This window comes from Theropithecus gelada, chromosome 10, assembly GCF_003255815.1.
Source record: "Theropithecus gelada isolate Dixy chromosome 10, Tgel_1.0, whole genome shotgun sequence".
Taxonomy (NCBI): Eukaryota; Metazoa; Chordata; class Mammalia; order Primates; family Cercopithecidae; genus Theropithecus; species Theropithecus gelada.
In genome coordinates this window covers 39,681,978-39,814,127 of record NC_037678.1, presented here as the reverse complement: position 1 = coordinate 39,814,127, position 132,150 = coordinate 39,681,978, and the positions used below count along the sequence as shown (strand labels likewise).

Here is a 132,150-nt window from a genome sequence, read left to right as displayed (position 1 = left end):
TTTTTTTTTTTTTTTTTTTTTTTTTTTTGAGACGGAGTCTCGCTGTGTCTCCCAGGCTGGAGTGCAGTGGCGTGATCTCGGCTCACTGCAAGCTCCACCTCCCGGGTTCACGCCATTCTCCCGCCTCAGCCTCTCAAGTAGCTGAGACTACAGGCGCCCGCCACCACGCCCAGCTAGTTTTTTGTATTTTTAGTAGAGACGGGGTTTCACCATGTTAGCCAGGATAGTCTCGATCTCCTGACCTCGTGATCCACCCGCCTCGGCCTCCCAAAGTGCTGGGATTACAGGCTTGAGCCACCGCGCCCGGCCGAGATGGGGTTTTAACATGTTGGCCAGGCTCGTCTCGAACTCCTGGCCTCGGGTGATCCACCCACCTCGGCCTCCCAAAGTGCTGGGATTACAGGTGTAAGCTACCATACCTGGCTTCTTCCCAAATTTTAAAAGGTTTTAGGATGCAATTTAAGATGACCCCACATTTTGATAATTTCCTACATTCTGATACCTAAAGCCTACATACGAAAAACATTGGCAGGGTGCGGTGGCTCACACCTGTAATCCCAGCACTTTGGGAGGCCGAGGCAGGTGGATCACGAGGTCAAGAGATCGAGACCATCCCGGCTAACACGGTGAAACCCCGTCTCTACTAAAAATGCAAAAAACTAGCTGGGCGAGGTGGCGGGCGCCTGTAGTCCCAGCTACTCGGGAGGCTGAGGCAGGAGAATGGCGTGAACCCGGGAGGTGGAGCTGGCAGTGAGCCGAGATCGCGCCACTGCACTCTAACCTGGGTGACAGAACAAGACTCCATCTCAAAAAAAAAAAAAAAAAAAAAAAACTTGCCTATATTTGGTAAGATAGAATGCACCTTTTAGGATAATTAAATGAAAGTCAGAGCCCAGGCCAGCTCCACCAAACTTGGACCCTCGGAGATGGTCTCAGACTGCCAGGGCGTCATCCCTTCAGCGACCCCCGCTGACCGTGGCAGTGTTTCACGACGAGGTGGAAATCGAGGACTTCCAATATGACGAGGACTCGGAGACGTATTTCTGTCCCTGCCCATGTGGAGATAACTTCGCCATCACCAAAGAAGATCTGGAGAATGGGGAAGGCGTGGCAATGTGTCCTAGCTGCTCTCTCCTTACAAAAGTGACTTATGACAAAGATCAGTCTGCGTGTGGAGAAACGGTCCCAGCCCCTTCAGTCAACAAAGAATTAAGTGCTAAAGAAGCCTTCAGGAATCCGAATCCTGAACAGCTGGCAATGAGCCCAGATAGAAATTTCAAACGCAAAGCTTCTGGCTTCGTGGAGACAACCATTTGTGATCTGCTGTTCTGTAGGAGTGTCGTGGATTCTTTCCATCAACTCTGCTGATTTCATCTGCAGGAAGCAAGTCCATAACATGACGTATCTGGATTTTGTGCTTAGAACCTTAAATTGGAATCATTCTTAATTATCCATCTAAATTTAAAAGAAGATAATTTCAAAAAAAAAGAAAGGAAGAAGAAAATAATCATTCTCAGACATAACCAGGCACTGGCGAGATCTTCTCAGCTATTTTCACACAGTGATGAGGCTAGCCCCAGCGTCTGCCTTCACTGTGGACAGTCGGGCAGAGGCAGGGTTAAGCTGTGGTTCCATCTGGACCCTTGCAGGGCCCGCCCACAACCCGTCTCCTGGGAGTTGGGGCAGCTGTGAAAGAGAGGAACCGATCCCTTTAGTCCCCCTCAACCGAGCCCAGGCCAAAGACATGGTACTGATGTCATTGCACTCTCAGTCAGCATCTATTTGCAACAGAACATATGTGAAATAGTCAAGTTTTAAAGGAATTTTTATAGCATCAAAACATATTGAGATGATAACGTAACAAAGTAGATACTCATATTAGATTTGTGAATATGAGAAGAATAACAATAAGACAGGCGTGGTGGTGATGGGTGCCTATAGTCCTAGCTACTCGGGAGGTTGAGGCAGGAGGATCACCTGAGCCTGAGGACAAGGCTGCAATAAGCTGTGGTTGCACCGCACTCCAGCCTGGGTGACAGAATGAGAGCCCCTTGCTAAAAAAAAAAAAAAAGAGAGAGAAAGAGAAAAAAAAAAAAAAAAGAAAAAGAATAATACCAACAATAAAAAAAAATTCTTGGTAGGAAAAAAGAAATAGTTCTAACTACATGTCAGGAAAATATACCAGGAAGTTATTAACAGGAAGAAAGCGGCCGGGCCTTTGGGAGGCCGAGGCGGGCGGATCACCTGAGGTCAGGAGTTTGAGAACAGCCTCACCAACATGGAGAAACCCCGTCTCTAATAAAAATACAAAATTAGCTGGGCGTGGTGGCATACGCCTGTAATCCCCGCTACTCGGGAGGCTGAAGCAGGAGAGTTGCTTGAATCCGGGAGGCAGAGGCTGCAGTGAGCCAAGATCGCGCCATTGCACGACAGCCTGGGCAACAAGAGCAAAACTCTGTCTCAAAAAAAAAAAAGAAAAATTACAAGCTACTTAGAACTGAGAAACAATGAAAGCATTGTGTCCTAACCTGTGAAATGTTTCAAAAGCACACCAGGACAAATTTACTATAATGCATTGATTAGAAAACAAGATAGACGAAATAAACTTTCAACCCAAGATGCCAGAATAAAATTAAACTTAAAGAAGGAAATAAGAGAAATAAGGTTTTTGGATAATAAAGATAAAAGCAAATTATGACGGAGAAAGCACTACCACTGACCCCACACGAAAAACCAAAAAAGTGAATGACTGAGCCCCAGAAAGACTCCAGCACAGCCCGGGCCAGAGGGTTACAGTGGACCAAGGAGCTCAGGTGGCCAGAGGTAAGGAGGCATAAACTCATTAGGTCAAAGACAATGGCTATTCTTTTTCAACATGCTTTATTTTTAAAACAGGTCACAACACAGCGTTCGGCTCATTCTGCCACAAACAAGCGACAAAGGCTTGCTCTGCAGCTGAGAGGCCCTCCAGTGGCATGTTCAAAAACAGAATGAAAATCTGAATGTGGGCTGGGTGTGGTGGCTCACGCTGGCGATCCCAGCACTGTGGGAGGCCAAGACGGGCGGATCACCTGAGGTCAGGAGTTCGAGACCAGCCTGGTCAATATGGCAAAACCCTGTCTATACTAAAAATACAAAAATTAGCTGGGCATGGTAGCGTGACTAAACAGCACGGGAGGCTACGGTCACAGGCTGCTGGGAATGGATCCAAGCGAGGATGCAGTAGCTCAAGAGGTACAGACAAGCGCCGGGCAGCCAAGGAGAGCAGAGAAATGGGCGGTTGCCAGTACAGGACACGAGGTCCAGGGAGTTCTCACAGGAGGATCATGAGAGAAGTCACAGCGTGTCCACAGGAAAGGAGGACAGAAGGGACAGGCCAGTCCGAGTCTGCAGCAGGGCCTGACGCCAGACAGCATGTGAGGGACAGCGACACCAGGGCCTGATGCAGACGGCAGGGAGACACGAAGTGGGATTCAGCCACCTGCTGGTGTGAAGAAGGGAGGGACAGACACCACAAGGGAGGCCCCAGGTGTGGTCGGCGCCTTCAGGGCCCCCAGTGTGCAGGGGCGTCTCACAACTACACACAACCAGCGTCCCAGATGCCATCCCGACTGCGGAAAAAGCTGTAGTGGGCACTATCGCGACAGCAGGCAAAATGTGAGTAACAGTCTTGCACCAAGGTTAAATGTCCTCATTTTTATCGTTATGGATATTAAAAAGTAAACACGGGGGCCGGGCGTGGTGGCTTAAGCCTGTAATCCCAGCACTTTGGGAGGCCGAGGCGGGCAGATCACCTGAAGTCAGGAGTTCGAGACCAGCCTGGTCAACATGGCGAAACCCTGTCTCTAATAAAAATACAAAAATCAGCAGGGCATGGTGGCACGTGTTTGTAATCCCAGTTACTCGGGAGGCTGAGGCAGGAGGATTGCTTGAACCCAAGAAGCAGAGGTTGCAGTGAGCCAGGATCACACCATTGCACTCCAGACTGGGTGGCAAGAGCGAGACGCCATCTCAAACAAAAAAAATTAAAAACTCGGCCAGGTGTGGTGGCTCACGCCTGTAATCCCAGCACTTTGGGAGGCTGAGATAGGTGGATCACCCGAGGTCAGGAGTTCGAGATCAGCCTGCCAACATGGCAAAACCCTGTCTCTACTAAAAATACAAAAATTAACTGGGCGTGGTAGCGCATGTTTGTAATCCCAGCTACTCGGGAGGCTGAGGCAGGAGAATCACTTGAACCCAGGAGGCGGAGGTTGCAGTGAGCCGACATCACGCCATTGCACTCCAGAGTGGGTGACAAGAGCGAGACTCCATCTCAAACAAACAAAAAAAGTAAACACTGGCCGAGTGTGGTGGTTCATGCCTGTAATCCCAGCACTTTGGGAGGCTGAGACAGGTAGATCACCTGAGGTCAGGAGTTCGAGACCAGCCTGGCCAACATGATGAAAACCCGTCTCTACTAAATACAAAAATTAGCTGGGCATGGTGACTCAACTGCAATCCCAGCACTTTGGGAGGCTAAGGTGGGTGGGATCACTTGAGGTCAGGAGTTTGAGACCAGCCTGGCCAACATGGTGAAACCCCATCTCTACTAAAAATACAAAAATTAGCCGGGGGTGGTGGCGCACGCCTATAGTCCTAGCTACTCGAGAGGCTGAGGCAGAATTGCTTGAACCCAGGAGGCAGAGGTTGCAGTGAGCTGAGATCGCACCACTACACTCCAGCCTGGGCAACAGAGCAAGACTCTTGTCTCAAAAAAAAACACAAAAAAACATGGACGTACTTAGGTATAAAGAAGCATGGTGTCTGCAACTTACTATCAAATGGATCCCAAAGATACTGGAGAGAAACTGGGACTGGCAGGGAGAATGGAGCAAACCTGGACAGGCCTACAAAGAGCTCTTTGTACCGTTCTTGCAATTTTTCTGTAAGTTTGAAATTACACCAAAATTTAAAACTACCAAAAGTAAATAGAGCCATCTAAACCCAGAATGTGGGGCACTCTCTAGATAACTGGCCTGATCTCTTCAAAACCTCAATGCCATAGTTAATAACTGTGGGTGGGATTCTTACAGCTCAAAGAGCTTGAAAACCATCATCAAATGCAGTGTATAATCCATGGGTGGGTGGCTGGACTGTGGGAAAAAAACAGCTAAGAAAGTCATTTTTAGAACATTTTGGCTGGGTGTGGTGGCTCATGCCTATAATCCCAGCACTTTGGGAGGCCAGCCTGGGCAACATAGCAAGACCCTATTGCTACAAAAATTTTAAAAATTGGTCAGGCATGGTGGCTCATGCTTGTAATCCCAGCACTTTGGGAGGCTGAGGCAGGAGAATCACTTGGGCCCAGAAGTATGAGACCAGCCTGTGAAACATGTCAAAACCCCATCCCTACAAAAATAAAATTAGCTGGGCATGATGGCACACACCTGTAGTCCTAGCTACTTAGGAGGCTGAGGCAGAAGGATTGCTTGAATCTAGGAGGCAGAGGCTGCAGTGAGCCATAATCATGCTACTGCACTCCAGTCTGGGAGACAGCAAGACTCTGTCTCAAAAAAATAAAATAAACATTAAAATGAAAAAAATTGGGCAGGTATGGTAGCAATAAAAGAACATTTTGGACAGATCTGAACACAGTCTGTGCATGAGAGGATATGAAAACGACTTGCCATCATCTTGATGAGGCATGATAGTGGTGTTGGGGTTCCGTGGAAGGCCTGTCTTTCAAAGATTTATGTAGAAATATTTAGAGATGAAGGTTCGTGTCTATAATTGTCTTTGAAATTGTGCGTGTGTACAAAGTAAATACGGTAAATGTTCATTGCAGAGATTGAAGGATAGGTGTACAGATGATCACTGTACTTCCTATGTTCACTAGAAAACTAACAGGAAGTGAATCATTGATGGTTGACGCCGCCCTGCCCTCACCCCATACTTGTCTATCCCCTGCCTCCCGATGTCCCCACCTGATGCCAAGATCCTGCTTCTCCGAGTCTTCCCTCCCAGTAAACAGCCCCGTCCACCCAGTCACTGCAGCCAAATCCTGACGCCTTTTTCCCATCACACCCCCCAACTGGTACCGCCACAAACACAAGAAGCCTCGTGCTTTTCCTCCTCCCCAGCGCCGCCCCCTGGCAGCCACTGCCGGGCCAGCCACATCTCCCAGCTGCTGCAGACTCCTGGTTTCCACTCTCACCCCAGTCCAACTCCTAGTTCCCAGCATCCGGTGCCCCCAGCAGCGGGGTGACGTGGGTCAGGTCATGTCACTCGCTGCCAAAAGACTGCCAAGGCCCCCAACCCTCAGGACTTGCGGTCCACCAGGCCCCAGCCTGCCCCAGGGCCCTGCCCAGCAACGCTGGCTGGCAGACAGGCACTCCTCAGACCCTGCAGCTCCCAGGTCCCGGCTGCCAGCTCCCTGTCATCATTGGGCCTTGGTTGGGCGCCTCCCTCAACCACCCAATCCAAAGCAGCCCCCCAGTCAGGCTGGCTCACAGCAGCATCCTCCATCCACAAGGCCCTGCTCCCACTGTCTTCACGTTTACTCGTCCCCCGCCTCCCTCCATGCCAGACATGCCTCTGTCTTGCCCGGGGTACCCCAGCATCGTCAGCAGTGCCTGGTCACACTGCAAAAGACCTGCTGAGTGAAATGTATACCAAATAATATAGATAAATCACTTAAAACTCTCATGTGTTATGTCTTTAAGGACAAAAATACGCACGCAAGTAAAAGGGGGAAGTCACTAAGGAAATAATTAAGAACCCATGTGTTTTGGCTTTTTAGGTTCTAATTCCCCAAAAAAATTGTGAATTGACTTGACCTCAGCCTATTTCTTGGTGGGTCTAATAATGTGACCCAGAAATAATCAGGTTCAATGTAATTACATTTCAGAAATATTCAGCAAACAGAATGTATGTAAAATATATCCATAAACATCTGGTCTACTTAATCTGACTGTACATACAATTAACATTTTTTAATTTCAAAAATTATAAATGCCTTTGTCTTATTTGAGTAAATTAGATCAATAATGATTTGCTAATAGATACACAAAACCAAAACATTAAAGCATTTTTAAAACACAAAAGCTTTATTTTATCAAATCAACAGTCTACCTCTAACAATAATCTTCAAGAGTAACTGCATTGTAAATAACCAAAAATGATCCAATTAGAACACATTTAACATAGTATCGCTATAGAATGCAATTAAATGCATAATGAAAATAAAGAACCTAAATTATGCAGCTCACAAGATGTAAATGTCATGTGGACATAGAAAAGGGACAGAGACAAGACAAACTTCTGCCTGGTGCTGAAGGGAAGAGCCCTCACTCACCACAGCCCAGCTGCGGGGACCTCTCTCCAGCCCCACCACGACAACACACAGAAGCCCTTCTTTTGAGATGGAGTTCGCTCTGTCACCCAGGCTGGAGTGCAGTGGCGCTATCTTGGCTCACTGCGACCTCCACCTCCCGGGTTCAATTCTCCTGCCTCAGCCTCCTGAATAGCTGGGACTACAGGCACGTGCCACCACGCCCAGCTAAATTTTTGTATTTTTAGTAGAGATGGGGTCTCATCACGTTGGCCAAGCTGGTCTCGAACTCCTGGCCTCAAATGATCCACCCGCCTCAGCCTCCCGGAGTGCTGGGATCACAGCATGAGTCACTGCGCCAGGTCTGGGAGCCCTTCTTGAAAGGGGTCCTTGTTTGTTGCAGCAACCTTAGCTCGTTCTCTAGTCAGACTCCTGCCTGGGTCAACAGCAGCAATTCCCCCACAGCCTGGACCAGGTACAAAGTCAGGACCCTGTGGATCTATTTCACTAAGGTCTGCTCACTCCTGGAGGGCCAAACAGCCACTCACCCTGGCCACTGCAACGCTCAGGCCGGGACCTGGAACTCGGGTCCCCCCAAGGCAGGGCCCAGAACCCTGGAACTCGGGTCCCCCCAAGGCAGGGCCCAGAACCAGCCCTGTGACTGACACCGTCTTCCTTTTGGGCCACTGAGGGGCTGACCGAACTCCCACATTCAAACCACACGTCCAGTTCCAGCCAACCACAATGGCTTCCTGCAGGCCACTGCCATGACCATGCAGACAGGATCATGGCAGGGTGGCTGTCCTGAGAGACTGGATATGCTGGCGCTAACACGCCGGTTCCTCCCTAGTCACCCAGTCCACAGAAGTATAGTCACTCAGTCTACAGAAATATAGTCAACCAGTCCACAGAAGTATAGTCACTCAGTCCACAGAAATATAGCCACCCAGTCCACAGAAATATAGCCACTCAGTCCACAGAAATATAGTCACCCAGTCCACAGAAGTATAATCACCCTGTCCACAGAAGTATAGTTAACTGGTCCAGAGAACTACACTCACCCAGTCCACAGAGGCAGTCACCCGGTCCACAGAAGTATATTCACCCAGCCCACAGAAGCATAGTCACCCAGTCGGCAGAAGTATAGTCACCTGTCCACAGAAGTACATTCACCCAGTCCACAGAGGTTTAGTCACCCGATCCACAGAAGTATATTTCTTATTAACCTGCTGGGCATATTTGAAGTTCATATCAGACTATTTGTCACGTACCTGCATTTTTGTTTCTCTTTCTTTTTTAGGGTGGGTAGGGGTGGGGCAGGGTCTTGCCCTGTTGCCCAGGCTGGAGTGCAGTGGTATGATCTCAGCTCACTGCAGCCTCCACCTCCCTGGCTCAATCGATCCTCCCTCCTCAGCCCCCCACCGAGTAGCAGGGACTACAGGCGTATGCCACCACACCAGGCTAATTTTTGTATTTTTAGTAGAGATGGGGTCTTGCCATGTTGCCCAGGCTGGTCTCAAACTCCTGGGTTCAAGAGATCCTCCCACTTCGGCCTCCCAAAGTGCTGGGATTACAGACGTGAACCACTGTGCCTGGCCGGTTTTTGTTTTTCTATTCTTGCTTTTATCCCTTTCACAAGTTTTTCCGAGGGCAAAAATCATGTCCTACACACCCGTTAGCCCCAGTACAGTATACCGTACACAGCAGGGGCCCAATCCGCTATCTGACAATTGACTCTTCACAGTCATTTATACACTGCGGTGTAACACATGTAGGCTGTGACTAACACTTCAGTAAATGACAAGTTATATCATTAATGAGCAGAGCTTTGTTCATAATGGACTTAGTATCTGACGTTAGATTCCAGGAAGCAAAGGATAGTCTGAGTTATCCTTAGGAAAAAAGAGGGACATTGATAAGAAAAATTTATAAAATTCTGGAAATCTACCTGGCCTACCACTAACCTTTTTAAGAGAATCTCCGTGTCTTTCCTGGATATATTTCAGGAATGCTGTGGTCCACTGCAGAGTTGTGGCCTTGTCAGTCTCGGCATTGCAGAACGGTACTAAGAGATTCAACTCATCACAGCAAATGCGGATTCTGCGCCTACAGTCAAAACCCAAAGTCATCACCGAGAGACGCCGGAGCAAAACAAACACGTAAAAGGAAGCATCTCGCTGTAGTACTTGAGGGAATCAGAGCCCGTGAAGCCTGGCCACTGAGTGCCACGGAAATGCCCATCACCACAGGAAGTCCCACAGCTTTGCCACGGCCTCGTCTACAGAGGCAGCTACTGCCTTTGGGAGGCCAGAGCATCCTTGGGTGCCCTTGGCAGCCCCATGACCCACACGCTCCCTGGAGCTTTCCTTATTTACTTCTCATGGGCCAGGTTCAAGTCTCTGGATTAGGGGTGGTTCCAAAGCCCCTGAAATTGGAAGCAACATTTTTTGTCTGACACCTTCTTCCGTCTGGACCACTGAGGGGTCCAAATTGGGCAGATTCCTCTTTCATTCAAGACTGATATTACTTGCCCTTTATGGGCTAAAAACCCTACCAGGAATTCACGCACAGCTTTCAGATTCTCCAAGGGGCCCTGATTCTGAAAGGATCACGGCCCAATACTCTGTTAATATTCTGAAACTCAGTCTTTGTAGAGATAAACAATTGGAGTCTTGTTATTAGACTATTTTTTAAACTTTTACATATTACATTCAGTACCATGCAAAGTCCTAAACAAGCAGATACTCAGCAACTTATTCAATATGGCCTTTGTTACTCGTCTTCACACCGTGTATTTAGAATTTTAATTAGAGACTCTGCTGGTAAAACAGCAGCTGGCATTTACTAGGTGCTTTTGGACTTCTAGGCATTGAGCCAAACACTCTTTACGCATCAGCTCATTCAACTCTAACCACAAGTCTATGCAGTAGAGCTAGAGTCAAATTTCCAAACTGTCAACATACGGTGTAAGGCTTTCTACATAGCAGCTACTCAATGAATGTCTATTAAATAAATGTCAGAGCAAGCAAAACGCCCTTCATAATTCACAGTAGGCTGAGGAAGGCCCTCAGTCTATGTGTATGTAAGTATCATAAAAAGATATATAGCTAGCTTTTTTATTTTCTTTCTTTGGGACATGGGTCTCACTTTGTGGCCCAGGCTGGAGTGCAGTGGCAGGATCACAGCTGACTATAGCGTTGACTCCTGGGCTCAAGCGATCCTCCCACACCTCAGCCTCCCAAGTAGCTGGGACGACAGGTGTGCACCACCACTAGTATTGCTGGTTTTTCTTTAGAGACAGGGACTTGCTATGTTGCCCAGGCTGGTTTCAAACCCTGGGCTCAAGCAATCCTCCCACCACAGTCTCCCAAAGTACTGAGATTACAGCCATAAGCCACCATACCCTGCCCTAGCTAGTTTGAATAGATCCCTTTAAAAGAAATTGCCATGCTGGGCGTGGGGGCTCACGCCTGTAATCCCAGCACTTTGGGAGGCCGAGGCGGGCAGACCATCTGAGGTCAGGAGTTCGAGACCAACCTGACCAACATGGAGAAACTCTGTCTCTACTAAAAATACAAAATTAGCCAGGCGTGGTGATGCATGCCTGTAATCCCAGCTACTAGGGAGGCTGAGGCAGGAGAATCACTTGAACCTGGGAGGTGGAGGTTGCAGTGAGCCAAGATCGTACCATTGCACTCTAGCCTGGGCAACAAGAGTAAATTTCCATCTCACCAAAAAAAAAAAAAAAAAAGGAAACCCAATTATAATAGAAAAAAACTAACCACCTCTTAATTCTACAAAGGATACCACAAATAAAATCTACAGACAAAACCACTTAAATAACAATTTTAACCTCCTCCTTCCCAGCAATCTTAAAAGAACCAGGAAAACTTGCAGAATTCAGTTGGCTGGTTAAGCAGCAGTTACCATAACAGCCTGATCACTCTCCTCAGAAAGGCCTGCAGTCAGCGCTAGCCCTTAGTGGAATCTGTGAACCTAGATTTGTAGAGTTAGGAGTGGCTCCCAGGACCTACACTGTGCAAACAATATGGTTGACACTGATCACCTGTTTTCCTTCTGGGAGACTGGACTGCGGCTGCATGCAGGGAGGGCGTGCCTACGTGACGCGCCCCTGGTCTCTAGCAAGCTTTCCTGGTTGGCAACACCTCACCCACGTTTTCAGACCACATGACTGGGGCATGAGGGGCATCCTGCCTGACTCCACAGGGCACGCTCTTAGAAGCTTGCACCTCATCTCCTGCCTTCTTCCCATGCACCTTTGCTGACCTCACCTGGCATCCTTTCTCCATAGTAAGTCACAGCCTGAGAGTGACTACATGCTGAGTCCCGGGAGTCCTCCTAATGAGCCAGCGAGCCTGGGCGCAGTCTGGGGGATCCCTGATCCATCTGGGAAAGTTAACGATGCTCCTACCTCCTTTCTTCCCTCTGAACGCAGAAATGGCTAAGGATCATTTTATCTGTGATAACCATGTAGTATGACTAAGGTAATCATTTATGAGCCAGCTTGACAAGCAGTCGCACGTATTACCTTCTATCTCTTTCCATTCGGTTATGCCTCTCCCTACGCTGAGACCTTCCTCCCTGGGGCCCACTCTGGGCCTGCTCCCCCAGGTTTGACTGTGAGGACTCCGAGGACTGCCAAGCGCCCTGTGTGGCAGTGGCACCTTCGCCCACATTCTGAATCTCTCCAAGGGCTCTTCGCTCTACATTTGTGTCCAACTGACGCATTCTACTCCGATTCCTCTTCAGTGCTTGTTTGCATAGCGCTTCTTCTTTGCAAAAGAAGAAAAAAGTGGTTTTTAATTTTTTATTCTTATCTCAATTAATGCTGAACACAGTTTTGGCCTTTTCAATCCAAGATATAAACATTATTGGGTAAGCAGCACAGAGAACCGAACCACAAAGAGATGTATTAATGCAGTTACTCAGTGTCAGCAGGGAATAGAAGTCCAAGCCTATTTTATATAATGAAACTGAACAGCCAGGCGCGGTGGCTCATGTCTGTAATCCCAGCACTTTGGGAGGCTGAGACGGGCAGATCACAAGGTCAGGAGATCGAGACCATCCTGGCTAACATGGTGAAACCCCATCTCTACTAAAATACAAAAAAAAAAAAAATTAGCTGGGCATGGTGGTGGGCGCCTTTAGTCCCAGATACTCGGGAGGCTGAGGCAGGAGAATGGCATGAACCCGGGAGGTGGAGCTTGCAGTGAGCTGAGATCCGGCCACTGCACTCCAGCCTGGGCAACAGAGCGAGACTCCGTCTCAAAAAAAAAAAAAACAAAAACAATGAAACTGAACAAGAATCAATCATCAAATTAAATACGTCTTCCAAGTGCTATGCAATCAATATGACCTCATCCAAAGTCCCTCTTTTTTTTCTATTTTCAGATGGAGTCTCGCTCTGTTGCCCAGGCTGGAGTGCAGTGGCGTGGTCTCCACTCACTGCAAGCTCCGCCTTCTGGGTTCACACCATTCTCCTGCCTCAGCTTCCCAAGTAACTGGGACTACAGGCATGCGCCACCACGCCCGGCTAATTTTTTTGTATTTTTAGCAGGGACGGGGTTTCACCGTGTTAGGCAGGATGGTCTCGAGCTCCTGATCTTGTAATCCACCCGCCTCGGCCTCCCAAAGTACTGGGATTACAGGCTTGAGCCACCATGCCCGGCCCAAAGTCCCTCTCTTTAATCAACAGGTGTTACCTATGAATATAGAAAACAAGAAGTTGTTTACTTTTTCTCAAGGTCAGAATGGGAAAAAAAAAAAAAACCACTTGGACATATTTCCTCCCAAAAATATTTTCTTTATATACAATTATTCTAAGAACAAGAAAAAAACCCAATTATTTTAATATGACAGTATTTTTACTGCAATGCTCAGAACAAAACTGAAGCAGCATTAAGTGTATGCCCTCGCCTCAGAAGTGGCTCTCCTCCCCAAAGCATTATGTAAGAAGTAGCGTCCGAGCTCTTCTGCTGCATAACAGGCTGTGCCACGTGTGCATATGTGGAACTGTATCCATCAAAGAACCGCAGGCACGTGACTGGCAGGCGTGCTCATGTGCACGTGTATGCCACACAGAGCACATATTACAGAAGGATGACGAAGCTTTCAGCAGGAGAGAGGAATTCAGTTGTTTTGGTGACATTTTATTCCTTAACCTGGGTAGTCAGCACAGAGGCTACTTTAATACTCATCTTTGTATCTTACAAATGTGAACATACACTTTGGCATAAAACTTTGCAGGGAGGAAAAGGAGTGACTGACACAGGAGAAGGCAGTAGCTCTCCATCCCCGTCCTGTCTTCATCAACTCTTGGAAAGCTGAGTGTAAGGAGTGTTCTTTTCATCGGGTCACTTGACAAATCAGTTTCCCAGGGAGGAAGGGACTATGCAGGTGTTTCCCAGGGAGGAAGGGGCTAGGCAGGTGAGCACAGCAGTGCCTTCAGCAGTGACTTTATTTCCAAACTTTCTGAATCACCTTACGGCCTCTCGTGGCAGCCCAGGGTCCTCCTATTAGCATCCACCTATCCAAAGGCTTTCAGCAGATGTTAGATGCCTGCCTCACTCATGGAGTACAAAATAAGGAAAATAAAAAACTACAAAGTACTTTCAGTAACTTGAAGATAACGGAAAATTTATGTAAGTCTATCACTTTAATGTTATGAAAAAGCCCTCAAACTCAATGTTCCCACATCAAGGTTAATTATATTTGTGAATCAGAATAATGTTTAAAGTGAGAAGACGGGGAAGTGGGTGGACGGATCCGGAGATACATGGACACCTCCAAGACTGTTTCCCATGTGTACAAACCATCTGTCTCCCCTACCCCCCTCCCCAAGGCCAAAATACCATCAGCCACAGGGCTCGGTCACAAGAAAGCTCCCACTACCTGCTGCTTCATCGCTTACCTCCCACTTTAATCCAAACTTGCTCAGGCAAAGCTTTGTTTCTACTACCTAATGTCTGTTTAGTGGATTCAATTTCTTGCTGATAACAGAAAGAAAATGCTCTAGGCAATCCAATATCCTGGTGCTTGGCAGCTTCAAGGACAGAACATGAGTTACTAGAACTCTGGAAAAAAATGAACCAACAGGAATTTTATCAATATGTGACTTAATGTCCTCTTTACTGCACAAATAAAATGCACTTAACAAACATCAAAGCTACTAATACACAATTTGGAGAACTTTAGTTGCACTGAAGATTTTAAAACATTCCCATACCACATAAATACTCAACTTGCACAGGTGTTTTTTTGTTTTTTTTGGTTTTTTTTGAGACAGGGTCTCACTCTGTCGCCCAGACTGGAGTGCAGTGTCGGGATGTCAGCTCACCACAACCTCCACCTTCCAGGCTCAAGCGATTCTCCTGCCTCAGCCTCCTGAGTAGCTGGGATTACAGGTGTCTGCCACTACCCCCCAGTTAATTTTCGCACAGGGTTTCACCATGCTGGCCAGGCTGTTCTTGAACTCCTGACCTCAAATGACCCACTCACCTCGGCCTCCCAAAGTGCTGGGATTACAGGTGTGAGCCTCGGCGCCCCGCTTAAAAGGTTATTAAGCTCACTCAAGGGAAAAAAAAGTACTTGGGACCTAATCAAAATAAGTTAAAATTTACCCATTTAATCCAAAAGAGCAAAGCTTCACAAATCATGTTCCCTACCTGTGTCTGTGAAAGATTAGAATTTCCACTAGTAGAGCAAGCATTTGTAGTAAACAGTGGGTATGTAAACTGCAAAGCAGTAGTTGTAGCAGCAGTTTTATTTTTCACTAATGTTGTACATTTGTTTTGTTGTTGATGAAGAGGAACATTCATTAATTCAGATGGATGTCGAATGAGAGTTACCAAACTGCCAAGACAAAAGAAAGCCCAGAAGTGTCAGGAATACGTGGCAGACAAGCATCCACCATCCCACTCTCACGGCTCTGGCCACTTTTTCCAGAGAGCAACTCAACTCTCATCCTGGAAATCTCTACACAACAGTTATCAACTCGCGCTGTTGGGGAAGTCCCAAATTTGCGCCACCTCCCTGCTCTCGTCACATCCTGACACCAATCTTACTTCTGCCATCCTCCAGTCTGACCATGATGGGCAACTACAGGTTGGGATGAGCAAAAAACTGCGGACTCAGCCCCTTCCACAGCCATTCCTGAGGGTCACCAAGGGGGCGGCTGCAGGCTGGAGCCTCATTTTAGAGCTCAAAGCCTGCAAACCCGCGTCGGGCCTTCCCAGGCTTCCCTGACATCTAAGAGTGCCACCCGGAGCACATGGTTCCCAGGAATTCTGCGCGCTCGGTCCCACTCTACAGGCGGGGCCACTGCGGGGGTGGGGGGTGTTTAGTTCCAGGAAGTACCTGCTCCCCGGGGCCCGCACAGCGCACACAGCCTTTCGGGGAGGCCCCACACCCGGTGGGGTCCGCGCCCTGTGCCGCCGGGAGGGCAGGCTGGGGGCGTGCACAGCGAGGGCCCCCTTTGCCTCTGCCCCGGCCCTGGCCTCCACCCGGGCCCTGCCAGCCCCCGGCCGCCGGGCACGCACTTGTTGAGCGCCACGCCCGGCTCGGGGGGCTCGGGGCCGCGCGGCGCGGGCGGCGGCTCGGCGGGGATGCTGTTGAAGCGGTCCTCCAGGCGGACGCGCACGGCCGGCTTGGCCCGGGCCTCGGGCGCGCCCTCGGGTCCAGCCGCAGCCGCGCCCGCGCCCTCCTTGGCGGCGCCGTCGGCCCGGGCCCTCGCCCCATCCCCGCCGCCCGGCGTCTTCTCCGCCGCGCCCGCCTCGCTCAGCAGCATCATGCGCAGCTCCTGGAAGTCGATGTGGCCCAGGCAGGGCGCGTCGGCCGCCAGCGCGGACGGGCACAGCACGGGGTACACGGGCGCCGCGCCCCCAAGACCGCCCGCCGCGAAGCCGCCCGCGCCCGCGCCCGGGCCCGCCGCCGCCAGCAGCGCCGAGTTGAGGCGCGTCTCGAGCTCGCCGTCAGCCGCCGCCTCCATGTGCGAGTAGAGGATGTGCTGCAGCTGCGTGTACTCCACCTCCGTCATCTCCACCAGGCTCAGGTCGGTGGTCGTGAAGCTCAGTCCCTGCTCGCCCAGCGCCGCGTCCCCGCCGCCCGCGCCCTCGACGCCCGCCTCGCCGCCTGCCGCGCCTGCCTCCGGCGGCGGCTCCCGCGGCCCGGGGCCCGACATGGCGGCGCGGCGCGGCCCAACGGCGGCGAGGGCGACGCGGGCGGCGGGAGGCGGGAGGCGGGAGGCGGGAGGCGGGAGGCGGGAGGCGGGAGGCAGGAGGCGACCCCCGGCCCGAGCACTACGCTGCGCCGGCCACAGCTGGCGCGCCGTTGGGGGAGGGAAAACCGCTGAGTGCCTCGCACTGCGCCTGCGCCGCCCCGCCCCGCAACGGCAACCCCACCCCTGCGCTAGCCCCGCCCCCTCCGCTACCCGCCGCCGCCGGCCCCGCCCTCGCCCAACCGCCCGCACGCCCGGCCCCGCCCCCGCCCCACGTCGGCGGCTGCTTGCACGAAGGGCCCGCCCCCACGGCCCAGCCACGCCCCCAGTTCCCAGCCACGCCCCTGCTGCCCGGCCACGCCCCACTGAGGCCCGGCGAGGGCAGCTGCGCTGGAGTCAGCGTGGTACCTACGCGGTGACACCCTGGGGAGAAGCCACATCCGTGTGTGTGCACGTGCGCCCCATTACGGCCGCAGGAATGAAGACGTTGTCAAAACAGCTACCTGGACCCACAGTGCCCAGGCCATCCGCTTTATCCGCGTAAACTGCGCAGCGCATGGCCGGGCGCCGTGGCTCATACCTGTAATCCCAGTACTTTGGGAGGCTGAGGCGGGTGGATCAGGAGGTCAGGAGATCGAGACCAGCCTGGCCAACATGGTGAAACCCTGTCTTTACTAAAAATACAAAAATTAGCTGGGCGTCGTGGTGTGCGCCTGTAATCCCAGCTACTCAGGAGGCTGAGGCAGCAGAATCGCTTGAACCCAGGAGGCGGAGGTTGCAGTGACTCAAGATCGCGCCACTGCACTCCAACCTGGGCGACAGAGCGAGACTCCATCTCAAAAAAAAAAAAAGCACAGCGCGACGATAGTGGTGCATTCCCAGCGCTGGGCCCACCTCCACTGCCCCTGTCACCACGGGTCCCCTGTAGCAGTCAGCACACTGCCCTTCCCCCACCTGCAGCCACTAATCTCCTTCCTGTGTCCAGGAGTTTGCCTAGGCTGGGCCTTCCCTGTTAATGGAACCATGCAATATGTGGTCTTTAAGAGATTTATTTTTGCAATCTTGAAATAATTCCTGTGCTTAACCTCTCACCCACATTCCCATCTCACACAGTAGTTAGTTGTCTGTTCTCTGTCTAGACATTAGGACACTTAAAGGCCTGTGACTTGCACATCGTCTTCTTTTTTTTTTTTTTGAGATGGAGTTTGGCTCTGTCGCCCAGGCTGGAGTGCAGTGGCCGGATCTCAGCTCACTGCAAGCTCCGCCTCCCGGGTTTGCCCCATTCTCCTGCCTCAGCCTCCGGAGTAGCTGGGACTACAGGCGCCCGCCACCTCGCCTGGCTAGTTTTTTTGTATTTTTTAGTAGAGACAGGGTTTCACCATGTTTGCCAGGATGGTCTCGATCTCCTGACCTTGTGATCTGCCCGTCTCGGCCTCTGTCTTCTAAGCCAGGTCTTAATCTTTCGCTCATTTCATCACAGTTTAGACACAGGTCAATATATTACAATGATTCAGCGATGGGCTATGAAAGTTCAACCATGCAAAGCTAAACTCACACATGTATACATGAAAATAATACATCAGTTTTGGGCAAAACATCAGGTTTCAGAAAACAATATCAAGGAGGAAAGCATGGACTTAAAACTCTCAGGGACATGGCAACAGAAGTCGTCTAAAGTAAAAGAGAGGGAAGGCTAAGAGAGTGAGCAGAGCATCAGTGAGCTATGGGGCCGTTTCAAGCAGTGTGATTTGAAGTCCCCTGGGGGTGGAAGGATGTGGAGAAAGACATTTTAAGAAGTAATGATTGCCAGGTGAGCTGGCTCACGCCTGTAATCCCAGCACTTTGGGAGGCCGAGGCGGGCAGATCCCTTGAGGTCAGGAGTTCGAGATCAGCTTGGCCAACATGGTGAAACCCCATCTCTACTAAAAATATAAAAAATTAGCCGGTTGTGGTGGCATGTGCCTGTAATCCCAGCTACTCAGGAGGCTGAGGCAGAAGAATTGCTGGAACCCGGGAGGTGGAGGTTTCAGTGAGTAGAGATTGCACCGCTGCACTCCAGCCTAGGAGACAGAGCAAGACTCTGTCTCAAAAAAAAAAAAAAAAAAAAAAAAAAAGTAATGATTGAAAAGTTTTTTAAAACTACAAACCTACAGACCCAAGAAGTTTAACATATCTCAAACACAAGAAACACGAAGGAACTACACCAAGACGAAAAGCAAATTGCTTTATTTATTTATTTATTTATTTATTTTTTGAGATGGAGTCTTGCTCTGTCTCCCGGGCTGGAGTACAATGGCATGATCTCAACTCAGCACAACCTCTGCCTCCTGGGTTCAGGTGATTCTTCTGCCTCAGCCTCCCAGGCAGCTGGGATTACAGGCATGTGCCACCACGCCTGGACAATTTTTTGTATTTTTAGTAGAGACGGGATTTTGCCATGTTGGTCAGACTGGTCTCGAACTCCTGACTTCAGGTGATCTGCCCACCTTGGTCTCCCAAATGCTGGGATTACAGGCATAAGCCACCGTGTCTGGCCTCAAATTGCTTTAAATCAGTGAAAAACCTTAAAAGCAGCTACACACACACACACACACACACATACACACACACACGACATTGTGTACAAAGGAACAAAGATGAGAATGATTGCAGGCCGGGCGCAGTGACTCACGCCTGTAATCCCAGCACTTTGGGAGGCTGAGGCCAGTGGATCATGAGGTCAGGAGATGGAGACCATCCTGACAAACATGGTGAAACCACGTCTCTACTAAAAATAAAAAAAAAAATTAGCTGGGTGTGGTGGCACATGCCTGTAATCCCAGCTAACTCGGGAGGCTGAGGCACGAGAATCGCTTGAACCTGGGAGGTGGAGGTTGCCATGAGCCAAGATCACGCCACTGCACTCCAGCCTTGCAACAGAATAAGACTCCTTCTAAAAAAAAAAAGAATGATTGCAGACATTTTTTCAGGAATAATGCGAGTCCAAACACGGTGGAATCACAGCTTTGAAGTGCTGAGGGAAAGGGAAAGTTCACTGACGCTGTCAGGCATCTATATTCACAAGCTCTGTGTCTGTGAATCCAACCAAGGGTCGAAATCCTCAGAACAGAAAATTCCTTCTGTACTGAAAAGCGCAGACTGCTCCTCCCTGTCACTGTTCCTGAAACAATATGGTATAACGAGTATTTATTTAGCACCTACGTTGCATCAGGTATTATAAGTAATCTCGGTATGTATATATTTTAGAAACAGGGTCTCACTCTGTCTCCCAGATTGGAGCGCAGTAGTGCAGTTACAGCTCACTGCAGCCTCGACCTCCTGAGCTCAACCAATCCTCCTGCATGACTCTCCTGAGTAGCTGGGAGCACAGGCACACACAGCCACACCCTGCTAATTTTTATTTTATTTTATTTTTTGTAGACATGGGATCTTACTATGTTGCCCAGACTGGTCTTGAACTCCTGGCCTCAAGTGATCCTCCCACCTCAGCCTACCAAAATTACGGAGATTACAGGTGTGAGTCATCACGCTCGCCCCTACAGATGATTTAAAGTGTATGGAAGAATGTGCATAGGTTATATGGAAACACGATGACATTTTATATAAGGGGCTTGAACATTCATGGATTTTGGTATCCATGGGGGGTACTGGAACCCATCCCCCAGGGCTACTGAGGGATAACTGTAATTCTGTAGCCAGCAAAGATATTTTTCAAAAACAAAGGCAAAATAAAGACTCTTTTGAACTTACAAAAGCCAAAATAATCCATCACTAGCAGACTTGCACTACAGGACATGTTCAGGAAGTCCTTCAGACAAAAGAAAGGTGAGACTGGATAGAAGTCGCGGTCTCCACAAAAGAATGAAGAGACTGGACGAGTTAAAGCTATTTATTATGAGCCTTAGCACAACCACTGCAATACAACAACAAAGAGTGATGGCTAATAAGTCGGTAAAGGAGAGAAAATGGAATCAGACTCTCAAAGGGGCAGAAAGTGAGAGATGATTGTGCCACTGCGCACCAGCCTGAACGACAGAGACTTCACCTCTAAAGTAAATAAATCAATGATACAAAATTTTAAAATGCAAGAGACAGGAAAAAGAAAAATAGAACAAAGAGCACATGGGACAAATAGAGAATAAATAGCAAGATAGCAGATTTAAATCCAATTTAAAAATCACATAAGATGTAAAAGGTTTAAACACGTTAATGAGAAAGCAGAGACCAGAATGGATAAAAAGTCAGACCTTGGAGGCCGGGCGCGGTGGCTCACGCCTGTAATCTCAGCAGTCTGAGAGGCTGAGGCGGGCGGATCACGAGGTCAGGAGGTCGAGACCATCCTGGTTAACATGGTGAAACCCTGTCTCTACTGAAAAATATAAAAAATTAGCCAGGCATGGTGGTGGGTGCCTGTAGTCCTAGCTACTTGGGAGGCTGAGGCAGGAGAATGGTGTGAACCCAGGAGGCAGAGCTTGCAGTGAGCGGAGATCATACCACTGCACTCCAGCCTGGGTGACAGAGCAAGACTCCATCTCAAAAAAAAAAAAAAAACAGCCAGACCTTGAACTGCCCGTAAGAAACTCATTTTAAAGAGACAAATAGTGAAAGGATGGAAAATGCATACCTCCCTAGCACTGTCGAAAGGCAGCTGGAATAGGCATATAAATACTAAAGTCAATTTCAAGGAGGCAGGTCTGAAAAAAAAAGAAAAAAAAAATACTGAAGTAGATTTCAGAGCCAAGAATTTTGCCTGAGATACTGGTCATTTCACAGTGAAATAGGGGGCAGAACATTTTCCTAATTAAATGCATCTAATTAGAAAGCTTAAAAATACATGGAGCAGGGCCGGGCGCGGTGGCTCACTCCTGTAATCCCAGCACTTTGGGAGGCCGAGGCGGGTGGATCACTTGATGTCAGGAGTTCGAGACCAGCCTGGCCAACACGGTGAAACCCTGTCTCTACTAAAAATACAAAAATTGGCCAGGCGTGGTGGTGGGTCTCTGTAATCCCAACTATTCGGGAGGCTGAGGCAGGAGAATCGCTTGAACCTGGGAGGCAGAGGTTGCAGTGAGCGGAGATCGCACTACTGTACTCCAGCCTGGGCGACAGAACGAGACTCCATCTCAAAGAAAAAAAAAGAAAAAAAAGAAGCCGAAGGCTGGTTCTTTGAGAGAATCAATAAGATCTATCAACCTCTGGCCAGACTGAGAGCAGGAAAAAAGAGAAAAACAAATGACCAGAACCAGGAATAGGCAGTGACAGCACTAAAGATTCTAAATATATTGGACGCGTGGTGGCTCATGCCTATACTCCCAGCACTTTGGGAGGCCAGGGTGCACAGGTCACTTAAGCTCAGAAGTTTAAAACCAGCCTGGGCAACATGGCAAAACTCCATCTCCACAAAAAATACCAACAATTAGCCAGGAGTGGTGGTGCATGTCTGTGGTTCCAGCTACTTGGGAGGCTGAGGTGGGAAGATCACCTGAGCCCGGGAGGCAGAAGCTGCAGTGAGCTGTGATCGTGCCACTGCACTCCAGCCGAGGTGACACAGTGAGACCCTGTCTCACAAATAAAATGAAGAAAAAAGGCTTCTGTAAATATTGAAAATATATTAAGAGGCTGTTATGAACAACTTTATGGCAATAAAATCAACAACTTAGACAAAATGGGCAAATTCCTTAAAATACATAAATTACAAGAGCTCACTCAAGAATAAATAGATAACTTTGATTTCTCTCTATCTGTTGATAAAATTGAATTGGTAATTAAGGATCTTCTCACAGAGAAAACTCCCCTAACAGATGTCTTCATGAGTGAATCCTGCTAAACATTTCAGGAAGCAGTAACACCAATTCTACCCAAACTCTTCCCAGAAACTGAACAGGAGGGGTACTTTCTAGTGCATTCTATGAAACAAACATAACTCATATCAAAACCAGACAAAACAAAACTACAGAGCAATATCTGACAGTAACAAAGATGCAAAAGTTATTTTTATTTTTATTTATTACTTAAAAAAAAAATGTTTCAAGAGACAGGGTCTTGCTCTGTCACCCAGACTAGAGTGCAGTGGTGTGATCGTGGCTCACCTCAGCCTCAATCTCATGGGCTCAGGCGATCCTCCCACCTCAGCCTCCTCAGTAGCTGGGACCACAGGCATGTCAGAATACCTGGCAATTAAACAAATTTTTCTGTAGAGACAAGAGCCTTGCTATGTTGCCCAGTCTGATCTCAAATTCCTGGGCTCAAGCGATCCTTCCACCTCAGCCTCCCAAAGTGTTGGGATTACAGTTGTGAGCTACCATGCTCAAGCTGGAGTTCAGTGGCATGATCTTGGCACACTGCAACCTCCTTTTCCTGGTTCCAGCGATTCTCCTGCCTCAGCCTCCCGAGTAGCTGCGACTACAGGCACCCGCCACCACACCCAGCTAATTTTTGTATTTTTAGTAGAGGCAGGGTTTCAGCATACTGACCAGGGTGGTCTTGAACTCCTGACCTTGTGATCCGCCTGCCTTGGCCTCCCAAAGTGCTGGGATTACAGGCATGAGCCACCACACCCAGCCCAAAATTCTTTTAAAATAATGTTAGCCCTGTAATCCCTGCACTTTGGGAGGCTGAGATGGATGGATCATTGGAGGCCAGGAGTTCGAGACCAGCCTGGCCAACGTGGTGAAATCTTGTCTCTACAAAAAAATACAAAAATTAGCCGGACATGGTGGCAGGCACCTGTAATCCCAGCTACTGGGGAGGCTGAGGCAAAGAAATGCTTGAACCCAGGAGGCAGAAGTTGCAGTGAGCCAAGATCACACGACTGCACTCCAGCCTGGGCAACAGAGCGAGACTCTGTCTCAAATAAATAAACAAGTTTGCCAAGTGTGCCAGCAGGCACCTGTCATACCGACTGCTCAGGAGACTGAGATGAAAAGATCTCCTGAGTCAGGGAGTTCAAGGCTGCAGCGTGCTGCGATAGCATCTGTGAATAGACACTGCACTTCGGCTCGGACAGCATAGTGAGACCTCACATCTAAAACCTTTTTTTAAGTTTCAAAGATTTTAGCATTACTTTTTTTTTTTTTTTTTTTTGAGACAGAGTCTTGCACTGTTGTCCAAGCTGGAGTGCAATGGCACGATCTCGTCTCACTGCAACCTCCGCCTCCTGGGTTCAAGCAATTCTCCTGCCTCAGCCTCCCGAGTAGCTGGGAGTGTGGGCACCCGCCACCATGCCCAGCTAATTTTTTGTATTTTTAGTAGAGACGGGGTTTCACTATGTTGGCCAGGCTGGTCTTGAACTCCTGACCTTGTAATCCACTGGCCTCAGGCTCCCAAAGTGCTGAGATTACAGGTGTGAGCCACAGCATCCGGCCAGCATTAAAATATTTTATGTTATGACTGTCATTGTCTGTTTTCTGTAGCTCAAACTGAATGACTGAGCCTGGGTAACTTATAAAGAAAAAGAAAGTGTTTCTTTTCAGTTCTGGAGGCTGGGAAGCTCAAGGTCGAGGGGGCCCACGAGGAATCTGTCAGCGGTGGCCCAGGTGTCCCACGGCGAGCGGGCCCACGAGGAATCTGTCAGCGGTGGCCCAGGTGTCCCACGGCGAGCGGGCCCACGAAGAATCTGTCAGCCTACACTTGGCACATGGCCCAGCAATGGCGGGCACTCATCCCAGAGAAAGAAAATTTACATCTCCTCACACACTTACCCACAGATGTTCATAGCAGCTTTATTTGTAATAGCCAAGAACTCGAAACAACCAATAGGTGAACAGTCAAACGAACGAACTCATCCTTACCACAGAGCTGTACTCGGCAATAGGAAGGACTGGGCACTGACACGCACAGCTCGGATGGGTCTTAAGGGCACGGAGCTGTGTGAAAAAACACAGTCTCAGAAGACCACATACAGTAGACGCCATGGGCTGAACGGTGAGGCCCCCCAGGTCATATATTCACGCCCTAGTCCCCAGTTCCCCAGCTCCCCAGAATGTGGCTGTTTGTTTTTTGTTTTGTTTGTTTGTTTTTGAGATGGAGTCTCGCTCTGCCGCCCAGGCTGGAGTACAGTGGCGCGGTTCTCGGCTCACTGCAACCTCTACCTCCCAGGTTCAAGCGATTCTCCTGCCTCAGCCTCCCGAGTAGCTGGGATTACGGGCACCCACCACCACACTCAGCTAATTTTTGTACTTTTAGTAGAGACGGGGTTTCACCACGTTGATCAGGCTGGTCTCGATCTCTTGACCTCGTGATCCACCCGCCTTGGCCTCCCAAAGTGCTGGGAGTTCAGGCGTGAGCCACGGTGCCCGGCCTGTGGCAGTATTTGGAGACAGGGCCTTCAAAGAGGTGATTAAGTTAAAACGAGGATGTGAGGGTGAGACCTAATCTGATATGACTGGGGTCCTTATTAAAAAGAGGCAGGAGGGATTCATTAAAAAGCCACGTGAGGATACAGTGGAAAGGCAGCCATCTGCGACCAGAAAGGGAGGCCTCGAGGAAGCCAGAGCTGCCACACTTAGAGCTTGCACTTCCAGCCGTCAGAACTGTGGGAAAATAAATTTCTCGTTTTTATTTTTTTTAATTAAAAACCTTTTTTATTTTTTAAAATATTTTTGAGGTGGAGTCTCCCTCTGTCACCCCGGCTGGAGGGCATTAGTGCGATCTTGGCTCACTGCAACTTCTGCCTCCCAGATTCATGCAGTTCTCTTGCCTCAGCCTCCTGAGTAGCTGGGATTACAGGCGCCCGCCACCACGCCCAGCTAATTTCTGTATTTTTAGTAGAGATGGGTTTTCACTATGTTGGCCAGGCTGCTCTCAAACTCCTGACCTCAAGTCATCCACCCACCTTGGCCTCCCAAAGTGCTGGAATTACAGGCGTGAGCCACTGCGCCCGGCCACATTTCTTTTTAAAGCCACCCAGTGTGTGGTGGTTTGTTATGGCAGCCCCAGGAAACTTACACAGTATAATTCCATGTATATAATGGTATTGAAATAACAAAATTATAGAAATTGATAACAAATTTATGGTTGCCAAGGGGAAGGAATGGGGGATAGAAACATGGGTTGACCCTAAGGAGTAGCATGAAGGACTCTGTGGTGAGGGAGAGCTGGGTCTTGGCTGTGGCTGCGTGAATCTGCACATGTGGAAATGCCACAGAACTGGACACATGCAGTGGGCCCATATCTGTTTCCAGGTGGTTTTTTTTTTTCTGGAGATGGCGTCTTGCTCTGTCGCCCAGCCTGGAATTCAGTGGCGCAACCTCGGTTCACTGCAATCTCCGTCTCCCCGGTTCAAGCGATCCTCCTGCTTCAGCCTCCGGAGTAGCTGGGATTACAAGCGTCTGCTACCACACTCGGCTAATTTTTGTATTTTTAGTAGAGATGGGGTTTTGCCATGTTGACAAGGCTGGTCTCTAACCCCTGACGTCAGGTGATCCACCCGCCTCGGCCTCCCAAAGTGCTGGGATTACAGGTGTGAGCCACCGCGCTCACCCTCCAGTTTTGATATTGGGCTATAGTTATGTAAACTGTAACCACTGAGGGACACTGAGTGAGAGCTTCATGGGACCTCTCTGTACTATTTTTGCAACTTCCTGTGAATCTACAATTATTTCAAATTTAAAAATTTTTAATTCAGTTGTATTTCTATACAATAGCAACAATCAGAAACTGAATTTTTAAGAGATGGCATTTACCATGGTATTAAAAAAATATGAAAAAAGTTAGAAATAGGGCCAGGCACGGTGGTTCACGTCTGTAATCCCAGCACTTTGGGAGGCCAAGGTGGGTGGGTCACCAGAGGTCAGGAGTCGGAGACCAGCCTGACCAACATGGTGAAACCCCATCTATACTAAAAATACAAAAATTAGCCGAGGCTGGTGGCAGGCACCTGTAATTCCAGCTACTCAGGAGGCTGAAGCAGGAGAATTGCTTGAACCTGGGAGGCGGAGGTTACAGTAAGCCAAGATTGTGCCACTGCAGTCCAGCCTCAGTGACAAAGTGAGACTCAGTCTCAGAAAAAAAAAAAAAAAAGCTTAGAAATAAATTTGACAAAAGATGTAAAAGACCTGTACACTGATAACTACAAAATACTGTTGAAATAAATTAAAAAGATGGACAAATATAGAGTATACTATGTTCATGGATTAGAAGGTTTGATAGTGTTAAGATGTATGTTATTCCCAAAATTGATGTATGCAGTTCCAATAAAAATCCAGCACTGTCTTAGTCCATTTGTGCTGTCATAACAAGACACCTTAGACTAGGTCACTTATAAACAACAGAAATGTATTGCTCCTAGTTCTGGAAGCTGGAAAGTTCCAGATCAAGGCACCAGCATATATGATGACTGGTGAGGGCCTGTTCCACTCAGATGGTGCCTTCCTGTTGCATCCTCACGTACCAGAGAGAGAAAATCAGCTCCCTCAGGCCTGTTGTCAAAGGGCACTAATCCCATTCATGATGGCTCTCCCATCATGACCTAGTCACCTCCTAAAGATCCCTCTTCTTATTTTTTATTTTTGTTTTTGAGATGGAGTCTCAATTTATTGCCGAGGCTGGAGTGCAATGGTGTGATCTTGGTTCACTGCAACCTCCGCCTCCCAGGTTCAAGCAATTCTCCTGCCTCAGCCTCCTGAGTAGCTGGGATTACAGGCGCGTGCCACCACACCCAGCTAATTTTTTTGTACTTTTAGTAGAGACAGAGTTTCTCCATGCTGGTCAGGCTGGTCTCAAACTCCTGACCTCAGGTGATCCTCCCACCTCGGCTTCCCAAAGGGCTGGGATTACAGGCATGAGCCACCGCGTCCAGCCATTGTTTTAAAGACCCCTTTTCTTTTTTTTTTTTTTTTTTGAGATGGAGTCTCGCTCTGTCGCCCAGGCTGGAGTGCAGTGGCGCGATCTTGGCTCACGGCAACCTCCGCCTCCAGGGTTCGCGCCATTCTTCTGCCTCAGCCTCCTGAGTAGCTGGGACTACAGGCGCTGCCACCACGCCCGGCTAACTTTTTGTATTTTTAATAGAGACGGGGTTTCACCGTGTCAGCCAGGATGGTCTCAATCTCCTGAGCTTGTGATCTGCCTGCCTCGACCTCCCAAAGTGCTGGGATTACAGGCGTGAGCTACCGCGCCCGGCCAAGACCCCGCTTCTTAATGCCACCACAGTGGAGATTAGGTTTCAGTATGAATCTTGGAGGGATACAAACTCAGACCATAGCAAGCAGGGTGTTTTTTTGTTTTATTTTTTTCTTTTTTTAATTCTTGGAAGGTTGGGCAGGGCAGGGTCACCAGGCCGGCTGGCAACTGCTCCCCCTTCCTCCCATCCTCTTGTAGCTTCTTGGACTCTGGGGCCAGTTGATATTTCTGTTCTGTGACGTGGAGTGATCAAAGCTGGTTCTGGGTTTTCTGGAGCTGGATCTTTGATTGCCTTTGATTTAGAAGCATTCATGACCCCTTTTCCCTCGGGAAAGAGGCGCTGATAATTCATGCAAATGGCCACCGATGGGCAGAATTCACCAAGTGCCTCTGGAACCAAGGCTGCCATTGAACATTCTAGTAAAAGTGGGTGATGCTTTCGCCCAAGTGCCCTGGATAACCTGGGAAAAGAAAATGGTGAGTCAGTGCTTTATTTATTTTTAATTAATTAATTTATTTTTTTGAGGCAGAGTCTTGCTCTGTCACCCAGGCTGGAGTGCAGTGGTGTGATCTTGGCTCACTGCCACCTCCGCCTCCTGGGTTCACGCGATTCTCCTACCTCAGCCACCCGAGTAGCTGGGATTATAGGCACATGCCATGATGCCTGCCTATGTTTTGTATTTTTCTGGTAGAGACAGGGTTTCGCCATGTTGGCCAGGCTGGTCTCGAGCTCCTGACCTCAAGTGATCTGCCCTCCTCGGCCTCCCAAAGTTCTGGGATTACAGATATAAGTCACCGTGCCCAGCCTGAATTCTTTTTTCTTTCTTTTTTTTTTTTTAGATGGAGTCTCTGTCACCCAGGCTGGAGTACGGTGGCACGATCTTGGTTCACCAACATCCGCCTCCTAGGTTCAAGCGATTCTTCCGCCTCAGCCTCCCGAGTAGCTGGGATTACAGGCACGTGCCACCACGCTGGCTAATTTTTTTAGTAGAGACGGGGTTTGGGGTTTCATCATGTTAGCCAGGATGGTCTCGATCTCCTGACCTCGTGATCCACCCACCTCAGCCTCCCAAAGTGCTGGGATTACAGGCGCGAGCCACCGCACCCGGCCTTTTAAAATATATTTATTTTTTTAAAATAGAGACAAGGTCCATCGATCGTGTTGCCCAGGCTGGTCTCCAGCAAGCTCAGGGGATTCACCTCCTCCCCAACAGGGCTCCCTCAGGCGTGAGCCACCGCGCCCGCCTTATTTATTTACTTGTCTGTATTTTAATCTCCAAGGTGGATTTATTTAAAGGTTTCACAACTATGTCCAGGTTTTAAGCTTATGGGAAGTAAATGGGGACACTTTTTTCCTAAGAAGAATTTCTTTAAAACCAAGCACATTGCTAAAGAACAACATTATATCTGGCAAACAATAATTGGCAACAAAATAAGTTTATTATTCTGCCCAAGCCAGCCCCGGATGCTGTTTCTTAACCAAGATACAAACTAATTTTGCTGTAGCAAGTCTGGACCAATTTTATCAAAACATGTCTTTGGTTAGATGTCTAGTTTCCATTTAATGTTTTGAAAACTCATTTGACAGCCAGTCAAGTCCCTCATCCACACCAGCTCTGTGTTGCACAAGTGGCTTGAACATACCATGTCCTATTAGGAAGAGACTGAAGAGCTGGCTCATCTGTCGTCGCACTGATGGCCCAAGCGCTGGGCAAACCCTGTTTGTTTGCGGAGAGCAGTGGCGCTGCGTCTCCACACTCACCTGCCCGAAGCCTTTTCTGCAGCACATCTGCCACTTCCCTAATTCTTTCATGATCATTGCTGTCTACCAGCAAAAGAAGACCCTGGGTATTCTGGAAGTAATGCTTCCCGAGAGGCCTCATTATATCTTGACCACCAACATCCCACACTGTGAAACAAGTGTTCTCTTTTTGAGTCAGAGTCTCGCTCTGTCAACCAGCCTGGAGCGCAACGGTGTGATCTCAGCTCACTGCAACCTCCACCTCCTGGGTTCAAGCAATTCTGCTGCCTCGGCCTCCCAAGTAGCTGGGATTACAGGAGCCCACCACCACGCCTGGCTAATTTTTATATATTTAATAGAGATGGGGTTCCACCGTATTGGCCAGGCTGGTCTTGAATTCCTGACCTCGTGATCTGCCTGCCTTGGCCTCCCAAAGTGCTGGGATTATAGGCTGAGCCACCGCGCCTGGCCCAAAACAAGTGTTCTTATATTTTACTGCTTCCATGTTAAAACCAATGGCAAGAACTGTGGTGAGTACCTGCTCTAACTTCAGTTTATACACAATGTGAAGGCAGCATCCAATCAAACCATCCAAATGTGCACCTGCTTCTTGCTGAAGAGGTGGGAGAAGTGAGAGGAGATGGTGGGGACCATAGGTTCGTGGCACTTGTGATGGGCAGAAGCAGAGGGGTTGGGGGCGGCCCTGTACTTTCTTCTTGCATGCTTCCAGGCAAATTGAACAAGGGGGAAGAGAAAGAGCTGAGGAAGAAAGAGGGAGGCAGGGATGTCTCACTGGCCCATGTGCTGGTGAAGCTGTAGACAGGAATTAGCAGGACAAGGACCTGCTGGTGATGGACACAGCAGCTCCAGCTCTCGGTGCTTTAAATTCCTGGCTTGGAGTCTGAAAAGGAACCTGAAAGCCTCTATGACTGTCTTAAAATAAGTCCTTATCTCCTGTAGCCACGCGGCTGAGATTTCTGCAAAACAAACCTGAAGCCTAGTCTCCTGGACAATTTAATTACAGCATAATCTACAGTTTCGACTTTGCAGTGCCTCTTTTGTTAAATTTAAGGGAAGTTGGGAAAGAACTGGAACCTGATGTTGGAATGGGGGCATGTGGGAAGATCCCAGTGAAGCTGAGGACCACAAGCCCCGCAAGTCTGTTGGGATCTGCCTGTAAACTCCACAAGTCTTCTCTGAAGGCCCATGCGGCTCTTCCACCACTGCCTGGGGAGCTGAGACCCCTTTGCCTGAAGACCCTCAAGTGTCTTCCCTAGGGAGCTGCCCTGTAAGGCGCCACCATCCTGCCCAGGACCCACCACCACCTCTGTTTTCCTTCTAGACCTAGATCCAGACTGGAGTTCCAGCAGGCCCCAAAAGAGAAGGTGTGAAGTGTGGCCCACAAATGCTTCCGTACCAAAACCTGGGGAAAATATGTGGAAATGGATGTTGAGAGTGTGGGATCTGGGTGGAAGGAATATAAGCTTGCATAAGTGAGACAGGGACTCAGATACGAGATTCTCGATTTGATGTGTTGGAGTGAACGGCTGGGAGTGACCACCCCTCCTGCCCCCACTTTCTTGATCAATCACCGAAACTGTTGCCCCACAGGTAGCCTACCCTAAACTAAGTGAAATCCAGAACTTTCCTCGTATACTGGAGAGGACAGTGGAACGCTAGGATGGATTTGTCACGCAAGACCAGCTTGATGTCCTTGGGGCTTGGAGGTCACCCCTTCACCAGGATTCTGAGGAGTGAATTCACAGGGTAGCCCCACACCCTCACCCGGACCCTCACCCGCACCCTCACCCAGAACTTCACCCGCACCTGCACCCTCACCCTCACCCGCACCCTCACCCACACTCACACCCGATCTGTCACCTGCACCCACACCCGATCCCTCACCCACACCATCACCCGCACCCGCACCTCACCCTCACCCTCACCCGCACCCGCACCCACACTCGCACCCGATCTGTCACCTGTACCCGCACCCTCACCCTCACCCTCACCCGCACCCTCACCCACACTCGCACCCGATCTGTTACCTGCACCCTCACCCTCACCCTCACCCTCACCTGCACCCTCACCCACACTCGCACCCGATCTGTCACCCACACCCGCACCCTCACCCTCACCCGCACCCTCACCCACACTCGCACCCGATCTGTCACCCGCACCCTCACCCACACTCGCACCCGATCTGTCACCTGCACCCACACCCGATCCCTCACCCACACCATCACCCACACCCGCACCTCACCCTCACCCTCACCCACACCCTCACCCGCACCCTCACCCACACTCGCACCCGATCTGTCACCCGCACCCGCACCCTCACCCTCACCCTCACCTGCACCCTCACTCGCCCCCGGGAAGAGCTCCATGATCATTCTTTTCTGCAGGCCAAAAACTGCGGTGGGAACTGCTGCGGTGCAGCTGGACTCCCAATGCAGTGGGGATGGTGGAGCTCCGGGCTGGCGGGAGCCATGCCACCGACATGATTCCCAGCACAGCGGTGAGGGGCAGCAGAGGCGCAGTCATCTGACCCACATAGTTCCCGCGTTGCCTGATGGGTGCGGCTTCCCTACAACTGAAAAAAATGGACATCCTGCCAAAGGCGTCCCCGTTTTGTGCTGGCAGAAAGGCTGTAGGTTCGAGAGCAGGAGTCCTTCGCTCTGACTGGAAGCCCCAACACAGAGTTCCGGGCCCTCGGCCAAGTTCCAGACTCTGGACAGACCCAGGCCCCTGGAATGGAGGAGAGACTGCCGTCTCCCAGAGGAAGGGGCCCTGCTAAATGCCAAAAATACGCAGCTAATTTTCCCACCACCCCTTCCCAAATGGATCTTCCTCTGTTTATCAGGAGTCTGTGCAACGGGGATGGGAAATAATCAGGCCTTCTAGGAATTTCTAGACCCTGGATCTGAAAGGAGGCCCAGATGCCAGGCAGAGCTGTGGTTTACGGAGGCGGGTGATGGAGTTCGTTCAGGTTTTCCTCTGAGTAAGCCCACTGAGCCTCCCAGCCTCCTGTGGAACAGATGTACTCAGCCAATGGCAGGGTCCCCACATGGGTACCCTGAGCCCATGAGTGAGGTCGGCTGGAAGCAGCAGAGCAGCCGGAGGAGGAGCAAACCCCAGGCCACAGCGTGCTCCTGGAGGGACCCTGATTTTATCAAAATTTAGATGCAGAGAGAGAAAAAGATTAAGGAAAATACCAAAATAACGACAGCGGTGACTGCTGGGTCTGACGTTTTGGGCAGGCTTGGTTCTCTCTTTTGCTGTGTCCCACAGGAAGACAGACCCAGCGTGTGGGGACCCGCACCCAGCCAGTCTCGCTCTGGCTCAGCCTGTTTACTGGCCCTGCCCTGCCACCGAGGGCTGAGGTCACTGTCCGTCTGGGCATGTCTGTTGTGGTCTTGTCTTTTCTGCCCTTCTGGTTAGGCCCCCCAAGCTCAGCCACAGCCACGGCCCCCACTGCTGCCTCCTCCCTGGGACTCACTGACGCCTGATGTGAGGGCTGGGCAGGGAAGGTGCTTGCTGCTTTGGGTGTTACCGCCTGTTGGAGGCCCCCGTGCCGAGTTCTCGAGTGAGATGGCTCTTTCCATTTTCCCCGACGGCTGCCTCGGCCTCCCTGCTGGAACAGGGAGCCACAGTTCAGTGACCCTGTGGTGCCTTGTGGGCCTGTGGGTGCCAGGGCTCCGGGGCCTGGACCTTTCCCTGCTTCGTGTGACCGACCGGGCCGCAGATGAGCCCAGAGGCAGACTGGAGCTGAGTCTTCCTCGCCACTTTTCCGCACAGTGAGCCCTTTGGCTGCACGGGTCACGGTCTGGAGCTGTTGGAGGCGGCTGGTCAGAGCTGTTGCTGTCCCACCAGACACTTGGCCAAGGGGGCTGCACTGGTCTGCACGGGAACGTCCCACCAGCGTCTGCTCATGGCTGGGCTGTGGACCCATAGGCTTGTTCAGAAGCCAAGCGCAGGCCAGGCGCCAGCTCACGGAGCCTGTCCCTGCAGCCACGCTGTGTGCAGGCACGTGGGGCACCATGTCTCCTCTATTGGCACTGCTGGGTCTGGGCCGCCAACCCCGCCTGCCCACCTGTGTCCTCAGCAGCAGCCCACGCCTGGCAGAGCCACCAGGCGCACTCTGTGCTGCAGCCCACGCCCGGCAGAGTCCGGGGGCGCGCTCTGTGCTGCAGCCTGGATGGGCTGGGGCTTCGGGGCTCACTCCTCAACCATGAGACCCCTTCACCACAGCTGAGGCTGTCGCGGTGGTCTCGGGCTCCCACTCTGAAAGCCCCAGGAGAGGGTCTGAAGGGGGTGAGTCCCTCCTCCCGACCTTCCTGCCCATCATCTCCAGAGCTGCATGGCACTGAGTCCCCACAGGCAGCGAGAGAGTTGCCCCGTGACGGAAGGATGTGGGGACCCGCACCCAGCCAGTCTCACCCTGGGCTCAGCATGAGTTCAGGGAGGGGTCCAAAGGGCACTCCTGCCCACGCCCAGGCAAACCAGCAACAAGAAACGGGGTGGCCAGGGCGTCCGTGCATGACCCCAAACTTCTCGGCGTTAGAAAAAGGCTGATGAAGACCCGAGACAGAAACTTCCTGTGGCTGTTTATTCTACTGCGAGTAACAAAACCTATGTCGTTCCATGTTCTCATGTACAGTGATATAAGCCTCCGCAATAGAAAATACAATTTACAGGAATCTCTATCAAGTAAACTAAAGAAACACACTTGATTTTTACATTTGTGTATTTAAATTAGAAAAATTTGCTTTATATGTTAAACAAACAAACAAAAAAAACCTTCACATCGTACTAGATGTTGGAAAGTGACACCTACTTTAATGTAATTTAACCTATGGACACTTGGCTTTCAACACCAAACATCTCAAACTGATACGTTCTCAATGTTTTCTTAACTTAAGAAATCTGTGCTATAAAGTGAAAAATCTGTAGTGACGTACAATGGAATAACAGACTCCAAAGGACAAGTGAAGTTCTTTAATTTTATATCTGTAAAAGTAACTTTATGAAAATATAAAAAATTATCAAAGTGTATTTGTACAAATAAATTAGCCAGATGTTTTTTACTTCACACTTCAGAAGTACTCAAAAAATACACAAGCAAGAGACTGTTTCACAGTGAACAGCTTCCTATCTCATTTGCAGTTCTTGAGCTAATAATCACTATTTCTCATCTCAGACTTTATACGAGTATTGTTCCACTTTCAAGGACAAACTTTTAAATGTATCATCTGACAAATACCAGTTTGAGGCTGACTGCACTTTTCTCGGGACACAGAACTGCTCAGAAGGTGAAACTGGACGAACAAAACCTTCCGATTATTCAGATCAAGGACTGCTCCCCGCCCCCGAAGTACACTTAATTGGTTTGTTACTTTTTTCTAGGCTGGTCAAACTTAACGTTTTTCAATAAATTGTTATTTAAAATGCAACAATTATACTAGGACAGATGTTGCTTTAAATCATGTTTTTGAAAAAATTGATAAGGTGACATATAAAAGCTGAGCTCGCTAAGAAATGTGTGTTTGTTTCCCAGTTGAAAATTGCAATTCAAATTTTATGACAAAAGAAAGATGCATTTGTAAGTTTTGTGTTTCTCAAGACTCCAGATACAAGCTACTAACACTTCTCCCCAGCCGCAGGGTGGACGCCTGCGGGTCACACCCACACCGGCCTCCGGGACAGCGGCTAAGACCTATAAGAGCAGCTTCTGGAAACACAAACAGATGAGATGTCAGTGAAGGTATGGCTCTAGGGTCCAATGAAATTCCCTTAAAATTTACAATAGTCAAGTTATTGAAAAAGGTAACTTTATGATCTGAAAAAGCAATATGCTCTGTAGGCAATTTCCCATTTCTTTAACTTTAAATGGAAATATTAAAGTTTAGTTTTTTTAAAAAAAGCATCAGAATTGTAAAGATGTGAAATCTAGTAAGAAACCATTTACACAAAATTACAGTAATTTTTAAGTCCAGAATATTCTATCCTGAATCTAAGATCGTGGCTATTTCAAAAGCTATTTGTTCAACGCATTTTACGAACGTGGCTTTAAAAAGGGTCTCTGCCCGGCCGGGGCGTCTAGGCCTGCGAGGCGGCACCGGCGTCGGAGGCCCTCGAGGCCTCGGGCTTCGGGTCCCGAGCGCTCTCTTTGCTCTTGCTCCGGTCTTTGCGGTCGCGGCCCCGCTCCCTGTCCCTGGCCTTGTCTCGGTCCCGCTCTCTGCTCCGGGACCGGTCCCGGTCGCGCCTCCGGTCTCGCTCGCGCTCTCGGTTCCTGCTCCGCTCCCGGCTGCGGTCCCACTCCTTGCCCCGGTCGGCCTCGCGCTCTCGGTCACGGTTGGCGCTCCTCTCCCGGTTTCTGTCCCAGTCCCGGCTGCAGTCCTTGTCCCGGTGTCGGTCCCACTCCCGGGCCCGGTCCCAGTCCCGCTCTCGGCTCCAGTTTCGGCCGCGCTCGCGCTCTCTCCTCCTGTCCTCGGACGCCCGGCCCTGGGCGTCGGGCTCCTCCAGCGGCTTCTCTTTGGGGCCCGCGTCGAAGCGCTCCCTCTGCCTCCCTTCGAAAGTCTGGTTTCTGTATTCGTGGCCTTTGCCCTCTCGGAAGTCGGGCGATGCCCACTGTCCGTCGGCCTCGGGGCCCTGTCCGGGCGCACTGGAGGAGAGCGCGGAGGGCGGCCCGGCCTCCTCCCAGCGGTCCTTCCGGTGCTGCGGGGGGTGGCTGGGGAGCTCCAGCAGGGGCCTGGGGCCCGGCTTCATCACCTGCGGGGCCTGGCCCTGGAAGTGAAATCGCGACGGGGTCTGCTCGTTTTTTTCAGAAAAGGGCGCAGACCCCCGTAGTCCACCAAACTGCAGCGGTGCTGGCGCCCTTTGGTTTGTGAATCTTGGTGGTGAATGGACCCTCTGGTCTTCGAACTGCTGAGGCTGAATGCCCCTGGGACCTGGCATAAAGTTAGGGACCTGGCCTCTGGGTCCTTCGAACTGGTTGGGATGAGGGCCCCGGGTAGCTTCAAACTGACTAGGATGGGGCCCTCTTGGGCCCACGAAATGGCCAGGGGGTGGGCCTCTCTGACCTCCAAACTGAGAGGGAGGGGGGCCGCCTCGGGGGCCTTTCAGCTGGGACAGCAGCGGCCTTCTCTGGCCTCCGAACTGGAAAGGCGCGCCGCCTCTGCCTCCCAGAAACGGGGCTTGCTCTGTCCCTTCAAACTGGGCGGGGGTGCCCGAGACCTCGTTATACGGGGCGTCCTGGAACTCCCTCTTCTCCCCATGGGGATCCTTGCGTTCTTCAAATTGGGATGGTGCCACTCCTCGTGGTCCACCAAGGTAAGAGGGTGAGGGGCCTCTGCTGTCCCCATAAGGAGGTGGCCCATGTTGCCCCGAGAATAAGGAAGGGATGGGCCCCTTCTGGGCTCCAAATCTGGCTGGCTGAGGCCCTCGTGGCCCATCGTTAGAGGCGATACTCTCTTCTGGAAACGGAGGGGCTGGCCCCCTTGGTCCCGGGAAATTGGGGCCATGAAGCCCTGACATCCCCAAAGCATGAGGTCCAGGTTCACGCTGACCTTGAAACTGGGGCTGAGCGCCCCCCACTTTCTGTCCTGGTGTGGGGAGCGGGGTGGTGCCCTCGCCGGGTCTGGCCTGTGGCTCTCTGTCCCCCTCTGTTTCAACTGCAGGGCTGCTGCTCCTTCCAGCAGAAAGAAGGTTTCTTGGGTCCTCATACTGAGCTGAGCCAAGAGCCTTGTCCTGCGACGCGAACCCCGGGCTGGTGAAAGGGTCCCTCTCACCGTCGTGCTGCAGCGGGAAGCTGGGCTGCAGGGCACCACAGGGTGGTGTGGGCAGCAGCACCCTCCGGGCAGGCCTGGCCGAGCTGTCTCCAGCCGTGGCAGGGCGGGTGCCCTCCCCAGGCTCTGCCTTCCAGCCGTCCTGCTCGGACCCCGCTGGGGGCTTTTCACCTGAAGCCCAGGGGGAAGAGGCTGGCTCCTTTTCCTCCAGGACTGGCACCGGTGCCTGGCCCACAAGGCCGCCCCTGCAAGCATCTCTCTCAGGCAGGGCACCCTGGGCACCACGTGCCGAAAGCCTGGAGGGAGGCTCCCCCTCCCCGTCACCGGCCTCGGCGACCAGGCGCCTTGCCTGCCGTGGGTCTCTGTGGTTTGATGCCTGGCTGGCGGGGGGCAGGGAAGTGGGCTTGTCTGCGGGCTGCTGCTCTTGCTGGAACAGCTCCGCCTTGGGCAAGGATGACTTTGGTGGTGGAGACATCAAGGCGTCTGACACTGAGAAGTGGGCCATGGAGACCCCGACTGCGGCCCTCTGCTGCCTGAGAGCTTCTTCCTGCTCCTCCAGCTGTCTCTTCTGCTCCTCGATCTGTTTGTTCAGCTCTTCTAGCATCTTCTGTTGTTCCACCAAGGAGGGTGTGGCGGCCCCAGCCACCGGCTCAGCAGGCCTGTCCACGGAGTTCCTTCTCACGTCGGCACACATCCTGTTGGGCAAGTCATCAACGGTCACTTTCGCTTCTTCTAAGATGGTCTCATCCTCGGGGTCGTAGGCCACCTCTTCCCGCTCCGCTGCAGCTGCTTCAGGAGCCCTTTCCACCTCGTGGCGCCGGCCTCGCTCCACAAGCTGAGTGTCGAAAGCCCTCTCGGGGTCATATTCCTCCTCGGGGTCGTATGGCCTGTCATCCTCCTCTTCCTCTAGGGCCTTATCTTTTGAGAACTGACCGAACTGCTGGACGATCGGATCTAACAGCGGAGGCGCCGGCACCCCGTCCTCTGCTGTGGTTTTGGGCTCCTGGGGGAGACCTGCGGTGGACCCAGGTGGCTCCCGGACAGAGGGGTCGAATGATTTCTTCTTTCCAAAGAGAGTCTGCAGGATGTGCTCCAGTGGTGACGCTGTTTTGGAAGCAGAGGAAGCGGCGGAGGAAGCTGCCGTGGAGGCTGCTGCTGCTGTTGTGGCTGCTGTGGCTGGGCTGGTGGCTGCAGGTTTGAGGGATGACAACACTTTTAGCACCGGCGGTTCTGGAAGAGGGGGCGGAGGGGGAGGCGACCCAGGGGGTGTGCTGCTGACAGCCGTGTCTGCAGAGTAGAGCTGATACTTGGAGGGCTTCTTTTCGGACTGCGGGGCTGTGGTTACTTTTGGATAGGCCGGAACGTCCACTTCTTCTTGTTGAAGTCGGGTTCGCTTTTCATCCATCTTGTCTAACTCTCCAGTGTTTGCGGGACGTTTTATTTTTTGGCAGATTACTAATCCAAGAATTATATTCGGACGTGGTGACTCAAGACCTGAAAAACAAAATATTTGCAAATTTTAGAATCTAAATCCAACTTTCACCCTTCAGAGGCGAATTTTATTAAGGGCTTTCATGGGGAACGTTTAACAGACAGAAATAAGCCATTCTGTGGCAAAATAAAATCAAGTGTCAAGATAGTTGCAAAAGCCTGGATGATTCTGCCCCAGGAACGCATCGTCCCAGGAACGCACCATCCCGAGAACGCACCAAGCCAGTCCTCCCGGAGCCATGTGAAGGGGGCGACTAACCCCTCGTCACCAACCACGGAACTGAAGGCCCAATTCACGAGGGAATTCATCCCAATCGTCGGAATTTGTTACATATTTTAAAGAAATTATCTGTAATGCTAGAGCAGAAGTGTGGAGGGGAGGGAGGCTGTGGTGGGAACCTACAGGGGTGGAAAGGGCATTGTCCCAGGTGCCCTTAACACAACAGCTCAGCTATGCTCTTCTTCCCCTCGTGCCACTGCCAGGAAGGTAACAGCCCTTTTTTTTTTTTTTTTGAGATGGAGTCTCGCTCTGTTGCCGCAACCTCGGCTCACTATAACCTCTGCCTCCCGGGTTCAAGCGAATTCTCCTGTCTCAGCCTCCTGAGTAGCTGGGATTACAGGCACACACCACCATGCCTTGCTAATTTTTGTGTGTTTAGTAGATAAGGGGTTTCACCATGTTGGCCAAGCTGGTCTTGAACTCCTGACCTCAGGTGATCCACCCGCCTCGGCCTCCCAAAGTGCTGGGCTTACAGGCATGAACCACCACACCTGGCCCCCTTTTTGTCTTTAACTTAGGAGTTGCAACACATAATTACTCTAAATATACTAATATTAAATGTTTGATTAGGTGCCAATTCAACTCAATTCAGAATTATCAATAAAGCACAAGCATGAGGTCATCCATTAGTCTCTGGTGTCAGAATTACAACTACACAGGAAAAACGGCATTAAATGAAATGGCTAAAATAAATGCTTTGGACTGGGCATGGTGGCTCATGCCTGTAATTCCAGTACTTTGGGAGGCCAAGGCAGGTGGATCAAGAGTTCAAGACCAGCCTGGTCAAGAGTTCAAGACCAGCCTGGCCAACATGGTGAAACCCTGTCTCTACTAAGAATACAAAACTTGGGCCAGATGCGGTGGCTTACACCTGTAATCCCAGCACTTTGGGAGGCCAAGGTGGGCAGATCATGCGGTCAAGAGATCAAGACCATCCTGGCCAACATGGTGAAACCCTGTCTCTACTAAAAATACAAAAATTAGCTGGGTATGGTGGTGCACACCTGTAGTCCCAGCTACTCAGGAGGCTGAGGCAGGAGAATCGCTTGAACCTGGGAGGCGGAGGCTGCAGTGAGCCAAGATCACGCCATTGCACTCCAGCCCGGGCAACAGAGTGAGACTCGGTCTCAAAAAAACAAAACAAAAAACAAAAATTAGCCAGGCGTGGTGGCGTGTGCGTGTAGTCCCAGCTACTCAGGACATTGAGGCAGGTGAATTGCTTGAACCTTGGAGGCGGAGATTGCAGTGAGCCGTGATCGTGCCACTGAACTCCAGCCTGGGCGACAGAGTGAGACTCCGTCTTGGAAAAAAAATTAATGTTTTAGGTTTAGAAAGAAATTCAGTGAGCATTCACATATCAAAGACTGCCTAAGGCTTGCGTCCTTGTAAACACAGGACACGGTGCTCACGTAAAGCCCAGAGGTGCTCAGCAAATGGGTGGCAAAGAGCAGAGCAGGTGAACGACGCGCACTGGGGGTTTTAGGGCACAGTATTAGTTAAAAAAAAATTCTCCAAAGAGAACTATTCCCAACGTTGTAAGTTGTGGTAACTTAGATCAGGAGTACTAATATTCCAGTAACAACCCTCCCCACACTCATAATCAATCAAGAATGCCAAAGGGGAACAGAAAAACCCACATCCCAAAACAGTAGCTGAGGGAAAAATGATACACATGGGCAGAGCGTTTCGGCAGCATAACAATATATGAAACTAAACCGTAAAAACTCAATGTACAGATAATTTAACATTACTGTGGTATACAAAAGGTGCTCACGTTACAGCTTTTTTTCCCTTACAATGAAAACCAGTACGATTTCCCGTGCCTCTGGTGATGTTAAAGATCTTCACAGATCGCTTCAGGTTGTTTGGACAGGCACCACCCTGTAGTTCTAAACACATTTGTTGTTAATCTCCCTAAATTCCACTAAGGAATTGATGGACAGGCTGAGCACAGAGGGTGGTGGGTGTCCATCTCACCCTTAAGGGAGGAATACCAGGCCTGCCAGACTGAGTTGGGACCAGCCTGCTCATGGGATGCTCCCTCCCTCCTGGCGAGAGGGCCAAAGGCCTCTTCCTTCACAGGCTGCCTGGCAGAGCTGAGACTCGAGCGCAGCGAGAGGGGTGAGGTATCCCAGCACCTCACCTCCACCTCCTCTTCATTCTGTTCCCCGGATGGTAGCACGGTGCCAGTGAAAGGGCTGGGTGGGCACAGAAGGAGGGAAGCAGGAAAGCCAGCCAGGCCACACCGAAGGGCACAGCTGAGCTCTGCTGCTCAGCAAATACGAAGGGCACCCTGTCAAGTTCACATTCTGATTAACATGAGTTAAACATATTTTAAAATACTTCTCTCGCCACAATAGCTATCTTTTGACTGAATAAGCTATTACATAGCTTACTCACATCCACTTTTCGGGTATGGTCAGTTGTGAAATTGGCTATTATGGCCTTCCCGGACCATACATCTGCAGAGCCCACCACGCCCTGGTGGGAAGGGCACTGAGGCTCAGGCTGAGTTCCTGTAAGCCAGGCCCTCTCCCTGCGAACCTGACACGGGGAACAGACACAGGCCTGGGCTAGGCTTCGGGAGGGACCCCAGGCAGTAGGGCTTGTGGGGCCTCGTGTGGGGAAGTCACCTGGGGGAGCCTAGTGCTGACTCATTGACACAGAGGGGACATGCCGCCCAAGGGAGACTCTCAGCTTCTAAAGGGCTGTCAGGGTGGCGGAATGATGTACAAAATCACTGTTACGTGGTCCCGTCTTGTGGTGTGTCACTCCAACTCAAACTTTTAATGGCTAACTTGCTTGTTAATGAAAAAAATAATTAGTATATCCCAGCTCTGGCAAGATTCTTTAGTCTTGAAAACAGCAACCATCTGGAGATTGGCATCAAACACGTAGCTGGCACGTGTAAATGCTCCCAGCTCTTGGTGCTCTCATCTGCAGACACTGGTGACTGAATAAAGCTGCAGTCAGATGGGTGTTCATTCTGAATTTCCCCGCCATTTAAAATTTAAATTGGGCTGTCCAAAAAGGCACACCCGTTGTGAAACAAACTTGTCACCCACTCCTGTTTGTTACTATGGTTGCATGAACATGTAAAACGTGGCCGGCACCCGCTCCTGTTTGTTACTACGGTCGCGTGAATATGTGAAAAGTGGCCAGCACCTTGGAAATCACTCTTCACGGAAGCAGCAGTGCCGTTCAGCTGACCGGACCTTGGGAGCCATCTTCCCTGGAGGAGAGGGTGCCTGGCAGTGCCTGGCATGTCCAGCAGACCAGTAAGGTCAAAAGGTCACAGAGCCCCCACCTCAGGAGGGGCAATCAAGGTTGCCCAGGGGCTGTTCCCAGGCTCACCCCTCCCCTTGGCAACTGCCCCGTGGTGTGTGTCAACCCTGGGAGGGAGTGTACCCCGGGAAGGTGCAGAGACTGAGGCCTGCGTGAAGCAGGCACCAGCCAGGCCGCAGGCAGCACAGGGCACGGCGGGCTTACTTACCCACCTCCCTCCTGAGGGCTACTGAGGCCCTCAGTTCATAAAGCAGGCAGCCAGGAGCAACCAGGGCTCGGGGCCCGGAGATGCAAGCTGTGGCTAAACGTGCCCCTGCACTTCCACTGAAGGGTACTGATCAGGCCTGGAACAAGGGTGTGGACATTCCCCCAACACCCTCTGAAAGGCCAGAGGGCGAAATGGTTTTCTTCTGGGCGTATCATGTGCAAGCAAACAGGCCTTTTTAGCACCACGTCTGTGTCCTTTGCGTATTCACGAAGGAGGCGTCTGGACTCAGTGGTCAGAATCAGACCACACGCACAGGAAAAGAACGCAAGACACTGAAGACAAAGGGTGTATTCAAAAAGCTGTGTGGGCCAAGACCAAAACCAGGATCTGTGTCCAGGTGTGTCGGCAATAGGGACTGGGGGACAAGGCAGCTGACAAGGGAACCACCTGCTTCGGAGGGTGCAGGAAGCGCCCTTGGTACTGAACCTGAGGCTGCAGGATGACACTCCCTCTTACTAATGAACCACCTGAAACCTGACTCCTCCCAACCCCAAACTATCACAATGAGGCCTTTACCCCTAAACTCACCCACCGAGCACATCCTACTATCAGTTCTTAAAATGAAAACTCTCTCAATGGTCTGCTTCTGTCAAAACAAAATGTTCACACCTGCTGGAACAGAAACTGTGTGGAAGTTAATCAACAAGGGTTCTGAGTATGACTTGGATAGAAAGACTTGGCAATTAAGGTGGGAAGAAGTGACTTCCCCCAGCCCACCAAACACACCCACTCACACACACACAGACCCTCCCTCGTTCCAACTGGGAATCCCTACGACCTGCACAAAGCCGCTGGGTCCAGCACGCCTCAGGTGAGAGAGCGATGTCCATCTTCTTCTGGGTGCCGGGGTGCCGAGAAGGGCCCCAGGGCAGCACCAGCCTGCACTGCGTCAGCTCCAGCCCCTGCCAGGCGGGCTGCAGGGCTGGGGGCACCACCAGGGTGTGCTGCGCTGGCTTATGGAAAGCAAAGGGGGGCCTAGGAGAGGTGACCAGGAGCCACCAAATGGTTCCAATTCAAACAAACAAGGACCAGTTTCCATGAAATATGTTTATTGATTTAGGAGGAGAAGGCAGTACATTCCATTCAATACTGATTACAATTTCCATGCAAAGCTACTGTTACATACACACATGAAAACTGAAGAAATGCTTACCTGACAATATTTCAAGTCAGAATTTCTCAGCTAATTTAGAAAGCAGTTAAAAGTGAATACAGAAGGACACTATGGATTCATTCTTCCCAGAAGAGCTTTCTAATGTATAAAGACCTCAGAGAAAAGAGCCCTTTCCATTGGAGCAGCTACAGAGGGCGGTGTTCCTCCTGCCCTGTACTTGGGGGGAACAGACTGTGCACCCATGTTTATGGACCGAGGTCACTCGACAGGCATTTCAGACCAAGGCTCCGAGGCCTGCGGCTTCACGTGGAAATGACGGGGGCTGGGCATGGTTTACAGGCAGGCATCTTGGCTGTGGTCCAGTCCTGTAAGGGCCCCACACAGAACCCTCCACGATGAGCTTTCAACCCGACTCATCTCCCTTCCATGAACAAGGCCCTGAGATAGGCCCAGACTCTGCCACTCCAAGTCCCTGCGGGGGGCCCTGTTGGTAGAGCTGGAACTGAGTGGGGTAAATATCTAGGTGGAGAAGGTCACCCGGACCCAGGCCTCCCAGTTGCCCCCCAGTGATGCTGAGTTACGGAGAGTGCCCCCACTGCAGGGCAGAGGGGCAGAGGAAGAAAACCTGGTGTTTTTGTGGACAAATCATTAAGACATGCAAGGACAAATGTCCTCGGGGAGATCCAGCTACTGCTGTGAACTGCACGGCTCCCGAGGGTGCTGCGGGGGCAGCTCCACTCTCACTGCCCAAGAAGGGCCAAGTGTTGACGGGGCGGGTGACTTGGTTTCCCCTGAGGGCACAGCTGGGCACTTTCAGTCCTTCACTTGCTTAGATGTGAACAGCAAGCACCAACGGGGCTGGGACTAGACACCACGCTGTCAGAACCCATTAGGCCCCATGTGTGGGAGGCAGGACACCTGCAATTGTGTGGTATAAACTGAGGCACATGGATGAGTCGGTCACTCTTTTCTGCGTGAATCTCTACCCCCAACAGGACCTTCTCCTTAACACCCCCAGGGGAAGATGCTCCCACATCAGTGCCCTGATGCAGATGGGCAGCTCAAGGCTGGGGCGCCAGGTCTCCTTCAGGCCTGTGCTGCATGTGCTGCAGAGAACTGAGGCTCTGGAATGGCACTGGGCCCTGCAGACCCTCGCCCAGCACTTCCAGGGGCATGACTCTAGGCCACGCAGCACACACTCACCCCTGACCACAGCTCTGTGGAGTCACCACCATCAGTGCCCTCAGGTGTGGCCTGTGCTGTCCAAGGGCTTCTGGGCAGAGACTAACTCCATGAGGACAGGGTCCGCTGAGACAGGAAACGTGCCAAGACCTAGCCTTACACACACACACACACACACACACATGCACACACACGCGCACTACACATTTACACCACAAAGCCAGGACACACACGTACATGTTTATATCTAGAAAACGCCAAGTCAAGTAATCAGTACGTGAAGTGGGCCAAGTACCCAATGGCCTGGCCCGGGGAAAAGGCTGTTTAGTGACCATGGAAGTGTGTGAAATTTCACACACACATATTCATGTCAACAAGGACATCAAGAGAATTCAACATTATACTGAAGCCTTAAGTTAAAACATTTCTGAAGTGTATGGAAAAGTTTCACTCGCTGTTACTTCTCTAAAGTCCCTTGCCCTGTGTTACTTTACCCAAACGCCTCTGCTCTTTATGGTGCATCAAAGTCCCCGGAGCGATTGTGTGTCCCCGTCAGGCGGCATTGTGGCCTCAGCGAGTGCCTCGGTGGGCGAGTGTGACGTTTCCCCAGCTGGTCGCGGAGCTGACAGTGTGGGTGGTTGGCACCATCGCACTCAACAGACAAGGTGAGTGACCCCAGCCCAGCCCTCCTTGTCCCGGTGCCATCCGGGAGGTGCCAGGAGACCTGTCCTCTCCCTCTGCCCCAGGGCTGCACCTGCCCAGCCAGCCCTTGCTGTGGGGAGAACGGGGGTGCCGCTCCTCTGGTGGCCTCCCTGGGCCCCATCACTGCCCAGTGTGGGGAACCCCGTCCGAGGCCCTACCTGGGCCCTGTCACTGCCCAGTGTGGGGAACCCTGTGCCCGGCATGTGCCAGGGCTCGCTCAACACCCTACAACCTGTGCTCACCTGACAGCTCCAAGTTTGGAGATGGAGTAGGGAGAGGAGCTCAAAAAAGGATGAAATATCGCTTCAATTTTTTTAAAAAGGGGAGGCTCGCTATCTATGAATTCACGTTTCTGTAAATAAGAAGTGCTCTTTTCACCCCAGCAGTGAGGCGCTGAGGCGCTGCAGTGTCTGCACTGACTCTGCACACACACTGCTGCTGCACTTGCAACTGACCAGGGGGTATTCACAGGTGCCGGAGAGGTCAGCTTCTCGGTCTTCACCTCCAGGAGGGCCGGGCTTTTCCTCTCCCTGGTCACGTGGAGCTGGCCAGAGCTCTTCACAAGCATCACCTAGAACCTCTACCAGGGTCCTTTCTGCCACCCATTAGGTGGCATCTCTTTATCCCAAGTAGGATTTGAGGGGACACACTAAAGCACTTTGCTTTTAAAAATGTATCTGGCACTAAAATAACTTAATGCATCATGCCAGCAAATATTTAACCCTGAAATTACTGATACCAACCAATCCCTTTATGGACATACAATTCCACAACAGAGGCACAGGCTGAGCCCACTCCAGCTGTGAAATGGGCTCCAGTAGGAACATAGGCTGTGCCTGGGGTGACAGAAGCCTCGCGCAAGATGTGGAGTGGCCCCTACAGGACCCCAGCTAGCTAGGGTGCGGCGTGAGGAGTGTGGGTGGGAGCACCCTGCACAGCTGTGGCAGGAACACCCGCCGAGGCCTGGTGACAGGGACAGAGGGCACTGAGGCACAGGGTCTAGACAGCACCTGCCTTTATGATGAAACACTTAAGAGGACACTGTGTGATTCACGCACCCACTTTTAGAGAACACTGATCCTCTGAGGACTGCATGGCCAAGGAGACACTGCAGTTGGGCAGCGGATACTCATCCCTAACTGAAGTCACATCAGCTTTTGCTAAGGGGCTATGAAAGAGCTGGTCACTGACAAGAGCATGTGGCCCCTGGAACCACCCTCAACCCTTGACAAAGAAGATATATTTTAGGCTATTTGTAAATAATTGTTTAAGTACAGTACTTCCCAAGGAATGTGCAAACACAAAGTAGCTGGCCAAAGATGAATGAAGCTATTACAATTTGAGCCACAGATTTGAAAGTAATTCTTTCTAGAAATAGTTTTCTATGTCATTATTTTTAAATCTCCTGGAAATCCATCCCTGTTAGAGAAGTTACCCCTGATGGAGCCACTTCCTGGTGTGTGTGCTGGCTCCTGAGTCTATCTGGAGGAAAGAACAAGGCAGCTGGGAGTGTCACCTCCCTTTCTGGCTGAGCCTCGGGCTCCTGGGCACTGCGTCTTCTCTGACCTGAGGCCAGGATGAGCTGGTTGCAAGCTGTGGGTTTTTCCCTCTCTAAAAAACTCTTCTGAGACAATTTATGCTGTGAATAGGGGGCACTTCTAGTGCCACAGTCCTACGCCCTCAAAGATCAATCCTATTGCTAACCGCTGAGTCTGTGCTCCTAACTCCTGCTCCCAAAGAGCCCTGGGCTGGTCAGGACCCAGCGGGGCACGTCAGTGGGAGGAGGGGTGCAGCTGCAGGTGGGCCTCACCTCCACCCAGAAAGCCAGCGCTTACCTGGTCCCTCAAAGGGCAAGAGTTTGGATGGAACAGGGTCCTGGGCGCTCAGTGGGATCAGGTAGAGGTCCTTGACGTGCCTGTTGTTATTAGCTACAACACCAAAGCGGCCACGGCTGCTAAAATAGGAGTAGAGAGAGATATAGGCGACCTCCTCTTCCTCTGTGGCGGGGTGGAAGCGGATCAGACAGAGCTCCTGCAATGGAAGAGTGGGAAGCACTCATAAAGAAAATGCGGCTCAAGCATCACACGCCCGATTCACATCCTGCTTTCAACAGGAAACCTTGTAAGATCTCTCCTACTCACAGCCATGATCTCACAGAGCTCCTGTCTCAGTGAGGCAAGTCACGTGACATGTGAGGCCAGCAGTGTCTGGAGCAGAGCTGGCTTTTCCTACATGCACGATGGCCCCGGCCATGAGGAACCAGCTGCATGATCTGCAATGGCTGGCTGGGCACCTCCCCAGAGGAGGGTTCAACTAGACGACAGGATCTAGCCCTTTTGTGAACCTGACGAAGACTACAGAGCTTCCCCAGAGAAAACCACAGACACACACAGCTGTAGCTAAATCTCAGGGGGTCGCAGAAAACCAAGACCGTTTAAGAGCCCAGGTTGAGTGCCCTGAGCCTGATCACCCCCGCAAAAGACACCACCTGCTCCTTCAATCATTAAAAAAACAAGAAAATAAAGCTTATATATTTCTTACTAAAATTTAACTGCACATACGTTATAATAAATTAGAAACAACTTCCTACCGCTGTATACTCAAACACCTTCACATAGTAATACAACTGTATACACTTTTTTTTTTTTGACAGTCTTGCTCTCCCAGGCTGGAGTGCAGTGGTGTGATCTCAGCTCACTGCAAAACTTAATTTTTAATATTCACCTGGAAATAGGCTAACACTTTAAGTGTTAACCCATCAAAATAAGAGGTTAAAAAAAGATGTGTTTAAATAAACACGATTTTCCATCGTTGCCGAATTTATACTATAAGCAGATACCTTAGACACAGAAGACTTGAGTTTGCCAACATAATCCCAAACTGTCTTCGGTGCAATCCTCCCACCAATGTGGATCGTGTCAGGCAAATCCTAAACAGAAAGCACTGGAGTAAATCACTTTGAACTGCAGTAGTCACAAAAAGATGAATGCAGTCATTTGAAGGCACATACTATCCAAGATTCAAGAAGGCCACAACTATTCCAAGGAAAATAGTCATTCTTGTATTAAATGTTGTATTAAATCCAGGATTACAAGTTACCAAATCCGAGGGGGGTATGATGCCAACCTTCTGCCAAACAAGATTATGTTTAGAAATCACTGCCCAACACTTCTATGCTGTCTTTATGTACATACAGAGAGTAACGATTCACGTATGAGCCAGGGTGACTCCTTGCATTAAAGTCGTAAATGCCAGTGCTGTTTTCTGGTTAATTCTAGAACTAAAAGGCCTGCCATGGGGTCATATGCGCCACCCCACAAGTGGCCAGGTGTGTGTAGAGCTGGCTCCGAACACCTGACTGTGCTGGTGGCTGTGCGCACAGCCATCTGGTCAGTGCCCCAGCGAAACCGGTCACTGACAGGCCAGACTACAGGCTCACATTTCTGACCCTTTCCAAACTGCTGAACCTGTGGACTCATCATAGCCATCACCACTTTGCATTTAGAGGCATTTCTGTAACCAGTCAGTCAGTTGCAAGGGTGTCAGGCATTTCTGTTTCTCTCCTACTTCCTGAAAGTCATGTGTTTGACTCTAGTTTAGAAACTCCTATGAAAGACACACGTACACGCACACACACTTTCTTGGTTCTAACCTCACTGAGGTAATCAAAACACCCAGAGACAGGATACGCCTTAGTGACAAATTTTGCCACACTCTGCATGTTAATAAATCCTTTCCAAATGGTGCTGAGTCGAGACAAAAAGAGGGTCGTGTCTCCCTCTGGAGGGGACCGTGATTCTGAGGTGCTGTAAAACAAAACCATGAAAAAAAAGTCAATGTCCCTCTGTGTAATGAGAATTTCAAAAGTAGATTTTTTTTTTTTGAGACAGGATCTCATTCTGTCGTGCAGGCTGGAGTGCAGTGGGGCAACACGGCTGGCTGCAGTCTCCACCTCCCAGGCTCAGGTGATCCTCCCACCTCAGCCTTTCAAATAGCTGGGACTACAGGCGTGCATTATCTCGCCTGGCTAATTTTTGTCCTTTTTGTAGAGATGGGGTTTTGCCATGTTGCTCAGGCTGGTTTCAAACTCCTGGGCTCAGGCACACCTCCCACCTCTGCCCTGCAACATGCTGGGGTGACAGGTGTGAGCCACTGTGCCTGGCTTCAAGAGTACAAAGACTTTATATGTAAAAGCAAAAGTGAACTCTTGTAAGTTTTACGTTTTTGGTAGCTTACTTTTGCCAATTACTTACTTTAATTATAATGATACAGACATTTTGGTTAACAAAACTGGATGAGCACAAATCTAAATGTAAATTTCCAAGATCTCTACTTCCAAAAGGACAATAAGGCACCCTACAACTGGGACGTTCTAAAAGATGAGAGTGAAGTTGTATTCCAGCTTAAATTTCCGAGTTCAACTATTTAGTCACCAGTTATCTTTCCTTTTGTTAATCTAAAAAAAAGTTTGGCTTGTTCAGACCACACCTGAAATACCCACCTGATATTTGGTGACGGAGGAACTGACAAGTATCTTGGGTCAGGAGATGAGGACGGCTTAGCTAGTATGGACTTGGGCACCATCACAGAGGTCAGGACAGGCTTCGGCACGTCCTGTCTGGCTTCCACCACGTGGGTGCTGTCTGGGCGGGCTGCTGCGGAGGCCACGGCTGTGCATGAACTGCTTGGAGCGGTCCTGGGGTCCCGGCCGGACACTGTGACGGTGGTGACCAACCCACTCCCACAGGAGGCTGGGCAGGGGGACAGGTCTTCCAGGGGGGAGGGCTCGGGATGACCATCTCCTAGAGGCCCAGGGAAGTATGTTCTGTCCGCGTTTGGATGAGAAACACTTTCCAGGCCTGGCTCAGAGGCAACTTCAGGCAGAGCCTCCGGCATCACCTCATCAGCTGGATCAGGAGCTGGGTCAGGGGCAGAGCTGTCAGGTTTCGATTTTAAGTCTTCTTTCTTAACAGAAGCTGACAATTTTTGTTTTTTTGGAGCTGGCTCATCTTCTGCAGAGGGAACCTGGCCTGAAGAAGGCAAGGAAAGGCTCTGTGAGAAACCCAGCCGGCACACGACTGTTTCTCACACCAAGCCGAAAGCAACACTCTAAAGGCAGGGCAGGAAATCATTCTGGCCTTTCTGCATGTTTAAGCTTGGCTTAAGTGTAGTTGCTTTTAGAAGGATTCAGTGATATTTAACAAAATCAAGTTTAGTCTTAGCTTCAAGGCTCCATCCCCCAAACTGTGCTCACCTGTGCAAATTTTACAGTTGAGATCGAAGAGGTGTGCGCGGTGCTGACTGGTGGTGTCTTTCAACATGCAGCTGAAGACATCGAGGAGCGGTGCTGTGCTCTTCTCAGGGACAGCACGTGCTGACTCCTGCTGTTCCTAAAAGAAAAAGAAAAAAGGTGAGGTCATTTCTTCTCCAAACTCAGCTCCAAATTAACAACACCCAAGAAAAGTGGTCTCATGGGATTGAGACCCACGGGGGAGAAAAAAGGACCACCGAGTACAAGGACTGAGGAATGCCACAATGACATACACCTGCTGTAAGCTCAGTGTCCTGCCCAATAATTTAAGATAACCTCAAAACATGTGGGATGGATTAATCTATCTTGGTGAACACAAAAGCTCCCAAATGCTTACCTCGGAATCTGACACTGGCGGAGAGTCCTCCAGATCGGGGATGGCCTCCTGCCTGGGGGCCGTCTTCTTGCTTTCATTGTGCAGTTTAGTTCTGGACTCCATCACCTGAAATGAAAAAGACACAACAGAGCTTAAGCCTTGTTTTCTAGGAGGAAAGCATTGCTCATGCAGCCATCTATGAATCTGTTTCTGTTAAACTCGAGTCCCGGGTGCCTCCGCAGGTGCCCTCTGCACTCACAGATCTCGTCGGCCTCTCTTTCCACGTGGAAAGCTCTTTAGATACAAGTTCTTCTGGCTTCAGTCTCACAAGTTTTGCCAAAGAGATTTCCTCACGCAGAACACGGTGGAAGAGTCCCTATAAACAAATATTTTTCATTTACTCAAATACTATTCCTGTATCTGTCAATACAGAGAGCTTATGGAAAACAGAGCTGCCCAGAAGTTTAGCGGGCACAGGACAAACGCCCTCAGGGCCCACCTGCGTGTGGCACTGGGCAGACCTCTCTAACTCCCCAAATGGCCTTGTGAGAGTGCGCCCTGGGTCATCCCTGCTGTGAGCAAATGGGGGCCCAGAGAGCACAAGTCATAAGGTTAAACAGTGGGTCTCACGGCCTATGCTGCACTGGCTCTGCTAAAAAAACAACACACAACACCTCACGAAAAACAATTATGTACACAAGGTGGACACAAGTCAAAAAGGTAGTGTCAGGGACAAAGGAAGGAAGAAATCATTTCTGTTTGTGGCTGTTCAATGGTGAGATGCAAAGTCAGGGTCTTTCAATATTCTAAAATTCTAAACAGGGAGGGGTTTGGAGGCCGATGGAGAGAGAACACCAGAAGGCTGTAAGCCTGGTGGCGAGAGGCCACCAGGCAGGCAGCCTATCCCTCCCAGCTGGAGTTTCTGTCCCTGTTGCATGGGCCGAGCACCGCCCACCCCACACTGCAGTGAGGAAGGACTGATTCCACAACCTGGGCATAAGCAGCCCCTGCTCCAAGTGGTGAGAACTCACTAAAGCAGCCCAAACCGTCAGGCTCACTCAGCTGGTGAGCAATATGAGAAAATAAGGTGGAAAAGGCTGTCTGAGGCCGTAATATGGACACCCTCATACACTGGGACAAAGAATTGGGACTTCGGCTGGGCGCGGTGGCTCAAGCCTGTAATCCCAGCACTTTGGGAGGCTGAGACAGGTGGATCACGAGGTCAGGAGATCAAGACCATCCTGGCTAACACGGTGAAACCCCGTCTCTACTAAAAATATAAAAAACTAGCCAGGCAAGGTGGTGGGCGCCTGTAGTCCCAGCTACTCGGGAGGCTGAGGCAGGAGAATGGTGGGAACCTGGGAGGCGGAGCTTGCAGTGAGCTGAGATCCGGCCACTGCACTCCAGCCTGGGTGATAGAGCGAGACTCTGTCTCAAAAAAAAAAAAAAAGAATTGGACTTTATTTTGGAGCCAGTGAAGTGACTGGCTTGTAATTTTACAGCAATGTTTAGAGGAGGCTAATCTGGTGATAAAACGTGGACTTCAGGGAAGCCAATAAGCAGACAGGACCCCAATTAAGGCAGGGAAGGGAAGGACATTCCAGGACCCTCAACACCAATACGGCAATACAGGGGCTGGCGGAAGGGTCACAAAGGAGAAGGAGATGTCTCAGCTTTCCTGGAAAGGACACAAACAGCTCAAAATACTGTTTGGTTTATCCCTTTAGCATCCAGTGAACAGAACAGGAATACTCCAATGCACCGACACCAGGCACACACCTGATTTTTAGGGTCCTTCAGGTTGAACATGATGCTGCGGTATTTACTCTTGTAGCGATTATCTGTAACTTGAAACAAGTTAAACATCTCCTTCTCAATATGGAGGGCGATTTTTCCTACTTCGTTTTCTGTCATGATCAAGTCATCGCTGTCATTGACTCTGAACAGAATAAAAAAAGGAACTACATAAGACACCTGCGTATATTAAACTTTTTGAACAGTGAGGCAATCCTGCAGCCACACTGTAATGAAAGCCCTTCCATTTTAATGGGTAAGAAATCAAGCAGAACAGCCCACCTTTTCCACAAAATCTCTTTTAAGGAGCGTCTGATATTTTGCCGAATTTGTGAATTTGGCTGCGATGGGGCAGCACTCATAGCCCCGAGGCGTCCTGGGGCTGGCGAGGCCGTTGGAACAGAAGGTACCACTGGCTTCCTTACGGCTCCCACCAAGGCAGCAGAGCCGGGGAACTTCTTGGAGGCAGCTGCAGGTGCCGGTCCTGCCTGCCTGGCAACTGAAGCACCACTCGATGGGGTAGCGGAGAGCCATGGCCTCTTGGGGATGGTGCCCTTGAAACCTGAGGGTGGCTTTTTAACGGCTGGTGTGGCTGCTGCCACATTAGCAAAAGAAGATTTCTTTGGCACGAGGTTTCTAGGTGCAGGCTGCTTGCCCACCGCAGAGCCCGGAGGGGCTGTTTTCTTTGAGGCTGCCGTGGCTGCCGCTTTCTCCTCGGACCTCCTGTCTTCCTTCGTGGCTACAAAGGAGAACACAGGCGCTGAGTGAGGGAGGACACCGCGGGGTGCTGTCACCTGACTCTAAACCTGTAAGTGCCCACCTGGCATTACTGAATAGGATACACATAGAGAAAAGGATTTGTAAAATCTTAACATTCAGAGGAGTGTAAGGGAAGACCGCCAGCAGCATTTATGACGGTGACTACATTTTATTTCAGAAAGAAAAATGCTTTATTACATCTTTTACCTTCAACCAGCAAACTCTAGTTATTAAAGGCTTGACTTGAGCACTAGCTAAGCTTCAAAACTGAAGGACAATCTCACATTATCAATTTTAAAAAGGCAGATTTAGAACAGCACATCATTAATTCAACTGCAAGCTTTTTTGTAAACTTCAGTGAAAAAGATTGTTTAGAAGGGTAAAACAGGTTCTCTTAGCCTGGTGGGTGGGGTTGACACATCTCACTTCATTGTCCTTCCAGACTGGAGTCCATTGGAGGTGATGCCATTAATAAAAATAAGGAAAGCTGGCATACACCTGCACCACGGGAAGAGCAGCCACACCTTTACACGAAGAGTGAGAAGCTGAGAACGCAGCAGTGCTGTTACAGGAGTGTTTCCATTCACAACCCTCACGCTGTAATTCCATTAAGTATTAATCCAAACAAGGATTATAATTAAAAGCTCAAAGACGTCAAACCCCCTCAACTTGCTCAAAAAGCCTTCTATGCCAGTGGAGAATCAATCACTTTATAACCCCGTGTGAGACTGTCAGAGTGCAAAGGCCCTCGAGCAGGGAACAGACGGCGTGCCAGTGGACAGAGCTCACTGGGGTGCACCGCAAGACAGGGCAGGGATCCAGCTAGTGGGGACAAAGGAGTGAAGTGCCTGGGGAATAGGGGGCCCCCGTGAGGGCCCCAGGACAGCAGAGGCCGTCTCAGCTCCACGGCAAGTGCCTGGGAGCGACCTTGGGTGATCAAGTAAACAAGGTCCCTCCTAGGGAAAGGCTTTTCCAACGATCTGTGCAGCAGCAAGCCTCCCAAACTCCCAAAGGCCTAATGGGAGAACGTGACAGATGCTCTCAAGAGCGCTTCGGTTTTACCCAGGGATTGAAAACAAAACCGCGCTCCTCCACCGTCGTCTTCCTGACTGCTTTCAATAAATGAGGGAAGTCTGAAAGCTCAGGAAAGAGCCAAGACTCTACAAATAGGGCCTGATTCAACAGCCTGCCCCAGCTTGGTCCTGCAGGACGCCCTGCATGTGCTACCAGGCTTGGCCATGTTGGCAGCGGGTGCCAGTCCTCCCCAGCAGCCAATCCATCAAGCAGCAGCCTCAGGGCTGTGAATCTTCCCAACTTCCCAGATAAGTACAATTCCTTCCATGTTAAAAAACTTGCAACAGTACGACATGGATCCAAAATATGGTGTCACTGTTAACAGATACCCCGACTTCCAAACAATGGTGTCACTGTTAACATATGTTCACCCCGACTTTCAAGAGTTCCATGTGTTCTTTCCTAACCATCATTTTAATGGTAACTAAGTAAAGGCAAATCCTGTATTTTCATCTTAGAGCCCGTCGAACCTCATGGCCCCTGCCTACCCCTTGCTAGCTGTGGTCCAGCCACAGGACGCCCTGCTTGGCAACGCTGCCAGGCCCTGCCTCGCTCACCCACAAGTGCACCCCAAAACACTCATTCCTGTTGGAGCTGGATCTTCAAAGTGCACTATAAAGCAATGGTAATGTCTAACAAAACAGGAACAAAGGTGACAGCTAGTTTTTACCTGTCCTGGAAACTTTGCTTTTAATTCTACATGTACTATTTCATCAGATCAGGTCTATACACCAAAGTAGTCACTACCTTAGTGTTTGCAAATCTGTCTGTAACAACTCAGTTTAACTCAGACTTAGCTCACAGGTCTGCAGCATCTTGCCTGCAGGGTTCCAATAGGTCAGTCAGGCTAAATAAAAATCGGTGGAGGCCCTTTTTCTTGGGGGAAGCAGCGAGGGGGTGGGGTGGGGATGGAATGAAAAGGCACAGCAGGCCTAGGGCGCTGGAGGCACACAGGCAGGAAGCTGACACCAGGCAGGCACCCAGAACCAAGCCCTGGTCTCCAGAGGCGGCAAACACCTGCCAGGAAGCCAGCCATCATGATTCAAACTGAAACCTCAAACCAATTCAGTGCCTGCACTAGAAAACTGTGGAGTGTTTCAATATCACGTTTAAAGAACTCTAAAAAGCTGGCTTAAGGCATTTCCAGAAACCTCAACAAAATGCCTTGGCTGTCACACAGAACGCCTGTGTGCTGTGACCTGAACGATATCTTTAGTGATGTTTAACGTTCACCTTGTTTCAAGTTAGGGTTATATGCTAACTTTAAAAACATTAACTCCATTTCTCCAGATCCTAAGTGTTGGAATGAGATGTCCATGGCCACGCTCAGTATCTCTGCTCGTGTAACCAGAGTACTGTCTCCCTCACTTAGGGAAAACCCAAGTTGAGACACGAATTTTAGGGCATTCCCAATACACGGGATTAAAACCACCCATTACTCAAGAGTGGGGACAGCAGATGAACGTAATTTATTTGAAAAGCAGGAGATACCTTTCCTTAACCATTGCTATTTTAGAAAATTAACTGCTCCCTTTGTCATCCCTCACCTGTGCTTTAAAGAGCATGGAAATGGGCAGTCAGGTGACTGAACGGCAGAATGTTCCAAGCTGGGCCTCCGGGAGCAGTGTCCTGCAACACACAAAGCCCCATTCCTGCTCGGAAGGGACATGTTCCATCCAGCGACTGCTCCAGGGACCCGAGCACACAGCCACTCCACACCAGGTGGGACAGCACGGCTGGTGCGCAACTTGAGTCAGCTGCTGACGAAATGGGGAAACTCACTTTTTAGTAGAGCTAAAATTCGATTTGCAAGTTCATCCAAATTCACTTTTAACTATTATGGTGTATAGCATTAGAGAGGGGCAAGCAGCAACTCCAAGCAACCTGGGAAAAAACCCACTGCAGAGAAACAGGGCCCTGTCAGGGCATGAGCCTCCCCTACACGCTGCCGGGTTCCCTGAGGGCAGCAGTGGTGGTGACCTGGTCACACCACACAGCACTGATGCCTGAGAGCTACCGGTTCCCTGCCCCTCCCCACACCTCTCTGCCCCTTGGTTGCAGCGCTGTCTCCTTTAGCTCCCATATTCTGGGGGCCTGTCTAGGCCACTGGCCCAGATGAAACTGTTGCTGCCGGGTCTGGGTTTCAGCCAACTGCAGAATGAAGCAGGTCGTCGTCGTGCACATGGATCGGCAGCACACTCTAATTGGCCAATTTCCCCCAAAGCAGAAGGCTGGCTGGTTTGGGTGCTACTGTGCCGCTGGCCACTGGGTGGCACCAGGGCCTGAGCAGAGACGGGGAGGAGAAAACCAGGCCCCCACCGGAGGATGGTGCTATTTGGCTCCTCTCTGTAGAACCCATCCAATTGCCCCAGTGGAAGTTTTAGCAGGACAGGGATTAAAATATGGGGCAAGAGACCCAAGTCTGCTCAGTTCTGGCCTGTGCAGAGGCCCACGTGTAGCGACCTTATGTGCTGGATGGCTCCTCACAGGGAAAGGAACTGGTTATAAAAATCACTAAAAGCCACCACTCGCCCTCGCATAGGTGTTAACGACAAAGTGGCCAGCCCTGTCGCAGTACTGCTGGCTGGTTTAGGGAAGCTGGGGCACTCAGACCTCCAACCGGCCTCCCGCGGTGTTCTGATGCTGCCTATCACCGTCCGCTACGGCTCTAAGGGCTGTTCCTATGCTACACACCTGAAAATACACTCAAGAGACACAGGGAAGGACCTGTGGAAGTAAATTCTGTAAACTGTGACGTCAGGCCTATTTCCAGCCCTCAGTGAGGCGTGTGTACAACGTTTTACACATTTTCCCGCTTTACCTGTTTCTTCACTACCAAGATTGCCCCCAGTGGGAACAATCAAGGTGACAGTGGCAAGAGAAAATGTTCTGCTTTTGCTCTTCTCAACGTGCTAAAATGTGTTCAAATGAATTAGCCTCTTACAAGTAGTTACTAGCTTGCTTTCATGTTGGGGGAAATGGTTAATTCCCAAATAAAGCAGGCAGACTACATCCCAGATGCTCCTCAGAGGAGACCATCACTACAGCCAGGACACCCTTGCAGGGTCCACAGCTAGACTGCCATGCTTTGGAATACTCAACGCTTTCCTTGGTCAGTTTTCTTACTAATACCCACTATTTGAGTGCCTTCCAACTTAATGGAGAGGTCATTCTCCTTAAGAAACTCGTGTGAGGGCCACGCAGACAGATGGACGTTCCACTCAACTGCAATTTCAGTTGTGCCCAGCTGCACATGGTGTGTGCCTGGCTGCCAAACCCATTTGGGAGCAGAGCTGCTGCTCTTCCCAAGGTCTCCCACACCAGTAATTTAATCTTTATCTAAATTGTTTACTACTTAAACCAACATGTTAGGGGCAGGTTAAATTAGTCCACAACCCTCCCCCGTAATCCCTGCAGTCCCAAAGGGCCATACTCAGTATAAAGCCCCTAGCTGACAGCACCAAGCAGGTCAGTTGAGGATAAAGTCAGTTACCTTACGCTCTTCTTGCCGAACTCTTCCAGGTTTGCGGCAAATGAAAGTTGCCACAACCTTCATTTAAATAAGTGCAAAAATTCTTGTCAATCTTCTAAGTTACTTCTCTAACTTTTAGAAGCTAAGAATATAACGTGTATGCTGATGTGTTAGCAGACAAAAAAGGAAAAAGAAACCCAGTATTATTCCACAACTTCATAGAAATCGACCTGAAACTTGGGTACCACATTGGAGGAATTGTAGCAGGTGTCTTCAGAGCTGACCTCTGCACTCTGTGACACCAATAATGCCAAGGAGGCTTTCCTGAGCATTCATCTTTAGACTATTAGAGTAGATCCATAGCTCCAAAAGGTCCTATGAAGGTCACTGAAGAGGTGGTGAATTCAGGGGGACTGATGCTGCTGGAAACTTCCATCCCTGCACCCCACCTGCCCAAGGTGGGTGAAGCATAAGCACAAAGGGGGCAGCTGAGGGACCGACAGGGGCGCTACAGGGCGGTGACGATGTGGGGCTTCACCGTGCAGGCTCACGGTTACGGAGGTGTGAAACCTTTCCCTGGTGTAATTTTCTCAACAGCAGGCTGCTTTTTAAGTTTATAAAAAGTAAAACACTTAAAAATACCAAAAGAATGTTACTGACAGCCCAAGAAACTTCCAGTTATATGGATAACAGAAAAAACAAGTCTCAAGCTATAGCCTTTCTCAGTACAGATTCTGATTTTTCTAATTGGGAGGAAGAGATTGGTGGACACGCAGAGTCTGATGACTCTCTCAGCCTCATTTTATTGCCGCTGACAACTCTGGAGGAGACAGACAAAAAAGAGCTCACGGGACCAGTGAACAAGCCACCCTCCTCTCCCAGCTTTAAATTCCTGCAAAACACTCTTAGATTCTAGAATCCCCCATGTATTGTTTTATTATTGAAAACTGAAAATGGATCCTCTTAGGATTTCAGTGACATGTGCTTCTGGAGCTCACACCATGAGTTATCGTTGTGAACGGTGTTCTCCGTCCATTTCACGCCACCAGGGCCATCTCTGTGGCAGCACGTGGGAACAAGAGGCAGTGCTTCCACCTGGGCACCATGCTTAACACAGCATCTGGATTTGGGTTTACAAACTGGCAAGGTTTTCCATTTTAACTCCAATGGTTAGATGAAACGAACTGTAGAATCTGCTTTGCAGTCAAAATCTGTTCAGATCCTCAGTGTTTAAGTCACTTAATGAGCCATTTAGGGAGTCCAAAATACTAGGAATTATACCCATAAATACCAGAATTCCATCTCAAAATTCTGGTCAGTCAGGTACATCTCAGAAAAAAATTTCCAACTGACTTCATGCCTGGACAATAATGGGAGGTGAACAGTGGAAATAAAGAGAAAAAAATGGAACAAGAATTTATAAAAACACAAAAGAAACATCATGATCTTTGAGAAGTTATGTGCCAAATGTTTACATAAGCTAAAGAAACTGTATATATAAGAAATAATTTTTAAAAACAAATGGGAGGAACAAGTTGAGGCTGTGAAGGACCTCCTGATACCTTAGTGGGGGGCATAGCCTCCTTCCAGCAGCAGCAGCAGGTCTGTGCACACGAGACCTCGCCTGTTGCACAGGAGCCCCCAGGTCAACCGAGTACCATGGGAAGGACAGGAGGGTGCCTAGGTGCACTCTGGGGAGCAGCAGTGGCAGCTCCACCACGTGGGTCTTCTGACGGCATGTACGGTGAGGCAAGTGTGAATCAACTCATGGGACAGACCCACACCAGCCTCTCACTTCCAATCTCACCCCCTACCAGGGAGGGCGAGCTCTGTGGCCAGCAAGGGAGGTAGGGCGGGGGCCTCAAAGGCGGACAGTGGTGGCAGGCTCCCCAGTAGCTGTCGAGCCCGCGAAAGTGCAGAGGTTGTTTAGGAGACAGACAGAGACATGGTACCTGCTCTCACCAATGCCTCTAACTCTGCTCCAATCAATCACATTTTGGGAAGACGACATTTCCGGGATAACAAAACGAGCAGAAAGCTACTAGCTCAAAAGTGTGTCGTCCCCATTCACACCCTGTATAAATTCTGGAAATCCACCAATTTTAACTGGAGGTGATGTGTTGGGAAGGCTAACAGGCAATTTCCCCCACTTCCTGTCCCTGGAGCAAATCAGCTTCCCAGAGGAGCTGATCTGTGGCAAAGGAGGGAAGGAGGAGAAAAGGTCAGAGGACCCCGCTATGGGCAGAGCAGCAGCCTCCTGGTCGACCTCTCCCCACTCACAGTGCAGGAGGCAGGCAGGAAGCAATAACCCAGGGCCGAGAGCCCCTCCTTTCCCCATCTTCCCACCAATGCTCCCTTCCCGCAATGTACTCGGGCTCTTCCAGCTACACGTGTGGAGTCTCTGGCAGCTTTTCAATTCTGGTTGACACAGATGGAAATTAATCAAGCTGAAATTATCACTGTTCTATTGTAGAGGTGCTAGAAGCTGATGAACATTTGAGACATTTGCTAGCATAAAATTCTCAGCTCAAACAATGTAAGGTATCTCAAGATTCATTATAATGCAGCAATAGCATGGTTCAATTTATGTGCGGCTCAATTTCTTAGGTCTAGGCTGTTTACATGATCAAAACGAATGACATATTTTTCTTCTTTTATTCAGTTATTCATGCTCAATAACTGCATATTTTTCGCCAGGCACAGTGGCTCACACCTCCAATTCTAGCACTTTGGGAGGCCGAGTTGGGCGGATCACATGAGGCCGGGAGTTCAAGACCAGTCTGGCCAACATAGTGAAACCCCGTCTCTATTAAAAATACAAAAATTAGCCAGGCATGGTGTCAAGGGCCTGTAATCTCAGCTACTTGGGAGGCTGAGGCAGGAGAATCGTTTGAACCCGGAGGTGGAGGTTGCAGTGAGCCGAGATCGCGCCACTGTACTCCAGCCTAGGCGACAGGGCAAGACTCTGTCTCTCTCTCTCTCTCTCACATACACACACACACACACCCACAAGCATATTTTTGTAAAGCACACCAGACCTAGTACAGGTCTGCCCACCTGCATAAGTGCCATCCCTTAGGGAATCTGCTCAAAGTCTGACGACGGGGAAAGCGGGGCACTCTGTGATCGTCTCTGAATTGAGGCTATTTAACCTTTCAGTGCTTTTTTTAAAAAGCACAAAATGCACTATAGACAGAAGGCATTAAAGAATGAACTGAAAAGAGTTTTATAGCAGAAAACTGAGAAACAAGAAAACATTAAAGTTGCACCACAGAATCTGAGGTTTCAAAGATCTGTTTGAAATATCTTCGTCTCATTAATTCGAAATTTGGGGCAGGATATGATCTTAACACTCTAAACATTTGAGAGAGGAGGGCAAGAAAGCCAGTCACATGTAGAATACCAAGTCCAAGCCACGCGTCCTGCGGTCAGGACAGTGTTCTAGGTGTGAACTCACTTACCGTGGGGCCTATGAAGCAGCAATGCGTGGCCTTCGAAGTTCGAATGTGTTCATGCAGGTGTGTAGCATGTGAATCGGACATGGAAAAAAAAAATCCCCTATCTGCCCAGTCAAAAATAAATGTACACCTGAAAAGCATACGTAAGTTGAGCATCAGATGCAACACTAACTTGCAAAGATTCCCACAACATAAAAAAGAAGTGATGCTTTCATGTGCTGGCTGTGGATAATGTGGAAAAACTGAAGCGTATACAGCGCCGTCGTCAAACAACTGATGGTGCAGACAGGGGTGGATGTGGAGTGCTGGGCAGTGTGGCTATGCAATCAGACTAGCATGAAGAGAATACGAATACTTACCAGAGCCTGACAGTGAAAACAGAGATTAAAAAATCAATCATTAAGGTGAACGTTCACCAGTGAGGTTTGTACAGCTTTGGAAAACAGTGACAGGAAGTCCCGACAGACTAGGGATGGACACAGGGCAGCAGGAGGCATCCTGGACATGGGCTCTGCTTCCCGCTGATGGTGCAGCCGGTGTCTGTGATCAGCTTAACACACAGCTGCAACTCCCAGTCCTGGACAGGCCCAGGGGATGGCTATCCAGAAAGAACGGGAGGGGTCCAGGAGGCCAACCCCTAGGTGATACATACATTTATACAACAGTGACGGCGAGGGAGCAGCAGTCTTTTCTGGCTTTACTGCATTGTAATTGTGATCGCTCGCCCACGACGGCGTGCTGCTCTCACAAGCTGCTTCCTTCCCGAGTGCTTCACTCCGCGCAGGGACCACCACTGCCTTCTTCACTGTGGTCTCTTTTTTTTCTGGAGCTGGTCTCTTGTGCACAGAAGAGATTTTAATACCTGCCTGGATAATCAGTAAAATCCCAAATCATTAAGAAGGTAAGAAATTACATCTTCACTTCATTTCACTAAGAAATGAAGGTAGGGACCCAATGTCTTCTTGAGGCCATCTGAAGACCCTGCACCCATCCTGTGCCTGCTTGGCAGCCGTTCAACACACTTGCGTATCCAGTGGGCCCGCAGTGTCCCCGGGTAAAACTGAGGACTTCAGCCACTTGCGCTCCATGAAGGGCGCCTGGCACGGAGTCACCTGCAACCCTGATGAGGTGCCCGGTTGCCAAGATGACAGGCAGGAGGAGAAGCCACTGGACAGGCTGCCAAGACAGGAGGAGTGCGGCAATGAACCAAATGAACCAAATGAGCCAAATGAGTGGAAAGGCCTGCGCGGGAGGCTGCCCAATGCCAAGGGTTCAAAAGGACCAGCCTTAAAAATTAAGTCATTCGAAGGCTAAGGAATCAATTTGAAAATAATCAAGAAACCTCCTCAAACAGTGCTAGTTATGCTTTGCCGGTCACAAACACCACAGGGGCAGTGACACAGCCACAGCCACCTGAGCCTCAGAAGGGGCTTCAAGTCTAAGACAAGAGTCTGTGATTTCTGAACACCCTTGATTCTTTCCAAATCACCTGGAGCACAAACAGGAGACAGTTCTGAGAGCCGGGTCTTAAATGAAGCCCATGGCCTTGCCCCAAACCCACCTCCCACTCCTGGTGCCTGCAAGTCTACGCTTTACAAACTCCACCGGGTGGTTACCGACTCTTCTCGCAAGACAGCAGGGTGTGTCCTGAAGTCTTATGCCCCCCGTGCAGTGCCACTGTCAGCATTTGCTTTACTGCACTTGTATTAACCCCTCAGCTAACGGGCAGAAAAGAGAAAACTGGTGGGAAGGTGGAAGACAAAGGTCAAGGCGACACCACGTGTGCGCCACCTACACCTGCCACCCCCACGCGGTCGACAAACCAACAGGTCTGCAACAAATGCTCTCGCGCCCATGCATCCACCGCCCGGGCGGCTGGTCCCGGTTCACTCACCTGAACACCACATTTTGGAAGACTGGGCTTCTCTGGCTTCATCTTCATCTTTTCTTTAGGCTTTGGCTTCTGTTCTTTACCTGAGCTTAGAAACTTCATTGTCGCTGCGGCATGTTTGAGGATACAGTCATTACTGCAGTACACGGAGTCGGGCTGCGCCACCTGACAGCACCCGGGGCCAATACATTTTGAGGCACCAGGCGTCTCTATCACCTGCAGAGCGAAACAGATGACTTCAAACAATGTACTTGCCGATTTTAAGCAGTTAAGTGTGTGTCTTGTAAAATCACCACTTATAATACCAAGGCCACAGTTTTAAAATGAGATACTAGTAGTACTTTTAATATGAAGAAACATTTATTTTGTTTATTCAAGCTATGAAAATCCCCTTGCTCCAGGTAAGGCATTCACACTGTCACTGCCCGTCATGCCCTGCAGGGGGCAGGAGTCTGAGGAGACCCCTGGACTCCTGCCCTCAGTTAGGTGCACCCTCCGAGGGTGGCCGGGGCCCACGGGACCTCACATCCACAAAGAGGCTCAGCTAGAGGACCCTCATGCAGGGCTTTTGCTCTAACTGGGATGACTGCAAGTCAAATGGGTCAAACTTAATCAGGCAAAAACCCTTAAAAGAGGAACTGGGTCTTTCGTGAAGAGAGAAGACTTCAGAGCTGGTTTTGAAGTAAGCTTCCCTGCTTTGAGAGGGTTACCTGTAGCTAGGATCTGAGGGCAAGGCTGCCAAGTACAATACAGGATGCCAATGAAATCTGAGTGTCAGATAAACAATGAGTAATTTTTCAGTGTAAGTATGCTCCCCAAGGCCGGGCGCGGTGGCTCACGCCTGTAATCCCAGCACTTTGGGAGGCCGAGGCGGGCGGATCACGAGGTCAGGAGATCGAGACCATCCTGGCTAACACGGTGAAACCCCGTCTCTACTAAAAATACAAAAAATTAGCCAGGCGTGGTGGCGGGCGCCTGTAGTCCCAGCTACTGGGGAGGCTGAAGCAGGAGAATGGCGTGAACCCGGGAGGCGGAGCTTGCAGTGAGCCCAGATCGCGCCACTGCACTCCAGCCTGGGGACAGAGCGAGACTCCGTCTCAAAAAAAAAAAAAACCAAAAAAAGTATGCCCCCCAAATTGCATGACACATACTTTTTTTGTGAGACAGGGTCTTGCTCTGTTGCCCAGGCCGGAGAGCAGTGGCACAATCATAGCTCACTGTAGCCTTGATGTCCTGAGCTCAAGCGATCCACCTCAGCCTCCCCAGTAGCTGGGACTACAGGCACATACCACCATGCCCAGCTAATTATTTTTTTGTAGAGATGGGGGTCTCACTACATTGCCCAGGCTGGTCTTGAACTCTTGGCCTCAAGTGATCCTCCCATCTTGACTTCTCAAAGTGCTGGGATTACAGGTGTGAGCCACAACACCCAGACAGACACACTTATATAGTAAAAATAGTGTGAGGGAATCCCCCACCAAGCCTCTCGAGACCACAGCCCCCGCTGCACCGTGACTGCAGTCCTGTAAGACCTGAGCAGCAGGCCCAGGCTTCCCATGGAAATGGAGGCATAAACGTGGGCTCCTTCAAGCCAGGACTGCAGTCACTCACCATGCAGCAGGAGGACACTCACGTACGACAGGCAGCTCGACTGCAGTCACTCACCACGCAGCAGGAGGACACTCACGTACCACAGGCAGCGCGACTGCTGCTGTTTACAGAGTCTGTCTCCATGATCAGGCCTCAGCACACATGAACGTGTCCTTCACACATACATAAGCAAAACCTTATTTCTCAAATTAAATATTTAACAGAATTGGTTTTCCTCCACAGAATCTCAGTTTAACTGAGAATACAATTTAGGTTTGTGCAGGGTTATGTCAAGCACATTGACAATTAAAAAAAAAAATGTTGGGCGTGGTGGTGTGTGCTTGTAGTCCCAGCTACTTGGGAGGCTAAGGTGCAAGGATCACTCAAGCCCACTGCAGTGAGCTGGGACTGTGCCACTGAACTCCAGCCTGGGCAACAGAGTGAAGCCTCAACTGCACAAAAAACAGAATCAATACATTTAAAAAGAAAGACATAAAATCACTGACTTTTCTCATGAATTCCCATTTCCACTCATCTCTGAATGCCTAGATGTGGTCCCTGACAGCGCTGCAGCATGAGCCTTCAGCCCTTCCATGCCTTCAGGGCACGCTCCTATGTGCACAGCCCGGCCTTCCCACATCCTCACCTTGCAGCTAACCCAGTGCAAGAGTGTGAAGGCAGAGATGCTTCTAGACACATCAATCTCCAATACCTGCCAGAGGACAGGTAGCTGGGTGGGGACAGGCCCGGGACCCGGGAAGGCCCAGAGTGAAAACATACCAAGTCAGACCTGCCCTGTGGGGACTGGAATGGAGACTGCAAACACAAGACAGCATCAGAAGCCAACAGCGTGTGGGAAATGTCATGAACACCAGGGGGAGAGAATTAAGTCAACACAGCCACAAGACAAACCACTCTCTCAACACAAACACCCCGAGGAGCCAGCACCAGAACCAGGAGGAAGCCGGAGATGGCAGGTGACCCCGGAGTACCGCCACTCCCATCGTTCAGAAACAATTCCACTAGTGCACACAAAACATATAAGCAACATCCAAATCCTCAAAGATGGGCTGATTTCAAAAATTAAGTCATTAATAGTAGAGGAGGTAGACAGGGTAATAATAAAAACAGAAAGGCCTCACCCAGGTGGAGTGAGGCAGGAACCCAGGAGAGGCACTGCCCCACATGGGTGCAGCTCCCGTCCTGGGAGGAATTCCTATCGAGAGCGAGAGCGAGGAAACCCACGAGGCCGACCGCTGAATGCTTGTCTCAGCGGACACTTACAGGTTGGAAGATCTTGAGTTTCTTCTTGCCACTTGGATTTGCAGCTTTCTCAATTCTACCCTTTATCCCTTGGTCTTCGCTAGACTTCTGCTCTATTGTTCCTATACTTGTACAATCGGTGCCATCAGCATCTCCAGGTCTCAATTTAGCTTCTTGCTGATCTGCGGTTTCTGAATTAGTCTCATCCTGCACTTGCAGAATGGTGCAGTTTGGGCAGATATAGTCTTCCCCATTCCTTTCCAAAAGCCTCCCTCGAGCCTCAGAAATGCCCACACAATCGCCATGAAACCATTCTTCACAGCGGTCACAGCAAATCATAAACCTGAAATTATAAAATAACGGAATTAGTAATGGGAAGTGACAAGCACTTTTCAACATATTAATAAGCCAATTGGTTTTAACATTATGAAAAAATGCAAATATACAAAGTAGAGAATAAGAACGTCCTCATGCCTTTGCCTTAATTTTAACATTCAATCAAATTTGGTTCACCATTTTTTAAGAGTAGGGCATTTTAGGAGCGAACTCCAAGGCATTCCACCACAAATACCTCAGCAAGTCTCCCCTCAAAACTGCACCAATGCCTTTATCCCAGCACCAAGCCAACAGGCTGCCTATCACCAACTGACATCCAGTCCTAGCAGAGGTCTTTTGAGCTACCCCAAATGTTTGTACTAGGCTAGTTGCAGTCTGCACATGGCCCGCTGTTAAGTCTCCCAAGGGACAGTCTAGAGGAACGGTCTCAGACAGACAGTCGCCCGAGTGACAGACGCATTCTCCTCCGTGCCGTCTACACAGAGCCACTGGCTGCATGTGGCTCACGTGACTGGGGTGGGGAGCTATTCATCTCCTCACTTGACTGGAAACAGTCATGTGTGGCTGGTGGCAACCAGGGTGGAGAGGTGGCTCTAGGAAGTCCTTAGCGACTCTATGTTTCTTTTTTGACAATGACTTGTTCGTCGTTTCCAACTTAACAAATGGCTCATCCAGCCCAGCTCTGTAGCCCTTTAAAATGAAAACAAATGGAAAATTCTGTTTGCAACCCTGGGATTTCTGTGGGAGCCGAGGCAGCGTGCCCACACATGACCTACCTGTTGTTGTGAGGCTGACGGCAAATGCAATATAGGGCATTGGGGTCATAACCCTCACATTCAGGCTTCGGTCTGCCCGAGTCTCCAGGCTCCTCCTCTTTGACGTCCTGAGCTGCCTTTCCCTCCAACTTACTCTCTCTGTCGTCTTTCCCAGCCTGGGACGCAGTCCCCTGATCATTCTCGGGCTCCTGCTTACTGGGCAGGACACCCTCCACAGTGTCACTGGCCTCGGAGCCCACAGTTTCAGCAGGACCCTCCTCCCGGCGCTTCTTCCGCAGGCGACTCTGGATCCCTTTCAGGGGCCTCTCGGTGGGCTCCTGTTCCCGCTTCCTGCGAAGGCGATTCTGAAGCTCTTTCAAGGTCAGGCCATCACTGTCACTATCGGAGGTGTCATCATGGTCATCCCCTCCTTTCACCTTTTCAGAAGAGGCTGGTCGTTCCTTCACAGGCGTGGAAGCAGACTGGGTGCCGCTTCTGGTCTCAGAAGCACTTTCCACGCTGCCCTCGGAGGCTGTCTCAGCATCTGTGGCGGGACAGGACGTGGGCTCACCAGAATCCTCCAGGGAGACGGGCGCGCTCCTCCTGCCGCGGCGCCGCGCAATGGTCAGGAACTGCTCCACACGCTCAGTGCGCTTGGGCTGCCTCCCACTGCGCCGCAGGGACAGGCCCAGCTGCTGCTGTGGGGGCGGCGGCTCCAGTGGGTCAGCCTCTGCATCCCCTGCACCCTCTCGCTTGGCGATAGTGGTCCTTCGAAAACCCCATGTTTTCCTGAACTCTTTGCTGGTGGGTTTGATGGCCTTAGGTGCCTCTTCGTTGCTCGGGTCACCTTTGTCATCCATACCTAGTGGAAAAGTGTAAGCACATCGTGACCAACCGACCACCGAACAAAAGATGACATTGCCGCCAAACACGTGCAAAGCAAGTCCTTCTGACCAGTGTTTCCTAATGTGTGCTATGTGAGATGATTCGAGATGATTCGTAAAGATAATTTTAATAAACAACTAATGTTTAGACAAAAATACAGCTAGCAAATCAAATGTACAATTTCATCATTTAACTGCTTAGGAAAAGGCTTCACAAGCCAGGTAGCAGGGATAAATATGAAATAATGGACAGTACAGCGGGGTAGCTCAGAGGCGGCACGAGTTCCTCAGTACGTCTGCAGGCAGATGGGCTGCTTTGACCACAAGCACAGTGAACAAGACGCTGTGCCAGTTTGGACGTGGCCTGCAAGGGGACCCAAGTCTGTTCTGGACTTTGCAAGCATGGGCTGGCCACTAACATGCTGAAAAGAGGGTATGAAGAAGCTGAGTCCCGACTTTCAGCTCCCCAACCAGGGGCTGGGGCCAGGAAGGATGCTCTCACTATCTGGGACCCTGCGTGCCAGTCCTGCTGCCAAGGGAATGGCCCTCATTGACCCTCATGGGCACAACGTGAAAGAACTGCCCGACCCCCGACCCACAGACTGTGTCATATGAAACAAAGCTTGTCTTAGTCTACTGAGCTTTGGAGATATTGTTAGCAGCAACATACAACTGGGACACTTAGAAAATAAGGTCAAGGCGATCACTTTATGAGACGGAGTCTTGCTCTGTCCCCAGGCTGGAGTGAGCCACCATGCCAGGCCAATACATTACTTTTCTGTATTCTTTTTCACTTTCATTCTAATACATTATTAAAGAATCTTATTTGTGAAACTTTTAGTCTTGTTGAAACGACAAAAATCTGAAAAAGATAGTATATACTTTGAGAATTCTTTTCCAAGCTGTCCAAGTTTTAATTATATGTAAATGCTAATGATGTCTCTGATTTTATGCCATGTTCCATCCTGGGGGAAGGACAGGCATAAAATGAAAGCCTTAAAAAATATACAAAATGGGGCCGGGCCTGGTGGCTCAAGCCTATTATCCCAGCACTTTGGGACGCCGAGGCAGGTGGATCACTGGAGGTTAGGAGTTCGAGACCAGCCTGGCCAAGATGGTGAAACCCCGTCCCTACTAAAAATACAAAAACGAGTCGGGCATGGTGGTGGGCGCCTGTAATCCCACATACTTGGGAGGCTGAGGCAGGAGAATCGCTTGCACCCGGGAGGCGGAGGTTGCAGTGAGCCGCGATCACGCCACTGCACTCCAGCCTGGGCAATAGAGCAAGACTCAGTTTCAAAAAAAAAAAAAAAGAAAAAAAAATACAAAATGGAAAACTACTTGCAACCTGTGTTGTTCTTTTTGCTTCCCTCTAAATGCTGTCACTTCTCATTTCCTGTGATGCTGCCTGGCCATGGCCTCCATGCTCTGTAAATGTGACCCACACCTCCAGGTCACTCCACAGAAGCCTTGGAGATAAAGGACCCATCACTTCTCTGCTCGCCTGAGCTGACCCCATTGTTAAAGGACACAGCTAAACTCGATCAGGGTGCCAGCAGTGACTCCAAGTCAGGGTGCAAACTCTGGAGGCTGCTGTGTGAGGGGGGCACTAGAGACGGTGGTAAACAGAAAGGGGGCTTCCTTCACCAGCCAGGTGACTCCAGGCAAGTCACAAGGAACTGCTCTGATCCAGGAGGCAACGCTGACCTCAAAGGTTAAGGGCAAAGTATAGAATACTGCTTACAAATATATATGGTAGAGCAATTATTAAACCACATCAGTTAAAATGGCTTATTCATTCTCATTGGAAATTTTACATTTAGGGAAAGTTTTTCTGCTTGTGCAAGCCAAAATATTTGCAAGAAATGTGACAGTCATCTCAAAAGAGGGTCAAGCCCATGTTTTCATGCAACACTTGGAGTTTCTATTGAAGATGGAGTTTGAAGGGCTCGCACCAGCCTTTGCCCAGAAGGGCACAAAGCTGCAGTCCCCTCTGCCTCTGGGCCTATGAAGTTCCAACCCAGCTGAAAAGGGCTGGTGCCTCCATGCTGGTAGCTTTCTATGGGAAGAGCTCTAGTTTATAAAACTGGATTCTCATTAAAGAGAGAACAGACTATTTGCATATGACCTATGTACAACCTCTCAAGTATTTAAATCACCTCTAGAGTACATCATAGAAACAGTTGCTGCACTACACTGTTTCATAAAATTTTTATTTTTTATTGTTATTTATTGTTTGCCCCCCAAATATTTTCAATCGGCAGCTGGTGGAATCCATAGATGCAGAATCTGCTGCTACAGAGACTGCTGATACAAATGGCTGAGTGTATTTCAAATAAATACAAGTACTACATTCCATCAGTTTCTTTACAAATGCCACTTTATAAACAGCAAACACAGACTTATTCAGTTAAAATTTTGTTGCTACTGACAGTATTGATACCTTACCTGCTCCAACACTGAAAGCTTGGACACTTTTCCCTGAAATCCTAAATACAACCAAAAAACCCTGGCAGACGAAACCTCTTGGTCCAAGCAGACAGCCAGGCTCACAACAACACTGTTGTCAGCCACTGTTCACGAGTAACAGGCTTCGTATTTTCAACAACTCGGATTATCTAGAGGCTGTTCCCATGGAGTAAGCTCCTAAAAGAAAATAAGAAAATATTTTACATATCTTAAGTAAATTACGTACCAACAACAATTAAAAGGGAGCACTGAATTCTCGAGTAACCTATTATTTGAGTTATACTGTGTGACCCACAAAGACAGCTAGGGGGTTGAAAACAAGCATGCGAGCAGTGTCCTTAAGGACTTCTACCCAGGACAGCAGATGCTACCAACCCCCGAGAGAAAGGGGTGGAGTCCTAGGCTTGCCCCAGAGAGACAGGCAGAGGCACAGCCAGACCAGGGCCAGAGATGAGTTGCCAAGCATCAGCTTCTTTTCCATTTGGAGCCTATGTCCGAGATGGACCCCACTCAATAAAATCCACCACAAAACAGAAGAACAAGAACAAAAAGTGAAAAGACTGAATAACGAAATTATATACTAATGTAATTATTGAAAATTCTTAATATCGTAGCTGTATTATTTTAATTAAAAACTCAAGAAAAATTTTAGAAGACTAATGTTTGACTTACTAAAATCAGCACGATACAGTTCACCACGTGTATTTAAAAAACACTTCTCCTGGCCGGGCGCGGTGGCTCAAGCCTGTAATCCCAGCACTTTGGGAGGCCGAGACGGGCGGATCACAAGGTCAGGAGATCGAGACCATCCTGGCTAACACGGCGAAACCCCGTCTCTACTAAAAACACAAAAAATTAGCCGGGCGAGGTGGCGGCGCCTGTGGTCCCAGCTACTCGGGAGGCTGAGGCAGGAGAATAGCGTGAACCCAGGAGGCGGAGCTTGCAGTGAGCTGAGATCTGGCCACTGCACTCCAGCCTGGGCAACAGAGCGAGACTCCGTCTCAAAAAAAAAAAAAAAACAAAAAAAAACACTTCTCCTATATCCTTTTTCAAATAGTCATATCAAAACACTCAAAGGTTCCAGGTGCCTGGTTTCTAGCTAGCTCCCTGCCCCAAAGCCCACACTCCCAAGCCAAGCCCCCGCTCTCACCTCTTCCTCAGCCTCAAGACCAACTGCCTTCCCTCTGTGGTCTCCCTGGCAACCTCAGAACAAGGGACAAACATTCCAACTCCCCTCCTTTTAAAGAGACAGTCACAACTGGGCACAGTATTTCGCATCTGTGATCCCAGCTGCTTGGGAGGACTGCTTGAGCCCAGGAGTTCAAGACCAGCCCAGGCAACATGTCAGCATGTAGACACCATCTCTACAAAAAATAAAAATAAGACAAGGATCACGTAGACATTCCCTCTGATGAGCCAAATGGCATCTTCATAGTCACTGTCTCTTCAACGTGGTACAACTATCATACTCAAAACAACTACTTCAAGAATTCAGAAATGACTGTTCAGAAAACACTGGAAATAAACTTATATTTCGCAACATTGAGCATTTAATTTATTTTATTTCACTTTTTAAAGAGTTGGCATCTTGCTTCATTGCCCAGGCTGGAGTGCAGTGGCCCGATCATGGCTCACTACAGTCTCAAACTCCTGGGCTCAAGTGATCCTCCCAGCTTAGTCTCATGAGCAACTGGGACTATGGATGCGTGCCACTATGCCCAGCTAATTTTTGAAAAAATTTCTTTTAGAGACAGGGTTTTGCTATGTTATCCAGGCTGGTCCTGAACTCCTAGCCTCAAGCAATCCTCCTCCCTCAGCCTCCAGAGTTTTGGGGATTACAGGCACGAGCCACTGTGCCCAGCCAACACTGAACATTTATAAAAGCAAACAAATTAAGAAGTTCTCAGGAATGAAAACTGATTTCTAAAAATTCAATTTACATTAATCTGCAAAATAAACACGCTACTAGATTTGAGTTCTGAGTAATCAGAAAAACGTAGTTATTTCTGTTAAGTAGAATTCAATGAAGGATATACCTTCAGAAAAGATCAGATCACTTTCCATTTACAAAACTGATTTATTTTCATAATGTCTTCAATAAAGAAAACGTACTATAACATTTCAGTCAGCTTGTAAAATAAAAACATGTATATCAAGGCACAAGCAAAAAACACCGTGTTCTAACATAACTTGTGGGTGTGCAGAATTAGTGTGTGATTCTACACACCACACAGCACATCGCAGAGGGAATGTGCTCAGAAAACTGCAACCACATTGTATCAGTAACGACTTTTCCCCAGAAAGAAAACTGTGTGTATCCTTGAAACTGGGAAGTGAACAAACTACATGTTAAAACAGAATGTACCAAACTTAATATTTCTCTACATTTCTAAGCACATCTTTTCCCCCAGCTGAAAACTGCTTCATTTCCTATTAACTAGAAGTAGCTGATGAGTGGTGATTCAAGCAGAGGACACACACTGATTTCCGAATGCTTGAGTGGTGGCTCTCAAACCTTTTGTCTCAAGACACCTTTACTCTTACAAGTTGAGAACACCAAAGAGCTTTTGTTTATGTGGAATATATTGCTATTTTCAAAATTCTAAATATGTGTTAAAAACAAACCTATTAATACATTAACAGTATCTTTAATGAAAGTTACTTCTAAAACAAAAACGTACAGGAAGGGTGGCCCTGTTGTATATTTTTGCAAATATCTGGCTTAACAGAAGATAGCTCCACGTTCATGTCTACTAATTTGTTCCCACAGAGTGTTTCAGCTAAAACACGTCATCAAAATCTCGCCTCACGCAGACAAGTCTTTAGAATGGAGTATTGTAACCGTGTTCACATAACTGTGGATGTGCACTGATACTACACCAACTCTCGCCAAGCAGCAGTTTCTTACTCGAAAATTGACTGCTGTGTTTGCTCTGAACACGTCCTTGCACTCTGGACCCATGTGCATGCTGGTCACCTGGATGACACGGGTTCAAGTTGCAGACAGAGATTCTCAATGTCCACACATCTCATCAGACAGCATAAAACAAACATTTCTTTTTTTCTGCTGCCCAGGCTGGAGTGCAGTGGTGCAAGCAAGGCTCACTGCAGCCTCAGCACCTCCCCCACCCACACTGCCACCAGGCTCAAGCGGTCTTCCCACCTCACCCTCCCCAGTAGCTGGGACTACAGGTCATGCCACCATGCCCGGTTAATGTTTACATTTTTTTTGTAGAGACAGGGTCTTACTATGTTGCTGAAGCTGGTCTTGAACTCCTGGGATCAAGCATTTATCCACCTCCGCCTTCCAGAGTGCTGGGATTACAGGTGTGAGTCACCTCACCTGGCCGATAATGTCAGGTCCAATCTCCACGAAGACTTTAGTTACTAGAAAGCCATCAAGTTTACGATGGCAGATACAAGTTTTCTAAACTTCCAATTTTCACCCCGAAGCTCAAATTTTATCCTTAGCAACAAACACTGTTCGTTCGTTCTTTGAGACATCTTTCGTTTTGGACAAAACGCCTGCCACATGCCAAGTCTGAAAACTGTCCTCCGTCTGTTGTTCTGTCAGCTCCCAGCTCAATCCCCTAGGGCTGTGCGTGGACACTACCCACGTGGGGATGCAGCAGGAGCTTTATATGTGACTTGACATTTAATCACACAGAAAGTTAAAAAGATGAATGTTTGGGGGTTCCAAATGAATAAAATTAATATTTACTGCATCATCAGGGACATTATTTGGGAAAATTGGCATATTCTAAACATTTGGTGCCCATGCACGGTGCTGAAGAGGCTCCAATCTGCCCTGTGCCACCGGCGCAAATGTCAAACTCAACAGAATAGGCCTGTACTATTAAATGACTATTATGCAGAAGTCATCTTCACCTCTTAGCCCCAGAAAAGTCTTCAAGGACTTCCCCCTCAGGGGTCCATGGAACACAGAGAACTGTGGCAACATGCCATTTCTACCAGTTTAGGAGTACACTGGGTATGTGCAAAGCAATAATACATATCTATGCTTCAGACATCAGAAGAGACTTTAAACATTTCCCTCCACAAGCGTTCTATAACTACCTGTTAATCTCCCCTCAGATTCCCCAACTCACCAAAACAACAAGCAGCCAAAAGTGAAATTTCTTAAAAACCAAATAAAAATATCCTCCCGAAAGGTCAGCTCTATGTTACTTTAAAAAGCCCAACTACAACTATTACAAAAGCATGGGTGTGCAACCACCGCAAATCTGTGCGCTCAACTTGTACTACTCTAAAATCTGCTTGGAGTAATCAACTCAAGCATGCCCACTTCCAGGTTGGGGTGCAGCCACATGATCAGGGTGCACTGCAGCCTCCACCACACAAGTTCAAACGATCCTTCCAATCCTTCCGCCTCCACCTGAGGAGCTGGGACACCACAGGTGTGAGCCACGGTGCCCAGCCCCCACCTAAAGATTTTCAGTTCCAAAAACCTGAGACTAGTTTCTGAGTAATTAATCTCCAAGACACTTTAACATATGACATATGACCATAATTAAGTTTCTATTTTCATAACATCACACCTCCAGGAAAAGAGCTCTGACTTCTAAGCAGAAAGATAAAACAAAAATGCATATTTTACCTCGCCTGGTGGCAAACATTCTGTTTCTTCAAACCTCATAATCCCCTGAAACAATACTCAAAACAATTTTAACCCACCAGTCAGAAATTATAACGCTACAGTAAAACCTCACTATTCTAAACTCCATTATTTTGTTAACTCTCACAGGGTAGAGGCCAAAGTTTCCGTTTATTTCTATTTTGCCTATTAAGGGCCTCCTGGCTCATCAATCTGTTTATTATGCAGATGAGGAGGGAAAGAGAAGACACTAACTAAAAGTTCTTTAAACTACCACAAATGAAGGAAAGATTACCCAATAAAAGACTCTTGATAGCTCAGTTTTCATTAATAGAACAGTCACTAGGAGGATATACCTAAAAACTAGACATCCCCAAATGCGATGTGTTCTCCAGTCACCAGCAGCAGCCGTTCCTGTACCACGACAGCCCACTCAAAGCTTCACCAGCTTGCAGCAGGAAACTATGCCGCACTCACCAAACCACGAGAGAGAGAGATCTGGGCCCACAAGGAAACGGAGAAGCCCAACTTTCATTTACTTCAGTATCTATGCAGACTCTGACTCAATTGCAGAGATTACATTTAAATCCTTCAGAAGGCAAATTCAAAGTTTTGCTGCTTACCAAGTAACACTGTCATTATAAAAATTATTCTGGGCCGGGTGCGGTGGCTCATGCCTGCACTTTGGGAGGCTGAGGCAGGTGGATCACCTGAGGTCAGGAGTTTGAGACCAGCCTGGCCAACATGATGAAACCCCCATCTCTACTAAAAACACAAAAATTAGCAGGGTGTGGTGGCGGGTGCCTGTAATCCCAGCTACTTGGGAGGCTGAGGTAGGAGAATCACTTAAATCGGGGAGGCAGGGGTTGCACTGAGCTGAGATTGTGCCACTGTACTCCAGCCTGGGCAACAAGAGCAAAACTCCCTCTCAAAAATAAAAGCAGCAAGGGTGCCACAACACAGTATGTTTTTCACAAGGAAAATACAGAGAAAGATCCAGAAACAACCTATATTGTTGTTTTACATTTCTTGGGTATTTGTGTTTTTATAGATACACGGAGACAAAAAGCAAAACTTGTTACTGAAAAACCTGCTGAGGACTAACGCTTTGGTCAGCCCTGGGCTACAGCCAGGCTGCCAAGCTCCCAAGCTCCCCGGTGGGAACTTGCAACAATTCTGCCATTTCCCTCTATCCACTTTCTCGTGCAAAACACAGGCTTGTGACCTTGGTGGGCAACTCAGGTGGGAAATTTCAACTCTCCAAATGAATGCCAGGAACCAGAAACAGTCACATAAAATCATTTATCGAGGTTAAGGAGAAGTGAGGTTTATTGTTCTCTATTTAATGGCTGGACATAAAGTCTCCTAAACTACTACCTTTGATGGGCTCCTCTTGCCTCTCAGCAAAAAAGAAAATATGGTTTCAAACACTAAGATACAGCCCCAATTCTATATACCAGGATTCCAGCTGCCTAATAAAAGGTTACCGCCCGGGCCTTGGTGAGGACCACAAGGCACAGGTTCTTGTCCCCATGAAGAAATCCACCTCATGCCACGTGTGTGGCAGTGTGAGCTCTCTGGAGACCATGCGGGATAGGGTGCGCTTCGGGAGGTCATCCCCGCAGGGTACTGCGTGGGCTGCTTCCCCTCAAGCGCATCTGTTTATTACGGGTTTAAATCACTGTTCCTTTATGTCTTCCTTGGTCCACACCCTTAGAGACCTGCATAATTCCATGGCCCCAAGCACAGCCTACTCTTGCCTCCCACCCAACCCCTGATTTTCACTGCTGCAAGAGTTGCTGCTGAGGATTCGGCAAGCGGATGTGTAGGGCACTTTGAGAGGGAGAGGTGTGTACTGGAACAGCTTTACAGGTGACAGCGAATCAGACTGATTCCACACTTGCCCCAAGTGGCAAGCACGTGGTTGAACCACTAAAAACTGTTCAAAGACACAGCTTATCTTCCTAGAAGTCATCAATTTCCCCAAGTGTTTACAGCCAACTATTTTACAACTCCTAGAGAAGTGGTTCTCAAAAAGGGTGGTCCAGGGGTCCTTTTGGGAGGCCCACAGGATCAAAGCAGTCTGCACAACACTAACATTCCGTGCTGTTTCCACAGTCACTCTGAGTATATGCTAGAGCATTTCAGAAGCTGAACGAAGATGACACCAAGTTTGAATTCGGAAGGAGATGTGCAAATCCAGCAGCTGTCAGTTAAGCCAAAGAGATTTGTGAAAACAAAACAAAACCATCTTTCTCATTAAATTGTTTTGGTCATTGAAAACAGGTTCCACAAAATGTTACTTATGTTAATATATAATGGTTTACAATTTTACTTATTTATTTTGAGATGGTGTCTCGCTCTCACCCAGGTTGGAGTACAGTGGCACCATCTTGGCTCACTGCAACCTCCGCCTCCTAGGTTCAAAGGATTCTCCTGCCGCAGTCTCCAGAATAGCTGGGATAACCGGCGTGTGCCACCACACCCAGTTATTTTTTGTGTGTTTTTAGTAAAGAAAGGGTTTCACCATGTTGGCCATGCTGGTCTTGAACTCCCGACCTCAGGTGATCCGCCCACTTTGGCCTCCCAAAGTGCTAGTATTACAGGCACCAGCCACCGTGCCAGGCTGGTTTACAATTTTAAATAGAAGGCACTTAAGCATTTAAATGACTTATTTTTAAATGTCAAACATGGTGACTATCAACAGATATAACAAAAGCTCTTTGGAGTCTTCCACGCTTTTTAGGAGTGTAAAGCAGTCCTGGATCCAGCCAGTCTGGGAACCACTGACACAGAGCAGCGCCTTCCACTGCTGGAGCCAGAAAGGCTGCTCCCCGACTCACAAGAGCAACCCCGAGGCCCAGGCAGTCTGGGATCCACTGACACAGAGCAGCGCCTTCCACTGCTGGAGCCAGAAAGGCTGATCCCCGACTCACAAGAGCAACCCCGAGGCCATTCCGGTTCAGTCAGGATCCTCGTCGCAGTGACAGGTACTGCTTTCACATTCGGTTGTTCCAGACACCCCGTCTATTCTCATTCAGTTTCATGTGATTACTGACAAGGCCAAGTGAGATGATGTCCACCTAAGTTCAGGTGGAGAGAATGCAGTTTCTTCTTTAAAACCCCTTCTCTCACATGAATTTGCTTCTCAAATTGGAGCTGCAGCCAATTTTTTTGTTGTTGTTGAGATGGGGTCTCTGCCACCCAGGCTGGAGGGCAGTGGAGCGAATAATCAGGGCTCACTGCAGCCTCAATCTCCCTGGGCTCAGGTTATCCTTCTACCTCAGCCTCCCTGGTAGCTGCGACTACAAGCATGCACTACAGTGCCCGGCTATTTGTATATATATAAATTTATAAATTAATGTTGTACATCTATATATTACATACATAATATAAATTATATGTAAATATATAAAAATACATAAATTATAAATAAGTTATACATATATATAAAAATTATATATATGAATATATATATATATATATATTCCCCCCCCCCAACCAATAACAGGGTTTTGCCATGTTGCCCGGTCTGATCTCGAACTCCTGGGCTCAAGTGATCATCACGCTTCAGTCTTCCAAAGTGCGTCAGCCCTCACACCCAGCCTGGAATTCCAACTCATGAAGGTCACAGCCTAAGGGGCAAAATTACTGCTTGGGGACCTTGTAAACTCAAAAGTCAAGAATTAACTTTGTATTTCAGCTGGAATCTTCCTTTCTTTCCCCAGGATTGAGAGGCCAATGTCTAGTTCTGTTTTAGGGGGTAGGGGGACGGTCCCAGCTGAAGACAAAGAGGAGTTTTGACATAAAAGGGTTTTTTTTTTCTGTATCCGTTTTTACATGTACAGCTGGATTCGACAGAGTCAAACATGTATGACAAGCAACTTCCCGGGCCCCCAATCACTGCTGCATGGGTAGGAAGAAGTGAGCAGAAAGGTGTTTTACTACTGAAACATGTGAAAGGGAAAACATTATCTTTTAGTTACAGTCTAGCAAATCCAAAGAGGCCAGGCTAGTGTCTACCTGGCCTGTCTCTCCAGGGTCTTGGGAGTATCTCTGGGGCCCACTCCCCTTGGTGCAGGTTCCACGTTCCCAGTCCTGACAGCTGCAGCCAGCAGTGCCCACCCCCACCCAGACATTTACAAACAGGACAAGTCCTCAGTTAAGCAGATGGGAGGTTGGGGGGCTCAAGGGGGAACCTGTCTATGAATGCAGGGTTAGACCCCAGCTGCAAATGGTAACAGCGGCAGTGGGGCAGCAGGGGGGAAGGGGCCCACAGTGTACCAGGCAGTGCATCTGTCTACAAATGCGGGGGCCACAGGGTACCAGGCAGTGCATCTGTCTACAAATGCGGGGGCCACAGGGTACCAGGCAGTGCATCTGTCTACAAATGCAGGGCCCACAGTGTACCAGGCAGTGCTTCTAAGGGCTGCACTTTCCTGTCTGTGAAATGGGGATGGTAATGACCTCACAGCTTCCTACAAGGTTTTCTGAAGCGACATGTCAAGTGCCAAATCATCTGTGGCAAGTGTGCAACAGATGGTAGGTGCCACCTGAGAAAGTGACACAGCCTGTGCTGGCGAGGGTTTGGAGAAATGCCCTCTTAGGTGAGTCTATTTGTCCGACATATTTGCCAACAGCCCCATATGGGCTTGGCACAGGGAAAAGAGCAGGAGACATACTGTTTTCATAGAGGGCAGGGAGTGCTTCACGGTGACCCAGAAGAAATAAGCAGGAAGTACACACAAACTTATGAGGTTTTTTTTCTCAGAAAGGTGACAAACTGAATACAAACTAACACACTACTTTGAAAAATCAAGAAACATCTATATAGTGAAATTCTTTTTTTGGGGGGGGGTGAGGGGTAGACAGAGTCTTGCTTTGTCACCCAGGCTGGAGAGCAGTAGCACAATCACAGCTCACTACAGCCTGGAACTCCTGGCTTCAAGAGATCCTCTGGCCTCAGCCTCCCAAAGTGCTGGAACTACAAGAGCGCATCTGCACGCTTGGCCTAAGGGAATTCTTTTTTTTTTTTTTGAGACGGAGTCTCGCTCTGTCACCCCGGCTGGTGGGCAGTGGCCGGACCTCAGCTCACTGCAAGCTCCGCCTCCCGGGTTCACACCATTCTTCTGCCTCAGCCTCCCAAGTAGCTGGGACTACAGGCGCCCGCCACAATGCCTGGCTAGGCCCGGCCGGGAATTCTTTTCTTTTCTTTTTTTTTTTTTTTTTTTTTTGAGACAGTCTCACTGTCACCCAGGCTGGAGTGCAGTGGTGCGGTCTTGGCTTACTGCAACCTGGACCTCCCAGGTTCAAGCGATTCTTCCACCTCGGCCTCTCAAGTAGCTGGGATTACAGGCAGGTGCCACCAAACCCAGCTAATTTTTGTATTTTTAATTAGAGACAGGGTTTCACCATGTTGGCCAGGCTGGTCTCGAACTTCTGACAAGTGTCTTGGCATCCCAAAGTGCTGGGACACCAGGCATGAGCCACCATGCCCGGCCTGGAATTCTTTAAGGGTGATGAATCATCACATGCACAGCCGTGAGAAAAACTCCCTGGCACGTGATTGAGAGCCGGGGACAAGCTGGCCAGGGCAGTGGCCACAGCCTCCAACACATCCCGTTCACCAGTGCAAAACAGCTGTAATGTGGAGCTTTTCAGGACAGTGCCCTTTCTGGTGTTTTTACTATTTTTACATAATGTTTAAGTTTCCCGTATGTGTATTATTTTTGTAACCAAACACATTAAGGTATCTTCATTTCGGAAAAAAAGTTGATCTTATTAAAAAGGTATATTAAATACCACTTAAATGTCTCTATCAGTATATGCAAAACAAAACCACGGCATCAAAATTTGATACCCATGGAAAGAAATGCCTCTTTTACAATTTAACACACGATTATTACCACCTATTAAGTTTTATGGTCATGGTTACAGAATTCTTATCAAAATATGTACAATTACCTATTCACATAACAACTTACCCTCAAAATTACTACTCAAAAAATAAAATGAGGCCTACACAACACAGACTGTCTCACAGATGAGTGTCTACACATACATGAAATAAGCAAATCGGACTTTGTTCTTTGACCTCCTCTTTCCCAATTAGTACATTTCCATTAACTGTTTATCATAGAACCTTTGTAATGCCGTTAATGTACATCATTTGATAGTAGCCATAAGGAGGCTGATCTTAGTATCCACCACTGTAAGGGACCCCATCATTTAAATAAGAAAGGTAAGTGAGAGACTCTGTTTACAGAGAATTTCCTAGTGGGCTTCTAAGCCTGCAGACAGAGATGAGACCTCCCAGGCAAGTGGAGAGTGCAGGGACCACGGATAGTAGGGAGTCACCTGTTAAACACATTCAATCTTTGCTCTTCAAGAGCCAAACAAGCCACTTGGTATCATGGGACAGGTATACAAAAAAGGAAAAATGTGCCTTGTTTACAGAGATTCCAAACAATGAAGACGTGGCACAGCTTAAAAATAAACACCAAAAAGAAGCACCCCACTGGGCTCCACAGAACTGACCTTAAGAAATTATGACCCTAAGGCTGTAGAAAAACTCACAATATCAACAGCAGAACCTGCCAACTTCACCGCGAAACAAAACGGGAGCCAATGCCCATTCCAATCATTCCCTCCTCACATGAAGAAACTCCACCACCCTTCAAGGCCCAACTGATGATACACACGTCCTAGACAAGCCATTGTGATGCTCACACATACACATGCAACATGGGCTGGGCTGTCTGGTAACCATGGGTACAGCTGGGCAGTCAATCACAAATTATCTTATTTGTGCCCTGTCTTCTCATCACAGCACAATTTGCTCTGCTTGACATAGTCTGAATTCAACCACCTACTAATAAGGGTCAGCCTCTGGTGGAAAGCCTGAATAAAATTCAAGATATACGCTTTTCCAAAACAAGATAAGAAGTATCGTACTCATGAAACTTGTTGAAACAAGTCTACAAGAACAGATACCTCCTCCCCATGTACACAGCAAGTAGGAAACCAAGTGTGCATTAGGCAGGGAGTTTCACAACAGGGCTGTGTCTGTCTTCCTGGGTGACACTTCTGAGATGTCTATGCTGTATTTAAAATAGAAAAATAGTGGAATAGTCACAGACACACATACAGACACAAACAGTAACCCAAAGGGCCACTAACGAGCCCTAGGCTCCAGGGTAAATGGGTTGGCAGCACCTGATTTAAAGGAAGAAGGTGGAATAATCTCTCAAGTTCCCCACTGAACTTGTCTCCAGGAGGACTGGGACAGGGGCCACCTTGGTCACTGCTGTATCCCTCGTGCTAACACAGTATGCAATGAATGTCCATTAATAAAACGACTGTATTTACTCCTTAAAACGCACTGCTAAGGACCTTTTCACTGCTGAGAACTGTATTTCAACCAAGTCATACGTGGCCCTAGGGAAACCATGCAAAACGAGGTATAGCTAGGCTATGTGAATATACCGAAAAGGCGTTCCCATCTGCCTTTCCCTTCTCTAAGTCCCTGAGTACACTAGGCTCAAATCTCATTCCATCAGCAGGCAGATGACATGGATATCGATGGCCCAGGCACAAGTTAAAGAGTATTTTCAATAACTGGTAACTCTGTAAGCTACTACTACCTATGGCCCAAACTCTAAACTTAAATATTAAGGTGCTTTACTCACAGCAGAAAAGCCGGCCCTGACCTCCACTGTCTCAGAACCGCGAGAAGGAGCCCCGGACGCCGCAGCGGAGGCAGCACGGGCACCCCACCCGCCGAGCGCAGGAACTGGCCTTTTCGGCTTCCAGGGTCACTGGAAGGCAAAATGTGTCACAGATACGGCCAGTACACACCAACGCAACAAACGATTCCACAAAAAAACTGAAAACCAGCGCGGGGAGGTAAGGACATATTCTTTAGGAAGCGAAACCCCGCTCTTCGCGCTTCCCGCAGCGCCAGCCGCCCCGCAGTGCCGGAATGCCCCGAAGGCACGCCAGAAGCTAAGCCGGCCACGGGGTGGCCGCACCCAAGGCCCGGGAGGAAGCGCCAAGGCTCCCGGGGATGCTTAGGGAAATCAGCTGTGCAGCCCCCCGAGCCCAGGGCCGCACTCGCCCAGGCCAGTCTTGCGCTCCTCCCCGCGAGCAGCCTCCCCGACTTCCACCCTCGAAACCGTTCCTGCCGCGACCACAGAGTGCTCGCCAGTCGCCTCAACCTCACGCAGCCCACCAGGGCCGGCGTCTGAGGCCCGCGCCCCCTGCCCGGGGCTGGTCTCACCGGCCCCGCCCGCTCGCTCGCTCGCTCCCTTCCGCGGCCGCCATCTTCTCGGCGGGAGCGGCCTGTGAGGGATCCGCGGCTCTCACCGGCCGGGCTCCGATGCCGGCCCCGCCCCGCTCCCAAGGGCGGCCCAAGAGGCAGCCGGCTCCTCTACCCGGCGCCCGGGACGCCACTTACCGCAGGCCGCAGGCCTGTAGGGTCTCGCAGCCATTTCCCCGAACGCCGCGGAGTGGGCGGCCGGCCACCGAGACGGCGCGGGGCTAGAGCGGCGCCCCCGCGCGGCAGGCGGAGGACGAGGCCGGCCACCGAGACGCTGCGGGGCTAGAGCCGCGCCCCAGGCTAGGAAGCCTAACCCCGTACTGCGCGCATGCGCCCGTCTTCCCTACCTGCACTTCGGGTGCGTCCTTTGGGTCTGCACTGACGATGACTTGGTTGCATCCTTTGTGGATGCCTTATTTCCCCGACCCCAAGGGTGAAAGCTGGAGCGCTGCCCTTGCGGGGATCCCTCGGAACAGCTCGGGCAGGGCAAAGGCGGAACGTGGATGCTAGCCCTGAGGGACTGCACTCCGCCAGGATTTCGCTCTTAAGACCGATAAACCCTTCAAGTCGGTGGGGATAGGAAGCTCCTGGGCTAAATTTGTAAGAGGTGTGGGGGGCGGGGACAGAGGATAATGGAAGAAAAGGCCCAAGTTTTCTCTTTCAGATTGTATTTCTCAAACCGCAAGCCCCTGACGGCCTCCGCTGGGAGTGGCAGGGAGCGGCGGGGTCCAGGCGTGGGCGGGGTTTCGCTCCAACTTGAAGACCCTACCCAGCTGCCTCCCCACCCCAAGCTCGGCGCCAGAAACCAAGAGCGTGGGGTCGGGGGAGCCGAAGGAGCACAGCGAGGAAAGGAGGCGGGCACGCTGGACCTCTAGGCCCCAGGGACCTTGGCGGTGTCCCACCATGTCAATCCTACACTCAGAACTACTGACCAGTAGCTAGAACTCAAAAAGAATGCATGGATATGTTTGCCCACAGGGGTTGGAGGGAACGATTAGACATTTACAATCAAGAGAGGGGAAAGTGAGGTATGGTAGATGTTAACCGTCCATGTGGATTTTCTTCAATTCGCTCAATAGTAACTGGTGTGACACCCCATCACCTGTCTGTCCCCAGATACTGCAGGAAAGAGACTGGGAGGGGGCAGGAGGGGCAGCTGCTGCCTTGAGGCACCAGGGGCACTGGCCACTTGCTCCGAGGGCAGGGACTTGTAGGGGGAGGTGGCCCCATTGCTTCCGCTTCTGTGAACCACTAGTGATACGCTACCTGGAAGCATGCACCATCTAGCCTTTGCCGTCGGCGCTGGTCAAGAGCAAAAGGGGCCCAGAGTGCCGTAAAGCTGCCCCTAATACAAAGAGGCTTCTGCGATGCTTCCGTGGATGAACCAGGGGGCTTTGAGGCAGGTGTGCTTTTTTAAATACTACCTCTGAAGATTACAGGGTCTGCCAGTTTCTGAGGCGGACTTAGTTTTCTTCAAAGGAATACAACGCAGCTTGTTTCTGCTGGTGTGGCCCATTAGGACCACATTAATGGAATCTGGCAGGGATGGCCTTGACAGTCTTCCATCTTGAGTGTCTTCAGGTTGCAAAGAGGGGTTTTTGCCCTCAGACACGGGGTAGTGGGAAGCTTAGACGGGGTTGAGACCACCTTTAACAAGCACTGTGGTCTTGGGCGAGCTCTCTGTTAAAAGAGGGCTCACATGCTGAGGTCCAGGTGAAGACCACATGAGGCCTCCCTACAAGAGGCTCTCTCTGAATCCAACTGGTATGGGGGAACCTCAGCCCACTCTCTTTTGCTGAGGATCTTTAAACCAGCCTCAATTTCTTTCTGCAAGACGGTGAGATTTTAAGAGATTTTAACTCTTGGGTGCAGTTTCAGGTTGGGCACTCAGGAGAGATAGATGGAAAGGCACTAAGGGAATAGAAAGAGTGGACAAGGCGGCTCAGGGACAAGAGAACCAAGAGAAACAAAAAGGCAGGAATACATGAGTAAACGGAACGCTCACCGCAGTGCTCAGCGATACGCAGAATGCCTGCCTTCCTGCAAGTCCAGAGGATACTGGAACCTGCCTCTCGTTCTCATCTCCCCCGCCACCCAGAAGCTGGCTCAGCTGTGGAGGCCTGGCCAGACTATCCACTCTGGCCTTCCCCGCCTACAAGGTGATGAAGTCAGCCTATCCCAGCTTACCTGCCTTCACTACTCCTGGGAGCTGCCCTCCCTGGTGAGAAAGGCATTTGGAGAATCTACAGTCTGGGTATTTGAATTTGAACTCCACTAGCAAAAGAATGCTTTTTCCTAACCGAATTTATGTAAAAAGTAAAACCCAAAGGAGGAAACAAAGTCTTCAGTTGTTTCGATAAATTGTTCCTTAAATATTCCCAATCCACAAACAAAACCCCACAAATAGCACCGATTTACAACAGGATGTGGCCCCGAAAGCAGGAAAGGGGCCAAGAGCGCTCCAGCAGGAAGTTTAATAGGTGGTCCATGGAAAAAAAAACACGATGGGTGCATCACAAATAGGTGTAAACAGTACACTTTTGTAACGTGTAGACACCAGTTTCTGCAACACACACGCCACGCAAAGTTTAAGGAAAGTTTTTGAAAGTACAATCCGGAAAACTCAGCAATTCTTTAAAAAAAAAAAAAATTGCTTTCCGCGGTTATAAGCCTCCTCCATTGGGACTCGGGGTCCGCAGCAGAATACCCTGATCCCAAAATAAAAATACTATGACAAAAATACTCCAGCAGGCAGCCGGCTTTACTTGGTGTAAAGTCGGATTTCGCTTAGTGCCGTGAAAGCGAAGGAGCGCCAGCGCTTCCCGGCTCCGCACAGTTCTCTCGGCGGAGAGTTCCCGCCCTCTCCAAGAACCGGAAGCCGGACAGCGTCAGGACGTTTCATTCTTCTCACTTGGGATTCAGAGCCGCTAAGCACAGGGCCCCCGCCGAGGCCACCGGGCAGCGTCCAGGTGTCCCCTTTTTGAGGGGAGCAGCGGCGGAGGGGCACGGGCAGGGGCGACGGCGCGGCGCGCTCGGGCCTCGGCGCTGAGCTCCTCCTCTGCTCGCTCTGGAGGACGCCCGCAGGATTCTTGCAGACTTCCGCCGAGGCAGGATGGAGGCCTGCAGTGATGCATCCTGGGCCCGCGACCCGCGCGGCCGGAACATAGTTCTTTCTGGCCGGAGACCGACCCGGGCCTGAGTCGTGTCTGCGCCAGGCGCCCCACGCCGTGCTCCAGGGACTCAGTGCCCGGCGCGCTGGGGCTGTATCGCTAGCCACTTGGGGCAGGAAAAAGGAATCACAAAATACAACCCTCTCCTTTACCCAGGAGGAGAACGTGGATTCCCGGTGGCGGGGAATATATATATATATATGTGTGTGTGTGTATATATATGCATATATGTATGTGTGTGTATATATATGCATATATATATGCCTACTGTTTTCTTATTGCTAACAACTTCAGCCACTGTGTGCTGTGTGTGTTGTTGTTGTTGTTGTTGTTTTGGAGAAACTGAATTTTCATTACTTTTACATTGTATAAGGCCAGCTAACTTTAACAGTTAACTTTAGATAAATCAAGTCACCAATGCTAAAAGGTGTCACAATCAGATCGGCCACTACTTCCCCTCAAAGCAAACAGTAAAGCACTGCCTTTGGCTCCTTTAAAGAATATTAGCCAGATTTGCCGGGCGCAGTGGCTTACGCCTGTAATCTCAGCACTTTGTGAGGCCGAGGCGGGCGGATCACCTGAGCTCCTGAGGTCAGGAGTTCAAGACCAGCCTGACCAACATGGTGAAACCCCATCTCTACTAAAAATAGAAAAATTAGCCGCGCGTGGTGGCGGCGCCTGTAATCCCAGCTACTCGGGAGGATAAGGCAGGAGAATTTCTTGAACCCACTGCACTCCAGCCTGGGAGACTCTGTCTGAAAACAAAACAAAAACAAAAAACCAAAAAAACAAAACAAAAAAACCCAGATCTTTGTCTACCAAAGGGCAAATGCCACGTTTGTGCATCACTGAGCAACAGCACTGCCAGAAAAGGCAACTTCACAGAACTCACCCACTCAGTGAATTCCGCTGAATGCTGTTTTGAGACAACCAACACAGAGGGGGAGTATGGAGGACAGTAGGTGGTAAGTTAAGGGGAACTGACAGGATGGAAAAGGGCCAGGAAACAAAAGAATTCAAGGAAAAACAGAAACAGAAGTTACACTTCGTGTTCCAACCCCGAAGACCTCTAGAAAGCCGTGGGATGTGATGGAGCTACATGTTCTATGCAGCATATGAGAATCATACCAATTTTCTGTCTTTTAGGCAAAAGAATAAATGTGAAATACGAAAAAGGGAGGGAAATGAGATGGGAGGAGGGCATCACCCCCCTTAAATGCTGTACCAAATTACTATACATACTGCATTTTTGTAATTAGCATTACGGACAGTGTCTTATCATTTGAATGTTACTAGAAACCTGCGCTATGACTTTTAACTAGAAAAACAAGGGATGAATCTTTCTTTGATCACATTAGCCTCTGTACGTTACTCAAGGCAGCTGCAATGAACTTACAACAATATCCACAAAGGCAAAAGGAACTTCTCATGGTAGGGAACTGAATCTGAATGTGTTACTCTCTCTTTTGTCATTTTCCAGATATCTTTAGAAAGAATGAACTGCAGTTTGTGGTGTTGCTTTCCTTGAGACAAGGTCTCACTCTGTCGCCAGGCTGGAGTGCAGTAGTGTGATATTGGCTGTCTGCAACCTCCGCCTCCCAGGCTCAAGCAACCCTTCTGCCTCAGCCTCCTGAGTAGCTGGGACTACAGGCGCAGCACGCCTGTAACCGCACCTGGCTAATTTTTGTATTTTTTGTAGAGATGGGGTTTCACTATGTTGCCCAGGCTGGTCTCGGACTCCAGGGATCCACCCGCCTCTGCCTCCCAAAGTGCTGGGATTACAGGCATGAGCCACCACGCCTGGCCCGAGCTGCAGTGGTTCTGTATCTTCTGCTAAGGAGAGAACACATTCATGCAGAACCGTGCTCATTTCTCCTTCCTCTGAGAATGTTTCATGTTTCTCTTCGTTGTCTAAGTTTTCCCTATGAGGTCAGTGAAAAGTAAATAAAGACAACTTTGGAATAAATTAATATTTTAGTAAGTATAAGGCAAAAAACTATTTATTTTTGAGTGGTTTTATCTCAACCGTCTTTAAAGGAACACAGCAAACAAGAAAGCCGAAAAAACGCTTTCACAGATTCTGACAGAGTAAGAGTAAAGTGATTGTACCCAAATAGGATATTAGCCCTTACAGGCTATTCACACCACGGAATATAGACCACGGAGAAAGGGGAAAAGAACCCATGGATGGCTGAATACCTGCACCTGCTGGTGAGCACCAGGAAGAAGGTGCAGGGATGTCCATGAGGTCAGAGGCAGCCATCAGTTCCAGACGCAATGGGCCCTGGCCCCATTCCTGTGCCTTCTGCCTAACCTCAATGCCTCCAGAGTATGGGACCTCACGGGGAGGGATAGGGCTACAATTGTGCAGACTATAATTACAGACTTTTTTCTTAAATGAAAACACTTTAAGAAGTGAAAGAGACTTCAGTAACCTTCCAGAATTTGTCCAGATAGGATTAACTGTATAAATTAATTCCTGTTCTTGCTTAGTTCACAAAAACAAAATGGTAAAACTGAGAGTGTGTTTGGAGAAAACACCAACAGTAACAACAAAGGCTGAGCTATCAGCAGTTTCCAAAAGATACCCAAATGGGAACTTGAGATTTTTTCCCTTCTTTTAAGAAACAGCAGGGAGGTCTTGCTTTGTTGACCTGGCTAGTCTCAGACTCCTGGCCTCGAGGAATCCTCCTGTCTCAGCCTCCCCAAAGTGCTGGGATTATAGGTGTGAGCCACCCTGCCTCTTTCATTCCAATAGGAAAGTATTTAAAGAGTAAATGTAGAGCCAGGCACGGTGGCCCACGCCTGTAATCTCAACACTTTGGGAGGCCCAGGAGGGAGGATAACTGGAGCCCAGGAGTTGACGGCCAGCCTGGGAAACACAGGAACTCTATGTCTACTTCTACCTGCCCATCAGACATGTGATCACAACAGCTGCATGCATACAAAGAACTTAAGACACAGAAAGAACTATCCACATGTATGTGTGTATATTTATATATATATTTTGTTAATTTTCATTAAAAAAATCCCAAACCAATAACTGTCTATCAAATCCTAACCAGCCAGGGTCAAAGTGCATAATCAAACTCAAATGAAATAGTACATTACATGATGCTTTGACCATGTACATTGCTACTCAAAACACTCTTTGGCCTTTCCCACTGGTCTGCAATGGCAGGACTGTATCACCTTCCCTCCTGCCATGTGTGTTTCAGGTAACAGTATGCTAGATAGCTTATGTCTCAACCTCAGCAGCAGTTAAAGGTTTAAAAAAAAAAAAAAAAATCAAGAAAAGATTATTCTTGCTCTCACCCAAACAAACTTACAAAATATTCAGTGCTTTCTGACTGAGTGGTATAATCTAGAAAGGGAAATAAAATCAGGCAAATAGAGGGAGGGGGAAGGGCACCTATATCCAACAATCGCCAGTTAAAGATGCTCTACAGGGTCTGGGTTCACCAAACACATGGTGTCAGAATATGTGCAGCAGGGCAGGGGTGGTGGCTCATGCCTCTCATCCCAGCACTTTGGGAGGCCGAGGCAGGCGGATCACCTGAGGTCTGGAGTTCGAGACCAGCCTGACCACCATGAAGAAACCCTATCTCTACTAAAAATACAAAATTAGCCGGGCGTGGTGGCGCACGTCTGTAATCCCAGCTACTCAGGAGGCTGAGGCAGGAGAATTGCTTAAACCGGGAGGCGGAGGTTGTGGTGAGCCAAGATCGCGCCACTGCACTCCAGCCTGGGCAACAAGAGCGAAATTCTGTCTCAAAAAAATAAAAAATAATAATAATAATATGTGCAGCAGACTACAGGAAAATTCTTCCTTACCCCTTTCCAACATGTCTAAGAATAATTGTTTAAAATACTGTGAAAAGTGAAGTCTATGAAAATTGAGGTCTGCGTGTTTCCTTCCTACTTGTGCCAATCATTCTGAGCATCAACAATGGATGGGTTTATCAACTATCCTGAAAAATAAGGTGGTTTGATTTGCCCAATCTCTTTGAAAGCCTGAAGTCTCCAGTATGTAGGGGTTTGATTTTATGCTTTTGGGTTTTGAGAGTAAAACAAAACATCCATGGGAATAATGTGGTTTTGAAACACGGCTGATATCCTGGTTTTTTAAACATTCTATGATTTGAGTACAGGAAACACTCTACGTAATTACACCTGTAATCCCAGCACACTGGGAGGCCGAGGCAGGAGGATTGCTTGCGCCCAGAAGTTTGAGAACAGCCTGGGCAACACAGTGAGAACTCTCCTCTACAAAAAATAAATGAAATTAGCTGGGTGTGGTGGCTTCCGCTTGTAGTCCCAGCTACTCAAGAGGCTAACATGGGAGGATTAGCTGGGAGGTGTAGGTGTAGGTTGCAGTGAGCTGTTATCACGCCACTGCACTCCAGCCTAGGCAAACTGCTTTCCCCTTTTTAAAAACTCATTAATGTTCTTTTACAACTAATATACCTTTAGCACTCCTCTTTCTGTTCATCTCTTTCAATATGAAAGAACTCAAGTTCAGGCCGGGCGCGGTGGCTCAAGCCTGTAATCCCAGCACTTTGGGAGGCCGAGACGGGCGGATCACGAGGTCAGGAGATCGAGACCATCCTGGCTAACACGGTGAAACCCCGTCTCTACTAAGAAATACAAAAAACTAGCCGGGCGAGGTGGCGGGCGCCTGTAGTCCCAGCTACTCGGGAGGCTGAGGCCGGAGAATGGCGTGAACCCGGGAGGCGGAGCTTGCAGTGAGCTGAGATCCGGCCACTGCAGTCCAGCCTGGGTGACAGAGCGAGACTCCGTCTCAAAAAATAAAAAATAAAAAAAAAAAAAAAAAAAAAGAACTCAAGTTCAAAGCCACCACCTCAGCTTGCAAGACACTGGAAGCTCTGAACACCTGGTTGCCCCTCAGCTGACGGTAAGGGCCAAGCCTGTGGTTTCTCTAGTCCACAGGCCCACCTCTGTCACAGGAAAGCTCAGGCAGTTGATGAATCCAGCAGGCTGAAATCCTTGTCACTGTCCCAGATGTCAACCGGTGTAGCCCTGCACCCTCTCGAGCTGTCCCAGGACCCACCTACCTCTTTCCTGCTCTCCTGCACCCTTGGTGACCCTCCATGCTGGTGTCTTCAGAGCTCTGGCCCAGGCTCTCCTCCTCTCCCTCCACCCATACCTTCTCCACGGAGACTTCATGCACACCTGGCTGTAGGTGCCTTTATCTCTGCCTGGATCCAGGCACCATCATTCACCTGCTCCCCTGGCATCTCCACGTGAATGCCTCAAATGCACTTCAAAACCTATCTAACACAAGCAAAATGAGCTTAGGACTTCTGACCTCCCTACTACATACATCCAGACTCTTCTCTGGCGTTCCCTATCCAGAGGATGGTCCCACCACCCTATACATTCATAGGCCAGAAGCTGAGAAATGATCCTTGACCCCCCTCCCTGCTCCTCAGTCTCACCTGCTGCTGCAGCATTTGGTGGCATCTAGCTCACTGCTCACTTCTCAGTACATATGTGCGTGGCCCGAATGGCTTCTGAACGCCTTCAATATACTACGCTGTCTTCACCTCACCCCTGTTCAACACACTCCAATGTTTCCCATTCCCATCACATCACTCAACTTCTTGCTCTCTCACTAAAAACTATCAAAAGGCGAGTTTTGGCAGCTTCACCCTGGACTTCCCTGCTGGAAACTGCTAACATAGCTTCTTGAAACTCAACACCCTGTGGCTTCAAGGAGCACCTTTGAAGCCCCTGGTTCTTGTCAGACCCCCCTGGTCATCTTCTTGCTACCGTTCATAGGCAACTTCTTCCTCAGCGAATACAGCTTGCAGCTCTGCATTCCGGACTTGATCCACTCCTTGTCTCCACAGACTTCCTCTGAATACTGTAGCCATCAACTCTCAGCTCTCACCCTGCTCTTCCCCTTGAGCTTTAGATGTGTCCTACAGGCACCTCCAATTCAATGAGGCCCACGCTGAACGCACCACCTTTCCCTCGTTGTTGCACCTCCTTCTTCCTCATGATCATTCTCAGTTGGTGCCACCACCTCATCAGCTGTGCTACTCACCCGCATCACTCTGGTCTTCCTTCTTAGCTCCCACAAATTAGCAGTCCCACCAAGGACTGCTCATTTCCCCCCTGACTGAAGGTCTCTTTCCATTTTTGCTAGTATTGCTTCTAGTTAAGATCCTCATAATCATTCTCTCATTTATTCCTTCATCACTCAACAAATAAATATTTATGGAGCTCCTATTACGAACTAGACTTCAGCCATAATCAACTCACATGAAGCTTACCATTTTACGGTGAATCATGACATCCCATCAGGTGGTAACCACACGGACCGTGTGCTAAGAGCCACCAAAAGGTAATTTGGGATTGTGTGCAAGTATAAAGGAAAGGCACTCAATCCAGCTTTGTTTAAGGAAGACTTCCCCAAGAAAGCCTCGTCTCTACTGAGGAGGTGAGCAGGAGTTAGCCTAGGGAAGTGTTTTACACGCAGGGCCCAGACTGTGAGAGCACAGCGATAACAAAGCTTGTTGACATGAGAAAACCTCCAGTCGGCTGGGATGGCTGGAGCAGAGAGTAAGATCAGGAGTGCAGACTTACAGCTGCGCTAACTTTACGTAGGCAATTTGGGAGTCCCCAAGGGATGTTAGGAGGCTAGAGTCAATGAGTGATGGCTTTTGGAGAGATCATCCCGTCTGCTACATGAGAGGTAGTGACAGGACTTCTGGAACTCAACAGGAGTTATGGAGACGCCCTGGCAGTCCAAAAAGCAAAGATGATGGTTTCCATTTATGGTGGAAGAGGCTGGGAAACAACACAAAGGAGCCAGTTTCTAGAGAGGATTAAGGAGGGGGCTCAAGTAGGACTTGGTAACTGGCTGGCTGCTGGGAGGAGAGGTATTAACCTGTGACCCACAGGCAAGCACTGAGAAAGCCTCTTTGACCTGGAATGTTAAGGAATGTCCCCTGAAGGCGCTAGCACTCAAGCTTTCTGCTCACGCATCCCCTTGCACACCTGCATCCCCTTGCACACTTTTTCGTTGACGTTCAGGCTGGGCGTGGTGGCTAACGCCTGTAAACCCAGCACTTCGGAGGCCGAGGTGGGAGGATGGCTTGGGCCCAGAAGATCGAGACCAGCCTAGGCAAGAAGACAAGACCCCATCTCTAAAAAACTTAAAAAATAAAAATAGGCCGGGCGCAGTGGTTCACGCCTGTAATCCCAGCACCCTGGGAGGCCAAGGTGGGTGATCATTTGAGGTCAGGAGTTCGAGACCAGCCTGGCCAACATGGTGAAACCCCGCCTGTTCTAAAAACACAAAATAATTAGCCGGGCGTGGTGGCGGGTGCCTATAGTTCCAGCAACTCGGGAGGCTGAGGCAGGAGAATCACTTGAACCCAGGAGGCGGAGGTTGCAGTGAGCCGATATCGTGACAGTGCACTCCAGCCTGGGCAACAAAGTGAGACTCCTTCTCAAAAAATAAATAAAATAAAATAAAAATAGGCCGGGCGCCGGGGCTCGCGCCTGTAATTCCTAGCACTTTGGGAGGCTGAGGCGGGCGGATCACGAGGTCAAGAGAGAGAGACCAGCCTGACGAACAAGGTGAAACTCCATCTCTACTAAAAATACAAAAATTAGCTGGGCGTGGTGGCGCGCGCCTGTAGTCCCAGCTACTCGAGAGGCTGAGACAGGAGAATCGCTTGAACCCAGGAGGTGGAAGTTGCAGTGAGCCGAGATGACGCCACTGTGCTCCAGCCTGGGGACAGAGTGAGACTCCGTCTAAAATAAACAAACACATAAATACCAAGAACTGTTGACCAGAGGGTTAGGTAGTTGCAAATGATGTAATTACTGGCTTGTACTGCCTCTGTGTATGAAGCATAATGTTGTCAAGACTTTAGACCTATAGATTTAGCTCCTTCGATTAACGGAAAATGTCCAAAACCAGTCTTCCTCCAAACTATTTGCCGAACTGGACTTACTGTCGCTGAGTAGACAGACCGACATAGCTTACACGTTATTCACCTCACTTGTAAGCAAACACACGAAACCACCTCACCCCCGACTGCTACTTCAGAAAGAAGCCGTCCGTGAATTCCTCGCAGATGAAATCAGGGGCTGCCCCTCAAGGACTCTATTTCTTCCTTCGGCTCTATTAAATACTTTGAGTTACTTCCCAGCAACAGAAACATGGGACCCTGCGATGACAGAGTTTGCATTCCTCCCGAGCGGACAGGCAATAAGCAAGTAAACACACAAACACCCAAGTGCGGCCTCAACCCGCGCTCCTGCCCGGCGGTCTCCAGTGACCGAGTACCCCCGGCCCTGCCCCGCGCCGCCGCCGGGACTCCGCCCCACAAGCATGTGGGGTCTCCTTTGTCCCGCGCGCCCTGGCCGCGACCCGCCCTTCGGCGCAGCCCCTGGGAGGCGCCCTGAGGGCAGGGCCCTTCTGATTCCCCACCTGGCCTCGAGTGAGGACGCGCTCAATAACATCTCGAGTAAAGCCGACGAACTCGCTTCAACGAGTAAAGAGCACAGCTCTCGCCCAGCCCGGTCTCGGGTCCGCGGTCTCTCCCTGGGCCTCAGGGACACCAGCCCTGGAAGGCCGCCGGTCGGGAGGGGACTCCTTCCCCGTCTCAGGGGCGGCCGCGGACACCCGGCGCCTTTCCCCCGCCCCACTCCGTCCAGCCTCACGCAAACGACAGGAAAAGAGCTGGGACCTTCGCCTCCGACTCAGTGTAGACGTCGCCATCCCGGCTCCAGGTTTCCGCACTCCAACGCCTCCGCAGCAGCCATCTTGCCAGAGGCGGCCGACGCCTTTTGACTCTCGCGCCAACCCGTAGCGCGACGACTCCGCGAGGGGAGTTCTGCGCAAGGACGGAAACTAGGTCCCGCGCTTCCGGGAGGCCGTCCGCCCCGCCTCCTCGCGGGGGCGCTTCATTGGTCATCGGCTCGCGCTCTCGCGCTCTCGTGCTGTCGCGAGAGGTGCTGAGGGGCGGCCGCCGGTGCGCCTGCCCTCCTGCTCCCCGCCCCCGCCCCCGCCCCCGCCTCCGCCTCCGCCGCGGCCCCCGCCTCCGCCTCCTTCTACTCGGGCGCCCCAGCCGCCGCCACCCCTCCCCGGCCCAGGAGAGGCTGCGGAATCGCGGCCGCCCAGACCGCGCAGCGTTGGAGGCAGGTTCCGCACGGTAAGATGGCGGCGGCGGCGGGCCCGGGCGGCCGGGCCAAGCGTCTCCCGGGACCTGGGCGGGCGGGCGGGATGCGGCCGGGGTGCGCGCCGCCCGCGTTTTGGGGGCCTTGGAAGCGCCGGCGCTGGCAGGTGCGGAGCTGGGGCGTGCAGTGAGTCCCGCTCCGGACGGCCGCCCCGCGCCGGTGCCCAGGGGGCAGTCAGGGCTCAGCCTCCAGGCGCGCGGCCTCAGGCGCCGGTGTTCAGGGGCGGTCCTTGCCAGCCTGAGGGGCGGCGGTAGCTGTCTCTGTGGAGGAGCGACGTCTGTAACGAGGTCTTTTAAACAAAATCTGCTGCTTTAAAGCAGAAACCGAGCGGGTGAGGACGTAAAGTGTGGCATGGAAAGTAGGGTTTTCTTCTGTTGAATCTTGTTATGCTGGAGTTTGAGACTGCCGAGCTCTTCCTGCTAACAACAGGACGGGCTAGTTCTACAAAGTTGTTGCTTTTCATGGGCGCATGTAACTGCCCGGAGTGGAAGCGCTGTGAGTGCCCAACACCGAATGGGCTAAGAGAAAAAGGTGCCTTTTCGTAGGGACCTCTTAACCTTGGTCCTAGGGCCGTGCGCGGTGGCAGAGGTCGAAGTGGGCGGATCTCTTGAGCCCACGAGTTCGAGACCAGCCGGGGCAACAGCGAGACTCCCGTCTCTGCTAAAAATAAAAAAATTAGCCAGGCGGGGTGGTGCGCTCCTGTTGTCCCAGCTCCTCGGGAGGCTGAGGTGGGAGGATCGCTTGAGCCCAGGAGGTCGAGGCTGCAGTGAGCCATGATCGCGCCACTGCCCTCCAGCCTGTCTCAAAAAAAGAAAAAAGAAAGAAAGAGAAAATGGGTCCTTAAGTTACCTTCAATTGTCGTGAATAAAAATTTGGTCTCAGTGAGTTTTGCAATTGATTATGAGAGAATGGGTGTTCGTGTGTGACAGCGACTGACTCCTGGTTTCTCCTCCACTTTACCTGCCGCTCCGCAGCAAGTTTTCTTCTGCTGGTGCCACTTTCTTTGCTTGACCTTCAAGGATGGCATCCTCCAAGTAATGACGATTCTCATTCCCTATCTACACTCATTCTGTGGTCTTTGCTGAATTCTTGGTTTTAAATATCCCTGTGCTCCCCCCCCCCCCCCCCCCCCCCCCCCCGTTTTCACTAATTCATGTTTTCAGCAGTGAGCTCAGAATCTGTAATCCAGGCACCTGCTTGATTTCTCCAGCCGCATGTCTAATAGTCACGTCAAACTTGCCCTGCTCCTCAAACCTGTTCTTCTTCCAGTCCTTCCTCCTTATTTGTGGTCCCATCTTGCAGGGCCTCTCATGCTTGAAACCTGTGACCATCTTCGATTCTTCCCTTTCTTTTGTCCGGTAATCTTCTGTCCAGCAGCAGCCATTGACTCTGCGGCCAAAGCATCTTGATCTCACCTTGCTCCCCATCTCTTCTGATGATGTTCTCTCTCACTTGGGTGTCTCCCTAATGGACCTGCTGCTCAGCTCTCACCACCCTGCATTCATCCCATTTTCAGCCAAGAGACCAAAGTTTTTTAATTTATTGAAACAATTCAGCAGTACTTTGTATAAAGTAGCATCGTATAACATATGTATCAGTGACAAAACAGAAAGACCGAGTGGACTGTGGCACGCCCCTGCCTGTCTCAGGTACCTGCTCATTCTCCCATAGCTGCAACAACTGCCTCGGGCTTCAGCCATTTGCCCCTCCCACAGATAACCCCCTTCTGAGTGTCAGCTTTCATGCCCTTATTTTAAAAAACAAAATAGGTTTGCCACATATTTGTTGCTAAAGCACATATCTTGTATTTTGTCTTCTTGTTCCTAATAAAACTCAGGCCACATTTTGCCTCTCCCTCGTCTCTCTTTTTTCATTCAGATTGTTTTATGAGAGTCATCCATGTGACTTTGTGTGATGTTCATTTATTTTAACTGCTTTATGAAATTTTCTTGTGTGAATACATGACCACTGTCCCTTCTCAGCAATGCTGAAATCTAAACATCTCTAAAACCAAAGTTTCTGGTTTTGTTTTTAACCTGTTTGGTGGCCAAAACCTCACCAGGTGAAGTTTAATAGCCTCTACTACTTAGTATGGATACTTAACACATTACACTGAAGAAATAATGTCTGATGATGGGGAGCTCCCCCAAACTCCAGTGAGGCTGTTATGTGGTAAATTGTGCCAAATAATCGTTGTACATTGAAGAATTCTGAATTCCAAAATCCATCTGCCCAAGGGTTTTAAACACACAGTTGTTCTGTGTGCCACAGTCCCTTGGTCCATGCTGCTGTTGAAGGAACACTCAGGTGGGTGACTTCCACATTTCTGCCGCTTTGAACAGTGCTTCTGTGAACAGCGTTGTCTGTGTTTGGTGCATCCTGATGAGTTTTTCTAGAATATAAATGTATTAAAAGTAGAATTCCTGGGTTGTGAGGAGCACACATATTCAGCTTCATAAGGAATGCCAGATTGTTTTCATAGTATAGTCCATTCTCCTGATAATGCAGTAGAAAAGTTCAAGTGAACTTCTTTGCTAAGCACTGGCGTTCTCAGTCTGGTGGGTGTCCCATGGCAGCGTTCTCTTTCAGTGCATGCTCAGTGTGGGAATCTCTAGCTCATAGCTCTCCAGCGCTACCCTTTGCACCTGGAGGAGCATCTAAACCCCTCCCTCAGCTGTTATTTTTTCCTGTAGAAATAAATCAGAATGAGTTATGCAGAAAAACCTGATGAAATCACGAAAGATGAGTGGATGGAAAAGCTCAATAACTTGCACGTCCAGAGAGCAGACATGAACCGCCTCATCATGAACTACCTGGTCACAGGTAATGGCTTACAGCAAGGATGTTGTTGCGGGAATGTGATTCTCCCTTTTTGAACACATAAAGAGTGCTGTAGCCGTGAGGTTTGATGACGTAGTTATTTGTGTTCAGACATTATAAAAACACAATGCTAACCTGATAAGTTTGTAAATTATCATGTGAAAGATAACCTTTTCTGAAGATGAGATTATTCCAGGTCTCTGAGCCCTAACACAAACCCATTTCTCAGCCTTTGACAGTTTTACAGTTAGTCAAGATAACTGAGACTGTTGTGAAGTAAGTATATTTAAAGCCAAATTGGCCGGGCGCGGTGGCTCAAGCCTGTAATCCCAGCACTTTGGGAGGCCGAGACGGGTGGATCACGAGGTCAGGAGATCGAGACCATCCTGGCTAACACGGTGAAACCCCGTCTCTACTAAAAAATACAAAAAACTAGCCAGGCGCGGTGGTGGGCGCCTGTAGTCCCAGCTACTCGGGAGGCTGAGGCAGGAGAATGGCGTAAACCTGGGAGGCGGAGCTTGCAGTGAGCTGAGATCCGGCCACTGCACTCCAGCCTGGGCGGCAGAGCGAGACTCCGTCTCAAAAAAAAAAAAAAAAAAAAAAGCCAAATTGTTGATCTCCTCTGGCCAGTCTGCTTGAGTATGGTGGCCTGTTTCCAGAAGGTATGCCCAACTCAGGACGAGAATGGGGAAGGGCAGAAGTGTGCAGAGGGAAATAACACTCAGGCTGTTCTTGATGTCGGCTGGAGGAAGGGCAGTGCTTTATATGGCGAGAAAATAGATGTTTTTAAAAGGCATGACATGAAAAATCTCCCTCCTGTTAGTCCCCATTTCGTACTCCCAAATTAATCTCTGTGAAAATTTTTTAGGCCAAACATGGTGGCTCATGCTTGTAATCCCAGCACTTTGAGAGACAGAGGAAGATTACTTGAGCCTAGAAGTTGGAGATCAGCCTGGGCAACATAGTAAGACCTTGTCTCTACAAAAACAATTTTTTAATTAGCTGGGTATGGTGGCTTGTGCCTGTAGTCCCAGCTACTTGGGAGGCTGAGGTGGGAGGATCACTTAAGCCCGGGAGGTGCAGGTTGCAGTGAGCCAAGACTGTGTCACCGCCGTCCAGCCTGGGAGAGTGAGTGGGACCCCATCTCAAAAAAAAATATTTTTGGAAGGTGATGAGGAAATTTAGGCCTATAATTATGTCGGGGGCAGGGGAAGGGGCACACATGCTAGGTTTAAAAAATTGTAGACACTCTTAAGAGGTGGGAGTCACCAGGCCACTGCAGGTGGAGCTGGCCATGGAGGGCTCCTGTGCTGTGGAGGCTGAGCCGGCTGTGGAGGCTGAGCTGGCTGTGGAGGCTGAGCCAGTGTGACTTGCCTAATCTGGCACCAGAGCTGCAGCTGCTGGCATCTGGACCTATTATCTGTCCTCTCAAAGGAGCCCACACCAACACACTAGGCCAGCAGCCATTCTGACCCCTTTGCTAACAGGTTAGAGTTTTTGGATGGGATAACAAAGTATATTCTTCTCATTTTCTGTATGTATTTTGAGAGCATGACTTGTAAATTACAAAGATATTAATACCGGGTTCCTGAGAAAGTGTGGTTCACATTAGAGGTGATTAATTGAGGCAGTTGGAGTTTCTGGAGACACAAAGTCTTTGCCTTAATTCCTTGCTCACTTTCCTAGCAGTGAAGATGGTTTTTCTTTTCAGAGGGCTTTAAGGAAGCAGCGGAGAAGTTTCGAATGGAATCTGGGATCGAACCTAGTGTGGATCTGGAAACACTTGATGAACGAATCAAGATCCGGGAGATGATACTGAAAGGTCAGATTCAGGAGGCCATCGCCTTGATCAATAGCCTCCACCCAGAGCTCTTGGACACAAACCGGTATCTTTACTTCCATTTGCAGGTGAGTTTCAGGAGAGAGCCATCTGGTTTGTGGATACTTGATAAGTTAAAGTTATTTGCAATGATCGAGAAATAACTAGGCTAATTTGCTTTAATGTTATTTTAATGCATGTGCGGGGGAGGGGTTTGAGTTTGCTCTTTTATGTAGTTCAGAAGCTATTTTTTGTTTTAAAAATGCGAATTTGATAACTCAGAGATGCAAGAAAAGTCTTCCCTCTGTGATGTACTTTTGATGGGGACCCTGGTACCACCTGCCCTGAGTCCCTGTCTTGGGTGTGTGTGGGTCAAGCTTGTCTGTCTCTGCCTCCAGCAACAGCATTTGATCGAGCTGATCCGCCAGCGGGAGACAGAGGCGGCGCTGGAGTTTGCGCAGACTCAGCTGGCGGAGCAGGGCGAGGAGAGCCGAGAGTGCCTCACAGAGATGGAGCGTACGCTGGCACTGCTGGCCTTTGACAGTCCCGAGGAGTCGCCCTTCGGAGACCTCCTCCACACCATGCAGAGGCAGAAGGTGGGGCCCACCAGAGGGAAGCTTTCTTCCACTCCCAGCGTGCTCCGAGGGGGCTTCGCAAAGACACCAAGTGTGTGGCTTTGTGGTGTGGACTGAGAGGTGGCTTCTGTGCCTGGGATGCTAAGTGGTTCCCTCATGACTTTTTTTTTGGAGATGAAGTCTTGCTCTGTCGCCCATGCTGGAGTGCAGTGACGAGATCTTGGTTCACTGCAACCCCCGCCTCCTGTGTTCAAGCGATTCTCCTGCCTCTACCTCCCTAGTAACTGAACTACAGGAGTGTGCCACCATGCCCAGCTAATTTTTGTATTTTTAGTAGAGACGGGATTTCACCATATTGGCCAGGCTGCTCTCAAACTCCTGACCTCAGGTGATCCAGCCTCCCAGAGTGCTGAGATTACAGGTGTGAGCCACCGTGCCTGGCCCGTCTCTGGCTTTTAATCTTTTGTCAAACTAGGGGCAACAGACTTGGTGTCCGTTGCAGAGTATTCACACCCTTTGCTGATTTCTCATGTTTATCTGAACCTTCTTCCTGTTTAGGTCCCAAGTATTTTTCATTTAAAATCCTGTTTTCTGAAACTTTTCTCTCCTCACTGCTGTTTTTGTCTGGCAGAACATGACAGCTCCTCACCTTCCCAGACCCAGGTCCCTCTTCCCCCAGGTCCTCTCCTAGGGCTCTGTCCTCCCTACACTGTCTTGGAAGGATGGCCTGTCCTAGAGTCCACTTGAGATGTTTTCTTGAGGCTTGTGAGGAGGGTGCTGGTATGTCCTGCTACGCTGGTCTTGCCTCTCCACAGTCCCCTCAGCACTTTGTTCAAGCCTTGCTCATGGCACTTAACTGCCATCGAGGCTGGATGTGACATTTGCCGACCAGACTGTGAGCTTCCCCAGGCAAGGACTATGTGTTTCATGTCCCGAGAGCGTCTTGCAGTTAAGGGCTTAATCTTTGTTTAAACTGCATATTTTTAATAGACTCTACTGGTGCTGTGCGTGTGGTGGTTTTTATCTGATGTATTTACATTCTAGGTGTGGAGTGAAGTTAACCAAGCTGTCCTAGATTATGAAAATCGCGAGTCAACACCCAAACTGGCAAAATTACTGAAACTACTACTTTGGGCTCAGAACGAGCTGGACCAGAAGAAAGTAAAATATCCCAAAATGACAGACCTCAGCAAGGGCGTGATCGAGGAACCCAAGTAACGCCTGCGCTTGTGTGGTGGACCCAGCACCACCCCTGCGTCGTGGGACTTGCCTCAGATCAGCCTGCGACTGCAAGATTCTCACTGCAGTAGAGAACTCTTTTTCTCCCTTGTACTTTTTTTTGACCTGGCATCTTTTTTATAGGGAAAAATGGCCTTTGTAGGCAGTGGAAAACTTGCGAGGAAAGCTGCCGTCTCTTTGGCAGTCTGATGCAGACCCTGCACTCTGGCACTCGCTGAAGAATCTGGAAGGCTGCGGTTTGCTCTTCCAGCGTTCCGGGGGCCTCTGACTGCTGAAGGATTTGGTTGGCCACGGAGGGCTGTGCTGTTAGGCTGCATCCCACTCAAAATACAGGAAAAGCACGAATCATGATTCTGCTTTCTGTTAGCTTAGGCAGACATTGGGCCTTCACCTACAAGTTTTTCCTTACCCCAGTGGTTTTTTGTGTTTTTTTTTTCCTCCATAGGAAAGAATATATAAATTTGTAAATCCTAATTCAAAGACGGCGTGTGTGTGAGGGCATTGAGTTTGATTTGTTTTCCCTTTGGTCTGGGTTGTGTGGCTTTTGGGAGACGCGTGTGAGGGGCTATGTGTTTTTTAATTTTTTAAATATATATTTTGGTGCTGTGTATGGTGAAAGACTTGTTCATAGTGGATCAATGAACCATCTCTTCTGGGCAGTTTTGTTGAAAATAAAGGTTTCTCTTTGATTTCAAGAATGACCAAAATGGCCTCTAAAAGGTGTTAATCATCTCAAATGACCTTTTGTCTTTGGGGCATTCTTCCCCCGTGTTAGTGGCAGTGGCTTTTTCTGGTTCCTGCAGCTAGAAAGGCCACTTGGCCCTGTGCTGAGGGAGCAGCCTTCATTAGAACGAGGCAGCCCTTGGGCAGTGGGGACGCAGGGCCCCAGCTGGTGTGTGCGACTCTTGGCAGAAGGAATGCGTGTTCAGCCTCAGTGATCTGCCCTTCAGCATCTCGGCAGCATCTCATCTTCCATTGTCAGCTGGCTCTGTGGATGTCCTGCTTCTGTTCACTCACAGAACTGTCCCCTGCTCCATGGTGGGCAGGAGGGAAGTGGTGCAGGGCCGTGTGCATTGCCTGCGAGTCGGGACAGTTGATGGGCACATGGCCATGTAGCTCTGGGCGCAGATGTGTTTGGATTCGTTGCAGCGGACCACGGGCACTGTTGACCCCACTGAGCAGTGCTAAGTGTTGGTGTTGTGGATGTTCATGGAATTGCTGACCCATCCAAGGGCGTCCTTTGGAGCCAGTGGAGCCTGCAGGTGCATCTGAGGGGCGAAATGCTGCTAGCACTTGAATCTGGGATCTTGCCTTATTTTCAAGGAGCAAGGCATCTTGACAAGCACAGTCTGGGTGTGGTAGCCAGCTCGCCAGTGCCTGAGCCGGTCAGGTCATCTGCCTCTGAGGAACCATCCTCACTGAGCTCCTGCATCCCTTGAGTGTTGATCACGAGGTGTCCATAGCATTGTTCTCATCTCTGAATGATGCTTCCTTCTCCGTTGAAGCCTGTCGAAGTTGTGTTTTCAAGCCCTCTACTTCTCTTTCCAGTAGGTGGGAGCTTTTGGCAGTATTTACTTTTACCTAGATGGCTTGTGTAGTCCAGTAAGAGATGCAAAGGTAAAATTGCTGCAGTTGTTACAGAAACTTGGTGGCCTCCAGACCGACTCATTGGCTGCCCTTTGGATTTTGTGAGGATGCAGTACTGGGGAGGTGGTGCTTCCCTATCCCCTAGAAATGCTGCCTTCCAACTACCGCTCTCCCAGATGTGACCTTTGCAATTATTTCCTCTGAGGTTTGAGGATGAAGAGAAGTTGGAGAGAAAGAGAGTAACTAATAGGTGATGAAATATAGCGGAAGCTAGAAGAAAACTGTTAGGTGAGAGAGATACATCTGCATGTTTTCTTCAACAACAGCAGATGATTCAGCATATTCCTAATTACCTTTTACTATTCATGTATATAAGATAATTTACTTGCATAATATATAATCAATTTGACATATTCTTAAAACTAGAGGGTGTGAGAAGCACAGCAATGGGAAGTCTCTCTACAAACTGGGGGACACGAGTGGGGTCATCACATGCCTGGACTGTCACTCTGGCTGTCACGTGAAGTGCTCGTGTTGATTGCCAGTTCAGCCAGTGGGTAGCTGATACGCCGGTGCCAGCACCCAGCGTGAGCAGCCGTCGGGGAGACTGGGAAGTCTGCGAAGTGACTGCCTGCCGTCCCTTCTGTGAGGGACACACCTGATTTTCTCGCGATCTGTTAGTGGACTGGAGATCTTCCAAGGAAGTGCTTTGCACGCTTTCTCTCTCTGCTCCTTTTTACAGTCTTTGTCTTTGCAGCAAGCAAATGAAATTAAGCCACTTTGGGATAATGAGCATTCAGTATAATTCTACTTTGTCTCATTTTGAATCTCACTGTTGTGTTTATAAAAATGTAGTCACATTTTACAGAGTAGTTTATTCTTTTCATACTTTCTGGTGGAGAGTGCCTTGAAATAAAATGTGAGAATATTCTGGTACTCTATGTTCCTGATGCATGAAGTTGGGTGAGGAATAACCCCTAGTCCGGAATCTTTGTGAAGCATAGGGTTATTGCAAGGCAAATGGGAACTAACAAATCTTGCCATTTGAATCAGGGTCTCCAGTTTCTAGAAAAGGCAGACACTGGTTGGGACCAAAGTCTCCATGGTGTGTGACTGAAGACTGGTGGTCGTCTGTGTGAGGAGTCCCCGGAAGCCTCGGGGAGGCGGAGCTGCTCTTTCCATTCCATCAGGATATGATCTGAAAACATGTAGAGAAGATGAGTTGAGGACAGCTTTTCTAAGGCAATGCGATGTCTTTGCTTTCATATTTCTATTTCTGTATGTTGTTAGTTTGGAAGAGTGGAGGAGCTAGGGGCTCCAGAAAGAATCTTACACATGTGTTGAAGACATCGATGTCTTAGGGAGCGTGGAGCTGCATTCCCTTCTGGGCTATTACTGCTAAATCTGAGTGTCAACAGACCGGGCGGAAAGCATGGTGGCCAAGTGGTCTGTGTGCTTCCCCGCTGATGGAGAACCTTGCGTTGTTCACAATAGGGCCTCACGGGTGTGGACGCACAGCAGACCCATGGTTGGTGCAGCTGCCTGTTGCCATCTGTCTTCAGTAACTGCTGCTCTGTTGACTGTTCTATTCTGATACTATGCGTGTTATTTTTTATAACAGGTGTGTTTTTGTTTCAGAAATATGTATTGCTTTTCTCATATTCTTTGCAAATTGTATTGTCAACATTGGTCATTTAAAGTCCTGTATGAACCATAACCTGCTGTGGTACCTTTGTACATGTTTGATTCTGTATTCTTTATTCCAGCGTGGCATATGTGCCCCCCAGTATCTTCTGAGAAGTGCAGAATAGGTTGCTTCTACTGCCTGTTCTTAATGTAACAGTAAAAGTTTTCACATTTTTCTCAGAACTGTTATCTGGAAGCTCTCTTTTTTTCTAAGGATATTTTAATAACAAATACTAATGCATTTGTGTTGAAAGTTGGTATCTTGGAATGGAAGGACAGAAGAAAGCTCGCCTCATGGAACTGTAGTTGGCTCTCCTCCTGCTCTGACAGTGCCGCGCCTTTTAGTTTGTGAATCTGTACTTGTGTGTGTTTAATTTGAAACCTATCAGCTGCTGTCTAGACTGGGACACTTAATGTTTCATAAACTAGTTTCCTTGGTGTGAAGGAAATAGAACTTTTGAGCTACCCATTGCATGATTTTAAACGGATTTGAATAGCCTAAGTAATTATTCTTTTTTTTTCTTGCTTAATTAAAATTTCCAAGCATATTAAAAGCAGAGGGAATATGCCAGCACACCCCAATATCCACCAGTCAGCCTGACACCTACCACTGCCTGCCTGAGCCCCAGGCGGGAGATAACCACAGGTGTCTGTTCCTGGGTGGCTACCATGCTTTCAGGTCCATGAGTGCTTTCATGAGTGGAAGGCAGTTTTAGGGTTCTTGGAAAGGACTCAGATGGACCACTTCAAGGGCCTGAGGTGAAATTCAGAAACTGCCTGTGCACAGAAGCTGAGCAGTGGGCATCATGGAGCGAGGCATCAGGCACTTGGATGTTTGTTGGGTATCAGAGAACAGGGAAGGCCTCTCCTCACCTGCTGCTCCTCCCTGTGTGGCAGTGGCATGTCACAGTGTTCTGCCAGTCCGTTAGCCTCATGGGTCAGAAGGCAGCACGGTAGTTCTTGGTGGACGTGGGCGTCACCAGGAATGCTTTAGCGTGAGCTCCCACACTACAGTCTGGAGGCTCACACCATCCTTGCACATGTGACCTTCCTGTCTTGGATATTCTGCCTTATTTTGGAATGCCATCCTTGCCTGTAATTTTTCGCTTCTGTAAAAGTAGAACATGGGGTTTGAAAGGGCCTTTGGTGTAACTAGCTATGGCAAGAATCTTCTAAGAGATGTGCTCCTTGGAGGTACAATGTCCTGAGCTTGTTTGCCTTTTCCAGAAGCCACAGAATGGCTTTGGAGAGAAACAGGCCAGTGCTACAGAGCCACCGGCACGAGGCACCTGGTGCGCAGGAGCTGAAGTGCAGCCTGTGGTTAATTGGTAATAATCATGTCCCCGCGTCTGTGCGTTGGGGGCTGTTTCTCTCATTTCACACCCCGGTATCCACCAGTCAGCCTGGTGCATGTGTGTGGGGAATATTTAAAGGGAAGTGACATTCTGATTTGTCTGCAACATTTCAGTGTTGCCTAGTTGGAAGGCCAGGTTTACGGGTCTAGATTGTCCGTAGTACAGAAGACCATTTGTCAGGTGAAGCCCGTAGACCCATAGGCACAGCTATAACCAAAAGAATTCACAAAAGGAGTAACAACCGAAGGTGAGTGGGTTTCCTCCACAGGTTTTCCCACGTTTTTAAATGCAGGTCACGTTGCAGGCTCTTCCACCGGCTGTCCACCCAAACAAGGCAGTTGCTCACCCCACAGGCTCACTTTGGAGATGAAGAGTGCTGGGTGCAGCAGTGCCTCCTGTGTGGGTCTCTGTGTATTTGAGATGGAATTGATGAGCTTGGGAACCAGGGAGAAGCGGTGGAGTTGCTGTTGCCTTGAGCTGCCCTGTCAGGCAGGGTCTCTGCCTGGCTGTGACTTCTGCTTCCTGGAGACACATCCGCAGGCGTTCCTCACACAGACGAGCTTTTCTCCCTCCTGTGGATCACGGTGTGTGACTGACAGCTTTGATAATTTTCCCAGCTGGCTTTGAAAGTGAAGCAGGCTGACCCGTCACCAAGGATTCTCTGCCACAGAGGGTCTTGGAGGATCGGGAAGAGGTGCTGGTGGTCACAGCAGCCCAGGGTTCGTCCCTGCTCGTTTATAGATTTGTGTGCCCATCCAGTCCTCACTGGGCCCTCCAGTTTTAGAAATGTTGAACACTAGTGCTTGTAAGATTCGAACAGTGAGTTTACGGCGCTGAAAAAAATGAACTGCTCCAGAACCTTGAGGAATGATTCTCTGTATAGCACCCACATTGCACTGAGTCCATTTATCGTCATCGCAGAATTCATCTTCTGGTTTCGAGCACCATCTTCTGGTTTCGAGCACACAGTTCCTCGTCTTATTCCAGTCTGCTGTTGACAGGATTAACTCAGCCCGAAAGGTGCCCCTACTTTTGAGGCAGTTCCTGCATGTGATGTCCAGTGCCGCGTTCTCCCCTCTTGCTGCTGCCTGTCAGTCATGGCGGAGGAAAGTGTCATCTGTCAGTCTCCTTTTTACGGACTCCTTGTCTTGAGAATTACAGTTGGGCTGGAAGGGTGCAGGGCTAAGTGGGGTGCAGGGAGGAGCCCCAGGCCCAGGGCTGGCTTGTCTTGGTTTACAGAAGGCTGTGCTGGGCTCTCCTGGGGCCTCTGCAGGGGTGAGTGTAGGCAGAGGCCGAAAAACGGGAGCCACGCATGTAGTGAGGCATAAATTTGCTTTAAAAAAAAAAAACTCTAGCATCGTCTCCCCTTAGCAGCACTTGAATAAACAAGTGGAAGTTAGGTGGGCCAGACCAACGAGAGGGAGGAACGCAGCCCTCCAGAAGCAGAGGCCAGTGGGTGCTGGCTGTGACTGCCCTGTCCACAAGGTCACCCACTGTCCTTGAAAACCCAGGTGTTGACTGTCTACTGTCCGTACGTAATTTTTCACCTTAGGCCTCAAAGGTGCTTGGGTGCGGGGCAGCTCTCAGAATCAACCAGAAGCCTGGAGAGCCTCCATCTGGCCACCACCAACACCCAGCTTTATAACGTCCCTGTGAGATGAACCCTTCGCCCACCCACCCATCCCTGCACGGCCCGTTCCTTCAGCTCATCCAGCCTTCACTCAGGTGTCCAGGGGTGCCTCCTTAGCCCAACCTACTTGAAGTAACACCCCTTCCCTACCCCTTTCACTTCTTTGATTTTTGTCTACCGGCCCCAGAACATCAGCTCCAGAAGGAAGGGGACTTTGGGTAACCAGATGGCAAATGTCTGCTGCAGCGTGATCACAGATCTTGGTAGGAAATCACCATCACAGAGTGAATGGAAGCGAATCACTGCAAAGAGGATGCTGTTGACAGTGACACGTTCAGCAACAGTTTCCAAACTTTCTGACTGTGGGCTAGGGCTGTTCGGGGCGATAAACCTCTCTCTGCCACCATCTTTTCACCCTACCCTACATCAGGATGGATGAAAGCATGGCCTTGCTTTTTAAGGCGCTTGTGTCTTTAAAATCTGTTCGGCACTAGGCTCTGGGAGCAGGCTCTGCAGTGCAGTGGGTTGGGCTGTTGGAGACCTGAGGGCTGGGGGGTGGGGGAAAGGAGTCCTGTTGTAAGTGCAGGGCCCCACCTTAGGTGTGTCTTTCTCGGTCCCTGGGTGGTGGCTGCTGCGTGGAGGATGGACTGAGGTGGGCCCTAGTGGAGGTGGGGGTGACGCCTGAGGAGCAGGCCCTGCCGCCTCCTGGGGAAAGGCTACAGGGTCGAGGCCTTCCCCTGCCGGCTTCGTCCTCGGCACGGCAGCAGGAGCATGCAGAGTGGGGGCCCCACCCCATCACCCCTGCCCCTGAGCCCAGAGCCTGGCCTGTGATGGGTGCTCAGGGCACCTTTTGTCCAGGATCCCAGGGGCCAGTGACAACCCTCACAGGCATCTGCTGAGAAGACACTGGCCAGCGCTGGATTTGCCCAGCTCTCCCAGGCTTGGTCCAAGAGCTCAGGAGTGGACCCATCCCTGCCCCGAGGGATCCATTTTAAAAGTCAGTCACCCTGGACTTTTACTCTCTTTGCACTTGGTTAAGACTTTATCTCTGGCCGGGCGCGGTGGCTCACACCTGTAATCCCAGCACTTTGGGAGGCCGAGGCGGGCGGATCACGAGGTCAGGAGATCGAGACCATCCTGGTTAGCATGGTGAAACCCCGTCTCTACTAAAAATACAGAAAAATTAGCTGGGCCTGGTGGCGGTGCCTGTGGTCCCAGCTACTCAGGAGGCTGAGGCAGGAGAATGGCGTGAACCCGGGAGGCGGAGCTTGCAGTGAGCCGAGATCATGCCACGGCACTCCAGCCTGGGCAACAGAACAAGACTCCATCTCAAAAAAACAAAACAAAAAAAAGACTGATCGGTGAGGTAGGGACTGCCATCACCCCCTATTTTATAGACAGAGGATAGACGGCCCCATGGCTCCCTGTGGTGTCCAAAGGATAGGCTGGCACCTCTGGGACCAGGCTCACCACCAGGGCCTTTCTCTGAAGCCCCAGTCTGAGCGGCCTGCTGCTGGGAACCCCCCCTGCTCCGACACTAACTTCAGCTGGGGCTGAGCCAGGGTGCGTCAGACCAGCCAGGGCGACCGTCGGCCCGGCTCCTATGGGGCAGCAGGGAGGGACGTCAGCAGGGTGGGGCGGGCACCCGAGTGGTATGCCCCGCCCTGCCCCGCCTGCCCGCCCTGGTGGCCGTCTGGGGGCGACAAGTCCTGGGAGAACCAGACGGAAGCGCCGCTGGGACTGACACGTGGACTTGGGCGGTGCTGCCCTGGTGGGTCGGCCCGGGCTGGGAGGCAGCCCTGGGACACAGCTGTGCCCACGCCGTCTGAGCACCCCAAGCCCGATGCAGCCAACCCCAGATGAGGCCCGGAGGGACAGGGCCGGGGACAGCCAGTGGTCCAGGTGTGGCGGGGGTGAGGGGAGCGGGGGAGGGGGTGGGGGGGAGCAGTCGGGGTGGGGCTGTGGGGAGGGAGCTGAGATGCTGCTGGGTGGGACTATGCTAGGCAGGGAGCGCTGAGCTGGGCAGGCTCCTCTGGCTTCGGGGCTTCCTGTGTTCCTTTTGGGAGGTGGAAGGGAGTGAGTGCCCTGTCCTTCCTCCCTGCCATCAGATTCCAGGACCGGACCTGGCAAGTGCCCTGTGGCAGCCAGTGTTCCTGGGGCTCTTCCAGGCAGGGCTGTGTTCCCCCCGCCAGGGGCATTGTCCTGGATGGTCAGGAGGCATAGCCCCCGCCAGGTGGGCCCACCCTGTGTGTGCATGACCCCGACAGGCAGGTGCCGAGACAGTCAGGAGGCTGGGTATGGGGCACGAGCTGGAACCTGCAGCTGGATGGGGGGTCCTGCCACCATGTGCCAGCTGTGTGCTGGGGACGAGCTCCCCGCTGGCTTCAGCGCTCAGAGCATTTGGTGGTGGGGAGAAGCAGGGCCTGGGCAGGTTGCCTGGCCACCAGCACTGCTGCCTGTAGGAGGCTCCCTGGGCAGGTGATGCCTCAGAAACCGGGTGAGATGGTGACCACGGGCCATTGACCAGCTGGGGAGGGCCTCTGCCAGGGCTCCTGAGAGCAGCCCCCACACTGCTGAACCCCCTTGCTCTGGGTCTTGGGCTGAGCCCTCAAGTGGCTGGACCCTGGGCCTAGACTCAGGCCCTGTGGGTTCCAGAGCAGACTCCTGCACTGAGTCCCCAGAGTACCTACCCTGACCATGGCAAGGTAATGGCACCTTCTGGCCTCACCAGTTCCCAGCTCTATGAGGGCTGAGGACCCTGGAAGTGCTGGGAAGAGTTGCAGGAAGGCCCAAAGGGGCAGTGCCACCATCGGACATTGGCACCCAGATGAAGGGAGCGCTGGCTGCGTGGGAAAAGCTGGCAGCCCAGATCACAGCCCGAGAGTCTCCCTGCCAGGCGCCAGTTAGAGGGGCGGGCCTGCCCCTTGCTCTCTTCCTCCTCCCCCACCCACGTTCATCCAGGCCTGCCAGGCAGGGCCAGCTCCCCGGGGCTTCGGGGCCTCCTCACTGGTGGTTTGAGTGGCTCCGCCTTCACTGCGTCCCTCCCGGGCTCGATGTTTCAAAAAGATCCCTTGCCACAGCTCTGGCAACTTCCTTTGCAGGCCCTTACTGGGTAGCGCCAAGGATTCTGGAGGGGCCTGTGGGTCAAGGCTGCCACGCCCACGCCTTTTCCTAGCCCTCCGCGGGGGCAAGAGCCCTCCCTCCTGCAGCCACATCACGGAGGCTGGGCCAGGCGAGAACAGAGCTGGAGAGGTGGCACCCACACTTGAGTGTTCTCTCCAGCTTGCTGCTCTCCTGACCTGGCCCCGGCACAGTTCCCTTTTCTGAATCAGGGGCCATGTGACCACCTGTTTGCTCAGCCGTGGATGCTGCTTCTGCACAGGGGCGATTTGCTCTAGAAAGTTCACAGGAAGCAGCCTGCTGGGCTCAGGGGGTGCAGAGTGGTGGGAGGAAGCTGTTCAGGCTGCCCAAAGCTTTCCGGTTCTTGGCACCCCCCGCCTCCCGCGCCCCCAGCAGGATGGAGGATTCCTGGCTTGAGGTCCTAGTGAGCCCTCAGGCAGCTGACTGTAGGGGTCAACCTCTCCAGCCTGACATCCTTGTCTTCCCAGCGGCTGTGGAGGGTGCCTTTGTGCCCCCCTGGCCAGCACCACCTGCCCAGCTCAGAGAAGGGGCTGTGGCTGCCGCCTGCAGCATAGGGCAGATTGCCTGCCTGGAAGGGCTGTTCTTGACTTCCTCCTTCCAAGGAGGCCAGGGAGTGGCTCTGTGTTCTCAGCACTGTGCTGGCCTCGATGGGGGTGAGAATCAGTGCCACTGAGCTTTCTGCCATTTCTAGCTGACAGCCAGACAGTGCGGGGCAGGTACCACCTGGACACAGGTCCCTCACCTTCCCCCCGCCCCCCACTTTTTTTTTTCAAGACGGAATCTCTGTCACCCAGGCTGGAGTGCAATGGTGCAGTCTTGGCTCACTGCAACCTTGACCTCCTGGGCTCATGTGATCCTCCTACTTCAGCCTCCCAGCTGGGGTCACAGGTGCACACCACCACACTCAGCCACTCAGCTAATTGTTTTTTGTTTGTTTTGTTTCATTTTTTTGTTTTTGTTTTTTTGAGATGGAGTCTCACTAGATGGAGTCTCACTCTATCGCCCAGGCTGAAGTTCAGTGGTTTGATCTCGGCTCACTGCAACCTCTGCCTCCCAGGTTCAAGTGATTCTCCTGCCTCAGCCTCCGGAGTAGCTGGGATTACAGGCACCTGCCACCACGCCTGGCTAATTTTTGTATTTTTAGTAGAGACGGAGTTTCACCATGTGGGCCAGGCTGGTCTTGAACTCCTGACTTTGTGATCCACCCTCCTCAGCCTCCCCAAGTGCTGGGATTACAGATGTGAGCCACCATGCCCAGCCCTGGCTAATTTTTAAAGTTGTGTTTTTCTTTTTGTGGAGCCGGGGACCTCCCTATGTTTCCCAGGCTGGTCTTGAACTCTCGGGCTCGAGTGATCTGCCCACCTTCGCCTCCCAAAGTGCTGGGATTACAGACATAAGCCACCGTACCTGTCCCTAAAGCTCCTTTTTAAAGGCACCTTTGGACTGTGTGACTTTTAGTGGAAAGTTAGTGGTGGGGCCCCCATGTCCCTTCTGGAGGCCTCCTGCGTTAAGTCAATGAAAACTGTTTACAGAGAGCCTGGGGCCAGATAAATAACAGGGCTGCGGGTATCAACCACGCCAGGGCAGGGTGTGGAGGCCAGGGCTGTACTGGGTTAGGCGGGCTGGCAGTGAGGACTGTGTCCTTCTGTGGTAACCCAGGGAGCAGACCTGGTCCCCAGACCCAGGCCACAGCCAGATATGGGGCAAGCCAGTTGTCCCCAGAGTGGAAGCTGGCTGCAAATGATGCTGGCAAAACCACACTCACAGCCAAGTTCCAGGACAGACAGCACTTCCTCCCACATGACCTTCTCCAGACTTCAGGGGTTAATTGTTGGCCCTGATGTGGGCAGGGCCTGGAGCAGGACAGCCTCTGGCAGAGCGGGAGGTGTTGGAGTGAGCTGTTCTTGCCTCTAAGATCTCACTGCGCCTCCCTCACCAGGACTGGGAGTGTGAGCTGGCCAGCCTGGCTCTGACCTCGGGCATGGTCAAGGTCAAGCTCATGGTCAAGACCGCCAAGTGCCTGACTTGGTGGTCTTTTCTGCTGTGGGAAGCGTCCAGGCACAGACTTTCAGAGAGCACCAGGAAGGCCAGATACCTGCCCCTCTGTCCACGGCACACCCTCGTCCACTCTGGCAGGTTCTTGGGAGCACACCCCCCGAGTGCAGCCGACTGCCCGCACGGGCAGACAGGACCTTTTGGGAAGGGTGGGGTGAGACTCTCCAGTGTCCGACTCGTCTGCTGGTCACCCTCTGCCCTGTTCTCTTTGAGGCCCATGCGGCCTCCTCCTCCTGGATGTCCCCCTATCCCTGGCGATGCTGGCTTTTGGCTCCTGGCTACACCTCCTCGGCTGACTCCTGCCATTCTCTTGGGTGACTTTGAAGTCCACAGGGGCTGTCCATATGGCACCCTGGCCCTCCCCTTGACCTTCTCCTCTCCTTGGCCTGCCGGTCCTCAGTCCTGCCCTTCATCAAGACTCCCAGCACTAATACCTCGAACCCCTTTGGTTTGCTGGCCAGGACTCAGGCCCCAGGCTTGGAGCCCTGGCTGGACCCTAGCATCAGCTTCCCCTCCCCACTGTGCAGACCCGGCCTCCCAGGGGTGACCAGCACCCAGCGTGCCATCAGGACCTGGCCCCTACCCCTACCTCACAGTGGCTGTTTATCCTTGTTGCCCTCCTGACAGCCTGTACTCTCAGGGGGCCATCCTCACCTGCTTCACAAAAATTGGAAGTGGCCAGTGGGAAATCCTCTAATCCCCCTCTCCCCGCTCGAGACAGGGATGGGGGAATCCTGCCTCCCAGGCCCTTCCCTCCTCTGTGAGAGTCACTGCTGATCCAGTGCTGACCCTGCCCAAGCCCTCTTCCAGCATCTGACTCAGCAAGTTCCAAACCCTCTCCCCATCTGGGGCCCCACTCAGTGCCCCCATCCATCTCAGGGCACAGAGAGAAGCCTGCGTATCTAGCGGACTGTCCATGTCCAGCCCTGTGTGCTGCTCTGAGTCCTGCTGACCCCCATGGCCCTGCAGCCTGTGCACCTCTCCTCACACATCTGCACACCCCAGCAGCCTCCCAGCTCACCCCCAACGGGTGCCTTTGGCTCAGCCACAGGACCCAGGGATGGAGCCTCCCTATAACTCTCTTTAATCAGGGACAACAGCAGCCAAGGAGCCTCATTTGCACAGGAGCCAGGAGCCATGTGCAGAATTCAGAGGCCCTGGCTGGGAAGGCCTCACCCCTGCCCAGCTTCCTTCAAGGGGCCAACCGTCCCCCTGGCACTGTGTCCTCTCCTGGCCACCCAGCCCCACCTGCCTTGAGGTTCTCAGCGAAGACCTCCTGTGCTGCCTCAGCCCTGCTGCTCTGGGGGCCCCTTACCCACCACACCCCACCCCCACAGTCAGTGGGCTCTCAGCCATCATTCCTGCCTGGTGCCTGTCTGGTGCTTGCCTGGGCCGAGGGAGGCTTGAGAATGTGGCACCACGTGCTGCTGGTCCTTGGCTTTGGGGGCCTGGTGGCCTGGTCGTCCATCGTGGGGAATAAGCGGAGCCCAGCCCAGGCACCTTTTGTGGGGATGAGTTGTTGCTGTGACCTGCCTGAGTGCTGGCCACTCGGCTGCTCCCAGCCGTCACTATGCCTCATTTCTGGCTGCCTGTGTCCTCCCAGGGGTCAGCAGACAGGTGTGATTAGGCGTTTGAATGCTTGCCAAATTGCCTTCCATCGAAGCTGTCCCCATTCAGTCCAACATCCCCCAGCTCTGGGGGAGGTCTCTGAGTGATGAACTCGAAGCAGCAGGGCTGTGGGGCCTCCCCAGGGCCTGACCATCTCCTCTTCCTCAGGCCCGAGTGCCAGGCATGGACAGGGACGCTGCTGCTGGGCACGTGCCTGCTGTACTGCGCCCGCTCCAGCATGCCCATCTGCACTGTCTCCATGAGCCAGGACTTCGGCTGGAACAAGAAGGAGGCCGGCATCGTACTCAGCAGCTTCTTCTGGGGCTACTGCCTGACGCAGGTTGTGGGCGGCCACCTCGGGGACCGGTAACTGCCCCTTCCCCGTCTCCAGGCTGGTGGGGGCTGCTCCCCTGGGGCCTCCAGAGGCCAGTGGGCTGGCTGTGCTGCTGCACACAGAGGATGCAACTCCCGGGGAAGGAGCTTGGTGGATACATTTGGGCAGAAGACACACCCAGGGGAAGATGGGAGCTGGGAGGGGAGAGGCCAGGCGTGGCAAGGCCCCAGGGCCCTGCAGGCAGAGGAGGCAGGCGGCTCCCCTGGAGTACCTGGTCTCCTCACGAGGCAGCTCTGGGGTCATGAGCAGGCCCTGTAGAGGCAGATAGGCCAGGCCCATCTCCGAGCACCCACTCGAGGGCAGCCCTGAGTCAGGGTGGTGCTCCTTGGTCCTGCGCAGCCACATCCTCACCGCCTTCTGTCTCCCCTCCAGGATTGGGGGTGAGAAGGTCATCCTGCTGTCAGCCTCTGCCTGGGGCTCCATCACGGCCGTCACCCCGCTGCTCGCTCAGCTGAGCAGTGCCCACTTGGCCTTCATGACCTTCTCACGCATCCTCATGGGCTTGCTCCAAGGTAAAGGGCGCTCAGGCACTTCCCTCACGCTCTCTGGCACCAGGTGGGGAGACAAGGGGAGTGTGCACGGATGTGTGTGCAGGTGCACGCGTGCATGCAGGTGGTGTACAAGTGTGTGTGTATGGGTATGCCTGCGTGCATGCATACACCAGTGTGTGTGCGTGTGCAAGTGCATATGTCCCTGCAGATGCGTGTGTGCAAGCAGTGTGCATGTATGTGTGTGCTTGTGCTTGTGTGTACATATGTGTGCATGCACACGTGTGAGTGTGCACGTGTGTGTGCAGGTAGTGTGCATGCCTGTATGCGTGTGTGTGCGTGCCCGTATCCATGTGTATGTGCATATGCATGCCCATATGCGTGTGTACGTGTGTGAGCGTGCCCGTATGCAGGTGTATGTGTGGCCATGCATGTGCCTTCTGTAAGTGCACACTCTGCAGTGACACACAGGATCACAGGGGACACCTGCGTAGTGAACTTGCTCCTGCCCCTGAATTTTGTTACCAAATACCTTAGTTCAGTGGTGGATTCCAGCTGCAAGGGACCTGCTGTGGGACTCTGGGTTTTGTGAATTTTGGTCACATGTATGCCGATGATGCCTCCAATACTAGGGCCTTGGAGCGCCTTAATTGTCAGGAGAACAAGGTGGGTGAGGGGCCAAGGGGGCTTTGGGGGCCCCTACTTGTCTGAGGTCCCCTGGAGAAACAGCTAGGCCTCCAGCCTGCAGGGACCTGCCCGCCCCACCCCAGCCTGCCTGGCTGCCCCATCCATTGGCAGTTCCCAGCCGGGCTACTCCTCCCCCAGTGTCCTGGGCCATCCAGACTCCCCACTGGGGACTCCCCCTACCTTCCTGAGCTGGCATCAGGTTCAGATCCCTGGCCATGGCTCCCCTAGAACCTCTGCCCTACCTTTCCCCTAAGTCCAGAGACTTTGGGGAGTTCACTCCCAGGTCTCTTTCTCCTCCCTCTCCACACCCTCACTCCCCAAGGTGACGCATGGAAGGTGCTGCCTGGGACTCTCTCTATAACAGAGGAAGGGGGTCTGCCCAGGAGAGAGGCCACTGTCATGGTCACAGGGTCTCACATGAGAACAAGGGCCCTACCACCAGTGCCCACTGGGCCCTGTGCATGGCCCACCTTCAGAAGAGGGTGCAGTGAGTGTGACTGAGGACTTAGGATTGTGTGTTTACTGTGAGACCCCATCCCAGAGCCAGCCCCTCCAGCATCACCACCTCCCCAGGCACTGCCCAGGTCCCACTGCAGGAACTGGAGGAGGAGGGGAGGAACAAACGAATCGCAACCACCTGGAGGGGAGGACAGGCCTGTCGGGGGGTGGGGGCCCTCATCTTTGTTTACTGGAGGGTCTTTGGGGTGAGGGAGGAGGGTCCCAAGGCTGAAGCTGTGAAGAAAACAGTGGCACTGCCTCAGACTGGGCTGACCAATGCCTCCTAGGTGTCACTGAGAAGACCCTCGGCCCTGGGGCAGGCAGCTGTCCTCGTGGGCAGCTCTGAGGACCCAGCAGGCAGCCAGACCCTGTGGGCTCGCTGCCAGCTCCAGCTGCGCTTCCTCTGCGGGGGCCAGCTTGTTGTGCTATGATGATTTGGCACCTGTGGCACATTCCATTTTCTAGAAAACTTCAAAGTCTGGCACGTCTCAATGTCAGATGTCATCCTGTGCCCATAAGCCTACTCTGGGGGTCTGGGGGGCAGCAATGGCGGCCGCGTGGTAACCATGGGCACCACCTGCGGCTGGCTTTGCCGTGTTTGTGCACACTGTCCTCGGGCAGAGTAGAGACGCCGGGTGTCCCAAGACTTGTGGCTCTTGCTGTGGGGTATCGGACTTCTGGAGGAAACCCCACGGAGCCCTGCCAGGCGGCCCCCAGCCTCCCTTGAGGGAGTGAGGGATGGGCCCTGCCTCTGAGCCATGAGCCTGTGAGTGAGCGCTCTGTGATTAAAAGTTACAGGCACTAGCCAGGCAGGCGCTTCCTGTGTGTGGCCGCCTGTTTGACGATGCCCTCCTGCAGGGTAGCATCAGCGCCTTGTAGACAGGGCCCGTGGGTTTGGGGGACAAGCTTCTGTTGTCACGGTAGCTCCGTGGTGCCTCCCCTCACAGCGCCAGGCTCAGGGCCCTCTGGCTGGGGGGCTGCATGGGGTGGTAAGGTGGTTTCCAAACTTCTAAAGCGGCCGAGAACACTTGGTTCAAAAGAAATCCTGGGAGGAAGCTCAGTTAATACAACAGGGAAAGGCAGGTTTCCTGGGGGAAGTATGTGTCTGTGCACGCGTGCGGCAGGTTTCTGTGCATGCAGGTGTGTATCTTCGTGCGTATGCGTGTATCTGTGTCAGTGTGAACACCGTGCAGCACTGCCGAGAAGTGGTGTGCTGGTGGACCCGTGCGTGTGCAGGTGCGTGTGCACATGCCGCGTGTGTGTGTGCTGGTGCCAGGACTCTGTAGAGCACAGCTGGAGGCCGGCGGTGAGAGTGTGCACATGTGCGTGTGCGTGTGCGTGTGCGTGGGGTGGGAGGGCTGGCTTCGAAGCGGGGGTGTTTCCCGCAGCTATGCAGGTGGCACGACCCTGAGCGAGCCTCGCCCAAAAGGAGTCTGTTTCCTCAGTGGCACAAAAAACCCTGCCCTGCTGGTCCCTCGGGTGGGCGAGGTGAGCGAGAGGGACAGGTGGACGTCCTCTGGAATCACAGCCCAAACCTGAGCAGATGGGCCGGGATGAGCCTCCCTGGCTGGACCCCGAGAGACTCTCCCTCCGCTCGTTGTAGGGGTTTACTTCCCTGCCCTGACCAGCCTGCTGTCGCAGAAGGTGCGGGACAGCGAGCGAGCCTTCACCTACAGCACCGTGGGCGCCGGCTCCCAGTTTGGGTAAGTCCTGGCCTCAGACAGGGTCCAGGAGAGGCCACCAGATGAGCCCCTTGCCAAGTGGCCCCTGGTCTGGGTGAGGGATGGGCCACATGGGCCTGCAGGGCCACCATGGGTGAGGTGGGTCCGGCAGGCGCCTTTTGGGCTCTGTAGCCCAAGGCTGTGCTCTGCAGGTGCCAGCCCCGGGCACTGCGCTTGCTTTGTGCGTATTTCTGCCTTTCTGGAGTGGCTGGCAGGTGATGAGGCTGGGACTTGGGGACAGGGGTTGGGGGAGTGGCCATATCCTCTCATTTTCTTTCATCTGTGCTAACGAAGCCAGATGCCATCCCCACCCTCTGCTGGCCCCCACCCCCGACAGGAGAGTCTGTGAGCCCTGGAGCGTCTGGGCCGGGGTGGGCTATCAGCTGGCTGGAGGGCGGCTTGTCCTCATCCACAAGGCGGTAACCCTGTGCCCCTCGGTCCTCCTTCCCAGTGCCCACTCCTTGGGCAGCTCCAGACCCTCTAGCGATGCTGGCAACCTGGGTCAAGGCCGGGCCTGGGGTGGGAGACCTTCCCAATGGTTGTAGCAGGGTGGACAGGTGCAGGAGCTGACAGGGGCTTCCCAATCGCTGGGCTCGGGCCCTCATGTTACTGTTGCTGAGGTTCAGAGGGCGGAGGCGGCCCCTGTAGGTGGGGCCAGGAGCAGCCCCAGGCAGGCCCAGGGTGACCAGATTCATCAAATAAAAACAGACTGCCCAGAGGAATGTGAATTTCAGATAAACCAGAGGGGATATACTTCTACTAAAAGAATGAATCCTCACTTCTCCAAAACCTGGTTTCTTTGGGTGTCCTGCGGTTTTTCTGCACGCAGGTGGGGAACAGAGAGAGGGTCAAGTGTGGACTGGAAGGGGCAGGAAGAGTGCTACCCCAGCCCGCCCTGGCGCCCAAGGCCAAGCCCTGCTGCCCCAGGAGCTGTGTCCACCCCGCAGAGGCTCAGCGGGAGGAAAGAGGCCCCATCTGGATGCCAGGCCCGGCTTTGGGTCTCTCTCTTCCTCCTTTTGCCATGACATTAACTGTTCCCGCAGGTGCCAGCGGAGGTGTCTCTGCGGCAGATGGGGGCTGGGCTACCAGCCAGGTTGCACCCAGAAGGAGCCTCTGAGGAGCTATTTGGGACAATGAGATCATGGGGACAGGGGATGGGGGCTGTTGGATTTGGCCGTCGTGGTATTTTTGCATCTAGAAATCTTTGTGAATTTTATCCTCAATGAGGTTTGAAGCACAAAAACCGTGTGCAGTTTCACTGTAGTATACTCTCATCACCGTCTCCTCCTCGGTGCCATTTTAGTTGAAAAGGATCCACATGACAAATTGTAGGCCAATGTGAAGGCCTAGAAGCAAGATGTGAAAAACAACATGAGTTCCACAGCAGCCGCCCGACTGGCCCCACTGGCCCCGAGTGTCCGGAGTCCTTAACCAAACAGGCTGGGACGGGGGCTTCTGAGCTGCCGCTCTGAAGGCCATGAAAACACCCTCTTTTCCAGGGGCTCAGCCTGCACCAAGGTGGGGTTTCTGAGAGGCCCCTCCTCGCCCGAGGGGTGCCGCTGAGGGGCCTGGCCACGCTCCCCCTGTCTTTGCAGGACGCTGCTGACCGGGGCAGTGGGCTCCCTGCTCCTGGAATGGTACGGCTGGCAGAGCGTCTTCTATTTCTCCGGCGGCCTCACCTTGCTTTGGGTGTGGTACGTGTACAGGTACCTGCTGAGTGGAAAAGGTAACGCAGGCCGGGCGGGCTAGTTCTGGGCACCCACGGCTGCCCAGTGCCTCCTCCCTTGGTGGCAGCCACTGAGCAGCCTGGAGCAGGAGCCCGGAGACAGCGGCCTTGACCTCTCAAAGAATCCACCAGTGAGGCAGAGTGCTCAGGTGCTGGCTGAGCTGTCAGCGGCTCTGCCACCTAATTCGGTCTAGAAGGTTCCATCTAGGGCTAAGGCAGACACCCAGGGAGACCTGCTGGGCAGGTCAAGGCAGGGTGCAGGAGCAGCCGAGTCTTTGGGTGGCCAGGAGAGGGCTCTGGAGGAGGCTGTGGGGAGGGTCGTTCAGAGCACGGTTAGGTGCCTGGTAGGGAAGGCCACGGGAGGCCAGCGCCCGTGTGCAGCCTGAGGGGTGAGTGGGAGGCCGGCGCCCGTGTGCAGCCTGAGGGGTGAGCGGGAGGCCGGCGCCCGTGTGCAGCCTGAGGTGTGGACGAGGGCTGCTGACCCTCTGGAACCACCCCCAATCCCCAATCCTTTGGAAATAGACGGCACCTCCCGCCCTGATAGCCATCACTTTGAAACCATTGCTCCCTCAGATCTCGTCCTGGCCTTGGGAGTTCTGGCCCAAGGCCTGCCGGTGTCCAGGCACAGCAGAGTCCCCTGGAGACGGCTCTTCCGGAAGCCTGCTGTCTGGTGAGCTGGGACCTGTGCCGCCCCTTGGAGCAGCGGCAGGGCTGGTGACCATGGGGGTGTGAACCTGGCTGGATCTGACAGCCCCCGAGCCAGCAGGGCCTAGGGCTCAGAGAGGTGGGACTCTAGCCCCCAGGGGAGGTCTCTCAGGGTGGGTCCCACAGGCCCGGCCAGCTTGCGCAGCACCAGAGTCATGGTCCACCGTTGGGCCCTGCAGGGCAGCCGTCATCTCCCAGCTCTCTGCAGCCTGCTCCTTCTTCGTCCTCATCTCCTGGCTGCCCACCTTCTTCAAGGAGACCTTCCCCGACGCCAAGGTGAGTGGGGGGCTCCTACAGGGTGAAGGAGCGCCCAGAAGGCACGAGGCTTGAGCTGCACCAGGCACCGCGGGTCTTTGGCCTGCAGATGGTGGAACCCTCGGCTCCTCCTGGGCTCTGAGGGTCCTGGCACCGCCAGGCTCTTCCTCTGGGGAGGACCCAGTCCACAGGGCAGGTTTCTGTGTTTGAGGCTGGAAACGATGTGGGCGCTCGGTACCTTCCGGCTGTGGCTGCAGCCCTCCCAGCCCTCACCGGTGACCTGCTGGCCTGCAGAGCCCGACTTCAGGGCCCGAGGAGGCCGGTGCAGGACCCGGGATGTGGACAGAGGGGTCACCTGCGGTCAGTACGGTTCCTTCTCTGAGGTTGTCTTGCTGCCCCCCCGGGTGGTGGTCAAGACTCCAGAGCTGCACATTCCCAGGAGCAGGGCTGGCCCTGCGGAGAATGTTCCTGGGCAGTGGTGGGCATGGGGGGTTGTCCAGCCTGAGTATCCTCTTCCAGATGGCCGGGTGCTAGCCCTGGCCCCCTCTGAGGCCACACTCCCCCCTGCAGGGTTGGATCTTCAACGTGGTGCCTTGGTTGGTGGCGATTCCTGCCAGTCTATTCAGCGGGTTTCTCTCTGATCATCTCATCAATCAGGGTAAGCCCTGGGGCGGGGACCGGGGCCGGGGGCCACACCCTGATTTGCCTCACTTTCTTTTTTTTTTTTTTTTTTTTTTTTTTTTTTTTTTTTTTTTTTTTTTTGAGACGGAGTCTCGCTCTGTCGCCCAGGCTGGAGTGCAGTGGCGCGATCTCGGCTCACTGCAAGCTCCGCCTCCCGGGTTCACGCCATTCTCCTGCCTCAGCCTCCTGAGTAGCTGGGACTACAGGCGCCCGCCACCGCGCCCGGCTAATTTTTTGTATTTTTAGTAGAGATGGGGTTTCACCGTGGTCTCGATCTCCTGACCTTGTGATCCGCCCGCCTCGGCCTCCCAAAGTGCTGGGATTACAGGCGTGAGCCACCGCGCCCGGCTGCCTCACTTTCAAGGGGCAAGATGCTCCTCTCCTAGGGGTGCAGCTTCAGCACTTGGAGAGCTGGGACAGAGGGGCACTTCTTTCCAGTCTCGGCCTCCTCCTTAAAGGGTGGGGTAAGACTGTGGTGAGAGGGTCTGGTCTCACGGTGACCGTGGAGCTCGCCCCTGGGGGCCAGATGCAGCCCCTGACCCTCTGGGAAGGCACCTGGTGGGGTCAGAGGTTGCAAACATCCTTGAACCTTTGGAAGAGCTTCTGTCTTTGTTCCATGTGCTCCAGACCCACGCTGGGATGAGCCCCAAGTGGGCTGCGTGTTTCTTCCCCTAGCGCAGTGTCCTCACAGACAGGTGCAGGCAGATGCACACGCGTGCCCACATGCTCTCTCCACACACGTATGCCTATTCCTAGAACATTCGTGTTTTTCCTAATTGCAAAAGGAATACACACGCGTTGTGGAAAAGTTAGAAAATCTGGAGCAGCAGAGGAAGTGGGGCCGCTCGCCTGTTTCCACCTCTGTAACTGCTGTGTGGCTGTTCTGTGTTTCTGCCCAGACCCCCGCCTTGGGAAGCTTCCAAGGGCACAGGCGCTGCCTCATAGCTGTGCCACACATACGTGTGTGCACACGTTTTTGCCCACAGCACAGGATAGCTGTCTTGAGCCCCAAGCCTCCTCCTCCCCTGCTGCCCCTCTGCAGCTGTTCAGGATAGGACCCCTCTGGGCGCCGTCTGGGGTGTCAGCATGAAAGGCCTAATGGGAGCCCCTTCCTCGGCCTCCCCCTGTAGGTTACACAGCCGTCCCTCCCCTGCAGGTTACACAGCCGTCCCTCCCCTGCAGGTTACAGGGCCGTCCCTCCCCTGCAGGTTACACGGCCGTCCCTCCCCTGCAGGTTACACGGCCGTCCCTCCCCTGCAGGTTACACGGCCGTCCCTCCCCTGTAGGTTACACGGCCGTCCCTCCCCTGCAGGTTACAGAGCCATCACGGTGCGGAAGCTCATGCAGGTAGGAGAATCATTCCAGTCATTCTTTCTAGATATCCCTGCTTTGTTCAGGGTCTCCCAGGACCACAGGCTTGTGTCCCCAAGTCCCCTGATGTCTGGGACCAGGCAAATGCCAGGCCTCTCCACGTGTCCTGCCCCGGGGTCCAGAGGGGGCTGTTTAGACAGCTGTTGGGGGGCAGGCTGGGGTCAGCATCCTGTGCCCCTCTGGGCCCAGGCCTGGGCTTGCCCACGTCGAATAGGGCCTCTCCCGTGGAGCGGGGCTGATTCTTGGGGAGCCTCCTCCCAGATCTCCTCTAGGGGTCCTGGTCCGAGAGAAGTTTTCGGTCCCAGCTGACCTGACCCTTGTGCAGTGTGCCCAGGGCAGCTGTCGGGCGGCCGAGTCAGGAGAGGGCCCAGCTGCAGGCAGGCCGGGTGCCTGCCCGTCACAGTGGTGCTTTCCTGCAGGGCATGGGCCTTGGCCTCTCAAGCGTCTTTGCTCTGTGCCTGGGCCACACCTCCAGCTTCTGTGAGTCTGTAGTGTTTGCATCAGCCTCCATCGGCCTCCAGACCTTCAACCACAGGTGAGGGCGGACTGCCTCATCCACCAGAGCCACCATGCTGCCCGCATGCCCCAGGGCCGCGCATGTGAAGAGGGATCTCTGTCCGCCTCTCTCTGAGTCTCTTCCTCACGCTTCACCCCCTTCCCAAGCTGCTGGGCAGCTACTGCATCGAAGACTCAATAGGAGTTCTGTAGGAACCAGCACTTCCCATCAGTGAGCAGCACGTGTGCGTGATTGGTGCGAATGTGCTTTCCCCACAGTGCTTTACTCTCAGGAGACGCTTCCTGCACCAGGTCCTCCATGAAGACGGGCGGCTGGGGCTCGGCTTGGCGTGGTGTGCAGGGCTGGAGTGTTTTGGCCAGGGAGCAGGCCTGAGTGTCTCCCAGCCCCTCCCGTGGCTCCACTAGACCTTGTTTCCCCGCTTCCCCCTTGACAGCCCTGGGCCGCAAGCTCGGTGGTGGCCAGGGCCGCTCACCACCCTCTTTCCTCCCCGCAGTGGCATTTCCGTTAACATCCAGGACTTGGCCCCGTCCTGCGCCGGCTTTCTGTTTGGTGAGGACCTTGCCCACCCCAGCTTTGCCTCTCCCTGGGCCTCCGGGTGGGTGGGCCTTGGGAGATCCCAGAGGGCTTTCGCTGACCGTCCGTATTCTCTCTCGCTCCGGACTGTTCACAGGTGTGGCCAACACAGCTGGGGCCTTGGCAGGTGAGGGGCGGGGCTCTGTGCCCAGGAGTTCGCCTGTCTGTGGGGTTTAAGCCCACCGAGGTGCTGCAGGGTGGGGGTGTGCTTCCCTTCAGAGGGGGTCCCGGTGTCAGGGGAGGGCACAGATCCCAGAGCAGGCCCAGGAGAGGAGGATGTGGCTGCCTTCCAGGTTCCACTGGACTTTGCTGACAGCAGGTGGCTCAAGGGTCGCCATCTGGCCTGACTCACAAATACGTTCCAATCCTGGTAGCCCAGGGTCCCCGGGACACAGCCTGGCCCTGCTGAGTGCCTTGGATGGTGGGGGCTCCTTCTCCAGCTCAGCCTCGCCTGGGTCGGCCTGTGGTTCCCATTTCCCCTTCAGCGGGACAAGGGGGACTCATTTACCAGGCCATTTCCTGGATGGCCTTTGAGATCTCTGCCCCTCCAACACCCTCCAAGTCTGAGCCTGACCCACAGCTGGGACCCCGAATTCAGCCCTGGGAACCATGGGGGCTTCCATCAGGCGCTAGACCCCCAGCCCTTCCCCGGCACTACCCTGGGACTTAGGGTGGGCGTGGGGCCTGGGCTGCCCGGGAATGCTCAGCCCGCCTGGGCCTCTCTTGGGCAGGTGTCGTGGGTGTGTGTCTGGGCGGCTACTTGATCGAGACCACGGGCTCCTGGACTTGCCTGTTCAACCTTGTGGCCATCATCAGCAACCTGGGGCTGTGCACCTTCCTGGTATTTGGACAGGCCCAGAGGGTGGACCTGAGCTCCACCCACGAGGACCTCTAGCTCCCAAACCCACAGCCTCTCCGAGGACCCAGGCACCAGCAGCCCCAGGACAGAGCAGACTCAGTGTGTGGGACTTGGTCACTCCATGTCAGATGCATGAGCAGAGAGGAACGCAAACCACTGTAGAGCCTGAAGCTCCTTAAGGAGAGTCCACACCAGCTGGCGGGAGGGTGGGGTGGGCCTGGGTCCAGACCAGGCTCGCTGCTCTCTGGGCCTCAGTTTCCCCACCTGCCAGCGGGCTCGGCCCTGTCCTCCTCACAGGCTGGTGTGGCCGTTAGGGTGAGTGGAGTTATTGTTAGTAGGCGCAGCCTCATTCCCACCACGATCTGTTCCGCGTGGTCCCGCCAAGCCTCCCACAGTGCCGTGGGTCCTGCCAAGCCTCCCACAGTGCCGTGGGTCCCGCCAAGCCTCCCGTGGCTGCCGTGGGTCCCGCCAGGCCTCCCACAGTGCCGTGGGTCCCGCCAGGCCTCCCGTGGCTGCTGTGGGTCCCGCCAAGCCTCCTGCAGCCGCCATGCTCTCCGCAAGCCTCCTGCAGCGCCCGCCTGCCAATGTGAGGCCGGCACCAGGCTGCAGCCTCCCCAACCCCAGCCCACTTTGCTGTGTCTCTGGCAGACCCGCCCTGTGCGCTGTAGGATGCTTAAAGGCATCCCTGGCCTCCACCCACCCCTTGCCAGCAGCACCTACCCTCCCTCCTCCCAGTCAGACAACAGCCAGAAATGTCTCCAGACTCTGCTCAGCCTCCCCGGGTAGCCACCCTCGAGACACGACTTCAGAGTCTCTGCGTCTCCCAGCAGCCTGACAGAGACTCCCAGGGCGTGGGTGGGTGGCGGGTTAGAGACCCTGGCCCATCTCTGGGACCCTGGCGCCGCTCTCTCCTCCTGTGGATCCCTCCGCACTAGCAGTGTTCTCAGTGGGCAGATGCCTGGGCATCCCTTGGGCCCTGCCCAGCATTGCCGTGGCACAGGCTCTCGAACCCGCATGGCTTTCCCAGGCCTGGTGATTCTGCTCTCCAGGGATGGTTGGCACCTTCCTTGGGGGTGGGCCCCATGCACCAGAACACACAGACCCACCTTTCTGGCTTCCTTCCTTCCTTCCCTTCCTTCCTTCCCTTCCTCCCTTTCCTTCCTCCCTTTCCTTCCTCCCTTCCTTCCCTTCCTTCCTTCCCTTCCTTCCTTCCCTTCCTTCCTTCCCTTCCTTCCTTCCTTTCCTTCCTTCCCTTCCTCCCTTCCCTTCCTCCCTTCCTTCCTTCCCTTCCTTCCTTCCTTTCCTTCCCTTCCCTTTCTTCTTCTCTCTCTCTCCCTCCTTCCCTCCCTCCCTCTCTCTCTCTCCTTTCTCTTTCTTTTTTTTTTTTAGAGTCTCGCTCTGTCGCCCAGGCTGGAGTGAGTGGCGCCATCTCTGCTCACTGCAAGCTCCGCCTCCCAGGTTCACGCTATTCTCCTGCTTCATCCTGCCTCAGCCTCCCATGTAGCTGGGACTTATAGGCGCCGCCATTACGCCCGGCTAATTTTGTTTTGTATTTTTTAGTAGAGACGGGATTTCGCAGTGTTAGTCAGGATGGCCTTGTTCTCCTGACCACGTGATCCGCCCGCCTCGGCCTCCCAAAGTGCTGGGATTACAGGCATGAGCCACCGCGCCCGGCCTCTGGCGTTCTTTCTACCTCCCTTTTCATTGCCTGACGAGCTGGTGGTTTCATGAGTTAATGATACATCTTGCAAGGTGTACACGTAAAGAAAAAAACCTAAAAATGTGGAAAAGCACGCCAAAGCCTTATTTAAATAGCGACTATTAAACTATTCAAAAAGAAGACTGTTGCTTTATTTAACACCTTTGTTTTTTAAGAGTGAACACCATGTTAAAGACTTTTTATAACTAATTCTTGAGGAAACCTGTGACATGTTGGAACCAGGTCAAAGGAGAACCCCAGGAACAGACTCGTAGGCTGGGAGTGTTGAAATGAGTGTGCCAGCAGAGCCAGGCTGGGTTTTGGGGTTCCTTTGCCGGCAGGGGTCCTGAGTGTCTCAGATGACAGCGATGTGCCCTGCTATCAGCTGTCCACCCAGCTTTCCCAAGATGTGGGGCCCCCATGGAGTCAGACAGCCCAGGTGTGCTGTGGAAAGACAAGGTGGAATTTTGCACTGGAGCACAAATGTTCCCCTACAATCTCCCCAGTTTCTGTCAGCCCTAGCCCTGTGGCACCATCAGTTTCGGTCAGCCCTAGCCCTGTGGCACCATGGGTACAGCCCAGAGCATCACCCCCACAGAGGCTTAGGGACGGCCCTGCTGGACGCCGCTGGGGGGTCTCGGGGGAGGAGGGGCTTCCAGAAGCCTGGCAGTTGCTGTCTGGAGACCGGGAAGCCACGCCCAGGAAACTACCTGCGGCTGAGTTCAGAGATGGGGCCGTGCATTGTGAATGAATTCCTCTCTCTCTCCTCCTCCTCTTGCCTACATCCACATAACATAAAATTCACCATTTTAGCCATTTTTAAGTGCACGGTTCTGTGGCTTCAGGTACATTTGTGTTGTGCAGCCACCGCCACCCTCCGCCTTCAGAACCTTCTCATCTTCCCAAACCGAAGCTCTGTGCTCGTTAAACGCTAGCTCCCCGTTGCTCTCCCCCAGCCCCGGCAGCCCCATTCCACTTTGTGTCTCGACTTGAAGTGTGGCTGCTCTGGGGACCAGTGCGAGTGGAGGGCTGCTGGGTTTGCTTGCATCTGACTTATTTCACTCAGCAGAGCGTCCTCCGGTTTTGTTCGTTTTGCAGCAAGTGTCAGCATTTTTCTCATTTTTAAGGCTGAATAAAATACTGTGTGGATAAGCCATGTTTTGTGTATCTGTTCACCCACTGATGGACCTATGAGCGTGAGTGTGCACTTAGCACCTTTTATTTTTATTTTATTTATTTTTTGGAGACAGAGGCTCACTCTATCCCCCAGGTTGGAGTGCAGTGGCTTGATCTCGGCTCACTGCAAACTCTACCTCTCAGGTTCAAGAGATTCTCCTGCCTCAGCCTCCCAAGTAGCTGGGATTACAGGTGCCTGTCACCACGCCAGGCTAATGTTTGTATTTTTAGTAGAGATGGGGTTTCACTATGTTGGCCAGGCTGGCCGCAAACTCCTGACTTCAGGTGATCCACCTGCCTCTGCCTCCCAAAGTACCGGGATTGCAGGCGTGAGCCACCACGCCTGGCCCCAGCCAACTTTTATTATTATTATTTTTTTTTTGGAGACAGGGTCTTGCTCCATCACCCAGGCTGGAACGCAGTGGCACAATCACAGCTCACTGCAGCCTCAACTTCCCTGACTCCAGTCGATAGTCCCACCTCAGCCTCCCAAGCAGCTGGAACCACAGGTGCACACCACCACGCCCAGCTCTCGCTGTGTTGCCCAGGCTGGCCTTGAACTCCTGGGCTCAAGTGATCCTGTCACCATGGCTTCCCAGAGTGTTGGGATTACAGGCATGAACCACGGTGCCCAACCAGTTAGCACCGTCTAACATCCACGGCCAGCTGTAAAATCTCTGAGAGCCAGGAGGCAGCCCTGCCCAGGGAACTGGAGTGGAGAACCCGGAAGGGATACAGGACTAGGTGGGCAGTGCGGGCCGCCCCTTGGGCTGCACAGTCCTGCAGGACCAAGGTTCCTAGGCCCTCTGGATTCTGTCAAGTTTCTGTCACTTCCTTGCAGAGTGGAGGCCGGGGGAGGCTGTCATGTGGGATGTGGGGGCACAGGCCCAGGCACAGCAGGCAGGCCCACCCCCTTCCCGCCCAGCGGCTTCTGGTGCCACTTCCCCGGCCTTTAGTCAGGCAGATGTTGGAACCCGAGATGGTCGAGAGTCCGGGAGTTCGTGGGTGGTTTGCCTGTTCTCCAGCTCCAGCAGAGGGGATGGTGGGGTCTGCACATTGCTGTCGCTGCAGACAGGCCCGGATGCCCTCCGCACCCTGCGGGGCAGCTCTGCGGCATCTTGGTGCAGGAGCTGTGGGAGCCCTGCGGTCTGGAGTAAGATGCACCGTGGGATGGAGGCTCCTTGGCCGCAGAGTGAGTGCTGGTGGCAGAGCCTGTTTGTCCATTCACCCATGTGCTGGCTCCTTCTTCCATGAGCTGTTCGGCCACAGCTGCTGACTCTGCTTCGGCCAGGTCAGCTCCAGGCTTGGGTGGCAGCCCTGCCACAGGCTGGGGCAGAGGGGCTGGGACGCGGGCGGGAATGAAAGGGAACCTGCCTGGGAAGGCTGGGGAGGAGCGTCCAGGCCCTGCGGTCATTTGCAGAGGGAGCGAGTGTCAGGGCCTGCTTGGGTGGATTCTGAGCCTGGAGGCCTCTGTGCAGGTCAGCACAGGACAGCCTCGGGCAGGAGACCCCCAGCCGCACACAGGCTCCTGGTCCTGGTGCTTGGTGCCTGCCACCTGGGACCTTGCTAGAAGGCAGGACGTGCTGTCAGTGCCACATCAGACCCGGCTCCCGAAGCCCACCCACCTCAGATCCTGATGCTGGCCCACGAGGAGCTCCCATTTCTGGGTCTGGATTTTCTGAAGCCCCAGGCAGTTCTTGTGCCACCCCCAGGGTGACCCAGGCCTTCACTACTGTTCTGGGGCCCAACAAACCACTCTGCTGCTAGGTTGGAGCCCTGCGGGCAGCTGAAAGCCAAGAGGACGCAGCAGGCCCACAGCACCTCTCCTCGGCGCCCTCGTGCCCTGGAAGCAGGGGCTCTGGCCAGCTGGGGCTGCGTGTGGGAGCATGTATGTGTCCGTGTGTGCATTTATGAGTGTGTGACCCTGTGTCTGAGTGTGTGTGGGAGCGTGTCTGTGTATGAGTGTGTAGCCCTGTGTTTGAGTGTGTGTGGGAGCTTGTGTCTGTGTGTGTGTGGCCCTGTGTCTGAGTGTGTGTGTGGGAGCGTGCGTGTCGGTGTATGAGCGTGTGGCCCTGTGTCTGAGTGTGTGTGGGAGTGTATAGTGTCTGTGTATTTATGAGTGTGTAGCCCTGTGTTTTGAGTGTAGGTGAGCACGCACGTGTGTGCACGCATCCGAGTGTGCATGTGCCTGAGTGTGCGAGTTGCCGCATGTGCGTGTGCACGTGAACATGCGCGTCTGTGTGTTCATGTCTGAGTGTGCACCTGCCCGTGCGCCACAACCTCAGGACCCGGCCGCGGTGGTCATTCCCGGTCGGGCCGACAGAGGGCGCCGTCGGACAGGCCTGTGCCCGCTCTCCGCGCTCCCAGCACAGCCGTCTCCTGCCCGGGACCGCGCGTGGGGAGGTGCCCGCCGCTCTGCTGGCAGAGGAGGGACGGGTTGGAAGGGAGACCTAGGAGGTGGAGGAACAGCCTGGGGGACGGCAGGGGGCAAAGTGACGTCCAGTTTGGGATGGGAGGAGGGAGAGGGTGAGGCCCACGAGCGGGACGTGGCGGGGGACAGGCGTGGGCACTGGATCCTCGCAGGACTGCTGGGGGTGCCTCAGGGGCCGGAGGCACCGAGGGCGAGAATTTCACATCGCCTCCGTCCCCAGCCTGGGTCGCCACGGCGCGTCCTTCCCCTGGGCGCCCGGCGTGTCCTGCCTCCCCCTTAAAGGACGAGGGGCAGAATCCTGGCCCAGGGCAGAGCTACAGGCCGTCCGCGCCGCCCTCCCCATGCCCAGCTCGCCCCCGTGCCCTTCCCCTCACAGAGCACAGGCTCAGCAGGGCCGGGCAGGGCTGCAGTGTGGACAGACGGCTCGGGTGGGAGTTCCCACCCGTGGCGGGGGCTGCAGTCCCGGCCCCATCCAGGACGATCAGCGTCTAAGGAGCGGCTCCGGGTCCGCGGCGCTGGGGAGGCTGGCGAGGCACAGGGCTGTGGGTGCAGCACCGGCTCCGGACCACGGGCTGGGGCGGGGTCACGCGCGGGCGGGGCCGGCTCTGGTGGTCCCGGAGCCGCAGTGCCCCCCCCCCCCCCCCCC

The 132,150-nt window shown here is 51.6% G+C and overlaps 5 protein-coding genes and 1 pseudogene across 11 annotated transcripts in view; 3 read left to right on the top strand and 3 right to left on the bottom strand.

Moving 5' to 3' along the window:
* Positions 1–1,517, top strand: part of DPH3P1 — a 4,051-nt gene extending 2,534 nt beyond the window's left edge. Inside the window, exon 2 of the mRNA XM_025399560.1 lies at positions 902–1,517. Within this exon, the coding sequence (XP_025255345.1) occupies positions 902–1,368 (467 nt within the window). The 3' untranslated portion in view covers positions 1,369–1,517. The remainder of the gene's footprint in view (positions 1–901) is intronic.
* Positions 1–16,687, bottom strand: part of TCFL5 (transcription factor like 5) — a 21,668-nt gene extending 4,981 nt beyond the window's left edge. The window contains exons 1-5 of one of the 2 annotated variants that reach the window (XM_025398387.1): positions 15,871–16,687; positions 14,998–15,184; positions 14,244–14,406; positions 11,862–12,105; positions 9,277–9,418 (exon numbers count right to left, since the gene is read on the bottom strand). In XM_025398387.1, coding sequence (XP_025254172.1) covers positions 9,277–9,418; positions 11,862–12,105; positions 14,244–14,406; positions 14,998–15,184; positions 15,871–16,511 — 1,377 coding nt within the window. In that variant the 5' untranslated portion in view covers positions 16,512–16,687. The remainder of the gene's footprint in view (positions 1–9,276; positions 9,419–11,861; positions 12,106–14,243; positions 14,407–14,997; positions 15,185–15,870) is intronic. The other variant, XM_025398388.1, reaches the window with a different exon arrangement.
* A 12,539-nt stretch (positions 16,688–29,226) lies between these two features.
* Positions 29,227–30,060, bottom strand: LOC112632452 (annotated as a pseudogene).
* A 3,936-nt stretch (positions 30,061–33,996) lies between these two features.
* On the bottom strand, positions 33,997–95,877 carry DIDO1 (death inducer-obliterator 1). Of its 5 annotated transcripts, none has more exons than XM_025398184.1 (16): positions 95,719–95,877; positions 70,867–71,064; positions 67,556–68,396; positions 66,465–66,786; positions 63,594–63,806; positions 62,352–62,565; positions 53,219–53,675; positions 52,922–53,081; positions 51,402–51,518; positions 51,164–51,268; positions 50,770–50,905; positions 50,017–50,545; positions 49,168–49,321; positions 48,355–48,444; positions 47,351–47,546; positions 33,997–38,687 (listed from the first exon to the last, which is right to left on the bottom strand). In XM_025398184.1, the coding sequence occupies exons 3-16, from the start codon at positions 68,392–68,394 to the stop codon at positions 35,506–35,508; spliced, it is 6,714 nt and encodes a 2,237-aa protein (XP_025253969.1). In that variant the 5' UTR covers positions 68,395–68,396; positions 70,867–71,064; positions 95,719–95,877; the 3' UTR covers positions 33,997–35,505. The 5 variants fall into 5 exon arrangements, with proteins under 5 accessions (XP_025253969.1, XP_025253970.1, XP_025253968.1 ...); XM_025398185.1 differs by lacking the exon at positions 95,719–95,877 and adding an exon at positions 83,965–84,077; XM_025398183.1 differs by lacking the exon at positions 95,719–95,877 and adding an exon at positions 83,958–84,077 and having other exon boundaries at positions 33,999–38,687.
* GID8 (GID complex subunit 8 homolog) lies at positions 94,623–106,117 on the top strand. The gene is made up of 5 exons (XM_025398187.1): positions 94,623–96,183; positions 98,902–99,031; positions 100,740–100,936; positions 101,246–101,443; positions 102,467–106,117. Exons 2-5 carry the CDS (start codon positions 98,914–98,916, stop codon positions 102,638–102,640), a joined length of 687 nt encoding a protein of 228 aa, XP_025253972.1. The 5' UTR covers positions 94,623–96,183; positions 98,902–98,913; the 3' UTR covers positions 102,641–106,117.
* A 4,460-nt stretch (positions 106,118–110,577) lies between these two features.
* SLC17A9 (solute carrier family 17 member 9) lies at positions 110,578–127,350 on the top strand. 2 transcript variants are annotated; one of them, XM_025399516.1, is made up of 13 exons: positions 110,578–110,821; positions 115,892–116,089; positions 116,490–116,629; positions 119,394–119,493; positions 121,107–121,237; positions 121,811–121,907; positions 122,122–122,218; positions 122,768–122,855; positions 124,191–124,225; positions 124,669–124,784; positions 125,260–125,315; positions 125,437–125,466; positions 126,071–127,350. In XM_025399516.1, exons 1-13 carry the CDS (start codon positions 110,763–110,765, stop codon positions 126,232–126,234), a joined length of 1,311 nt encoding a protein of 436 aa, XP_025255301.1. In that variant the 5' UTR covers positions 110,578–110,762; the 3' UTR covers positions 126,235–127,350. The 2 variants fall into 2 exon arrangements, with proteins under 2 accessions (XP_025255301.1, XP_025255302.1); XM_025399517.1 differs by lacking the exon at positions 110,578–110,821 and adding an exon at positions 111,174–111,214.
* The last annotated feature ends 4,800 nt before the right edge of the window (positions 127,351–132,150 follow it).

Coding starts and splice junctions, on each gene's coding strand:
- DIDO1 (XM_025398182.1), bottom strand. CDS start 83,991: ATGGCTGCGAGACCCTACAGGCCTGCGGCCTGCG. Junction 66,787..67,555: donor CGTCAGCCTCACAACAACAG/GTAGGTCATGTG, acceptor TTATAATTTCAG/GTTTATGATTTGCTGTGACC. Junction 38,688..47,350: donor CTTGCCCTTTGAGGGACCAG/GTAAGCGCTGGC, acceptor TTTGTTTTTCAG/GTCTTGAGTCACCACGTCCG.
- GID8 (XM_025398187.1), top strand. CDS start 98,914: ATGAGTTATGCAGAAAAACCTGATGAAATCACGAAAGATGAGTGGATG. Junction 99,032..100,739: donor CATGAACTACCTGGTCACAG/GTAATGGCTTAC, acceptor TTTTCTTTTCAG/AGGGCTTTAAGGAAGCAGCG. Junction 100,937..101,245: donor ATCTTTACTTCCATTTGCAG/GTGAGTTTCAGG, acceptor CTCTGCCTCCAG/CAACAGCATTTGATCGAGCT.
- SLC17A9 (XM_025399516.1), top strand. CDS start 110,763: ATGCAGCCAACCCCAGATGAGGCCCGGAGGGACAGGGCCGGGGACAGC. Junction 121,238..121,810: donor GTACCTGCTGAGTGGAAAAG/GTAACGCAGGCC, acceptor TTGCTCCCTCAG/ATCTCGTCCTGGCCTTGGGA. Junction 125,467..126,070: donor CACAGCTGGGGCCTTGGCAG/GTGAGGGGCGGG, acceptor TCTCTTGGGCAG/GTGTCGTGGGTGTGTGTCTG.